General features: G+C 38.6%; 1 protein-coding gene across 7 annotated transcripts; it reads right to left on the reverse strand.

The window, feature by feature from the left end:
* Positions 1-36,013: 36,013 nt before the first annotated feature.
* AKAIN1 (A-kinase anchor inhibitor 1) lies at positions 36,014-120,680 on the reverse strand. 7 transcript variants are annotated; one of them, XR_005362614.1, is made up of 4 exons: positions 120,384-120,680; positions 109,297-109,354; positions 108,779-108,846; positions 37,975-38,095 (listed from the first exon to the last, which is right to left on the reverse strand). XR_005362614.1 is itself a non-coding variant. In XM_038543749.1 (3 exons), exons 2-3 carry the CDS (start codon positions 109,349-109,351, stop codon positions 37,902-37,904), a joined length of 249 nt encoding a protein of 82 aa, XP_038399677.1. In that variant the 5' UTR covers positions 109,352-109,354; positions 120,384-120,680; the 3' UTR covers positions 36,014-37,901. The 7 variants fall into 7 exon arrangements, 4 of the variants coding, with proteins under 4 accessions (XP_038399677.1, XP_038399676.1, XP_038399679.1 ...); XR_005362612.1 differs by having other exon boundaries at positions 119,699-120,680; XR_005362613.1 differs by lacking the exon at positions 37,975-38,095 and adding an exon at positions 107,653-108,264 and having other exon boundaries at positions 119,699-120,680.
* Between the last annotated feature and the right edge of the window lie 23,499 nt (positions 120,681-144,179).

Genomic DNA, 144,179 nt, shown 5'->3' on the forward strand with positions numbered 1-144,179 from the left:
TTGGCCTTTATTCTGCACAAGATAGAAGAATTGTAAGTTCTTTCTCCACATGCTGAACACAGCCCATGGTTAGCTCTGCTCTCACACAAAGCTAACCCACTAGTCTGATTGGATACCTGGAAGTCGGGACCAGACTTTGGCAGTCAGGGCCACTTAGTCTGCAACTGATCCCTGTGCCCAGGGATTTCACTTGTTTTTTAAGACACTAGGAATTCTGACTTTAGTCCTAAAAGTTTGGGCTGTAAAGGAACAGTTCCTGGGCAGAAAACTACCTAAAGACTGCCTATTTGGAGATAAGAGTAAAATTCTATGAATGTTAGTTTATTTTTAATTGAGATATAATTGACATACATAACACTATATTAGTTTCAGATGTATAACAACATGATTTGATACTTGTATACATTCAGAAGTGATCACCACAGTAAGTCTAGTTATTATATCACCATACAATTGCAAAAATGTTTTTTCTTCTGATGTGGACTTTACGATTACTCTCTTAGAAACTTCTAAATATGCAATTCTGTATTATTAAGTATAATCACCACGCTGTACATTACATCCCCATGACTTACTCATTTTATAACTAAAAGTTTGTACCATTTGACCTATCAATTTTAGTTACTTTCTAGGAGGTGGTATTGCATAATGACTAGTGTCCAGACTCTAGATACTAACTAGGTTCAAATTTTTTGTCCCTAACTTACTTGTTCTATGACCTTGGGAAAGTTATAAATTTTCTGTGCTCAATTTCTTTATCTGTAGAATGGGTCTATGCATGTAAAATGGATACTATCTAGCTAATACTTAATAAAGTGTTACTTATTATGATTATTATCCATTTTAAAGATCTCTTGAGAGAGAAATAATTTTAAATATATTCATACTTGCTTGCATTTGTATAAAGAAACTCCGGAAGTGTATATAAAGAGATTCATAAAAGTGTTTACCTGTGAAGGTGGGGAGTGGAGGATGAGAATAGGTTGGGGTTTGGGCAGCCTGGGTGGCTCAGTGGTTTAGCCCCGCTTTCAGCCCAGGTTGTGATCCTGGAGACCCGGAATCGAGTCCCACATCGGGCTCCCTGCGTGGAGCCTGCTTCTCCCTCTGCCTGTGTCTCTGTCTCTCTCTCTCTCTCTGTATCTCTCTTGCCCCCGTGCGCTTGTGCTCTGTGTCTCTCATGAATAAATAAATAAAATCTTAAAAAAAAAAAAAAGAATAGGTTGGGAGCAAGCATCCTCAATGAACACACTTATATATGTGTGTACATATACACAAATACATTGAAACATTGGAAGATATCTCATTTTTAAGTGGTCTGTGTTTATTTGATAGAGATTGAAATCCCATCACCGTATATGCCAAAAAATGCCCACAGTTTGAAAGGTGGGGGTGAGCACTTTAAAAATTTTAAAACTCCTCTACAAATACAACATGAATATAAGGTTAAAGCTGCCCCCCTCCACCACCCATTAGAATAGTTTTGGCACATTCCAACTTATAGGTGGGATTCAAACCTCCCTCTTCCCCTTCCTTTTCTCTTTCCCTCTCTCCCTCTCCTTTCCCTTTCTCACTGTCCCCAAAGAATGTACAGGATCAAGAAGACTTATCAATCATGGAGCCAGAGATTTGGTCTAACTCTATATCCCTCTTGAAATTGCTTCTTTCTCTTGCCCCTTAATTAGATGTAGTGAGATAATTCTAAGGCACGTGTTCTGTTTTCCAGAGTCCCCTAGCAGAATTAAACTCTATCTGCCAACAGTAGAAACCTCTTTGTTTATATACCCTTTATCAGCTTCCTTCTCCTACCTAAATTAACTCCTTTCCTTATGTTGTTTCCTAAGATAACTTCCCAAATAAATGATTTGCAATCAGATCTTTGTCTCAGGGTCTGCTTCTGTGTGAACACAAACCAAGCTTCTTTCTTCCATCTCAAACAGACTCAAGATAGCTCTTACCAGCCACAACATCTGCTGCATCCACCCTCACGTAATGGATGTAATGTACCTAGTCTGTCTCTAATATGGAGCCAGAGCTCAATAAATGTAGTTGAATTAGAATCAGCCAGGCACACTGCATTCTTCTACAAATTTTACAGGCATTCATTATATAGTGAAACAGTTTTCATTTTCAGGCATTAGAAGTAACTACAAAGAGAAACATGAAGGTTTTTTGCACTTAAAATAAAATGGAATAATCCTGATGTACTCCATGGTGACCTGACAAGTAGAAAAGAGATCAAATGCATTAGATCACTTGATCACTTGCCTGGCCAGCCTTTAAATCAAAAAAGACCAAAAATAACAACAACAAAACAAACAAACAAACAAACAAAGAAAAAACTCATTACATGTCAAGCTCAGATGGTCAGATTAGATTTTCCATATTTGACCTCCAGGCTTTGTATGCTCAAGCTCACAAAATGCAGAGGAAGCTTAATGCAAGTTTTCAGGCTCTGCCTGGTTGGACTTGTTATGCTAACATAGCTGAGTGAGCAGCTAACATCAGCATCACCAAGTTAACTCTGTCTTGTCACTCCAGGATCCAAAACACTCAGAGATTTCAGTTTAGACAATAGTGACAGGCACACTCGTTATCTCAAAGGGTTGAAACTCTGCAAGAAAAATCAACAAAGCACAGCTTTAGAACTTAGAAGAGAGACAGTAGAATAAAACAGTGAAATGAATCAAGAGCAATTTGGTATCTTCCCAAAGGGAAAGAAGGAAATGGAGAAATAGTGTCATTTTATTCCACATTATTTGATTTCAACTGACCATGAATCATACCATCCTATATTTGGACAGTTCTGTAAATTTTGAAGTCGCTCTTAAGTCCATTATCACATTTATTCTGACATCATTCTGTCCTCTGCCTGGCATGTCTCAAACATATTTGCAAATTATATATATTATGTAGCAGGTAAGTTATACATATTATGAATTCAATTTTTTAATCACTCCATGAGGTATTGTCTAACAGAATTCTCATTTTCCATGTGAGGAAATGGAGGTTCAGCAAGGATTAATAATTTTCCCAAGACCTCACAACCAGAATTGCAGAATGGCTATTTAAATCTTAAATCTAACTTAGCTGATTTCAAGTGCTCACTTTTACCACTAAATCAACTAGGCACATACCAAGCACCACCTTCAATCTGTGTCACCTTAACTTCTTAGGCTCGTGGCTTCCCATCTGTAAGCTGGAGAAGCTGTATGTGATTTGTTCTAATGTTGGTCTGGCTCTAAAATTCTATGATGTCACCTAACATTAGGAAGAGGGTACAGGAAGCAGAAAGACAGGAGCCTTATAGGATTATTAATGTAATTCAGAATGTGGTCACCAGGTGACAGCATCGTACTTCATTTTGACATGGTCTTCAAGGACATATTTTGCCACCAAGAAATTCCACCCATGTGCTTATTACAAAAACAAGTATCTTTCTCCCACAGGCATTCTGCTTAACACAGAATTATCCAAAATGCAGACTGTCTATAAGCTTGGGACACAGTAGTACAACAACAACACCCCTTCCCAATTATTTAATTTGATCTTTCAAATTAAAAAAGAACACTTTGGGGCACCTGGGTGGCTCAGTGGTTGAACTGAAGGTTCATGAACTCAGGCCATGAACCCAATGTCCTGGGATCAAGTCCCACATCAGGCTCCCTGCAGGGAGCCTATTTCTCCCTCTGCCTGTGTCTCTCATGAATAAATAAATAAAATCTTTTTAAAAATAAAGATAAAAATAAAAAAAGAACACTTTAAAATAGTCATTTTGGAAAAAAAAGTCAGAACTTCTCTGACTTCCTTATACTTCTTTTACCATTTAAAATCGATTTCATCTTAATTTGCATGTGTTGGGGTTGGCTATAAAAATATTTTTACTGCTAAGGGCCTTCAGAGGTTTCTGTCTGACTTTGCTGTTGGAGTCAATTTAGGGATTTATAAACAATGTGTATTTGCATATTTTTAATATTCATGAATGATCCTTTCAGAAAAATATTACTTTAGCAATAAAAATAGTTGATTATTTCAAAATGGGTAGTTTCTCAGCCCTTCCTATGTAAACAAAACTGTGAAAATACTTTTTACTCAACCTAGATCCTCAAACCTCTCTTAAAAGATGCAAGACTTTCAACCCTATGAAACTTTTCTGAACAGAGATCACTTCTTTCACTCACACACCAGATTTATTTTTTCTCTGTTTTCAACTAATTCGAGACTCTAAAACCTCCAAGTCTGGACAATTTCCACATCAAAAGGAGGATTTCAAGGACCTCTTGCTTGCCTTCAGCCTAGAGCATTAAATGTGAAAATAGTCAGCCCCTGATGCACCCACTTGATTCTCAGTAAAGTTAACAGGTGCTACCCAGCCATAGTGACTCAGAGAAATTAGATCCAAGATTAATGCTGTATAGAAATTCCCACTATGAATGTAGGCTCTGTGCTACAGGATTTTTATAATTAGAAGGGAACTAAAACCTTAAGTGCATTTTCTCCCCAAAACATTAAGTGACTACACACTGAGAATAAGGAGCATATATGCTATGATATATGAGTACTAGTAACAGAGAAAACTTTACTCCACCTATAAAGAGCTGTGAGTACAAAGTATCATTTCACAATCTCAAATTTCCTTTCAGTGAGGGAACCCAAGAGGAAAGAACATAACACCCACACATGCAAAAGAAAAAAAAAAGAGAAAGAAAGATGAAATTTCTATGGAAGCTATTTAAAGAAAGAGTGATCATTAAAAGTAGGAGTGACAGTGGCATGTTATTTCTAACACCTCTGAGGCTTCCTTTGGATCACGAACATGCGCACTAGAAAAATCTCACTAGGAGAGAAAGATTTGCATTCTAAAATTCTCTCCAAGCTCCCTTGATAGGATTGAGAAGGGCAGGAGGTTGGGATACCTGGGTGGCTCAAGCTGTTGAGCATCTGCCTTTGGCTCAGGGCATGATCCTGGGGCTCGGGGATGAGTCCCACATTGGGTTTCCTGCATGGAGCCTGCTTCTCCCTCTGCTTGTGTCTCTGCCTCTCTCTCTCTCTCTCTCTCTCTCTTTCTCATGAATAAATGAATAAAGTCTTTAAAAAGAGAGAGAGAGAGAGAGAGAGAAGGGCAGGAGGCAAGTGAGATCTCAAATCTCCATGACCTCTATAGACCTCTTTGATTCTGTCTTTGGCTTAACCTGAGCTATAGGATATATTTTCATGACCCTAGCACATCCATGTTGGATTTATTATTACCTTTTCTCCTGAACTAAAGATAACACAGCTGTTATGTCATTACCTCATTGTCATAATAACCAATTGTCACTCTCCCTTTCTTGAGGAAAATATCACATGCCCACAACCTTGACACGATAGTGATTTCAAGCTAGTATCTTAATTCAATTCAGAAGACACAAATCTCAATAATCATAACCAAAGAGTGTACTGTAAACCAATTAAATAGGTAATTCAGGCACATAAGGCAATCCCTAGAGAATTGCTTACACCCTAGACAGGAACTACCTAGTATAAATTGTCATGTTTAACTGAACCACATATGCTGGAATTTACTAATTTAGAATTTCTGATAGTTCAAACTACATAGAACTCATTCATTTATTCTTTCAAATTTTCATTCAACATCTAGTACTTGTCTGGCACTCTGCTGGGATTAAGAACAAAGTAGTGAGCCAATCCAGTACTAACTCATGTGGAAGCTGGAGGCTGCTGTTAGTGCTCCAGAGGAAAACATCCAGGTAGCTGTGTGAGCTTGGGTCTATGCAAGACAGGTGGGGAAAACATGAGGGATATTTAGGAATTCAAACTGATAGGACTTGGCAATTGGACATGGAGTTGAAAAGAATGTGTGAAGGACAAGTCCTAAATTTCTGATTTAAGTTTACCTAATTGACTTGCTAGTGTATAACATAAAGAAGATAACTCAAGTCACCATGATTTTTTTTTTTAAGATTTTATTTATTTTTACTTGAGAGACAGAGAGAGAGGCAGACACATAGGCAGAGGGAGAAGCAGGGAGCCTGATGTGGGACTTGATTCCAGGACTCTAGGATCACACCCTGGGCCAAAGGCAAATGCTTAACCACTGAGCCACCCAGGCATCTTTAGTCACCATGATTTTTAAGAGGACTTTTAAGTCTATTGATAATCATAGAAATATAGTGGCAGGTTTACTCAACATGTCAGAGAACTGCCTGCTTCCAAGTTAATGGTATTTCTGTACTTTAGATATCTTAACATGAAAATAACAGAATACTTTAGAAAGATTCTGGCCCAGGGCAGCCCCGGTGACTCAGCTGTTTAGCGCCGCCTTCAGCCCAAGGCGTGATCCTGGAGACCCGGAATCGAGTCCCACGTCGGGCTCCCTGCATGGAGCCTGCTTCTCCCTCTGCCCGTGTCTCTGCCTCTCTCTCTCTCTCTATGTCTCTCAGAATAAATAAATAAAAATCTTTAAAAAAAAAATAAAGATTCTGGCCCATAAGCCAATGATGTGAAAAAATGAGATATAAAGTTTAATTAGAATTCAAATTTACAAAGTCTTTGATTTAGTACAAGTCAATTAAAGTATTGAGTATCTATAATCAATTCATATCAATTAAAATACATGGCTATTTCTGTACATGAATAAAATCATGTAATATTCCAAATATTTAATACCATTAACATAATGAATACATTTAACATAATTTTGGCACAAAAAATCAAAACTAGTATTATATATTCATTTTATTTTAAAAGGTAAAGAAAACTATAAAATATATTTGGAAATTTTGTATTTCTAGAAATATTTTTTGACCTGTGAGTAGGTGTGGCAAAAATCACCATGAGATCCATGACATCTCTGGAAAGATCTATCAATGTCTTCTGCTTATTCTAGCTACATCTTCCTTTACAAATTCTGTTTGACTATATACCTAGAATATCTCTTGCTCTAGAATAAATGACCTTTGTTCCATGTGGTTTATAAGATTTTCGTAATATCGAACAACATCTGACAGGGTCATTTTTCATACGTCTATTACCAACACCACCACACCATCTGGATCATGTAACTTGGGCCACTGGGACATAGCTCCCCACCCTCTATCTGCACAGCTTGGCGTATTACACTATTGTCATGCCCTAAAGCAGACTGTCCTTCCATTATTCTAGCAGTGTGATTACAAAATGGATGATCATAACAACAGAATTCTTTCAGAACTATCCTGGTGTTCAGATGCCTCTGGTGTTTTTCCTCCCAAACAAACTCCTGTACGGCAACAGGTATTCTACTGAGAGCACATGAACTCAGCAATGAGAACTCACAATCTATTTGAAAAGCAAAGACTAATGCACATAAAATAGCAGTAAGCCTTTTAGGTATGCTCAGTGAGTCAGCAAGGCCTTTAAGTTATATGGGAGTTCAGGGAAACAAGACTAGGCTTCATTAGTACTTTAGTAAAGGCTAGTTGTGAACAAAAACAGCAGAAAAATCCATCAAGAATAAAATAGGAGGGAAAATTCTTTCCTAATTTTCCCTCTCCAAATCTAAAAAAAAAAAAAAAAAAAAAAAAAAAAATTCCAAACCACTAAAGGATTGTTTAAGAGTCCATCATTAAAAAGAAGTGGAATGATAATAAGGTGTCAATGAAGGTTCATCAACTGTAACAAATGTATCACCTGGTAGGGGTTACTGATCATGGGGGAGGCTCTGCATGTGTGGGGGCAGGGAGTATATGAGAAGTCTATTTATCTTCCACTCATTTTTTTATTAACCTAGAAATGCTCTAAAAAAATTTAAATTTTATTTTAAAAAATATCTTTCCTTACAAACTGTTTCTCTCCAGTCCCTGGCTCCTGAAACAACTTGGAGTGCTATCTGCTGCCATGTAGCTGGCTTTCTGGCTGGAGGCAGTGCCCTGACCCATCTTCTGCTCCATTTCCCTGAACATCACAGTGGTAATTCTGTGTTGTTCTACTTACAGGAAGTTGGCCTGCATTTCCCAGTCTTCCCCTGTGTTTTTCTCCTGATGAACAGTGGGTGGATTTGTGAGGAAAGCATTCTGTTTCATTTGCACTCTGTGAAAATGTGCTTACAGCTAGGCCAACACAAGCAGCTTTAATTGTTCTGAGTGGGTCCATGCAGCGTTATCCAGAGGATAACAGCAGGGTTTGTCTAAGGGGACTCTGCTAGCTCAAGGGCAAGCCCTCTACTAGCCAGTGCTTCAGTATGTCTGGTAATATTACTATACCAAAGTCTGTGTGCAGTCTAAAGTGGGCCAAGCTGCTAGTTCCTGATGACTTATTTGCACGCCCAGCTTCCAAAGACATCCTTTGATCCAAGGAGTATGTCATGTTCTGAAAATGGAATCATATCACCAGCCATGGCTATTTTATCAATTTACCCCATTACACACTGCTTAGCATAACTGATGGAGAAGCAATTCACTTTGGCCTCTATCCCAAAATAAATAGGACATTCAGCACATTTTTAAACATTTAGAGTGAGTGTAGGAAAAATACCCTGCCAGTGAAAACAGAAATTTCACTGAAATTTGAAATTGAAATTTTCAATCCCAATCCAAGAATTATGGCCACAGTTTAGACCAGAAGTTTATGGAGATGGCCATTTATCCATTTCTGCTCATGTCCCAACCCACAGTATCCTTACTCAATGGTGAAGATGCTACAACATAAAGAACTGTGTCTACAGAAGAAAGAACAAGAGTTTAATCACTCATGCAGCCCATCTGAATTTGCCAGCTGTGTGGTGCTGCTTTCTACTGGTTTCCATAGCACTCTGGAGCACTAGGGTCCCAGACAAGGGTGTTCATAGACTTTTAGAGATCACAGAGTTTGGTAGAAATCCACAGGGCCACCCTAAATACTTGATGCTCTAACTCCTGCATAATGGAAATGGAAACAGAAGATGGACTATTTCCTCAAGTGGCGGAAAATCCTTGATATGCCACAAGCACAGAATTTATCCCTAAGAGACACACACAAGGGAATGCTTTGGAGGGGAAATAAGACAAGAGGGTAGAGATACCGTGCCATTTATCCAAAGAATCATCTTTCCTGGTGGTAGTCAGCACTAAAATAGTGCCTTGGAGGTCTTTCTATACATCATCTTTAGCCAGATATAAAATCTACTCTGTCATATCAAGGAGACCAAGGAATGGACATTCAGCCAGAACAGTCTTCGATTATTAAAGGGTATTGGAAAAGTACCGGCCATTGTAAGGCCTTTGGGCGTTTAATAAGAAATATTGTATCCGCTCAAATAACTGAATAAACAGTGTGAGCATGGATAGGACCCTGTGTCACATTTTGGGGAATGTGAAGTATAAATATGTTGTCTATCATCAAGGGACATTTGGGATACATATATGCCAGCACTGAACCAAACAAGGATAAGGTATGAATCTATCCCCAGGGAAGAAGCCTTTGGCCAGAGAGGATGACACTAATGACTAAGTTAAAACATAAAGTGTTCAGTGAAATAGTAGAAACATAATAGTAGCATAAAATGAGGCATCTACCCCAAGGAGTGGTAATGGATGACATTTTGGAAGAAGTGGTCCCTGGGTTATATTGCATGAGCATAGAAGGAAGTGGGTTCCTACTTCCCAGGAAGGATTCAGATCATGGTGCAAAACCTGGCTTGGGGTGCCTGGGTGGCTCCATTGGTTAAGCATCTGCCTTCAGATCAGGTCATGATCTCAAAGTTCTGGTATTGAGTCCCACATCAGGCTCCTGGCTTGGCAGGGAGTCTGCTTCTCCCTCTGACCCTTTCCTCCCTCAACTCCCCACTTGTGCTCTCTGTTCTCTCAAATAAATAAATAAAATCTAAAAAAAAAAAAAAAAAAACTGGCTCTTTCACTTCTAGGTACTATGAACAAGTCACTTAACCTTCCTGAGCCTCGGTTTTCTATGTAAAATGAAATCAATAATATCTATCCTTCAGAATTATTATAAGGAATATGAGTTGAGCAATTAGGTCATACAGAGTACTTATTAAATAGGAGTATTATTCAAAGCTTTAGCAAGATGAAGTCTAAGGTGAAAGAAATTATGCAATTTAAATAGAAAAATGCAATGATGAGATCCAGCAAGGTAAGACTTGAAATGTGCATTTGACATTGGAAACAGGAAGCCTTTGAATTCCATTGTGAGAGTGGTTTTAGTCAAGTCTTGCTTCTAGAAGCCAAATGCAACAGATTAGGGTGAATGAGGCTGGAGAATGGAAACAGTTTTGAGATATTAAGAGAAGAAGAGTAGGATGCAGGGTCAGGAAAATTTAAGTGTTTTAGACTGATAAAAATCGTAAGCATTCTTACAGTTTATGAGGAAGAAACAAGATGAGAATTGGAAATAGGGCAGAAAAGGAATAAATGATAAGGCAAGATTCTGGAACAGAGAAGAGCTACAAAAGCAATCAAAAAACAACTAACAAAATGGCAATAAGCACATAGTTATCAATATATTATTTTAAATGAAGTTTAAAACAAACACTGTAGCAAGACACCAAAAAGGGCATTACATAAGGATAAAGGGACCAGTCCAACAGACAATATGACAACTGTAAATATCCATGCATTCAACATAGGAGCACCTAAATACATAAAGCAAATATTAACAGATGTCAAGGGAGAAATTGGTAATAATACAATAATAGTAGGAGACTTTAATCCACCTCAAAGTATAGATCATCCAGAGAGAAAATCAACAAGGAAACACTGGCTTTGAATGATACATCAGACCAGATAGACCTAACAGACATATACAGAACATTCCACCCAAAAATAGCAGAATACATATTATTGTTGAGTACACAGGGAATATTCTCCAAGATAAACCACATTTTAGGTCACAAAAAAAGTCTCAATAAATTTAAGAAGATTGAAGTCATCTCAAGCATCTTTTCTGACCACAAGAGTATAACAGTAGAATTATTAAAAAAACAAACAAACAAAAAAAAAACAGAAAAGCCACAAATACACGGAAGCTAAACAACAGGTTACTAATCAACCAATGAGCCAATGAAGAAATCAAATAGAAAAATTTTAAATACATGGAGACAAATTAAAATTTAAATTATCACAGCCCAAAACCTTTGGAAAAGTAAAAGCAAAAGTAGCTCTAGGAGGGAAGTTTATAGCAATACAGCTCTACCTCAAGAAGCAAAAATTTCAAACAACCAAACTTTATACCTGAAGAAACTAGAAAAAGAAAAACAAAGCCCAAAATCAGTAGAAGGAAGAAATAATAAAGATTAGAGTGGAAATAAATGAAATATAGACTAAGAAAACAATAGTAAAGATCAATGAAATCAAAGCTGGTTCTTGAAAAGATAACTAAAGTGATAAAACTTTAGTCAGACTCATTATGGAAAAAAAGACTCAAATAACTAAAATCAGAGATGAAAGAGGATAAATATAGTTGACACAACAAAAATATAAAGAATTTTGAGATTGTGAAAAATCATATGCCAATGAATTGGACAACCTAGAAGATATGGTTAAATTACTAGAAACATACAACCTCCCAAAACTGAAATCAGGGAGAAATAAAAAATTGGAACAAACTGATGACTAACAATGATGTTGTGTCTGTATTCATAAAACTCTCAAAAAACACAAAAGTTTAGGACCAAATGACTTTACAAGTGAATTCTACCAAAATTTAAGAAGAGTTAATATTTATTCTCAAACTACTCCAAAAATGGAAGAGGAAGGAAATCTTCCAATGCATTCTGAGGCCAGCATTATTCTGATACCAAAACTAGATAATGACACTACAAGAAAACTACAGGCCAATATCTCTGATGAGCATAGACATAAAAATCCTCAACAAAATATTAGCAAATCAAATTCAATAAAACATTTTAAAAAATAATTGTCCATAATCAAGTGTGATTTATTCCAGAATCCAAGGGTGGTTCAATATTTGCAAATCAATCAATGTGAATATTGCATTAACAAGAGGGAAGATAAAAACCATATGATCATCTCAAAATATGCAGAAAAAATCATTTGACAAAATAAAACATTCATTTATGATTTTTTAAAAATCTGAAAAAAGTAGGATTAGAGGAAACATATTTCAACATAATAACAACCATATATGAAAAACCCACAGCAAACATCATACTTCATGGTGAAAATTTGAGAGCTTTTCCATGAAGATCAGGAACAAGACAAGGAGGTCCATTCTCACCACTTTTATTAAACATACTACTATAAGTCCTAGCCATAGCAATCAAACAAGAAAAAAAAGTCCTCTAATTGGTAAGGAAGAAGTAAAACCGTCACTATTTGCAGATGGAATGAGATAGATAGATGATGATGATGATGATAGATAGATAGATAGATAGATGATAGATAGATTAGATAGATGATAGAGAGACAGAGAAATAGATAGATAATTGCCCTACAGACTTGCCAAAAAACACTGAAACTGATAATTCAGTAAAGTCACAGAATACAAAATTAATATACAGAAATCTATTGTGTTTCTATGCACTAATAATGAAGTAGTAGAAAGAGAAATTAAGAAAATGATCATATTTACAATTGGACCAATAAGGATAAATACCTAGGAGTAAATTTAACCAAGGAGAGGAAAGACCCATACTCTGAAAAATTTAAGACACTGGTGAAAGAAAGTGAAGACAACACAAACATATCATGTTTGGAAACATATGGAAACATACATGCTCATGGATTGAAGGAATACAGTCAAAATGTCCATATTACCCAAAGCAATCTATATATTCAATGCAATCTCTATTAAAATACCAACAGGGCAGCCCGGGTGGCTCAGCGGTTTAGTGCCGCCCTCACCCCAGGGTGTGATCCTGGAGACCCGGGATCGAATCCCCCGTCGGGATCCCAGTGCATGGAGCCTGCTTCTCCCTCTGCCTCTCTCTCTCTGTGTCTCTTGTGAATAAATAAATTAAATATAAATAAATAAATAAATAAATAAATAAATAAATAAATAAATGTAAAATACCAACAGCATTTTTCACAGAACTGGGATACTAAGATTTGTATGGAACCATAAAAGACCCCAAATAGCCAAAGCAATCTTGAGAAGGAAGAACAAAGTTGGAGGTGTCTTAATATTAGGTTTCAAGATATACTACAAAGCTATAGTAATCAAAACAGTGTAGTACTAGCACAAAAATAGGCATGTAAATCAATGAAACAGGACAAACAGCCCAGAAATATACCCACAACTGTATGACCAATTAATCTACAAAAAAGGAGGCAGGAATATACAAAGGGGAAAAGGCAGTCTCTTCAATGGTGCTGGGAAAACTGGACAGCTAAAGGCATAAAAGAAAGAAAGAGAGAAAGGAGGGAGGGAGAGAAGGAAGGAAGGAAGGAAGGAAGGAAGGAAGGAAGGAAGGAAGGAAGGAAGGAAGGAAGGAAGGAAAGGAAAGGAAGGAAAGGAAGGAAAGGAAGGAAAGGAAAGGAAGGAAAGGAAGGAAAGGAAAGGAAGGAAAGGAAGGAAAGGAAGGAGAGAAGGAAGGAAAGGAAGGAAGAAAGAAAGAAAAGAAAAGAGAAAAAGAAACCAAACCACTTTCTTACATCACACACAAAAATAAACTCAAAGTGGGTTAAAGACCTAAATGTGAGACCTGAAACCATAAAAGTCCTAAAAGAAAACATGAGTAATCTTTTGACATCAGTTTTAGCAACATATTTATGGACAAGTCTCCTCAGGCAAGGGAAACAAAAAGCAAAAATAAACTAATGGGATTACAACAAAATACAAAGCTTTTGCACAGCAAACTATCAACAAAACAAAAAGGCAATCTGCCTAATGGGAAAAGATAATTGCAAATGATATATTCCATAAGAAGTTAGTATCTAAAATATGTAAAGAACTGACACAAAAAAGCAAACAGTCCACTTCAAAAAATAGGCAGAGAAACTGAATAGACATTTCTCCAGACAAGACATACAGATGGCCCACAGACACATGAAAGGATGCTCAACACCACTAGTCATCAGAGAAAAGCAACTCAAAACCACAATGAGATACCATTTTATACTTGTGGGAATGGCTAACATCAAAAACACAAAGAAATAACAAGAGTTGGTGAGGTTGTGGAGAAAAAGGAGCCCTTATGCAGCCTTCAGTGCTGTAGGGCAGTCTGCTCTGAACCCTTAGTCTACTCTTTTAGATTCCTTTTTGCATTTCTAGCTACTGTCACTCTTGTGTTAAGTAATGTCAATCAATCCACAGTTCTCTTTGCTTTCTTGTCTTGTTTTTCTCCCACACATTTTTCTGGCTCAGTTTTCTGAACTGCCCAAGTTCTCCAGAGTTTACTTTGATGCCTATCCTATATTGTAGAATTTTGTTCTGATTAGCACATTCCACTCAATGACAAAAAAAAAAAAAAGAAGAAAGAAAGAAAAGAAAAGAAAAAGAAAGAAATGTGCCTTCTTTTTTCTAATGCCACAATACTTACATCAAACACACACGCACACACAGAAGGGAAAAAAATTAAAAAACCTCTGGCTTCTCACTCATGTTCCCCTTCACCAAGATGATGTCATGAGCTCAGGAGAGTTCAAGACAAGAAAAAAAAATCACTGACCAGAAATGAAAAAATATGATAGATTTGACTGCATTAAAAAATTTATGTTCATTAAGAGAACCACAGAGTTAAAAGGGGGAAAACAAGCCACAAATGAAAAAGGAAGCCTTGTGAACTGTTGGTGGGAATATAAATTGATGAAGCTACTATGGAAAGTAGTGTAGAGGCTCCTTAAAAAATTAAAAATAAAAATAACATATGATACAGTAATCCCATTACTGGATATTTATGCAAAGAAAATAAAAAGCATTAATTTGGAAAGATATATGCACCTCTATGTATATTGAAGCATTTATTTTTATTTCTTTTAATTTATGATAGTCACACAGAGAGAGAGAAAGGGGCAGAGACATAGGCAGAGGGAGAAGCAGGCTCCATGCACTCGGAGCCTGATGCGGGACTCGATCCCGGATCTCCAGGATCGCGCCCTGGGCCAAAGGCAGGCGCCAAACCACTGCGCCACCCAGGGATCCCCTGAAGCATTCTTTATAATAGCCACGTATGGAAGCAATTCAAGTATCCATTGATAGATGAATGGATAAATAAGATGTGGTATATATATTTCTCAGCCATAAAAAAGAATGAAATCTTGTCATTTGCAACAGCATGGATGGAGCTAGAGGACATTAGGCTAAGTGAAATAAGTCAAACAGAGAAATATACCATATGACTTCAATTACATATGGAATTTAAAAAACAAATCAGCAAATGAGACTCAAATACAGAGAACAAATGAGTGGTTGTCAGAGGGGAAATGGGATGGGGATGGGGGAAATAGGTAAAGGGGATTAAGAAGTACAAACCTCCAGTTATACAACAAATAAATTACAGAGATAAAAAGTACAGCATAGGGATCATAGTCAATAATATTGTAATAATACTGTATGGTGACTACACTTACCACAGTGAGCACTGAGTAATGCATAGAATTGTCAAATCAATATATTGTACACCTGAAATTAGTATAGCATTGTATCAAATATATTTCAATAATAATAATAATAATAATAATAATAATGGTGGTTCTTCAAGTGTTCCTTCCTGTGGAAGGTGTAGTAATTTGAAGACAGTTGAAGACATGTGTATTTGAGATTGCTAATTTCACGAGAGTCTGAATTTTGATTGACAGAATAATAAATGAAATCCGAATGAAGTAAATAAACGTGTGCTTCAGAGGGACATCTAGTAGCAGCTTGCTTAGGAAAAGGATATTAGAAGGGGGTTGATAGTTATTTTTGTGTGTCAGCTTGGTTAGACAATGGTGGGCAGCTGTTTGTTCAAACACCAGTCTAGATGTTGCCAGGAAGGCATCTTGTAGGTGTGAATAACAATTGCTGTCAGTTGACTTAAAGTAGATTGTCCTTAGTGTGGGTTGGTGCCATCAAATTAGTTAAAGGCCTTCAGAGCAAAAACTGAAGTTTCCTTGAGAAACAATTCTACCTCGAGGCTGTGATATAAAAATCCTCCTTGAGTGGGGAAATATTAGAGAGGTAGACAAACCATGAGAGACTCCTAACTCTGGGACACAAACAAAGGGTTATGTAAGGGGAGGTGGGAGGGGGGATTGGGTAACTGGGTGACAGGCAATGACGAGGGCACTTGATGGGACAAGCACTGGGTGTTATACTATATGTTGGCAAATTGAATTTAAATTTAAAATGTAAATAAATAAATTAAGTAAGTAAGTCATGAGGATGTAAGAAAAAAAAATCCTCCTTGTGTTTCCTGCCTGCCAGCCTGCCCTACAGATTTCGGACTTGCCAGCCTACACAATCCTGTGAGCCAATTTCTTAAAAACAAATCAATCACACTCTTAACCACCCTCTCTCTCCCTCTCCCCCATAGCTGTTGTGTCTCTCGCTCCCCCATTGATTCTATTTCTCTGGAGAACCCTGGCTGATACAGGGATAATTCAATAAAAAGGAAGTAACTAGAAGGGTTTTAAAATAATGCAATTTCATAAAACTAAGAGATTAAGGGGGGAAAGCCTAATGGGTGCTTGGCTGCCTCAGTCAATAGAGCATACAACTCTTGATCTTGGGGTCATGAGTTCAAGCACCCTGTTGGGCATGTGGTTTACTTTAAAAAGTCTGTCAAAGAACTGACCTGGACAGAGAAGAGTTAGCAGCATCAGTAGGAAGTTTTCTTTGCAAAGCAGAAGAGTAGTTCACTCATCAATTGAGCTCCAAGAGTACAGTTTGGGCATGAAAGTTGGGGATGTGTTTACAGCCCAAAATGACAGAAATGAGGAAACCCAAGATACAGATCCTACATTCTAATCTTCACCAAACTAGATTTAGGATTAAGCTGCATACTACAAAAGAACCACTAAAATAAATGGCAGCTGCAGTGCCCAGCAGAGCAGCGATGCCAGGTACAAACAATGGGTTGCCAAGGATCCATCTCCTTGTGGTAGTTGACCTATCCTGTCCATAAGGACTTGGACACCATCTGGAGACACCCAGAAATCCCTGAAGTGACTTTGCAGGAGGTGAGAGGTCCTGCATGAGCTTGCTTGTGGTATAAGACCATAAAAACAGTTTTCATATAGTTTTGTTACTAAACCAAAATCAATTAAAGCATTTGGAGGTAAATAGCTGCTGTGGGTAGATTGAAAGCTTAAGCACTGTGGTGTTTTTTTGTATATAATTCCCATGTGCTTATTCATTATTCAAAACATCAATATCCACAGCAGCTGCACATGAGCTAGAAGCACACAGATCAGCCTATAATGAGGTTTTTGTCTTGCAGGGTATTAATATAGGAATACCAAATAAAATTATCCTTTTTATTGTACCCGGAAATCCGGTTCTTGAGAATTGGTTTCTTGCTTTAAAGTGTAAACAATTTCAAAACCTTCATAAGGTTTAAATGCAAACAACCATGTAGGACCCCAAAAGAAAATTCTTGTTTCTAGGTGATGACTCATTCTGTCCTCTGTGACTAATTGAGCCCAAATTTCACACACTAGAACGCTCTTATGCTTTTAAGTCTGGGCTAGAGAAGGACAATGTTTTGCAAAGCACTTTACTTCAGTGAAGAATATATTCTCACAAAAAAAAAAAAAAAAAAAAAAAAAAAGAATATATTCTGGAGTCACTATTATTTCAAGTCTTGTCCCATCCTCACCCAAATTTAGTCATCGAAACTCAGATAAAAAATTATAGAAATGGTTGAAAATGACATTTGACCACAGCACTACTGAAATATACGCGTAAGCTAATATCAGCCTCTATTATAATGTGCAAGATCACCCTTATTTCTTTCCTTCTCTCCTCTTTTCCTCTCTTTGGTCTTCCCCTCCTTCATCTTCCCTGTGCCCCACGAAGACCTCTCTCACCTTTCAAACTCCCTCTGTCCATGAACACCACCAAAATAGAAGAGCACATCAGCAGCTGATCCATTACTACATTCAGGGCAAAAATATCACCCACATTACCCACTAAAATAGATGGAATTCCAATGACTAGGAAGGAGGAAAAGGCGATATGCACCTTCTGTTTCTGGAGCGTTGCTTCCCCTGCTGTTCTCTGGGTAGGAGTTACAAAGGAATGCCCAAGACTTCATGCTGTAGGAAGTTGTGCCCTTGCTGAAACCAGCATGAACATCTGTGGGTCATAAATCTTTGAGGAACAGTTGACATTTGGGATCCCCTGGTGGTAGGTATCCAGCAAGAATCACTTAAATCCATCCAAGTGTTTAAACTGCAGCTACAATATGCTGGCCGTTCTGTCAAATGTTAGATAAACAGGATGAACAAGATAAAGGGGTCCCTGCCCTGAAGAAATATATGGCATTTTTGCTTAATCATGGCAAAAACTTCTACGCACAAATATCTTTAATTTGCTAAATATTTTTCTCCATTTGCTCATGTCCTAAATGCCCAAATAATAACTACTGGGGTTTAAAATGTCAGAATGTGAGAAGTAAGTTCAAGGATCAGCTGGATGCTCCCCATTCCTTGTATCAGATTCAGTTACATTGTGCACTTTTAGGCTTTGAGTTCTTTAACAATGCAGACCTTAGTTTCTCTTCCCTAGAATTAGTTTCCTGGTCTTCCAGAGACAAAGAAGGTTAATGGTGGGGAGCTGGAGAGTGGAACATACTTTTACTGGTGACACCTCCTACCATTTGCCTGTGTTTGGGACCTGCAATCAAAGATAGCCTACTACCATCAGCTCCCATTCACAGTCAGGCATGTCCTGTGAAATCATGTGTTCTTGTGTTCAGGTGCCCATTATTCTTCTGCAAGCTTCTTTCTTCATCATTTTCTTCTATAGAGAACTGGAGCAGCTATGACTCTCCCAACCAAGAAACATCTTCTCTCCACTTTTTCCATGTAACACAACCTCTTTAACTTATGGCTAACCCTACTATGTGCTTTAGGTAACTTGACCTCATTCCTGAGTGCAGAGGCAGGCTTGTGACCCAGGCTCAGCCAGAGGATGCCAGTAACCCACTGGTCACAGTGGTTAGTTCAGTGATGGGCATAAGCTCTGAACCTGGCCCACCAGCATTTTCCCTCGAGCCATCAGGAAAGAGTCCCCATCCATTGACGGGATGAGCACTGGGTGTTATATGTTGGCAAATCAAACTCCAATAAGAAAAAAATATATATATATAAAAAAAAAGCTCCCATCTTCTCTCTGGGTCACTATTAGCTGGTAAAGCCACTGTTAATGTCGAGCTGCCAGTGGGAACTTTTCTTGTTGGTGATGTTTTGCCACCTGATTAAGACAACCTTTAGACATGCAGCCAGGACTTAGGAAAATAGAAACAGACTGAAGAAAAAGAGAAAGAGAGAAAAGTTCTCTCAAGATACATCTCTCTAGAGATAACATCATCAGATGCAACACCACCCTTAGATCCAGATTTTTCTGAAACTTCAACCTCTTGACTTTCTATTTATGTAAGCAATACACTTCTGCTGTGTTCATATTAATTTTGAATGGGCTTCTGTCACCTGATAACAAGAGATTCCAGACTAATGCAACTTTTATGTACTTGTTTCAATTCTCACATTTTTATTGCAAATATATATTGCTTTAGTAATCAGATATTGATAGCATATTTACAAAGGTAATTATCTAGGCAAGTCAAAAATTCTGGCTAGAATTGTACTGACTATTAAGGTATTACAACTAGACTATTGCACTATTTTCTTACTTCCAGTAGATAGCACCCTGTGGGTCTATCTTGTATAAGTGGCTCAAAAGCATCAAAGGAATAAACCAGATTTTCTCCTATCAGGGGACAGTCCTCTAACTTTGTCTGCAAGGCAGAGAGCCCAGATATATGATCACAGAGTCCAGGGGATTGTCTGGCTCATCCCAGTCCATTAGTCCTCTAAAGAGATAGGATTTTTCAGATATTCTAGATGCCAACCCCACAGCTTTCTCCAGAAAGATTACCAGAAAGCCAAGAATAATGTCTGTGTCTCAATTTCTACAAAGCAAATAAGGAATGAAAACAGACTAAATTAATTTAAAGATTGTCCGTTTACTAATATTTCAAGTCACTTTTTAATTCCAAGAAAACAAAGTCAGAAAAAACTATGGAGGGAGGGAGGGAAGGAGGGAAGGAGGGAAGGAGGAAAGAGAAAGAAAGAAAAAAGAAAGAAAGAAAGAAAGAAAGAAAGAAAGAAAGAAAGAAAGAAGAAAGAAAGTAAGAATCAAAAAGCACAAAAAGACGAAAAAAGACTACTACTCCCTCACTCCCAAAACCCCGCCTACCGACCGACCTCCGCAACGCCTCACGCCCTCACGACCCGTCCCTCCCTCCCCCGAAAGAAGCCCTTCCGCCCAGGATCACAGACCGATCCTCTACAAGGATGTTTAGAAATTGATTAAACATAAAGCCAGCAGGTCCCTGTGGCACAAATTCCAAAATAACAAAGAACAAAAAACAACCTAGCAAGTGAGTTTACAAAAACCTTTATAATTCAGTGCAAACAATCATATTGAATGTAATATATAAGTTGCGAAAAAAGAGAAATCTAATTTTCTCTGAAAGGAAAGAGATCACCCCATAAATCTGCACTGAGAGAAGCTTTTAAATACCTCTGAAATGGTCATATCATAAGTAATTGAACCACAACTAAATTAAGAATCTGCCACAGAATAACAAGTTTATGGCCCTTCTACATTATAAATCAGTTGATCTGTATCAAAATCAATTATGTAATGTGTATTAAGATTTTTTTTTAATGCACCTTTTGACCTGGTCATTTCATTCATTGGACTTTATCTTTGGGAAAAAGCTGAATTTGAAAAGAATAAAACTAAACACAGAGATAATTGGAATTAAACCAGTTATCCCAACAAAAGAGGTAAGCAAGCTGGTTGGGGAACTGGTACATCCATCAATGTCAAATTTAAGTTAAGACAAAAGCCAATTCCCAGTGGTCTCTCCTTTTGCAAAGGAAACTCAGCACCATCCGTCTAGTCATCTAATACAAGAAATTAACCACCTGTAGGACTCAAAAGGAGTTTAATAGCATGTGCCTTCTTACTGTGTCCCTGAAGCAAGCCGCCTTCTCTGTATATACAAATACACCCCCAGGAGTATAGTACTTAACAAGACGATGACAGGAAAACTGAGCTGGATTCAATCCTGCCCCACAGATCCTCAACGCATGGATAATTCATGAACATGGTTTTTCAAAGTTCATATTCATCATTTCACAGAAGACTGAAAACTTTTTTTAAGCTGGATTTTACAACTGAATTGAGACTCCTCAAATTTAAGATCCTGTAGCTCTTTCGATCCAGGTTTTTTGGTTGATGGTTTCTGCTTCTTTTGGGTTTTTTTTTGGGGGGGGGAGGTTGGGGGGTTTTTTTTTGTTGTTTTTTTTGTTTGTTTTGCTTTTTAGTTCAAGCTCACAGGGTGAGAGGGAAAGGAAAACTAATATTTTGGAGAATAAAAAAGAAAAGCAGCTAAAATAAGGCACAAATGGATTTCTCTGATCATGCCAGCCTAATAGTGCTGCTACAGGGTGATCAGGGAAGAAAAACCTCAAAAAAAAAAAAAAAAGTAGAAAGAATGTGAGTAATCATCACGTTAAGATTAGGCAGAAATCAAACCTAACAAGTCTACTCTGAAGAACTTCTGTTTTTAACGAAGCCTAAAAATCCTTTTCAACAACTAAAGTGACATCTAGTGTCTAGAAAGAGAAGCAAGGTGGTTCTCAAGGGGAGAGAACTGCCTGGACATTTCTTTGCTTCACATCCTTCTTGTTGAAGATTAGTTAAAATGGACCATTTTTGGCTCCTGTCATCTCAGAAATATTAATAGGAAGTCACCAGCATGGACAATGGTAAGAATCATGGAGAAATTTAAGTCTTTTTTAATAATCAGACAAGGCATATTGGATATTTATTTGCAAATTCAGGTTAGAAGTAGATGAGAATCATTACAATAAAGGTCAAACAATATCCACTGATAGAAAATGGATTAAATAACTTACGACATATCCTTTCAACAAAATACTATGCAACTCAAAAGTTAAAATGTTTAATGATACTGGGAAAACATCTAGGATATCCTAAGCTGGGGGGCGGGGAACAAGCTACATAAAACAGAGAATGTCCTGATTTTGTATAAAATTTTAAAATGCATGTTCTTGTATACAATACCTCAGAAGTTAACAGTAATAGAATTAAGGTGACTTTTTCTCTTTTTTTTTGGGGGGGGGGGGTAAATGTATATTGCTTTTGCAATAAAAATAGAATTAATTTCTTTTCTTTAACAGAAGAAAAAAATCTAAATAAGAAGAGAAGTGGGATTCTTGGATTCTGGAGGCAACAGACTCAGCTCTAGATTCCAGCCCTGCCACTCCACAGGATCCTTGACAAACCCATTAACAGCCCTGGGCCTTACCTTTCAAATCTGCACAGTGAGGATAATGGTAATACTGCATTCATATAGCTGTGCTGAGGATGACATGAAAATCTACTTGGAAAATACACTGAATAGCAGAAGTTTCAAAAATGTTATTTAGCACTATGTAGCTGTGCTGCCTGGAATCTGTGGTTTGCCTTGTATCATGCTTCACCCTAAGTAAGTCTCAAACAATTCTTAGTTGAAACCTGAGTCTGCGTCCTCATCCTTTACCAGCTCCTTTTTCAGGTTCACCAGACTGCAGCACCTCCATGCCTCCACATTTCACAAAGGATACAACCCTCTAGGATATCAAGCTCTCAACTATTCTGAAAGAAAGGTTTTCTCCATGGTTGACCATTATCAATACTCGGGGGAACATTCTGGGCCTGTTAAACATGTTGTACCTCCTCCAAGCTGCTTGACTTGCTGCATCAGGCCCTTTCTGGGCTTCATGTCATCTCACTAATAAACGTTGTTTGAGACCGGCTCCTCCAAATTCTCATTTTATATTGCCAGGCTGTGGACTCTCTTAACTCTATAGAGAAGCTTTCCCTTAAGAATTTCACAAATACCCTAGATATGAACTCACTACTATTTACACAGGGTTATGTTTTGTTTTTAACCCAGGTGATATCAGCGTTGTGTTCATTTCCCTTTTTGTTGGGGAATGGGGACACTAATGTAGCCAATGAATTAGGAATTAATCCAAATGTGTGAGTTAAATTTTCCAGGGAAAGTCTATAAATATCATAGGGTTGGATTCAAATTATGGGCATATCAATAAGCAAAATATATTGAAATATTTGTTTCCTGTCTAAAGCTCCAAAAGCCATCATACAATACCACATATTAAATAATACACCCCTAATGTTGCTGTATACAACCAGAAATAGAGAGAAATAAAACTTACCTTCAATTTCTTTAAGAAGGAGAAGAATTAGTAAAGGAAAAACAATGGTTAAAGAGGAAAAGAAATCAAGACATATACGGTAATTGCATCAGAGTAATTTGTTGCTTCCAAAGATTCTAAATATCCAAGCCAGATGAATCAGATCATGAGACTGGAGTAGGTGTTTACAGAACCATTATTAATCATCTTTGGGAACAAAACAAATATAAAATATATCAAAGGATTGAAAATTGGCAAATATTTCAAGTTTCAGAAAGTACTGATTCCAGATTGATAAAGTTAATAACCAGCAACATTTCACAATGGGTTATTAAAGAGAGAGATGTTTGGAGAACATTAAAAAAGTCACTAATTAGTAACCATATGTTCTCTAAAAATAAACCATAACGACTACATTTTCTGTTCTTTTTGGTAAGGACATTAGCTAGCTGAAACAGATTGGGAATCCAGATCCATATGACTTTATGTGGCCATGAGCAAAGTCACTTGACTGGGACTAAATGTCCCCAGGTGTTTTTCTTATAAGTCACTAATAACTGTTCATCAAGAAAGGTTCTGTGGTGAAATACACTGCAGAAGCATTCAGTTAAGCAGAGATCAATAAGATTCGTTGTTACAGAATTCTCCGTCTTTAATAAGGTCACTGTATGGTCAATTTCCAAGAGTGAGCAACTGTGTGAATGTTTCCCAACTTCATTGCACAAAGAACAATTTTTTTTTCCAGAGCATCTAATAAGACGAGGCTTCTGCAGAACTCTAAGAACTGCTGTTCTCAAAGTCCCCTCCAGTCCTAACAGTTTACGGTTAATCATAAACTATTAGAGTCAATATAGTCACTGTTAATATAGTTAAACTCTATGGTTTAGAAACATTGTGTTAAATTTTCACATTCATACACAAAAACAATGAAAACTCTGAAACAATAAATACATATTTTTGAACTCTGGAACTTAAACATTAAGTGATGCAACTAAATTTTAAGGCAACTTTAGATTCAGCTAAGCTTGTTTTCCTATTATTTTTTGTTTCGGGAGCTATTAAAGCTGATCTCCTGATAGGCTATCATTCATTCAATTTAAATTGGATGTTAATTCACTTATAAAAAGAAGCAGGACAGGGGATGAGGAATGGAGAGAGATCAGCCCCTTTATAATTCAATTAGATAATCCTGAATCCTTAATTAGATGAGAAAAACCTTTTAACTATATTCCATATTTGAAAGAACCCTGAGATATGTTCCAGATACAGAACAAAAGGAATAAGCTTTAGCAAACAGTATCATTCTGTAACCAAAAACATTCTCCAATCACATTTAAACTATTAATGTGCACTTTAAGTCTTATTTTAAAAATACTTGATTTTTTGAAGTATTTTTGAAGTATTGATGAAGACCTTCTAAGGCCAATTAATATCTATGATTTATATATGTATATAGGTTCTGCAAACACCAATCTCTGTATTTAACAACAACAACAACAAAAAGATTCATCTTCTTTTGATTCCACATCCTCCTTTTGACTGATCAATATTTCCAGGGAAAACTCAGGCTTCCTAAGCCCTTGAGTTCCTCACTTTGGTAAATTCTGAGAGAAGACAACCTCTCCACTCTTTCCTACACTCATGATTCCCACTTCTCTATTTACTTAGCCTTTTAGTAATGCCTTTATTTCTTGGCCAGACAGTTCATTATCACCTTGGTCTTAATCTAATCCTCACAATAATCAGGTTGTTGGCCTGTACATTTACAAGTGAGGATGCCAGGGCAGCCCCCGTGACACAGTGGTTTAGCGCTGCCTGCAGCCCGGAGTGTGTGTGATCCTGGAGACCCGGGACGATCCCACGTCGGGCTCCCTGCAGAGAGCCTGCTTCTCCCTCTGCCTGTGTCTCTTGCCTCTGTGTGTGTGTGTGTGTGTGTGTGTGTGTGTGTCTATGAATAAATAAATAATAAAAAAAAATCTTAAAAATAAAACAAACAAGTGAGGATGCCCAGCCTGGGAAAGGTCATATGCACAGTAGAGGGAACAAGACCTTGCCTTCTGGCTGCTTCCATGCTGCTTCCACTCTGCCCCATAGCCCCACAGTAGTCTGTGGCCACAACTTGCAAACAGCAAGATGCTTTTCTATAGATTTGATCTCACTATTTATTAGAGGGCAGGTTTAAATTACTTAATTTCTCTACAGCTCAACTTCCCAAACTGTAAAATGGGCATATTCTGAAACATACTTTATCGAGAGATGAAGATTAAACTGGTTAGTGCATGTAAGAGACAAACCATAGATTTTGGTTCGTAATAAATGCAAATTAATTAATTATAAGGTCTACTGATTACTTAATTCATTTATCCATCCAAAACACATAATCTGTGCCAAGGCAAGGGAGTCATGGCAATTGCCCTTATGGATTTCGTAGCTGTTTTAGTATGATTATTTTAATTGATAATAGCACCAAACAGATGAAGAGATCAGAAAGCTGAAGACTAAGGAGTAATAATACTCCATGAAACAGGAGTAGTACTACTCCATGCTAGGGGCATGGAATATATCTAGGTAGACCAAAGTATTTTTAAATAATAGTAATAAATCAGTAAAATTAAGGGTTGTGGGGTTTTTTAGATTTATTTATTTATTTTGGAGAGAGAGAGTGTGTATGTGTGTGTGCAGGGGTTAGGGGCAGAGAGGGTGAGAGAATCCCTGACTCTGTGCTGAGCTTAGAGTCCAGCATGGGGCTCCATCTTACAATCCTGAGACCATAACCTGGGCTGAAATCAGGAGTTGGACGCTTCACCTACTGAGGCACCCAGGTACACCAGAAAAATTAAGTTTATTAATACTTTTTAAGTAGTATTCATGCCTCTATTTTCCAAAACTTCCATTTATCTCTTCAAACTGATTTCCTGGTAGCAGAATTTCTATCATGCACTTAGATATAAGGAATGTGTTACTTAAACCATTATCTTAAATTTTCATTTACAGAGAGGAAAAAAATCTGAGGGACATCCACAAGCTTGGGAAAATACCACAGGAAAATCATAAGTAGTCTCTAGGTCTTGGGTGTGTAGGTATAGCTTTTCTGAAAGATTCAACAAGCTTGTTTTAATTCAACCTTTGTTGGCCTCATCTTTTTTTTTTTTTTTTTTTTTTTTGGTTGGCCTCTGTCTTGAGGGGCCTTATTATAAATCCCAATTGAGATTCTCCCGGCTGAGAACTTTTCACCTTCTACTCAGCAATCTTGCTCTTCCCTTTGCTCTTCCCTTCTGGAAATGCTTTTGGCACACTTGAGGGGGTGACTTTAATAGTAGCGGAAGAGCTGGGGACAGGTAAAGCAATATAAAGAAAGAAAGCTGACATATGGAGATAATACAAGGAAGTAGACTTCTTATAAGATTTGAGGATCTTTTGAAACCTCTCTCCGTGGCTGCTGAAGAACTGGGAATCAGGTAACTCTCAATTATAATAATAGATAAAAATGATTATTCCTTTATACACATGAATATTGGCATTTTTCCTGAGAGTTCTCTGATTTACTGATTTGAGCAATGGCTGCTATTGAATACCCCTTTGGAATAAGTCATTCCTGACATGAAATAATGTAAATCTTAATCTTCATACACCTTTTAGGAGCTGCCAAAGATCATTACAATTTGAGGTAATAAAATCCCCTCACCCATTTCATCACACATACAAAATAAAGACAGTCCAGACTGAGCAGGATCCCTTCATGTGTGCCCCAACCCTAAAATGCAGCACAGTTTAGAATATACCCTGGAAGTCAAAGTACAATTCAATTCCACATCACCTGAGTACAAACCATATTCAAAGCACTGTATTATATCAAGTGAGTATAAGAATGATTACGACCTGGCCCCTGCCCTAGAAGCATTTATAATCTACCAGCAGAGATGGATACTTCAGTAGACAATTCCAAGAATATGTGGTAGATACTAAGCGAATGGCACCCTTGGGACCATTGGACACACAGGAGACTGTGTTCAGACCAGTCTCATTGGCTGAATGAAAGTGTACAGGTGTGAAAAATAATTTGGGCAAGATAATATGCTCGAACTGATTCTTAAGAGTGAATAAAAGATTCTAAGATAAAAGCGGTTGGGGGATGTGTTCTAGGCAGCTGGGACTACGTGATCACAGATACTAAAGTGTGAAATCAGAGAGAAATTGCAAGTAATTTAGAACAACTAGAGCATAAAGGGTTTGGTGGAAGTGGCATGAGATGACCTAAGCAGGTAGAAGAAGGCTACAATTTACAACATATTTTTGAATGTATAAAAAATGTATTTTTGAAATTCAAAAAATTAAGATAATTTAGAAATTTTATTTAAAACAATGACTTTGGGGCACCTGGGTGGCTCAGTTGGTTAAGCATCTGCCTTCAGCTCTGGTCATGATCCCAGCATCCTGGGATCCAGCCCCGTGGGGACTTCCTGCTCAGCAGGGAGTCTGCTTCTCTCTCTCCCCCTCCTGCTGCTTGTACTTACTCTCAAATAAATACATAAAATCTTTTAAAAAAATAAAACAATGACTTTTCCTTTCCCCTTTTCCATTTCTCTAGTCCAGAAAGATTTTCACTGACAATCCTTTCCTTCATAGAACTGTTCTTGATCTCCTGCACCATTTTGTATCTATCTTAATAAACTTGTTTCTATTATATATTACATCCATTTGCACAAATAATATTTTACCTCCTTTCTCTTTCCTACACTTTAAAAGCATCTTGCAAATTAGGGTTTCACATGGTGCCTGGCATCACAGGTTTTCAACTGAAAGAAGTTGTGTGGTACTTTGAACTTTTCTAATCTTCGAAACCTAGTCATTTACACATTTTCTTGAACCAATCCTCAGAAGTTATGTTAATAGCACAATTTTCCCTCTAGAGGGAGCCGAGGAACTTCCTTTCATTCTACCTCTTAAGAATTCTCCTGTGTGACAAGGACAAAAATCCTCAGATACCAAATCATTAACCACAGGATATAGCTTATAAAAGATGAGGTGTAGCTTTGATGGGTAGTATAAACAGAAATGGATTGGAGAAAAAATTATATTTTCTTGGAACTCTTTTCTGCAAAGGACCAATCTTTCAAAGGTTCTCACTCTCTTATCTGGTATGAAAAGACCTTACCAAGGATTACTCTTATCTTTGGAAGCCACGAAAGAATAAATAAGAACTTAACAACACATACACAAAGGCAGGTGTACAGCAAGATACTTGAGGCTTTTACTCGTCTAGGTAAAAAGATTTATCCTGCTTGTTCCATCAGATTAAGAAACCACATAGTGGTCATGGCATTGATGTTTATCTAGAATGAAAGAAATTTCCATTCATTTAGGTCTTGGCATGCCCAGGACTGAATTTAGTGACACCAACATTCAGAAACTGATCACATACCAACATGACTAATAATAAGCAGAATTAGTATAATGATCCTCTTTCTCTGAAATAATAAAAACAAGCATCAGGAAGATAAACTCATTTGCTTAAGGTCACAAACCTAATTAGTTGTGAACAAATATCAGCACCAGGGTGATTTATGAGAATTGAATAATTATTTCAACCTGAATTCTAATTTTCAATAAGCATTTAATTTAACAAAAATAAACATAAGTTATTTAAGACAAATTGGAATATTAAGCTAGCCCTAAATGAAAATATTTTACAAAATGATAAAGAATAATTTTGTTGTGTGGGGTTTTAGCTTCATGTTGTTTTTCTAAAACAGTGGTAAGACTCTGAGTTCATCGTTAAATTTGAACGAAAGAATTCTCTTTGGAAGTCTAGCTGGCAAGTTTCCAGGAAATCAAGAGGTCATATGTCTGAAGAAGATCACCTTTACTTGTCCTGATACCACAGAACTCTAGTCTCTAAAAAAAGTGAAAGTCTGAAGTATCTACTTTCTATGCAAATTATTTCTGTTTATCATTTATATGAACTGTTATTATAAAATAGGCCTACTTTTCATTTAGAACCAAAACCAGAAAATTTTGCTTAATTTCATCCTAATATAGGTTTAGAGTCAGGACACAAGCACACCCTAACACATACAAACACACACACACACACACACACACACACACACGTACATTTCTACCCTGAGCATAAAGCACAATCCTGATTGATTGTTGCCTTCTTTCTCTTTTTTCCTTCTCTCTCTCACCTCTTCTTTCATAGTTGGATTCAAAATTAAGGGATGGTGATAAGGCCAAAGCTTGGTGGACGTAGGGAAAAGATTATTGTGGAAGGTACAAGCAGATTTACAGAAAGTTGAACAAAAAAGACAGGAGATGAAAAGCATTGTTATCTAATAGCATTGGCCTTCTTTTTACCCACTCAAGCATAATTTTAAGTGATTACAATTCTATCAAAATTCCTTCACTATGCACCAGCAAGAATATCAGTAGAATAAGTTTATTCCACGTTGCTTCCAGGGTTGTGATTCTAAAACAAATGAGGGTGCAAACTAGATGTTCGTTCCTATATTTGATCCCAGGATTACAGATGTGATCTGTAACTGGTACGATATTATGGAACCCAACATGTCTGGATCAATAATTCACAGATCAGAGGATTTCTGCTTCTGGGAAGGGTGTAGCCCAATGCTGCCACTAGCAGCATCTAGGAAAGAGTGGATGAATTACAAGAAGCATACCTTAATTAAGGCAGGGTGGCATCCATGCCACGGGAACAAAATGAACTGGAATGGCAGATTAGGGGAAATCTTTCCAGGGTGAGCTATCACCAGCTGTCCGCTTGCTGGGAGGAGGTGGTTGGCTGGTGGAAAGTGAAATCAGCAAGGATTTTGGCAGCCAGATGGACTGAACGGAGACTTGGAGTCTCCAAAATGAGGCCAGCTTCCCACCCTTCAAAGGTGGGAAATTCTTGCTGAATTCTGGATTTGTGAGTAGGAGGCTGGGGATCCAAAGGCTTTGAAAGGCAGAGTAACATTTGCTATGACCTCTTAGAACTCTTACATGTTACTAGTAGGAGGCTAACTTAGTACCACTGCCCTGAAAGCCTCTCTGGCAGAATGTAGTAAATAAATGCCTACCACGACCCAGCAATCCTACTCCTGGGTATTTACCCAAAGGAGATGGTATATGCTCACCCCCAAAGATTTGTACAAGAATATTTATAGTGACTTACGGGGCACTGCATGACTTCATTGGTTAAGCATTCAACTTTTGATTTTGACTCAGGTCATGATCTCAGGGTCGTGAGATCAAGTTCTGTGACAGACTCCATGCTGGGCATGGATCCTGCTTAAGATCTCCCTCTCCCCCAACCTGGCTCACATGCTCTCTCTCTCTCCCTCTCTCTCTCTCTCTCTCTCTCTCAAAAAGAGAATATTTATAATGATTTTATTTGTAATAGCCAAAATTGAGGGGAATTTTGATGAGTAGAATTAATGAGTAAGTAGTGGTATATTTATACACAGTAATAGACACCAAATAACATGAAAAATCACCCCTCTTGAAACCAACCTGAATGAACTCATGAACAGAATGTTGAGGAAAGATGACCAAGGAATAAGGTATACTACGTGATACCATTTATATGTAGTTCAAAAATGAGCAAAACAAACGCATGATTATATAGGTCAGAAGAGTAGATACCTTTGGGGTAGTATCACCTGGTGGGGGCATAAGGAAACTTGTAGGGGTGCTGATAATTTTCTGTATCAGTCTGGTGGCACTTACTTGGCTATAAACACATATAAAAATTCATCAAACTATACACTTAATATGAATCTCCAATAAAAAGTACCAAAAATAAATAAATAAAATAAAATCACTTACTGTTAGAACTAGGAAGCAGCTTAGTGACTCACCCTGGCCAGCTTCTATGTTACATGTGAGGAAACCAAGGCTCAGAAAACTGAAGCTTGTAAATGTCCCCCAGGTAATGTATCCATCCATTTGTTCAAGGAGTAATAGGTGCTCACTCTTTGCTGAGACTGTATTTAGACACGAGTTACACAAGACAGCTAAACAAGATGGGCCATCTTCATAAAGCCTACGATTTGGCTGGAGAAACAGAAATTAAACAGATAACCTAAGAAATAAGTATTGAATTGCACCACGAGGTGTTTTTAGCGATTGTACCTGGAGCTGGAAACCGGCTCACTTGGCTAACAAGTTCGTCCTCTCTTGACTGTAACAACATTGCCTTTTTCCATAATCTGAGCTTTTTAAAAACTAGGCATGAATTACAGTTTCTCCAGATTTAAAGGGCAACTTTTAATTGGAAAGCATAAGCAAAACAATAAATTCAAAGGGATGATTCTCTCTCAAGTCTTGCCAGAAAAGACCCAATTTCATCAGACGAGGCACTGCCAGAATTATCGGACTTAAAATTTGTTTCCCGTTTGTTAAATTTCAGTTCTTTAGATTCATCACATTTATGGCCTGGCAATGGTCTCTCAACCACTTTCCCTTAGCGGAGCAGCCTCTGGTGCCCATTTATTTGATATTTATCTGGATCCAATGGTTATAAATTAGCCAACTTAGAAAACAGAACTGAGATAAATCAATCCCAAGACAACCAAGATATCCGTAATAAAATTAAAATACACAACACATCTGATATCTTAACCAACTCACGGTCTATTGCTTTGGAGATTTGTTTTGAAAGATGCCAGCTTCTGCTCACTATCTGGCTGGAGCGGATTGTCTCTGCAGAAAGGCTGGTTTGATTTTCCTGCAACAAAGCAGAAGTCATTAGTAATCTCAGTTTTCTTTGATAAGAAACAACCATACTACCACTGTCTGAAGTTTGCTTTCCTGAGAGGCAGACCCGGAAGCAAAGATGTGAATGAAAGTCATTCAGCTGGGAGCTCACCCTAGGAAGCACCAGTGGGAAGAATGATGGCAAAGTAGGAGAGAGAAGGCGAGGGCCGTGCACACCTGGGACTCATCAGGGCGGCAGCTGCTAGGAGACTGCAGGCTGTGCCTCAGCATCAGGCCACCTGAGGGGTGACAGGGCTGGGATACATATGCACCAGCTCCCATCTATCACCCTTAGAGGGCTGCTCCTAGGAGGGCCATGGCTCCCTGGTGCTTCCAGCTGCCCCTTGTGTGGGCTGAGCACACAGCCATAGCCAGAAAAAGCCCACAGGCAAAAAATAACAGCTACTTGCAGTGAGAAGCCATCTGTGCACAGAGAAATGGCAAATGCTGAGAGCGTACGATGGCCACCAACAGTGTCAGCTAGACATATATCTCAATTAGTGGGGCATGCAAGAGCGTCAATTCTTACACACAACAATGAGGCATGTAAGAAAAGCACTGATTAACTGGTTAAGTAGAAGTCAGATAGGAATCTGCTGTACAATTATAACTTGCTCTAAAAATTGTAAAGCACTGTAGGAATAAAGCTATTCTTTTCTTCACTTATTACTTAGACTGTGGACCATCTGTGGCCTAAGTCCAATGATTAGAGGAATCATTTTTCTCAATGGGAGGATCACCCTGGGTCATCATGTGCTGTCAGAGTCTTTCTGTTCAGTTTCAGTGGAAGAATGAGCCAATAGTGGTCATGTATGGCATTAGGGAATTTAGATACATAATAGATGATATATATATAGAGAGAGAGAATGATAGATATGAGATAAATTATACATATATAAAACACACACATCTCTTAATACATTTTTTAGTTTTTTAAAAAGACTTTATTTATTTATTCATGAAAGACACAGAGAGAGAGAGAGAGGCAGAGACATAGGCAGAGGGAGAAGCAGGCTTGCTGCGGGGAACCTGATGTGGGACTCGATCTCAGGACCCTGGGATCACACCCTGAGCCAAAGGCAGACGCTCAACCACTGAGCCACACTGGCATCCCCTATTTTTTATTTAATGAAAGAAAAAGAACCTAAATGAAAGTAAAGGTATTGTTAACTTTAAATACATCTTTCTTCAGCATCGTGTGTTATTTTCTAAAACATTCCTCTCAGGTTAAGAAAAGAAATTATAAGATCAATTAAGAATTTTGTGTCATTAGGTTTTTTAACTAAATCATTCAACTTAAGATCACACCAATTCTCTTTCTCTGACAGATGAAGTCATTAGCATGATGTCATTTCCTCTGTCCCATCTTGTGATTTTTGTTAGTCATATTTTTATGCTGTCAAGATATAACAATTTACATTCTTTTCTTTGACCTAATTTTCACAATTATGTAATATTTACTTGATATTTAAGTGAAGGCAGCACTCCTCACTAGTCCTTTTACTGTAGCTCCTCCATTGCTTAGACTCTTTTATTTTTTTAAGATTTATGTATTTATTTTAGATAGAGAGTAAGGGGAAGGGCACAGGGAGAGGGAGAAGGAGAAAAGCTTGAGGAGACTCTGCGCTCAGTGCAAGCGTGAAGGATGGCTCCATCCCATGTCCCTGAGATCATGACCTGAGCTGAAATCAAGAACTGGACGCTTAACCAACTGTGCCACCCAGGCGCCCCTAGACTATTTTGATTTATCTTTTAGTTGGCTGAAGTTTATGGCTAAGCATTTTTTTTTTTTTTTTTTTAAGAAGGACTCAAGCCACCAGTAACCCTTAGGATATTTTTTCTTCCCTTTTTTTTTTTTGCTTGCTTGCCTTCATTCTCCAATGACATGTTGGCTGCTGGGAATAGCAAGCTTACTTCATACTTTCCTTTTCAGAGCTACTTTGTAGCCTCTTCTCCTTTATGTTAGCCTATTGAATATTGCTATGAGGTAGTCTGATGCCAGTCTAAAGTTTTTACCTTCCTAAATGGCTTGCTCTCAGCCTAAAAATTTCTAGGATATTATTCTTATTCTAGGAGTATTGGTATTGAACATTTTGTATCCATTTTCCTAGAACACGATGAAGAGATTCTTTAATATGCATTTATCTTGTCCTTTCTTCATTTCTGTAAGATAAGCTTGTCACTTCTGTGTGGTAGGAGTACCTTCTCCAATTCTGTCTATTTCTTCATACGAGTCATTTCTACTACACTGTCCTTGACAGACAAACGACAAAGTCACCCACTGCATTCATCTTGCCCCACACCTGGGTCAGGATTTCATGGACTTTGCAAGTGGCTCTGAGGAACAAAGATAAGTGAACTTGCCATGCTCTGTTGTGACCTTCTATTTTGTTTCCTCTGCAATTTCCTTTTTCTTTCCTTAGCTACCACTTTTTGATGTTAATAGCATTGAGCTATTTCTATTGATGATGATTTTTCTGGCCTTTTCCTACTTTTATGACATTTCTTACTAGAAGGCAGTTTTATTGTTCCATCTTAACATAGATATCCCCAGAATTTATATTTCTTCTCCTGAGCTAATTCATATGCTCTCAAAGTTCAATATCAGTGATTCATGTATTCTTGTGCCCAATAATACTTGCTGTTTATCACTTAGGATATACTTATCCTCCCTTATACTCATCACTTAGGATATACTTATCACACTTAGGATATACTCAGTGTGACTTTATTTGCAAAAGGAGAATAAGATCTTCCGAGATGCTATATATCGTGAAGTAGTGGCAATGAGAAAAATGAGTTACTATTTTAGAAAACTTTCTCACATTCAAGAGAAAAGATGTGATTATTGTGGTTTCCACATTCTCCTTTTATGAACTGAAGAATTTGCTCGAGTGTTTAAGTCTTTCACCTGTCTGGGTACTATAGTGGCTAAACTCAGAGATTTTATTCTCAATTGCATCTTATTGGAATAGCTGTTATAGTAGATTAATTAAAAATTCCCTTTTCTAAAGATCTTTTTCATGGAGACCTTAAAACCTTGAAAACAGGCAGTTATTCACTCTTGATTGGCATAAATAACATGGTTACTGTTAAATGGTTCATTCATTTGTTTATGACTTAAAATCCTACCATAAGGGAAATGATGCAGCTAAAAAAGAGGGATGTGGGGAGGAAAAAGGATTTCTCTCTTTGGTCTACTCCATGGCCAGGCAAAGTAAAAGATGAACAGCTGAACACACAACACTGGGAGGCCCATGAATGCTTCACTGTGTAGTAAATCAGGAAGATAAAAGACATTAAATAAATATTCATATGAATTCCTAAAACCAAAAGCTGTGTGCTGGTTTATGATAATAACCAAGTTGTAACCCACCTTAATCTGATGCCAAATGAAGGTCCATAGGCCCCTCTCAAAGCCAATAACCTTATCTTTATACTGAGAGATCAGCAAGTTTAACAGGTAGATTCATGTTTATGGCCAAGCTTTCTTAGGATTCTGCCAATATGGCACCAACCTATTGAGTGCAGAAGTTGCTCAACTTCCTTTTCTTCTTCCAAGAATTTCTCAATATCTCTGTTCTTTACTGTAGATGTTCCATCTCAGATTGATCATGAAAGACACTCAACTTTCCAGATCCACACTCACCTTTACTTTCTGAGATCAAAAGGCCACTTCTTAGCACACGTCCTTTTCTTTTCAAGCCTCAGGAACCATCACCCCACAGACTTACAGTAAAGACCCATGGAAGAAACACTCTCGGGATCACGATATCTAGGGATTTGGAAAACTTGGGATGCCTCATGGTGCCATATGAATGTAAGGTATACATATGAAATGAGCCAAAAAGTAGGCGGTAGAAAACTTGGCTTATAATGACAACATATTTCAAAGCTGGATATATTTTATTTACAAATAATGTTTAGATACAGAAGTTAATCAGATATTCTCAAAGATCCCCAATGTATTAGCACAGACACACCAGAGAAGAAAGATAGCGCATTTCTATATTTCTGTCACATGATTTGACAGCAGGGTCCAGGACTGGTTATAACCAGCATCTTAGTAGATAGACATGGTGCTAGATCACCTGCAAACTACAAGCGTTGGGTTTATTTTTATAGTAGATCTTTCTGAATGATTTCTCTTAATACTTTCATTCCCATTATCCACATACTGTACAATCATATCATATTGATTATATGACTTCAAATCAATTTAAACTCATTCTCCAATTGTCATAAGTTCTGCTAAAAAATATTTAGAAATAAAGCACATTTAAATTTTAACTCCCTCTGCTCCCTCTCACAGCCATTCTTTCTGTGAATTTATTCCAGCCATGCATCATGTGAGACAGTCTAACAAAGCTGATAAGAGAGTGTTTTCATTTATCTAATATTATCAATAGTATCCATCTTGGAAAGTGTAACATTCTGGAATTCTAGAAGTAAATCTTAATATCAATTATATCATATGTGCTGATATTGGCTTTCAAAAAAAAAACAATCAAACATAGATTTTGATATTCTGAAGCCAAAGGGTTTTTACTAATGGTCAGATTCTTTCTCTGTCTTCAGTAGCACCAACTCAATGACTGTTGTGAAACCCAGACAATGGGGTTCTAATGACCCCAGAAATATGTGCCTTATTGATATGGGGTAGAAGTCATACTATTACAATAATGATAGCTTTTTTCATATGCACATGTATCTCCATTATTGTAGTGTCCAAAACACTGTTACTTTATCATTTCCACTGTATTTTCGTGCTTCAGAGAGTTTTAAAAAAATGGTTTCCCCATTTTCAGTGTTATTTATTCCTGATATGTATGATTTTCATAATCTCAAAAATATAATTTTAATTTGTGAGTGGGAAGGGAAAAGTTCTTATTAGGAAGGTACTAGTGGGACGGCAGAGCCTGATGACAACATAGTATTTAAAAAGCCCCAAAACTCTTTCCATGGACACTGTACCCCATAATCGGACTCCAGTGTATCCCCAGGGTGGAATCTATAGTTCTAGTTGCTCCTCATGGGGCTGCTAAAAAAAATTGGATCATTGGCAACTCATGCATATATACCCATCATTTGTCTTATTTTAATTTGAGATAGAAAAAGAAATCCATATTTCTAAAGGACTTTTGCACAGAGAGTGAAAACCAGCTAACAAACCATGGAGAGAAAAAAAAAAGAGTTCTTAAAAACTTAAACTCCTCCTTTTTAAAAAGTAATATAAATATATGCCTTGAAAGATCCTGAGGGACTGAGTCTTAGAATTTGCTTTTGCTCAACTTGATCTTGGACCTGAACCCAGTGAAGCCTTTGAATCCATATTTGAAGTTGACAAACTCCATTCCTTCACATATCCGGCATGTCTTTTTTCAAATATTACAGAGAACACAATAACAATATTTCAGCAAAAAGGATTGCTGGTTATACTTGCAAAAAGATGCATAAAAGGCAAAAGTAAATAAACAAGACAGAAACTTCAGGAAAAAAGAACTTTAAAAATAAATTGTGCTGCAAAACTACTTTTGCAATTACAGAGTCGTGTTTGGCCCCGCTATGTTTCAGAGGCACTGCATTAATATAAACAGAATCGTCTAATGCACTTTTTCAACACAGTGTTTCCCAGCCAAGGGCTAGCACAAATTCATTCTACTGCTAGGTGCCGATGACACTTTGGTTTGCTTTACTGGCAACATTTTGGCAACGCATCCTATACTAAGAGGAAGGCTGGAAACCAAGCACATGACAAGAGCCAAATCCACTGTGTTACTTCTTTTCATGCTTCTTGGTTAATTCCCCCACGCCCAGTTGGAGGCTGCCCCGGCTGTCACTGGTTCTCTCTCCCCTCTGCTGGCTCTCCTGGGAGACTTGCTGCACAGCTTGCAAGATGGCATTCTGCACAATCTGTTTGCTGGCTTTCTGCAGCTTCACCTCTTCAGGCTCATTTCCAGGTTTCTCACCTAGCCAAAAATATGAAAGGGAGGTAAAAAGAACAAAATCAATTTCAGGAACTGTTACTTTGGAAAGGGCAGGCGGGATAGGTGAGAACTAAGAAGGTGCTAGAATGGCCTGGTTAATTGCTACTGTCTCCCTTTCCATTTGTTTGCCCCAGTCGTGTGCCCAACGTTTATTCTCACCTTCTCAGAATCCTCTGCTGCCAGCAGGTGTCATGAGAATACAGTCCCGGCCAATCAGGACCTCTGGGAAACTTCTGGAGAGAGATAAATTCATGCCTCTTTGGGCCTTTGACACCTACCCCTTCTTTCTATGCAGGATGCAGACATAATGCTTTTAGGTGCTGCACCCAAATTACAATAAGCATGGGGATGAAAGCCAACATTCTGGCCATGGCTGGGTAGAAAAAAAAGAGTCTAGTTTTGAAAGTATCACTCAGCATCCACATCAGCCCTGGACCATGTACTTCTGGACTTCTTTGTATGTGAGATAAATAAACTCCTTGTAGTTGAATCTGCCATTAGCCAGGTTTTATGTTATTTGCAACTGAATGTATGCCTAATCGATTTAATTTCACCAGGGCTGGAAAAGAATGGATTACTACTGAATCTGTTTTAGGCTCAACCCTGCTCCTATAATAACATCCTGAGGAATGAAGCCTTTTGTTCATCTGAATCTGTCCTTCATGACCTAGAACAGAGGTTGGCAAACTTTTTCAATAGAACCAGAGTGGAAATATTTTAGACTTGTGGGCCATACAGTCTCTATGACCCAACTACTCAGCTCTGCTTATTGTAGCGCTATCAACAATACATAAATGAATGCCTATGGTTTTGGTTCAATAACTCATTATTTACAAAAAAGAGGTTGTGGGCCAGATTTGGCCCTTAGGCCATGGTTTGCCAACCCCTAGTCTTAGAATGGTGGGAATTTTCTAATTAGAAGGCAGGTAGTCTACCCATAATTGAGTCTTCTCTTCCTTATTAAAAACAAGACAAAACTTTGATTTTATTCAGGTAGCCATGTAAGTAGGTATAGCTAAGGTCTGATCAATGAGGTGAAAGTTCATTTAGTAAAATATCTGGAAAAGGTCTTTAAAAGTAAATAAGTAGACAAAGGCCCTGTACTCTCTCCCCATCCCACTGTGACTTGACACAATGGCTCTCTCTACAGAGGCTTTTGTTAACCATGAGGGAATCTTTAGAATGGAAACCATTTTCAGGTATTTGCAGAGAAAAACTCAGAAAGAGCCTAAGAACCCAATGACCAAGAGCCACATATCATCCTTGGCTGCCCACTTTCAGGACTCTTTCATGTTCAAAAAAAAATATGTATCTTATTTCATGCACTGTTATTTTGGACTTTCTTTTATTATGCAGCACACTTATTGCTAACTCATGCATGGCAGACTGATCATGAATCTAACATTTGACTAAAGTGCAATCATGAAAATTTCAAATTCCACCTGCTTATATTTAGAGTGACAAATAGAATGGTCATCATTTGTTATTCAGAACCATCATTTCTGATGTTTCCTCTATTCAAATATGCTGCTGCCATGAAAATGTATTTAAAATTGGGGGTTGTTCACCGGGATTGATTCATTGACAACAGAATGTATATACCCAGGAGAAAAACATCACATAAGAGAATACGGAGTCATTCCAGAAGACCAGGCAGCTCTTATCCCTTGAGATGGAGTTGTCAATTATTTAGCAGCATTTGTATCACTAGCACCATTTCCTGTGGGATTTACAGTTTAATGAACAAAGTAAGATGAATCTATTCAAAACCAAGGGACAATCCTCATCTCCCTCCTCTCAAAAAAAAAAAAAAAAAAAAGAATAAAATGAACAATCTGCACCAAAGTAAGCAGAGAAAGAATCAAAAGCTACAGTGTATAACAGATAGAAACTTTAAATTAGCTGAGAAGAATACTTCAAATATGCTCTGCAAAAAAAAAGAGTGAACAGTAATAATAAGGCTAGGGCACGATGATTTAGATTTCGTGCTTTGAAGCACTTCAGAGCTGAGTCCGGGTTCTTTCTACCACTTTATAGACTTCCAATCTTCGGCAAGTCATTTAGACTCTGTAAGCCTGTTTGTACATCTGTCAAATGAGCAATTAGTATCTATTTTAGGGTAGTTGCTAGAAAATTAAGTGACATGACATTTATTCAGCACTCAGTGTGGCTCCTGAGTACTTAGTGTCCACCACCATCTTTTGGTTAAGGCATAGACTCGGCTATTGTAACAAGGAAACTCAAAAATACACCAGAAAACTCACACAAGAAAGTGATAATTATTGCCCTCTCTTGTAGCAGCCCAGAGGTGCTCTGGTGTGCAGGTGACCATGCTCAACCAGGTTACCTAAAGGGTCTGCCTCCTTCTAGCTTATTGCTCTGCCATCTCCTACTATATTGACCTCATCTGCATGAATAGAACTGATTCACCAATATCCCATCTGGGGCTAGAAGGCAGTCAAAGGGCAAATGGAAGGTAGGTGATTTCCTTTAAAAGGATCATCATATAAGTCACAAACATCACTATGCTCACATTTCATTGGGGGAAACTGAGTTACAAGGCCACACCTGACCACATGGAAGGCTGGAAAGTAAGTTGCAAACTGGACAGCCATAAGGCCTCCTAAAACCAGGGAGGTTCTAACGCTAACACCAAGAAGCAATTACAGATTTTTTGAAATTTCTTCTGTGGAATCATCAACGCTAATTTGAAGAGGAAGAGTATAAATTTACAGCAGGTCATTATGATACCCGGGGAGCCCTGTCTACTACCACTATAGAGCATAAATGTGTAGACAAACAGAAAAGTTTAAAGAGTTCCTGTTTGTGGGATGCCTGGGTAGCTCAGTGGTTGAGCATCTGCCTTCAGCTCAGGGTGTGATCCCAGAGTCCCAGGATTGAGTCCCACATTGGGCTCCCTGCGGGGAGCCTGCTTCTCCTTCTGCCTGTGTCTCTCTCTGCTTCTATCTCTGTGTCTGTTACGAATAAATAAATAAAAGCTTTAAAAAAAGTTCCTGTTTGATCCTGGAAAGAGTATCTTAGCCAAACTACATATGTAGTACACATGTCCCTGCTGTAGAGCTATTTTTGTTCCTTTGGATGGAAGAAGGAAAAATGTAAGATGAGAGTAAGCTGATTTCTTAACAGGAGAGAGAGAGAGAGAGAGAGAGAGAGAAATATTCTAAATTTAGCTGTGACCCAATATCTGACCTACATTGTCATATTCTCATCTAACCACCATGAAGATAAATTGATTAAAAAGTCAAAGGCAGCCTGTGCCATGCTGTCTAGAGTATCCCTTTGGTGACTTGCAAGATTGGTAACCCTCATGGCCCTCATCACCACATTGTTTTGGGTCATGAATATCTATCTGAAGAGAAGAGTATAGGACAAAAAGAGTGGCAACTAGCTGGGACAGAGAAAGTGTGGAATGAAAATGAAGGTAAAAGCCACACACAGCATGTGGACAATAAAATCAAAACAAAACAAACAAGTAAACAAGAACAATAACAACCAAATATATATAGAGAGAGAACCACAGAAGACCCCAATAGCCAAAGCAGTCCTGAGAAAGAACAAAACAGGAGGTATCACACATCCTGATTCCAAACTATTATAAAACAAAAATCAAAACATGGGTACTGGCATAAAAATAGACACACAGACCAGTGGCACAGATTAAGAATCCAGAAGTAAACCCATGCATATGTGGTCAACTAATATTTGACAAGGGAGCCAAGAATACTCAATATTTTCTCAGGAGAAAATACAGTATACATTCACTAAATGGTACTAGGGAAATGGAATAATCATATGGAAAAGAATGAAACTTGATCCCTACCTTACACCAGTCACTGGATTAAAGACTTGAATACCTCAAACCATAAAACTCCTGAAAGAACATATGAAAAAAGCTTCTCAGCAACAACTTTTGGATATGGCACCTAGAGCACAAGCAACAAAATCAAAAATAAACAAGCAGACTATCTCAAACTAAAAAGCTTCTGCACAGCAAAAAGAATGAAAAGGCAATCTATAGAAAGGGATGAACTATTTACAAATCATATCTCTGAAAAGCGTTAATATCCAAAATATATTTTAAAAAGTATACAACTCTATAACAAAAAAACTATATAAATGGCCAACAGGTACATTAAAAGGAGGTCATCACTAATCATTAGGGAAATACAAGTCAAAACCATAATGAGATATCACTTTATGCCTGTTAGAATAGTAAGCATCAAAAAGACAAGGGATAAATGCTGGCAAGGATGTGGAGGAAAGGAAGCCTTGGTACAGTAGGAGGTTGTAAATTGGTGCAGCCATTGTGAAAAAACAGTATGAAGATTCCTCCAAAAATTAAAAATAGAAATACCATATAATCCAGAAGCTCCACTTCTGGATTTATATCCAAAGGAAGCAAAATCATTATCTTGAAAAATGTCTAGATCCCCATGTTCATTGCAGCGTAACTTAAAATAGCCAAGACTTGGAAACAACTTACGTGTCCATTGACAGATTAATTGGATGAAGAAAATGTGATATGTGTACACAGCATATGAAAGAAAAATGTTTATGCACTGATTGTGTATTTGGGGACACATGAATAATATAAGGCAATGGTTCAATGAAGGCTCTGGAATCAGAATATATGGGCTTTAAATTTCTGTCCCCCAAACAAAATGGCCAGTGACTAGTTACTTAATTTTTAAATCCTCAATGTCCCTATATGTAAAACAGGGTCCTACCATTTGTGATAACATGGACAGACCTGAGGGCATTGTACTAAGTGAAGTAAGTCAGACAGACAAAGACAAATACTGTATGATCTCACTTCCATGTGGGATCGAAAGAAAGAAAGAAAGAAGAAAGAAAGAAAGAAAGAAAGAAAGAAAGAAAGAAAGAAAGAAAGAAAGAAAGAAAGAAAGAAGAAAGAAAGAAAGAAAGAAAGAAAGAAAGAAAGAAAAAAGAAAGAAAGAAAGGAAGAAAGAAAGAAAGAAAGAAAGAAAGAGAGAGAGAAAGAAAAAAGGAAAAACCAAACTCATAAGAAAAAGAGCTCAGGGGGCACCTGGGTGGCTCAGTGGCTGAGCATCTGCCTTTGGCTCGGGTCCCAGAACTCTGGGATCGACCCTGCATCAGGCTCCCCATAGGGAGCCTGCTTCTCCCTCTGCCTGTGTCTCTGCCTCTTTCTGTCTCTCATGAATGGATAAATAAAGCCTTAAAAAAAAGAAAGAAAGAAAAGAAAAAAAAGAAAAGAAAAAAAAAGAAAAAGAAAGAAAAGAAAAGAAAAGAAAAGAAAGAAAAGAAAAGAAAAGAAAAGAAAAGAAAAGAAAAGAAAAGAAAAGAAAAGAAAAAGAAAAAAGGAAAAACCAAACTCATAAGAAAAAGAGCTCAGGGGGCACCTGGGTGGTTCAGTGGCTGAGCATCTGCCTTTGGCTCAGGTCGTGATCCCAGAACTCTGGGATTGACCCTGCATCGGGCTCCCTGTAGGGAGCCTACTTCTCCCTCTGCCTGTGTTTCTGCCTCTCTCTCTCTCATGAATGGATAAATAAAACCTTAAAAAAAAAAAGAAAGAAAAGAAAAGAAAGAAAAGAAAAGAAAAGAAAAGAAAAGAAAAGAAAAGAAAAGAAAAGAAAAGAAAAGAAAAGAAAAAGAGCTCAGAATTGTGGTTACCAGAGGTGGGGGATAGGGGGTAGAAGAGCTGGATGAAGGTGGTCAAAATGAACAAACTTCCGGTTATAAGACAGACAAGTAAATAAATAAGAAAATGGTTTTTTTTCTTTTTTCCCCTTGTGTCTACATGAGATTATGAATGGTAATCACTTCATAATAGATGCAAGTGAAGTTATTTAAAATTACGCAATTGGCCACCTACAACATGTAGGTGGTTCATTAATTTCAAGTAAATTTAATTCATGTAAGTAAATGGCAAGACTCTGAGGAGGATTTCTCTGGTTGGTTCTGCCTCCCCTAGGGTCATAGTATAGTTTTTCACACAGTGCTTTTATCAGGGGCTCAGCCAGGATGTTCTCGAACACCCTATCCTTTCAAGTGAATGCCAGAGAAGCACCAGGCAGTTATTATATTGGATCTACACTCTAAACTTTTACAGTGACCTCTGTCATTTCTATTTCAATAAAGCTGAAAGGAAAAAAAAAAAGGTAAATCACAGATACACCACTCTCTTTTACCATACACAAAGATAAACTCAAAATGGATGAAAGATCTAAAAGTGAGACGAGATTCCATCAAAATCCTAGAGAACACAGGCAACACCCTTTCTGAACTCGGCCACAGCAACTTCTTGCAAGATACATCCACGAAGGCAAAAGAAACAAAAGCAAAAATGAACTATTGGGACTTCATCAAGATAAGAAGCTTTTGCACAGCAAAGGATACAGTCAACAAAACTAAAAGACAACTTAAGAATGGGAGAAGATATTTGCAAATGACGTATCAGATAAAGGGCTAGTTTCCAAGATCTATAAAGAACTTATTAAACTCAACACCAAAGAAACAAACAATCCAATCATGAAATGTGCAAAAGACATGAACAGAAATCTCACAGACGAAGACCTAGACATGGCCAAAATGCACATGAGAAAATGCTCTGCATCACTTGCCATCAGGGAAATACAAATCAAAACCACAATGAGATACCACCTCACACCAGTGAGAATGGGGCAAATTAACAAGGCAGGAAACCACAAATGTTGGAGAGGATGCAGAGAAAAGGAAACCCTCTTACACTGTTGGTGGGAATGTGAACTGGTGCAGCCACTCTGGAAAACTGTGTGGAGGTTCTTCAAAGAGTTGAAAATAGACCTGCCCTACGACCCAGCAATTGCACTGCTGGGGATTTACCCCAAAGATACAGATGCAATGAAACGCCGGGACACCTGCACCCCAATGTTTCTAGCAGCAATGTCCACAATAGCCAAACTGTGGAAGGAGCCTCGGTGTCCATTGAAAGACTAATGGATAAAGAAGATGTGGTTTATGTATACAATGGAATATTCCTCAGCCATTAGAAATGACAAATACCCACCATTTGCTTCAACGTGGATGGAACTGGAGGGTGTTATGCTGAGTGAAATAAGTCAATCGGAGAAGGACAAACATTATATGTTCTCATTCATTCATTATATATAAATAATAGTGAAAGGGAATAGAAGGGAAGGGAGAAGAAATGTGTGGGAAATATCAGAAAGGGAGACAGAACATAAAGACTCCTAACTCTGGGAAATGAACTAGGGGTGTTGGAAGGGGAGGAGGGGGGGGTGGGGGTGAATGGGTGACGGGCACTGAGGAGGGCACTTGACGGGATGAGCACTGGGTGTTATTCTGTATGTTGGCAAATTGAACACCAATAAAAAATAAATTTATTATTAAAAAAATCACAGATACATACTGTGTGTTAGACTCTCTGGCATGCAAGGAAAGATATCCTTCTGCTAGTTTAAGTTGGGGGGCTTCTTGGGGTGTGATTACCATGAGGAAACACATGTCTTAGCTGGACATCTTAGAAATATTTGGCTAAGTCTCATAGTACAATTCAGAAACTGGAGTCATCCAATATAACCCCAATAATTAGATTATCTAGATTATTCTCTGCTGTTAGAGAGTTTCAGCTGTCTGCCCGCAGAACTCCCTTTCTTCCCAAGTCACAGCATTTACTTACCCTTGTTTCTGCTTATTCATGACTTGAAGTGCTTCATGATTTTACATACTGCCTTCTTTCTGAGAGCTTTTCAGTTAAGGTTCTGCGGGTAACTGTCTAATTCTTGACAGCATCAGCTGAAATTCCTGAGAAGGAAACTGAAAGACTCAGCATACTACCACTATCCCTGAAAAACACAACTTTCATGCTAGGCCACCTCCTAGGCCAGCCATAGACTGAATGCGTGGCTCATTCTGGCCCAATCAGCTGTGGCCTCAGAGTTTGGATCAAGAGGTGATAACCATCTATGTAGGAGGAAGGAATCACCTAGAGCCCCATCATGGGCAAGGTGCTAAGGGCAGAGCAGGCCCTCAAAGGATTGGCCCCATCCTGTATAGTAACTGGTGCTTCTATGACATTCACTTGAAAGGATAGAGCATTCAAGAATATCCTAACAGAGACTCTTAATAAAAGTACAGTGTGAAAAGTGCATTATGACCCAACAGGATGCAGAACCAACCAAAGAAATCCTCAGTCTTGCCATTTACTTACATGCATTACATTATTTGAAATTAATGAATCACCTACATGTTGTAGGTGGCCAATTGCCTAGTTTTAAATGATGCAAATGTCCTCTAGCCTAATTAGCATTTACAAAATCATTCTGCTATTTCACAAAAGATGATGAATCGACTTAATTAGCTTTCAACTCTAAATGCCCAATATAAATACAACCAAGTCAAAAATGTGATGTAACTAAATTTATCTTCAGTGTCTTTCCACCTCGAATCATTACTCACCTACACGTGCCCACGTGCCCACACACACAGGCATCCCCACGGTCATGCTTCCCTGTGACACCCAGTTTACTCCATGGGGACCAGCCTTCTGCAGATAACACTGAGCTCAGCAGCCCTCCTCCGCTCCTCAGAGCTTGCTGCTCCATATGTCATCCTCACTTGCCCCAGTGGAACTTGTCTGGAACTCAATGCAATATGGTTAATAATTGGTCTTAATTCTTTATTTGTATCCATTAAAACCGTACTTCCAATGACCATAGGAAGATCCTTCTGGTAAAAATTTCCAGTTTTCTCCCTCTAATAACCTAAGTGCCATTGGCCTCTATTACATTAACCCTATTAGATTCCAGTGAGGTGTGTTTTAGGAAAGGTCAGTGTTCTCATTTTGAGGCAGAATCTGATTAATGATTTTCCTTCTATCAGATCGATTTCCTTTGACACCCAGAAAGTGTGGCAGAGGTTGTATCATAAGCAGCATCTGTATCTCTGGTATCTCTTCACTGGGTCACTAACTATGCAAATTATAGAAGTCCCTCTCTGGCAAGATAGGGTTCCATCACCACTGCCTGCCCATACTCTCCAAAGCACAGTGTTGCTAATGGTGACCATGGACCATATTTTATATCTTCCCCTCTCATTGCTTGAGACTATCAAGACAGTGTTATCATTCATCAATGACTAGCATGTGGAACACAGAGACAAGAACTAATTCTGGTCCTTTTATTAATGGAATGATAGTCTATTTTCTGGCTCTAAGTACAAGAATTTTCCATGAAGGACCAGATGTTAGCTCTCACTCATTTATGCCAACTGCTAACGAAGCTGTCCTGGCTGCCCTGCTTTGCCACTGAGCAAGCTAAAGTTATATGACTTCCTAGCAATGGAAAGTCACAGCCTCTAAGCTTCCAGCTTTCTGCTAACACCACCAAACCAGTGCTGCTTTCCTGTGCACCATAACCAAATCAGAAGCAGCATTTGGGGGTTTCTAGAAGGTAGATGTGAGAATCAGAAGGCAAGACAGGTATTGGCAGATATAGGACACCTCTAAGTCACATTTGAGCAATGGCCCACCAATGCCACCATCACCCACATCAAAGCAAGAACAGGGCATGAAGAAACACAACTGACTGTGCCTGCAGTGGTCAGGCAGGTCATTTTATAATGAGGCAAGCTACTCTCATAAACTATACAGAGCTCTTTATTGAATTGTCCCATAGAGCAAGAAGAGATGAAAGATATTTATTGAGTATCTACATGCAGGATCCTGTGGAGAGTGACATAGGCCACTAGGCCAAAGCATTTCATTCATGTGTGCATTCATTTCTAAACAAATTACGGAGCACTTACTATAAAGCAAATGCTAGATTAGGTATAAGAGATTAAAATGTTGAGCAAAACAGTCACCGATCCTGCTTTACTGGTGTTTACAATACAATGGAAGAGTCAAGCTTTGATCAAATAATCAAACAGGCTTATCATTTCGAGCCAGGGCACATGCTGTGAAGGGGCATGGTAGGCATTACAAGGGAAACTGATCTTGTCTGGGATCAGGGAATGATGCCCAGGCAGGGGGATTCCGAAGTAAACAAGGTATTAACCAATAAAATCAAAGTGGCAGGAACAGGACGGGGAGAACATGTCATGCAGGAAGATCAAATCCATGTGGAAATTCACCAGTGTGTGTGGGACAGAGCCCTGTGGGGAACTGAGAGCAGCCTCAGGGGCCAAGTGCCTCTTGGGGGAAGGGGGCTCTAGAGACAGTGCCTAGGAAAGTGGGTACAGCTGCAGTGTACCACCAAATCTGCCCCACACATGGTAGCTGGAGAAGCCAGAGGGGAGTTATAAAACCGAAGTGGGAACACATGGGGTTTGGAGCAGATCTAGAAAGACAGACTGGATTTGGAAAGGCCAACAGGAAAAGGAAGGGAATTCTTTCCCTGGCCTCAGAGGGCACAACAGACAGTTGACTCACTGAGCTCAAAAGCTTTTATCTTGCAGAGCCACCTCATTATTTTAGAACATAATTTAACTTATACGACTGGGTTGCCATGTGTTATTTTTAGGACAGCCGTAAGGAATAGTGTCAATAAAACTCAAAAAGGAAAAGACCATTTTAAACTAGAAATCAAATTTGAGTGTGTTGGCCAAGACAAAGGTAATTTTGAAAAAGAACAACAAAGAAAAAAAGAAAAAAAATTATCAGCTATCAGTACCAATTATCGGTAGCAATTCTCAAAGTGTGATATTGATATAGGAATAGAAAAATCGGCCAATGAAATAGAATGGGAAGTCTAGAAACAGCCTACATATTCCAGGTCACCTGATTTATAATAAACATGACACAGCAGCGCAGTGGGGAAAAGATGGTATTTTCAGGCAATGGAGTGGAGGCTGATAGTTATTCATGAGGAAAAATTAGGGAGCTTTGGCTACCTCACACTATACATAGAAAATCAGTTCCAGGTGGACTTCATATCTACATTTGAAATGTAAAAAAATCTGGAGCTCAGAGGTTTTTTAGGAGAGTGAAGTTACTCTATCACTATAATGGCAGATACAAGTTATTTTACATTTTTTTTAAAGCCCTAGAATGTACAACACCCAGAGTGAACCCTAATGGAGACTATGAACTGTGGATGGTTATGATGTGTTGATGTAGGTTCAGCAATTGTAACAAATGTGCTACTGTGGTTCAGGATATTGATAATGAGGGTAGGTTGGAGAGGGTAGGGGAGATATGGGAAGTCTCTGTTTTTTTCCCCCTTAAATTTGCTGAGAACCTAAAACTGCTCTAAACGAAAACAGTCTTTAAAAGATGATCAAGCATTTAGAAGAAAATATAAAAGGGTATCTTTCTGATGTGGGAGTAGACAAGGATTTCGTAACAGAACACAAAAAGCAGCGACCATAAAGGAAAACATTGATAAATCAGACTATACTAAACCATGTGTTTTTTATCATGGAAATAGAGCCACAGGAAAAGGCTTCCTACTTTTGACAGGAAGTCGAGGTGAGGAAAATGTGAAATGCCATCTTGGAGATGCTTTAAGTATTTAATTTTCTGAATACTTGGATAACAAATTCTCAACCAAGACTGGGTTAAGAGTTCAGAAAGACCCACAAGGCTGTTCTGACCACCACACAGATTTCTGCCAACCTTAGCTACGGGCTTCCCTCCTTTCACCCCAAAAGACTAGGGAAATAAAATTTCTCCCCAAATCCCTCATTTCTTGCAGTCAGTAGAAGCTCTAGAATTTCTATGAAGGAAGGATTAAGGAACAGCAATCCAGAAGAAGGGGAAAAGAATAATTTTTCCTGAATCTAGGGCACACACAGCACCTTTTACAGCACCTTTTTCACCTTTTACTGGACTGATAAAATGTCCATTTACCATATCAAACGACAACGGGTGGGAAGGAAGAGATGGGGCCACCCTGTGACAGTGATTGCCTGTCTCCTCACCTTTTCTAACCAGCTCACTTGTGCAGAGCGGGCATGTCACCCAGTGTCCGCTCTCCCCTCCCAGAGCCACCAAACCAAGCCCAAACTCCTGGCTCCTGCATTCCTTCCCCAGGGATATGCCACATAAGTGAGGGCAGTTCCTCCCAGACAGCGACTCTGGAAATCTGGGAGTCAGGTGTTAAGGGAACAGAGGAAAGGAGCACCATGTGAGCCTCTGTCTTAAAGAAAGTGACAATACTAGATCTGAATAGATAGCAAAATAAATCTTGGAACCCAGGGGATCATGTGCTCTCTTCCCACATTCCGAACTAGATCTTTGCACCTAGGCAAGTACTACCATCCCCAGGGCTCAGCTTCCAGTTCACCACCTCCCCAGCTGGGCCACGGTTCAGTTCTGCAGCCTCTGCTGCCCCTTGGTGGCCACTCCTAGCATTGCCACAGACCCAGGACAGAGCCTTCCGGAGGGTGCTGTGCGCCCTGGTTCCTGGATAGTGTGTGTGGGTGGGGAAAATCCTTGACTCATGATACAGGACTGGTTATTTTATAAGACACACAGAATAACTAGCACATCCATGCTAGTTTCTGACCACAAAAACTTTCATGAGGCCATTTACAGATTTGTCCTCCCAAGAGTTCTGGAGCAGCTGGAAACACAGTCCAGAGGTTTCCCATCCTCATTCAGATGAAAATTGCTTGACTGAATTACCAGATCTCTTAACTATTTAAGGAAAGACTCTGAGTTCCTAGGCAAAACTAGCCACAAGCTCTCCCTTCCTACCCATCTGGGAAAGGGAGGGAGGAAAGGAAGGATGTGATTTTAAAGGAACCCTTAAAAGACAAAGACAAAAACTCTTCTCCCATCCTCCTCCCTAACATGAATAAGATAATCCTCACAATCACCTTTTTCCGCTAAAGAAGGAATCAAATTCCCACCTGCGACAAGTCATCAGAAAGTACAAGTCTAGAACTTAACTAAATAATCTCTCAAAAGTATTTCCTCACCCTTGGAGAATATAAGTATATAGCAAGAGTCCCTGGGGGCTAACTGGAGAAAATTACACTCTGACATACAGTAAAATCTTGTCTATTCTCCTTAAAGAGCAGCTCCCAACCTTTTGAAGACGATGCCTTTGCAATGTCAAAATATTTCACATATCCCCTCGTCTGACAATGACAAAAAGAGGCCATGAATTCAGCAGTGCTTTTAAGATGAATTTGAATGTTATTAATCACAACAGCCTCCACATACATTTGAAAAATTGCAGGAGTTATGTGAGACTGTGTATTCCAACCACAGAAAGAGTGCAGTGCAAATGTGCCATCCTGTCTCCTGAAACAGCTACTCGGCTCCCAGGGTCCTTCTTGGTCCCACATCAGACTAGTCTAGTGCTGCTAGAAGCAATACCAGGCAGGCAGATGTTACCATCAATTCTCAATGATGGAATGCAGACAGAGCCGAGAGCATGGGGCAGAACTAGAAGCCTTCTACCAGCTAGCCTCAAATTCTCCCCTCTCCCAAATGGTCGCTTGGGAAACATCTACTCAATGTCCAAATGTGTCAGGTTTGCACAAGACAGACCAACTTTTCACCTTCAGGAAGGAAACAATGACTACGATTTTTCAGAGTTTTTAAGGACCACAAAATATTTGAAGACTTAAAAGATTAACAGAGATTGAGAATCAATTCTCAGTTTTTTAAGTGGAAGAGTATGGAGTCTCCTCCTTGGGGTCCCACTCTGTAAGTCCCAGAGCTGAGACTAGAACCCATGCTTTGTAGACCTCACCATGGCACATTCCAGCAGCTGTCTACTCTGCAAGAAGGCAAGGATTCAGCAGCCATTAAGAGACCCCAAAGACTATTCCCTTCTCTGCACAAAATGGAAGACGCATAAACATATGCTTTCCTTTCCTAATTGCTTCCTTGGCCTCCTATTTGCATTTAGAATGAAAGCTCAGCCTCTTATCATCGCCTTCAGGGCCAGACACCTGTCTCAGGTCCAACATCACACCGTCCCTCTTCTCACTTGGCTTTGTATTCAGCTCATCACAGACAACATCTAGTTTTGAAAGTATGAATAGCCTAGTGGGCCCTGCTGTGTGTCTTGGCCTGCTCAGGCTACTATAACATCAACACCATGGACTGCGTGGCTTACACATCAAATGTATTTCTCACATTCTGGAGGCTAAGAAGTCCAAGATTAAGATGCCAATGGATTGGGTGTCTGGTAAGGGTCAGATTCGTGGTTCACAGATGACCCTCTCCCTGAGTCTTCACATGGTAGAAGGACCAAGAGATCTCACTGGGTTCTCTTTTCTAAGGAACTAACTCCATTCATGAGGGCTCCATCCTCATGACCTAATCACCTCCCAAGAGCCCCACCTCCAAATTCCATCACCTTGATGGTTAGGATTTCGACATAGGAATTTGGGGATGACACACACATTCAGTCCCATAAAACTGTGGGAACTTTGGCAAGCTATGTTTCCCCTATAAAATGCAGACAATAATAGCACCTCCAGTATAGGATCATTCTGATTAAAGAAGTATTTGTAAAGTGCTTGGAGCCAAGATTTAAGAGGAGCAGTACCCAAGTGCCTGTTAAAAAATTTTTTTATAAATGAAAAGTCTGGATCCACATGGTTTCCAAGCAGCCCTCGTCTAAAAGGTAAAACAACCACACATAGATTCAACTATTGTGGCCATATTGCATTTAGCTTCCTGACATTAGTACTGAGAAGAAAGCCTTCCATAGGCAACACCTCCTCCAAAGCCTCTCCTTAAGAATCTGCAGCTGCCAGAAATGCAGCCCAACACGTCCCATCTGCTGATCACATGCCTGTGCTTGGTGTCCACCTTCCTGGCCAGGGCATCGGCTCCCTAGGGCACGAGCCCCATCTGTCTTGCTCAGCACTCTGTCCCCAGGACTGAGCACAGCAATGACTCACAGTGGACACTCAGAAGTGGTGCAAAGAATGATGATTGTACTAGTTTTCCAGTTTCCAGTTTCCTGTTCTAGCTTTCTCTCCCTTTTCTCTGTGCTCCCATTAATTTATTCCTCTTGGCCTCTTTTGCTGCTTCTCTGCAATTAGAGTTTGGGAGGAAACAGCTGAAGAGATGCTCTTTTGGTACCAGCTCAGACCCTCCATGTGAACAAGAGTGCAGAAAGCAGCCTAGAGTAAGAATATCAAAAAGTCTGCTCCAATTTCCAGGTCACAGAGAACTAGGTCAATCAGCATTTAGAAATTTTACAATAAGGTCATATCTCTTTTCCTATCTCCCTGTTAAACTTCATCATTTCCTGTTTTGCATACCTACAAGCCCCTCCAAGGATCAATTTTCAGCTCCCTCCTTTTGATATCAACTGCTTTTTAGAATAGGCAACGTGATAACAAGCTCCCTTCGTGGGGTCCAGTGATGTTTCCAGGTGATTCAACTCCTATTGGCTGTTTGCCATGCAAACAGTCTCCATGTTTATAAACTCCCTGAACCCTGTACATCTCGGGTCCAGACTCTTGGAGGCTGTGTAGCCATCCATTTGTGCTGAGGAAGCCCCAGTCCTAGAGGCACCAAGTGTGACTCCCACCTCTGGGCCACCCTGAGTTCGTCTGAACAAGCCTTGACTTTGTCAGATTTAAATCATATAATACAGGTGAAATGGGTAACACGTGAAACATTTGGTTCGTTTCTTTAAAGCAGAGGAGTGAGGAGACAAGTCACCATTGTGTCATCTACAAATTGGACAAAGACATATACAACTACTTCTTCAACCGTGAGTTTCCTTGGGCGAAATTCTACTATATGTAGCTTTTCTTTTATTACACCTTTTTTTATGTAACCGTAAGAATCTTGGCTTTCTTTACTGTGTTGGGGTTAATTAGAAAAAAAGAACAGGTGGCTGGAAATAGAAAAGGAAATGAAGAACAAGATCAGATGTTTTGTCTTTTTTTTTTTTTTTCCAGTGATATTTCAGAAGGAGAAAGAAGCTGAAGGAAAATAAACCCAGACTTCAGGAGTGTGTGTTGTTAGAGCTGTGTGACAGGAGGTAATCTCCTGGTCTCTCCCTGTGTCTTGGGGAGTTACGGCTGCCAGCACCAAAAACTCCAAGTCAGAGCACAGCATGGGTACAGAGCATCCATCTAAGATCCCATATGAGATAAAAAGAAGAAAGGGAGGAAGGAGAGGTGGAGTCAGGAGGAAATAAGAAACAGCATTTCAAAGGATGCAAATCATATAAAATCAAATGATATGCATCTAATTGAAATTGTAGATAGTGCCTTTGAAAGTTTCTAGCAAGCAAACTATAGTAAATAGCAATTAATTATACAAGACACATTATAACCAGTTTAAGATGTAAGGCTTCACACTGGTATACTTTTTATGAGGTAACTCTCACTTTTGCCTTATTTAGTGAAAATAGTATAAGTGCATGGGCTAGCACAGATAGATTTATATCCTACCATTCCTCTCATCTTATTTTTTTTATGAAATCTCAATCCTCAGCCACAAATTCTTCTGCCATAATTTTTTAGTTTGTTTAACCAGCGATTCCATATGAGAACTAAGAATTGGCAGCGTCTCTGAGGCCACTGAGTCCCCTCTCCAAACTCACCCTCTCCTTCCTACTAAATTTAAGTAATCTCCCAAATTTTCTGATAATCATTCTCTTGCTTTTCCCTAACATTTGGCTACATAGTGTTACCCACAGCTCTAGTTTGATCATTTCCATTGCTATACAGCATCCCATTTAATGACCAGATCAAAATGTTTATTCTCCTACTAATAGCACTTGGCTCGATTCCAGTTTTACACGATTATGAATGATTCTGCTGCAAACATTCTTGATTTTTGTCTATAAAGGCACATTCACAAGAGTTTCCAAGACCATGAAGCAGGAGTAGCCTTCTGGGTTGTAGAGAATAATCATGCTCAAATTCCCTAAGCATTGCCAACTTGTTATCCAAAGGAGTTGTACATGGGACGCCTGGGTGGCTCAGAAGTTGAGCGTCTGCCTTCGGCTCAGGGCATGATCCCGGGGTCCGGGGATCCAGTCCCACATCAGGCTCCCTATGGGGAGCCTGCTTCTCCTTTTGCCTGTGTCTCTGCCTCTTTGTGTCTCTTACGAATAAATTTAAAAAATAAAACCTTAAAAGAAAGGAGTAGTACAAATTTACAATCCCTATAGCTAGGAGTATTCCCACTGTTCAAAATCCTGGTCAAGGGATCCCTGGGTGGCGCAGCGGTTTGGTGCCTGCCTTTGGCCCAGGGCGCGATCCTGGAGACCCGGGATCGAATCCCACGTCGGGCTCCCGGTGCATGGAGCCTGCTTCTCCCTCTGCCTATGTCTCTGCCTCTCTCTCTCTCTCTCCCTCTATGTGACTATCATAAAAAAAAAAAAAAAAAAAAAAAAATCCTGGTCAAAACAAAACAAAAAAATCCTGGTCAATACCTAGTATGTGTCTTTTTTATTTTAATCCCAACCTGGTAAGCATGAACTTTTATCTTCTGAAAAAAAAAAAATGTTTATCTTCTGGATTTAATTTGAATGTCCCAGATACCTAACGAGTTTGAGCATCTTTTCTGAGATCATCATGATTTCCCTCTTTTATGAAGCACCTATTCTATTTACCTACTCACCCATTTTCCCACTGAGTGGTTTTCCTTTTCTTTATTGTCTTGTGTATATTCTAGACACAACCACTTTGTCAGTTATATGTGCAGGGAATATCTTCTCCCTCTTTGTGTCCTTTTTCTTTTTCCTCTTAACTGTGTGTGGTTCACTTACTGAACAGAAGTTGTTTATTTTAACATAGTCAAATCTATCTTTTTTTTTTTTTTTTTCATTTCTGTTCAGTGATTTCTTTTGTGGTCTGAACTCACTCCTGAGCTCAGCAAGTTGTTTTTGGTGAGGGGAAACATGAGTGAGAAGCCAAAGCTTTTTTCTTTCAGTGTGTTTATTATTGCTTTAGAAAAAGGAAGGCACAAGCATTTCATTTTGCTTTTGTCATTGAGTGGAATGTACTAATCAGAACAGGGTTCTAGAATATAGGATAAAGGCCACGCAGGAGAAGGAAACTTTCAAGAAATTGTGCAGTTCAGCTATATCTTGAAAAGTGAGCCAGAAAAAATAAGTGTGGCAGATAAACAAGGCAAGAAAGTAGAGTTGTTAATTGGTTGATACTATTTTAACCACAAGAGTGATGGTAGCCAGAAATCCCAAAAGGAATAATAAAGTAGGGTAGAGGATCCAGAGCAGACTGCTTTATAGCACTGAGCTCTGCCTTGGCACAGGACCCCAATTTATAGTAACCAGCTTATAATGAGGATAGTCACAAGCAGATGAAGGAAATAGTAATAAAAGATGGAGCCATTCAAGCTTGGGGAGGTCTGAGAGGCGGTTGTGCCATGGACTAAAAACAATATATTATGTCAAAACAATAAGGAAAGGATTTATGTGTAAAAGGGCTAAATTGAGTCTATGCACTCTAAAGAGATGTTAGGGACTCAGGTCAAAGTGAGCAAAAATAACAAATTATGTAGTTTCACAGCTACATTGTCTCACCTGGCCTATTTGCCAGCAGCTTCTCTTAGAAAGAAACCTCAGGAATCAGGAACCCAGGGCTAGCACTGGTGGGTCTCAGCTCTTGGCCCGTGTGTAAGGAATCAGAACAAGATGGCAATCCCTTGCTCTGTTGCTCTGTCTGCCTTTGCCCTGAAAGGTTGGGTCTGCAAGAGGACCCAATGCTACATGGAGTTATTCAAACATTTATTGAGCATCTATTATGTCCAGGCAATGTGCTAGGCATTAGGGATATTGAGACAATCTACTGGCACTTGAGATATTCATTGAAGACATGAGATATGATCTGGTTCTATGAACAAGCCTCTTAACCCCTTAGCCTGGTTTAACTCATCTTACAAATTCCCGTAGAAATGCCTTCCCAGCTAGATTTCATTGGATGAATATGAGGGTAAAAATTTATAAAATTCAAATGTATGAATGTGATGTATACATATTACATCACTAACATACTTATAGATAAGGCTGATGGGCTTCTTTCAAATTCTGCCATGAGTTTAAAATTCTTATATTTCAGAGTTTTGTCTTTAGAAAGGCCTGAAGATGGGATCCCTGGGTGGCGCAGCGGTTTGGCGCCTGCCTTTGGCCCAGGGCGCGATCCTGGAGACCCAGGATCGAATCCCACGTCGGGCTCCCGGTGCGTGGAGCCTGCTTCTCCCTCTGCCTATGTCTCTGCCTCTCTCTCTCTCTCTGTGACTATCATAAAAAAAAAAAAAAAAAAAAAAAAAAAGTTTAGAAAGGCCTGAAGAGGACGTAAAGAAGAAAGGACTTCCCCATCATGGCACAGGCAGTACAAAGAGAATGAAGTAATAAAGAGGATGACCTGGTACAGGAGAGACCAGCCTGCAGGCAGGTCATTGAGCATCTGGTTGATTTGTGGTTCTCAAACTCTGGCAACGTAAGCACCACCGGGGTTAATAGTTATAGCAATGACTATGGGATGCAGCTTAGAAATTTACATATTTAACTGTGACTACAGGTAATTCTAATAGAGATTTCAGGTCGGCTGCCCTGTTATTTAAAGCTCACCTTCAGCCTATCCCTACAGAGCATGAGGAAACTAAATGAATAAGTGACCATTTCACAATTTATTTAATTAAAGGGGACAATTTGAGCAGATGACACAGGCTCCAGAGTGCAAGATGGCCTTTTCCATTTACTAAATTAGCTAACTGCCAAATCTGTGCTATACTTTGGGAAACAAATCAGCCTTCAACAAGATTTTAATCTTAATTTCAAAATCCTCTTACTTCATCTACCCTCTCTCTAGGTCTCAAATTGGAGTTCTGAAATTAGCATCATTTTCAGGGCTTTCCTCTTTCATTATAGTTTAATTTGTCAAAGGACTCAGATTTATTGACAATATAAAAAACCTTTTGCTGAGGGAAAATGGAGCTGCTTCTGTAATTTTTGGATCATTGAGAGATGGAAATAAGTGAAAAATACTCAAAGTCTACTGTGTTGTGAGGCCAAAGGGATCATTGGCCAGGAACACTCTTCAGAAAAGAAGTTCTTATTTATGGAAAATTTGCCTCTGATATATATATATATACTCTAAAGTCTTTGTATGTTAAAGTCATATTGTCTTCTTGGCAGCCTTCAAGGTATTTCTTTCAATACTTGATTGGAGTTAAACAGTATGAATTAAAGTGGGTTCCAAGAAGTAAGAAAATTAGAAGACCCATTTCCAAATCTCATGAAACATTCACAAGTAAATCAATGTAGAACATTTGCAAATGATAAAAAAGAAATGCTGGCAGATAATGTTATCAATATGTGCTTAGAAGGCTGAACAATATGACTTATTATCTTTTGGATCCATCTGGTAGGCTTATGTGAGTCACATAATGTACTGGGCAGTTTATTTTAAAAATCCAATATTACAACAATTATGCCTTTTTAGAAAACAGGGGGTTGTAATCCTTACTGTCAGATGAACAGAAAAAAAAAAAACATTGTGCATTTGAATATATATCACAGGCAGTGATTGCACCTATACAGAAGTCCCTCCTTTACCCATGTTTTCACTGTCCACCGTTACCCACAGGCAACCAGGGTCTAGAAGGCAGATGGTCCTCTTTTTTTTTTTTTTTAAGATTTTGTTTTTAAGTAATTACTACACCCAGTATGGGACTCAAAATCACAGTCCCAAGATCAAGAATCCCATGCTCTACTGACTGAGCCAGCCAGGTGCCCCAGGTGGTCTTCTTTCTGATGTATCCTCAGAAGGTCAATAGTAGCCTAATGATGCATCACAATGCCCACATCATTCACATCTCTTCATTTCATCCTGTGGGTATTTTACCATCTCACATCATCAGAAGAAAAGTAGATACAGTATAATTTTTCAAGAGAGAGCGAGAGAGAAACCACAGTCACATAACTTTTAGTACAGTTTATTGTTACAATTGTCCTATTTTATTTTGAGTTACTATTGTTAATCTCTTATTCTGCCTAATTTATAAATCAAACTTTATCATAGTTATGTGTGTATAGGAAAAAACATGGTGCATAGAGTTTGGTACTATCTGTGGTTTCAGGCATCATTGAGGGTCTTGGAATGTATCCCCCATGGATAAAGGTGGGGGAGGACTCCTGTATTTGGAAAATATTCTCTAATCATGTGCAGACAACCTAGATCAAGATGAAAAAGGATGGTGAAAGAAAACCTCAAACTCATATTTCAATTTAATATGCACATGGAGGGCAGCCCTGGTGGCTCAGCGGTTTAGCGCCGCCTTCAGCCCAGGACCTGATCCTGGAGTCTGGGGATCAAGTCCCACATCGGGCTCCCCAAAAGGAGCCTGCTTCTCCCTCTGCCTGTGTCTCTGCCTCTCTTTCTCTCTGTGTCTCTCATGAATAAATAAATAAAATCTTTAAAAAATATAAATAAAAGGTTATTTCTTTAAAAAAATAAATAACATGCACATGGATATGATTTTATATAAAATGTTACCTTGAGGAAGAGAGTGAGGGATAAGTTAATTAATAGCAAGGTGATAAAAGTTGAAAAATATACTCTATCAGTACCTTTCCAGCCCATTAATTGGATAATTTCTACCCATCATTTTAACCCATACAACTCATACTATACAGATACTATACAGCTGGTGTCTCTCATATGTTTATTCTAATCCCCCACCCCAGTAGGTAAACAGAAATATGGATCAGTGCAAGTGCCCCCTAAAGAAGAAAGATGAACCCAGCAAAACATGCCATTGAAATGTTTCAAACTGTGTGTTGTACTTATCAAGGGGAGATGCCATCCAAGACTTTAATTGGTGCATAATACGAACAGATAAAATGGATCATCAGCCACTGGTTCCACCCCAAACTCAGCTCATAACCGGAGAGTGGCCAGGCCTGCCCGGCAGACACCTGTTAACACTCCAAGGGTGACAAGGAGTAGGTTGCAAGAAAGAACAACAGCCACGACAAAGCACTTCACTTCCTGGTGTCCTCTGTGTAATTCTACTATGAACTCAAACTCTGAAAATCAGTAGAGAATAATAACATTCTGGAGCTGTATCCAGTTTTTAGATTAAGCAGACATGAGAGTTTTCAAAGATGAGACGCCAAGTGTTCTGATTTGAGCTCTGGTTCTCCCTTCATGCCGCCCTTAAATCAGATCAAAAGAGCTTCACCTACACATCCAATGAAATCCTTCAAATATAAGCTAAGGATATCTATAGGCTGGTCTCTCTAAGTAAAAGAAAGGTGTGCCACAGGAAGAGCAGATACAGGCCTCATGTCTCTCCACTCCTCTTTCTAAGGCTGGTACTGCCAAGCCTTTGTGTCACTTGTTGTAAATGAGCCTGGCTGACCCTCAGGAACCTTCTCCACTCAGTGCTCCAAACAGCCCTTGCCAATTAACTGATCCTCATAGAAAAGAGCCAGCAGTTTCAAGGCACAGAACCCACACGAGGCTGAGAGACAACCAGCGTCGCCACCAGCCCACCGAGTAACTTTGACAATTCACTTGACTTACCTGCCTCAAGCTTCCCTTTCTGAAAAGGAAATTCTCCTAATTCTCCATTCAACATTCCAAAACGTGCTGTGCAATGACCCTGATAAACTATTACTTTCATTGCTTTTGAACTATCTGATCTTTAGCAAATTAATCAAAAGTAGACAGTTTCCAGAAAGATAATAAGCATCTATTGGTGAGAAGGCTCCCTAAACTAAACAACAAATTACCTACTAAGTGTTCTATTGTTGTCTATGTGTAAGCTCCTCTCCAATTCATTATTGTATTGCTGATGATGGGGAGGAATTAAAATGCTCACATCTTGGTGAGTATTGTGTAATGTATAGAAATATCAAATCACTATGTCGTGCATCTGAAACTAATATAACATTGTATGTCAACTTTATAATTTTTAAATTATGATTTTTAAAAAATGCTCATGTCTTATAGAAATGTATTTGGTTTTTGCTCTTTTGCCACCACAAAGTGGTTAGAATTTGTATTTTTCTGAATTAATTAAGTTTGGCTCTTCAGGCCCTAGTGAGTTGACATTTCCCCTCCGTCTGTCCTAGGAGGCAGGGACAGTGTGTTTGCTATGTTTCTCCTTTATTTTGCTCCCCCACATCAGGCACATAGAATCACCGTCCACTGCTGTTGCAAGGAGCAAGGCACCATTCTGTGTCCAGTTCTTGGCATCACCACAATCTGTGCGCATACTTGATGGAGTATGAACTATATTTAAACCATATCTTGATAAACTTACAGAAAAGACAAGAGTTGTTGATAAAAATCAAATCAAGATAGAAGAATCTGCTCAACACAGATAAAAAGAAGGTCAGAATCTGATTTCATTCCTGGCTCCTATTTCACTGGGGCTCAAAATGACATTTGAAATTGTTTTCTTAGAAACTGGCAGAGCGTGATTTAAGGTTGCAAGAATGTTAATCACAGTAAGCATCTTGGGTAACTGGGAACCAGAGTTCCCAAAAACATGTGAGCATCTGTTTCCTTTTCAATTGGTTACAGGCACTTCTTTTAAACGTTTCTGCTCCTTAAGTCACATCTTCCATAGTGTTTTTCAACATGTGCGAAACGTAGCACATGATTGGTTTAGGTGACAGTGAGTGACTAGCAATTTGCTATGCTAACATGCAGAGACGTGCTAATTATTAAAGAATGGCTCTGCTTCTCAATCATATTTAAAAGGGGAAAAGAATTAAATGATCAGGAAGGACATTGACTGTGATTTTTCATTCCTGCATACTAAAATGTATTTTTAAAATTACATAATAATTTAAGTGGTGTGATCCTAGCACCAAAGTAGACAGTTGGGTAAATGGAACAGGTTAGAAAGCCTGGTACCTGGAATTTGATAAAAATGGTAATTCACATGAACAGAGACAGATACTGATAAAATTTGATAAATGATTTTTTTTTTTTTCATTTAAAATTCTAGCTCTAGGGCAGCCCTGGTGGCTCAGCGGTTTAGCGCCGCCTTCAGCCCAGGGTGTGATCCTGGAGACCCGGGATCGAGTCCCACTTTGGGCTCCCTGCATGGAGCCTGCTTCTCCCTCTACCTGTGTCTCTGCCTTTCTCTATCTGTGTGTCTCTCATGAATAAATAAATAAAATCTTTAAAAAAAATAAAATTCTAGCTCCAGATAGAGAAAGAAATGGTGAATTTTTTAAAAAATGAAGAACATAAACCATGCACACTAGAGTAGATGCGTGTGGCTGAAGAAATGCAGTGGAGAGAAATGGCTCTGGGGGTAGAAGATGAAAGAATAGAAAATAACAAAATAAAAGACAGGGGCTCTGTGTGGGTCAATGATGGTGGTGTGTCATGATCTAAAGAAGGTGATCAGTTAAATCCAGCACATTGGAGGTTAAAAGGACAGAATAAAAAAGAAAAGGAGGAAGTGAGGATCAAACATAATGAATATATATCTGATCTTGGGAAGAAGTCCTTCTCAGAATAAAAACAAAGAAAGAAATCACAAAGAAGATTGATAAATTTTACCACACTACGGTAAAATCTTCCATACGTCAAGAAAGCCATAATAATTTTAAAAGGCAATGAACTGGAGGATATATTTCCTCTATGTATGAAATAGGTTGATATCTTAATATATAAATGGGTCTTGCCAATCAATAACAACCCCAATACAAACATGACTTAATTATAATGACTGACAGAAGAAATAGTCAAACTGGTTAAGGAAGCACAAGCATTAGCCTGTGTACCTTCCAATGTATAAAAACACAAAAAGGAATGAACCCACAACCATGACAAGAAGGGAGAATGAAACTGAAGGCACCTATGAAGGGAGAGCTCTACAAATTTCTGGAAGAAGGAAAGCATATGGCATTGAGTAGACATAGGAAATTGTCCGAAAAAGCCACAGCCTAGAATATACAAGAAGAGGACAGCCAAGAAAGTAAGCCACACTCAGTCCAAGAGATCAGAGAAATTCTGGGATACATATGGGATCAGAATGCTCAGTACTGTGGAGGTAGAAATACGAAGTAGGATTCATCAGACAGAATGATGGAAAACAATTGCAATATGCATTCATCCTCCTTCTCCAGCCCAGTCCTCATCTTGAATAAAAACAAGACAGTATTTTCTCCCCAGGCAAATGTAAGGCAACAACATAATAATAAAATGGCAGCTATTCTCTACCTCATGCCCACAGATGGCTGCAATAGATCCACATATCAGATCCTCATAAAGCAACATGCAAAGGCAGAGTGTGGACTCCTTTCTCCTAATGACTATTGCCATGAAGTGGGATAATTTTTTACTAGGTGCCTCCCCCCCCCTTCTCATCACTCTCCACACCCAACTCAACCAACAGGCTTCCTTTCTTCCTTCTTTGGTCTCAGGGCCAAACCATCACTGGCAACAGCCGTGGAATAATCATCAGAGCATAGACTTGTCAGCATTTTTGTGAGTCAGATGAGTGAAAGGTAGATACCAGGACAAAATCCAGACTCTTTCACACAGATGAAGAGGAGCTGGTTTTGCGTCGGCAAGCATCAATGTTTGCCGCATCAGTGTTATTGGCTTTGCAGAAATACCAGGCAACATGATCCCATCAAGAGTTATAACAATTGAATTTACAACAGGAGTGATTTTTGCATATTCTCCTAAAAACCATTGCTAACGGTGGTAAAAATAACCATATAACTGTTTTGAGTTTTATGATAGTCTCCTGATTCTACCTGAAATGTTATATCTTTTACTAATCGCCAGCACAAACTTTTTCCTCAGTCTGGTTGGTGCTGAGGATACACACCACGTTTATTTCCCCACCTAGCCTTCTATTATACCCTCATCCATCTGAAGGGCTCTGTGCCAATCTCTGTAATAAAATTACTGCCGCCACTGGGCCTGCTGCCTGAGACTGTTTCTAGCTAAACCTTATTGAACACTCGCTAGGTTCCCGGCACAGTTAAGCACATCTTGTGGATTATCTCATTTATTCCTTTAAACACCCTTAGGAAGTGGCACTGTGCTCCCTACATGTAGGCAGAAGGATAGGGTCATGTGCACAACTGACTGCAGAGATCACTGTTTCCCTATTCCCCAACCCAACCTGAATATGGGTTCCCCTATGTTGTGGTTGGTACCAGAATTTTGTCACTTGGGCTCTTTTTTTTTTTTAAGTATTGTTGACACTTAATGTTACATTAGTATCAAGTGTACTGTTTAGTATTTTGACAAGCTTATACCTTATGCTATGTTCACCACAAGTGTAGCTATCGTCTGTCCCATTACATCACTATTATATCATTGACTGTGTTCCTTATGCTGTGACTTTTATTCCCATGATTTATTAATTTCATAACTGGAAGCCTTTATCTTATTCTTAAGCCTTATTGCCAAAAAGGGGTAACAATGTATGCTCTTTTTTATCATGTATGTCTCTATAGGAATAAACAGTCTGTAAGCCAGATTACATAAAGTAAAGGCAGGAGGGGAACTTGAAAAAAATTGTTTTACAGAGCAGAAAATAAAAGCAATAAGGAAAAATATAACCCGCTTCCTTATTTTACCACCGCCTTCATATAGCCTTCCTTAATAACCAGTCAAAGTCATCACTTATTAGCCCTGGCAGGTAGGTACCATTCCCCCTGTTTTAGAGATGAGGAAAGCAGAAACTCACAAAGTTTAAGTGCCTTTCCAAAGATAATACAGCCAGAAAGTTGCAGATCACAGTTCAAATCCAAGCTGCCCACTTCCAAACCTCATGCCCATTCCTCCTCAGCACCACACTGTCTCCAATTTTCCAAATCTCTTACTGTCTGAAATGCTACTTTATCTTGAAATCTACCACCAACTTTTTGAACTTTTATCTTAATGTGAACCCTTCTCCTTATAGTTCATGCCTCCCAGTCTCAAGTTTCTAGAAGCATGGCACTTGGATAACATGGATCACAAACAGGTGTCCATATCTCGAAATGAGGCAACTCTCAAACAGGTGGGGAGGAACTACATAAGGGACCTAAAGGAGGTGTATTAGTCAGGGTTCTCCAGAGAAACAGAACCAGTTAGATAGAGACATAGAAGGAGATTAGGGGGGATCCCTGGGTGGCACAGCGGTTTGGCGCCTGCCTTTGGCCCAGGCACGATCCTGGAGACCCAGGATCGAATCCCACGTTGGGCTCCCAGTGTATGGAGCCTGCTTCTCCCTCTGGCTATGTCTCTGCCTCTCTCTCTCTCTCTCTCTCTCTGTGTGACTATCATAAATAAATTTAAAAAAAAAAAGAAGGAGATTAGGGACAGGGGTAGGGATGAGGGGGCTAGTGAGAGACAGAGAGAGAGAGAGAGAGAGATTTTAAAGTATCGGTTCTTACAATTGTGATAGCGGCAAAGCCACCCTTTATAGGACAGGTCAGCAGCCTAGAGACCCAGGGAAGATATGATGTTGCAGTCTTGAGTCCAAAGACAGTCCGAAGGGAGAATTCTTACTTCCTCAGGGAACCTGAGTCCTTTCTCTTAAGGCCTGGCACTGACTGGATGAGGTCCACTCTCATTATAGGGGCCATTTGCTCTACTCAGAGTCTACTGATTTAAATGTTCATCACATCTAAAAGATACCTTCCCAGCAACAACAGACTGGCATTTGACTAAAATCTGGCCAAACTGACACATAGAATTAACCAGGACAGGACAATTGGGTGAAATTCACAGCAAGGACACCAAGTACACCCCATGACATTGCAGCCATCCCATCTGCCTGAGACCATGACAGATACCATTCATCAGCCAAAGCCCTGTTCCCAGTAAATTCTACACAGCTCAGCTTCAGAAAGCCAGTCTGAACTGGAATATGAAATGGAATCTACTGTTACCCATGGCCTACAAGGTAGTATAGGTAGCATCCTTCCTCACATCAGCACCACTGCCATGGACCATATTTGACATGCCCACTCCCAACTAACCTGGCTGCCCCAGTCTCCTCTGAGATTCCTAGAGAGATCCCTAATGGACAGATTTAGAAAATCTAGATAAACTAAATGTGAGAAAAACACTTTTTCTCAATTAATGTATTTCTGAGCAAAAAGGTAAAGCATTATAACAAACTACCTGGATAATTTCCTAGGAGAGAAATGAAAACAATCTTATTAAAGTCTGTTTATCCAGATTTCCTCATCTGTGATGATATCTATCATTACAGAAATGTCCAGCAATGATAGTTAACTTTCACCTGCCTGTGACCTGTCAGTACTATACTAGCCTAAAGTTCTAATAATTGTAACAATTTGAAATTTTACATTGGGTACAATTATATTCATAGATAAGACTGGCATACCCTGTGTATTACTAATTCACATATTTGGGATATTCAAAAATATTCTGATATTTAACAAAAATACTGCCTAGTATGCATTATGTGGCAAAATATGTGGTACTAGCAACTTCAGCTGAAATTCATCTGATCCTATTAATCACAAAATAAAATCAGAAAAAGAACTTTGTCACTGAACACAAATATACCAGAAATATAAAGAAGACCTATTCCTTTTATAATCAGGTTTGATTCTAAGCATCTCTGGAGACAGAGCACTCAATACTGGACTACATTAACTGCTTAGAGGTTTATTTCCATGATTGCCAGCTCTGTAAGTTTCCACACTCCTTAGTCTGACCTTAAGTAAGAAGCATTCACAACTTTGGTCTCCTGGCCCTAGTTCTTTCATTGCATGGGTGAACAACTTAACCTCTGGGCTTCAGTTGCCTTATGTTTAAATTAGAAGTTAGACTAGTGACTCCAGAATTCTGAGTTTCTGCTAACCAAAGGATTTATACAGTCCCCAGCACATTTTACATACTCTTATAATAACACTAGCACATTCATTTATTATTTAATGTGTGCTAAACATTTTCTGTATACACTGACTCATGTAGTCCTCATGAAAACCACATTAAGTAGTAGTCTGTGTTTTCCAAAATTGACCACAGCAATATGTCTGGTCCTCCATGTTCTTCAGAAACTTGCTATCACCCATCAAGGGATGGAGTCTTTTTCTCTTCCCCTTGAACTTGGGTAAGCATTTGTAACTGCCTCAGTTAATAGAATATGACAGAAGGGACATGGCATGATTTCCAAGGACAGATGATACAGCTCCCACCTGGCTTTTTCTCCCTGGGGATATTTGTCTTGGAACCTGGCCACCATGCTATAAAGAGACCCAGGCTACATGAAGAGGCCATCTAGAAGTGTTGCAATCAGCAGCACCCAGCTAAGATCTTAGCTGATGGCCAGCATCAACCACCAGTTGTGGAAGTGAATGAACCTTCAGGTGATTCCAACCTCTAGAATCAAGTCATCCCAGCTGACATCCAGTGGAGCAGAGACAAGCTGTCTTTGCCAACCTCCCCCACTGACCCTGCGTGGCCCGGATTGAAGATTCATGGCCAAAAGGAATGGTGTCATATTGTGATGCAACTAAGTTTTGTGGTGATTTGTTATACAGTAATAGGTAACTAGAACAATACCTGATACCTATTACTGTATATAACAAAAATGTGTTTTATCCACACTTTACAGGTGAGGAAACGGAGGTAAGGAGGGACTGTAAATTGCCAAGGTCACACAACTTGTACATGGAATTTGACCCCAGGTAATCTGCCTCCACAGGCTGGGCTCTTAGACACTATGCTATCCTTCCACTTAACAATTATGAAAAGAACAGTTAGTCATTGATTCATAGCCCTACTTATCCCTGTGATGTTTCACAGCGCATCTCACCTAACCAAATTATTTACTATTACATATTTCACATAAGTTTTATATAGTTGTATTCCCCCCCAAAGAAATCATGTTACCAATTAATAACAATATCTTAGGAAGAAAAAAACCATATCAAGAAAGAGGTTTTTCGGGGTGCCTGGTTGGCTCAGTTGGTTAAACATCCAACTCTTGATTTCAGCTCAGGACATGATCTCATGTTCATAAGATGGAACCCCGCATCAGGCTCCATACTAGCTGTGGAGTCTGCTTAAGATTCTCCCTCTCTCTCTCTGTCCCACCTCCCCTGCTCACTCTCTCTCTCTCAAAAAGAAAAGAAAAAGGATTTTTGGCCTCTTCTATTTATACTTCCCAAGAACATAAGAAACTGAAATTTTACTTCTAGAAGAAGAAATTTCTATGAAGTCTGACTCCCTTCACTTGTACCATATCTATAAAACCCCCTCTGAGGGAAATATTAAGATTATAAAGATCAGGGTCCTTCCAAAGAAGAAAATAGCTATGATGGAAGAAAAGAAGATGGTATCTAAATTATATACCTTTTGTTTTAAAGTTTACAGTGAAAGGGCACCTGAGGGCTCAGCTGGTTTGAGCATCTGTCTTTGGCTTGGGTCATGATTCCAGTCTCCTGGGATTGAGCCCCACAGATGGCTCTCTGCTTGACGAGGAGCCTGCTTTCTCCCTCTCCTTCTGCCTACTGTTTCCCATGCTTGTGCTACGCTCTCCCTCCCTCTCTCTCTCTGTCAAAGAAATAAATGAAATCTTAAAAAAATAAAGTTTACAGTGTAACTAGATATTGTGAAGCCAGATAAATGATTTGGTGAAAAGTTGTATTTAAACATTGTCTGAGTTAGGATTCATGAAAAATGTTTAATTTCACAACTGGTTAAAAAGTATTTAATCATTAAAATACTGCAAGTAGATATTGTAATGTGCAAAATAAAAAATGTAATAAACCATCCTAGTTACTACTAACTGTGAAATGCTCAAATCCCTTCCCAAGAGAGAACTTGCTTTCACTGACCACAACACTGCTGCATAATTCATGTGAATTTCCTTGATAAATGCAATTGCTAAAAGTCTTTTTTAGAAATAAACAAAACAAAAATTAAATATCAGCTCATGGGGCATTGTAGTTGGTATTGTGTGTGTGTTGTATTACATTTTGTAGCTTTCCCAATTCCTGTATATATTTTGTTTTCCAAATCATTGATTCAAGATACTGACATTTTCCCCATGTCCAAAAAGAACAGCCATCAGTGACATGAAAGCCCAACAAAAGCAGCTGGCAACTCTACTGTGAGCCAAAAAATGATGGATCGACTTTTGTTATATTGTACTTGGAATAAAATTAGGTGCTTTCCTTTGGAGGAGAAAACCTGGTCCAGACTACAGGCAGGTGTTTTTCTAGACTCTGCCCAAACATGCTAGGTCCCCTGAGGGTAGGGGTCATGTCTGTTTAGCTCTAGTCCAGGTCTGGCACATAATGCCTGTCCAATAAATAATTAATTAATATGACACAAACTCTGTTCTACACTGAGGAATTCAGAGATTAGGTTCAAAGAACAATCCTGAGCTCTACGAGAACAGAAGCATAGTTGGGTTGGTGATCACTAAACACTTGACCACAGTAGTGGTAAGTGGCAGGCACCTGTCCCACCTGGGCCTTCCTTGGCATGTGCCCTCCTCTACCATCTGCCGTGCATGGTTAAAGATCTAGAATTGACATTACAACCAGAAAAGGGGGCTGCAGGATTATTTCTCAGCTGTCTGGTATATTTTGTTCACCCACTCCTAGTACTCCTCCTGGTAGATGAAGACCAAAATCCAAGAAATATGCTCCAAACACTTGCCCAGAGCTTCCCCTCACTGATGCATTTATTCTATGCCTGCTTTTTTGCTCCTTGCCCTTGATCTCCAGACCACTTAAGGCAACTTTTCTCCCACAAACTTTTTTTTAAACTAGACTTACAAGGAAGTTGCAATAGTGCTGTGGACTCTGGTGTTGAAGATGGTCCACCCTGGCTAAGATAACCCTGGGAACCATACCATAAGGAGGTCCAAACTCTTGAGGGCTACCTCTCCCAATGTCTATCCCCAGAGGAGAAGCAGTGCTCTGAGGATTCCCTTTCAAGGGAGCCCTGCCTACAGAAACACTGAGGTCATGTAGTACATCTAGAAGCAGTCAAGGTCCACCTTGGAGACCCTGTCTGGCCTCATCAGTAAACTGACAGCAAAGAGCAGTAAGCAAAACTGCCTGATGAGATAAGGCACTGAGGGGCCTGACCACCATTGCAGAGTAAACAGCCCCTCAAAGAGCAGAAAGTGGTTATCTTTAGTGTAATGAGCATGACACTATAAAACACAGAGCAGCCCCCCCGCCCCCCATGGGAATATTCTACTGAAAAGGAGACAGCTGGCCTTGTGTGCAGGCCTCAGATGCTTTTTGGAGACAGAATGCCAACCTACTGCTATGAATGCTATGAAACCTAGTGCTTTAAATTCTGTAGGCTATAGGAGCCAAGTGCTGGATCAGAGGCTAAAACTTAAGATCTTTTCCTATTTGATGCCTCCTGGGGTTTTTTCATTTGGGGACATTGTAGGATTAGGGAAGGGAGACATAACTCTTTCTTTTGTACAAGGAGAAAAGGGCAGTTATGCACTTTGGTAGCTGGACAATGGAAACTGCACACCATTGGTGGTTTCTCAAGCAAATCAACTTTGAGAACATAGATTTAAAATAATGTCATAGGGACACCTGGTGGCTCAGCGATTGGGTGGCTGCCTTTGGCTCAGGTCGTGATCCCAGGATCCAGGATCAAGTCCCACATGCATGGAGCCTGCTTCTCCCTCTGCCTGTGTCTCTGCCTCTCTCTCTCTCTCTCTCTGTCTCTGTGTGTGTGTCTCTCATGAATAAATAAATAAATCTTTAAAAACAATAAAAATAAAAATAATGACATAGAGGGGCACCTGGCTGGCTCAGTTGGAAGAGCATGCAGCTCTTGATCTTGGAGTCATGAGTTCAAGCCCCAATCTTAGTGTAGAGATTATATAAATAAAATAAGGACACAGAAACTGACTCCCTTAAAACTCTCCTCATAAGCACATACCCCTTGGAAAGTTTTCACATACTTCCAGGAATTTATCTAGTTCTACGCAGAGACCAGCTGTGGCCTCAGGCAGGGTATGCTGGTCTCAGCAAGGCTACGAAACACAGCAGTTCCCAAAGGCCAGCACCAAATGCAGTTGAGATCTCAGTTAGTTCAGAGGCAGCAGAGAGCTCATAAAAAAGGTGGAAAACACTTAAGGATATCATGGGACTTTTTTCTTATAGATTCAGGCAAGGTGAATATCTCATTCAGGTTAAAAATTTTAAATACAAATTAGAACTCAAATTTCATGTGATTTATAATCTATTAAGCATATTTTGTAGTAATTTCTCTATGAATCATTATCATAAGAAAGATCATTATTATTACTATTCTATAATTAAGTAAACTGAAGTTCAGAAAGACTAAGTAACTTTCTCCAAATTATATAGAAGGTATGTAGAGAATCCTGGTTGGTATTAAAGTCAAATTTCTTATTCCAAGCCAAGTAATGTTTTCCAATGCCTTGTGGCCTGTATACTTTATATGCTAACTTTGAATTATATTTTCCTAAAAGATTTGAAGACAAATCATTTTAAAGATTAAAAATATATAATTGCCTTTTATGATAGTATAACAAAACATTTAGGCAATTTAATCTCAGGATTTCCAGAATAAAGTAGGACACTTAGCATATTAAATACCATTAAAAATGTATTTCCAGACTCATGCATTGTAAGTAATACTCTATAAATAATAAATAAGCTATTCTTATTTTACCATATATAAATTGATTCTAAGCTAAATTATATAACAAAAATACACCTTAAGCCTAAAGGAAAATTATTTGATTATATATGTGCTTTGATTCTTTTCTTCAGTGTTTGAAATTTGCAGTAACGTGCCCTTCTGAAATGAGGACCCAAGAAAACTATACCCATTTTTCCATTTGACCCAGATTATTGCAGGAACATGAAAAACTGCTTAGAATGTCATTGGGAAGGACACAGAATCTACACTGAGCAATCCCTGGCATACATGTCATTGGTTCTGCCCTATTCCTTCCTCAACTGTGACTCCAATCATCTCTCAGAGTCATGCCTGTAGACAAACCACCAGGCAAGAGGGATATCACCCCCAAGGCCCTCAGTGCAAATCTCTGGTCAATGTCCCTCTAGGGTCATGACCTGCCTTGTGTGTCTGCCTTCTGCCCTATACTGGGAATACTGTGCTAACTCAACTTTGACTCCTAGCCTAACTACAGTAGGACTCATCTGCCTGTGGATATACAGACCCTCTGTGTGGATATATAGACCCTCCTGCTAATCGACGTGTGTAATCCTGGTTGTACGACTGCTATGACCTTTGAGTGATTGAAATCTCACTGTAAACAAGTGGAACAAGACCACCACCAGACTTTAATCACTGACAATCCTACAGTGCTGTCAATTACCAGAAAAGGTCTCTTCATCAAACCAGAGCAAGACTTGGATGGGAAGGCCCCAAGTGAGCAGAAGAGTTAGAATCTTCTCTTGGTTTTTAATTTAATGGGATGACTATGAGGTGAAAAGAAAGATGGCCATTTGTTCATTCATTGATTCATTTATCCAACATGTACGAAGCGCTTGTATGTGCCCTGTTTTGAGTAGAGAAGATACATAAGGAACAGGAGTATAAGGAACTGGGCAAGCTGCCCACCTGTTGTGCTTGCCCTTTGAAGTTAGATCAGTGATTTTCAGCCCAAACGCACAATCAACCATCAGGAGAGCCTCTAACAATCACTTATGCTTAGGGCACACCACCTGAGATTTTTATTTTACCAGCCTGAGTAGGACCCAGAGCAACAATATATTGCCCTGGTAATATTGGTATTAACATTGGTTAATATTGGTAACATTGGTTAATATTGGTAACATTACCAATATTGGTAATGTTAATGTGTAGCCAGCATTGAGAATCCCTGAGCTACAGCACAGACAGTAATGGGATGGGCAGGAATAGGGACCTAGACGTAAAATACCTATGACCAGATCAAAATCCTGACCCTTTTAATATGTTTGCATGCTAATTTCCTTTGGATTTTCCCTTAGTGTTTAATAAAAGTCCACCTTAGCTATGCTTAGAAAACAGGAAAAGACATGTGTACCCGTGCTTGAGGCAATGCTTTAAAGGGAGCACAGCACACTTTCATCCCATCCTGGTGCTGGCAGTGGTCATTTAAGGGAGATGACCTCAAGTAAAGATAAATTTGGGGGGTCAGAGTCAGGCCTAGATCAATACATCTGCTTCTCTTAGAGGGTCTACTTTCAGATCTCTAATATGCTCCTGCCTTGAGAGAATCCTTATTGTCACTTCAGGGCAATAGAGACCATTTCTTTATAAAGTGCATATTTGGACCTAAAATATCAAGACAAAAGAGACCCTCTCTTTCTACTTTGGTAGTCATGTCTCCCGGTCTCACGTTCCTGCACTCACAAACAGGGTTCTCATGCATGGCCCAGTGGCACTACAGAATGGTCCAAACAGGAGGGTTTCTCTTTTGGAGTAAGGCTTTATCCATTCCCAGGGCAGGCTCCCCAGGAGGAATCAGACCCAGACAAGACAGTCACTTCCTTCCGTACAGAACTGACCCATTCTTCCTCTTCATCCCCTTTTACTCTCTACTCTTCAGTTAAGAGACCCTGATCCTTTGGTGTACCTTTGTATGTTAAAATCCTAGTGATCACTACATAGCAGGGCACCTGGCTCAGAGAAGAGAGTCAGTGAATGTCTGTTGAATAAATGATTGAAAATATCTAAAGCATTTACACCGCCTCCCCATTAGTGAATATTTATGATATCCCCAGCTCTGCTCCCAGAAAGGCAGCTACCATCTCCTTCCCAGGCCAAACTGCACATGACCTTTACCAAGGTATCTGCTGCGGTCCAAGATTTTGGGTAGAGGAGGGTCATATTTATTCTTTTTAGTTAGTTCCAGTCTAATGAATACTGGCACCACCCAACTAGTATTGCCCTAGTAGACGCAAGAAAGAATGGCAAGAAAAACGAAGCTATAAAGTTTGTCCTTCTTAACATAAGTTATTTTTAGAGCAAAACAACTATTATTTATTGACTCGTACAGCATGGCCTAATGATGTGGTGAAATAATCTATTCTATAGCATGAGTCAGATTGCAATTAAAGCTATAGGGAATTTCATTCTAAATTTCCTGGTCAGGGGTGATCAAAATCTCATTTATGGTGCTGCAATAAACATATAATTTCATTTTTCATTCCCACAAAAAATGTAAAATTAAAATGGAGAGGCAGAAATAACTACACAAGAATGTTAGAAATAAATTCCATGAAGAAAAAATTAACAACTTCTTCCAGACAACACAAGATGTGGATTCCATGGAGGCTCCCTGTCTAAATACCAAACAGACCCATCATACATGGTTTATGTGAGGTGTCCAGAAAAGAGATATAATGTTACTAATTTGAGTGTATTTCTTGAGTACCATAAACACTATTTCTCTCATTTTAAAGAAAAAAAATGTTAAAGAAATGGAAAAATTGCATTTTTGCCTACTAGTTTCAGCAAATAGATCATCTGTCACTGTTTGAAACATGAAACGGTATTTTAGCTACAAGTTAAAGAAAAACAATTTGGCATGTACTTTATAAAGTTGTTCCTTGCACTAAGAAAAGTGCATGTGATACATGCAGCATGCCATGCATCTTCTACAAATGTAGTTCCCCTGCCTTTTCTTACGTTTATCCCCTCTGCCCAGTAAATGTATGTACTGAGAACCAAGATGCTAAATCTCTAAGATGTTGAGGAAGACTTTTAGACAACGATTGGGAAAGAGGCACAGGAAGCAGTTTAACTAATTCAAAGTCATATTACAAGTCAAAACAAACTTTTGAAGGAAAACTCCAATGCCTCTACCTATCTCTGGTTAGTGATTGTGTGGCTGTCTCACCAACAAAGTATCTTTATAAGAAGAAAGAAAAGCTATCTTACTAAAAAGATTCATGTAGGACCAAAGATAATATTCAAAGAATAGTATCTAAGAATGCTGGTGTGGCCATGACATAAGACCACACACACACATACATACACACACACAAAAGGAAAGAGAATATGAAACAAAATTTCAAATCCAAAATACAAATCTACCTTAATTAAATAGTTAAATATTAAAATATAATGCTTTATATCCCCCCTAGAAAATCATCATCCAGCTTTTAAATTTAGACAATATCAGGATTATTCAGATCAGCAAGATGGCCATCTGCTTTCAAGCATGCAGCTGCTAGCCTTTAAACGGCAACTTTTCATGATTCATAACTTATTCATCCCAGGACACATTCAGACATCTGCTTTATCATCAATTCAGCTTGTTATAGCATTTGGCTTTAACATTTAATAACCTCTACTCAGGTAACATATTGAACCAGTAAGTTAGTCTTCTTCCAAAACAAGAAAATCAACTGTATAACTTTCCAAGACTGATGGTCCAATTCTGAAATCAAAATCATGCATATGTACATAAAAACACATTATAATTCATTCCCTTTCAAAACAATAACATCAATAATAGCTTACCATTTAGCCTACTGCAGGCCAGACACTTCATCTTTATCTTCATTAACACTTAGGAAAATAGATACTATGAATTCATTTTACAATCCAGCAAATCAAGATTGGATGGCTCTCCCAATTGCACTAAGTGTAGACATGGCTCTTTAAACCCAGGCCTATCTGTCCTTAAATCCATGCTTCTGCAGCAACCAACTTTGTCTCATATTTGAATTGCTCTGGAATAACTGAAATATTCTCATCAGTGTACAGAGAAGAAAAAGACTATACTTAGTCCCAGGCCTTTTATTTAAACTCAAAGATTACCTTGCATATGGCACTGAGTTAATACAAATGCATTGAGAATTATCAAGCACTTTGTAAATTTGTTAGCTCTTTTTTGTCTCCTGGTCAACTTTTGGCAATCTTGTCTATCCATCCTTTCACTTTATCACTAATAGCAGCAGTCTGGAGTCAATGAAGAATCCAGGAAGTGTGAAAGGACAAAGCCCATTTCTGTGTGGTTGAGAGAACACTTTTTAAAGTCCAGATTGGAAGAAGGGTTTTCAAAATACATAAGATTTTCTCCACAGGAGAACAGTTTTATCTCTTCTCCTTTGTCTCTAATCCTAGTGTGCAAATTACGTGTTGCTCGCTATGTTTTTAAAAAACTATGTTGTATATAGAAGATAAGTGGATCCAATGTCAAATCTTGGTTCTGTAACCTAAAATTGGTCAGGCATTCTGAGCCTTACTTTTATCATCTGTAAAAACAAGGATAATGACACCATTTGCTCTATGTCGTTTTTTTTTTTTTAATGATAGATATAAGACAACTGAATAGCACGAAAAGATGATAACAGTACATGTGTAAACAATCGTGTCAAAAAGTAGTATGCATGTCAGGGTAACATTTTTGTTTTAAAAAGAGCTATGTTCATAGAGACAAGGTCTGAAGAGTTTGAGAAGTTATATATAAAATATTGACAGTGGTTACTTCTGGATAATGTGATTTTTAAAATTTTCTTTTTGGCTATCTATGCTTACTAAAATTTTAAAATTCTAATAGAAATTTTCAAATGGTAAAATATTACTTAATTTAATTTTTTTAAAGAGTTTATTTCTTTATTCATGAGAGACACAGAGAGAGTGAGGCAGAGACACAGGCAGAGGAAGAAGCAGGCTCCATGCAGGGAGCCTGATGTGGGACTCTATCCTGGGACTCCAGGACCATGCCTTGGGCCGAAGGCAGGCACCAAACCACTGAGCCATCCAGGGATCCCCAATATTACTTAATTTTAAACAATAATGGAAAATTAGAAAAAGCAGTCAGTTGCTAACTAAACCTTTTAAAACTATGTATTTGATTTAAAAGTAAGACCCAGGGATGCCTGAGTTGCTCAGGCAGTTGAGCATCTGCCTTTGACTCAGGGCGTGAACCCACGGTCCTGGGATTGAGTCCGGCATTGGGCTTTCCATGGGGAGCCTGCTTCTCCCTCTGCCTATGTCTCTCTCTGCCTCTCTCTGTGTGTCTCTCATGGATAAATAAATAAAATCTTAAAAAAAAAAAAAAAAAGCAAGACCCAACAATATGCTGTCTGCAAGAAACCCACATTGAATACAATGATCATGGTAATTTAAAAGCAAAAGGATGGGAAACAATAGAAACAATATGCAGTCTAATCTCATTCGCAAAAGTTATGTTCAGTGAATTAGCAAATAGGGAACCATTGCTCCTAAGGGAAATACAGGGTTGGGTTCCTATGAGCCTCTGGTTGTAACATTTCGGTCAACTGATCAATACATAACCTTGTTTTCTGTGTGTTTCTGATTAAGGAAACTATATTTAATATATGTTGTTGATTCATTAAAATTTACCTCACAGTGAACAGCACTATAACTCATGCCTGAATGGAGCTTATCTACCATTTTCCTGCATAAAGTATGTCACCATCTTCTTCTACTTATAAACATCAGGCAACCCCTCAGCACTACACTTGAGGGCCACATTAAACAGTGACATCACCAACAAAAAGTACAAATATGTGAAAAACCAAAAAAAAAAAAAAAAAAACCACAAAAATCACACTTGTTCACAGTATGAGAGCTGAAACAAGAAAGCTAAGTGTTGCTTGTTCAACCTTAGCTGAGAACATGCATGCCAGGCAACTCAATTTTTCTACCATTCTGCACATGTTCTTGAATGATAGAGAAAATGCTGCAAGTACTGCTTTTGATTGATCTATTTTACGAATAGTTTTTACTGAGCAGGCAAATTTGCAAATATGGAGTCTGTGAATAATGAGGATTGACAGTGCCATACAAACACTAATCAAAAGAAAGCTGCAGTAGCTATGTTATTATCAGTCAAAATAGACTGTAGAGCAAGAAAAATTACAAGAGATAAAGACATTACTTAATGTAAAAGAGTCAATTCAGAAAGACATAATAGTCTATTAGATTGTTGTCTCTCTAATAAGAGAGCTTCAAGACACATAAAGCAAAAAGTGTTAAAAGGAAAAAATGGGAAAATCCACAATTTTTTTGCTGGGAGCTTCAGCACTCTTTACCTAATAATCAATAGACCAAGTAGGCTGGATATGAGCTAAAATAGAGGAAATTAACAATACTAGCAACCAATCATATCAAAATTACATTTACAGAGCATTCCACCCAAAAAAGAACAAAATAAACATTTTTAGTGGACATAAAACATACCAATATAGACCATATTCTGTCTCATAAACATACCTTCCCAAATTAAACAGAATTAAAATCATAGAAAGATAATTTTCTGGCCATAATGGAAATAAAGTAGAAATCAATACCAGGAAGATATGTAGGGGATTCCCAAGTAACTGGAAACTAAGCAACATACTTCTAAATAATCCATGGGGGAAAAGAGAAGGTATCAAGAGAAATTACAAAATATTTTGTACCGAATGAAAATAAAAATACAATATTAAAAGTTGTAAAATATGCTAAAGACACACTTAGATGGGAATTTATAGTGCTGTCTATATCAGAAGAAAGAAAAATCTAAAACAAACAATCTCAGTTTAATTTTAAGTCTACAAAAAGAAGGGCAAAATAAGGTTAAAGCCAGTAGAAAGAAGGAAATAATAAAAAGCAGAAATCAATGACATTGAAAACAGGAAAAACAATACAGAATATCAATGAAATAAAAAAGATGTTTCTTTGAAAAAATTTTAAAAAATGAACAAACTTGCAGCCAAACTGACAAAAATAAATAAATAAATAAATAAATAAATAAATAAATAAATAAGCCACAAATTACCAGTATCAGGAATGAAAGGAAGCCATCACTATAAATCCTACACATACTGAACAGTTAATAAGAGAGTATTACAAGTTTGTTCACATAAAACCAGTAAATTAGATAAAATGGACCAATTACTATAAAAACTACCAAAACTAACTCAAAACTAACAGAATAGTCTTGCATCTATTAAAGATATTGAATTCATGTTTAAAGAGTTTCCCACAAAGAAAATTCTAGGCACACATGGTCTCCCTCCTCAGTGAGTGATGATTCATTTAAGGAAGAAATTATACCAGGCTACATCATCTCTTTGAAAAAAAATCATCAGCAGAAATATTTAGCATATTTATAAGGATAGCATTACGCATTACACTAATATCAAAACCAGATAAAGGGGCAGCCCCGGTGGCGCAGCGGTTTGGTGCCCCCTGCAGCCCAGGGTGTGATCCTGGAGACTGGGGATCGAGTCCCACATCGGGCTCCCTGCATGGAGCCTGCTTCTCCCTCTGCCTGTGTCTCTGCCTCTCTCTCTCTCTCTGTCTCTCATGAATAAATAAATAAAATCTTTAAAAAAAAAACAGATAAAGATAGTGTGTGAAAAGCAAACTACAGAGCAATATATCTCATGAACACAGAACAAAAAAATCCTTAAAAAAATATTAACAAATTGAATCCTTCAGCACGTGAAAAGAATAATACACCAAAACCAAATGAGTGTTATTCAGAAATGTAAGGCTTGTTCAACATTTGAAAACCATTGTAACCCATCATATTAACACTCAAAAAAAGAAAACCAACATTATCATATCATTAGAAGCAGAAAAAAAATTTGATGATATTCAATGTCTTTTGATGATAAAAGTTCACAGCAAACTTGGAATAGAAAGGAACTTCCTCAATCTAATAAAGAGCATCTATGAAAAGTTCTATGGCTAACAACATACCTAATGGTAAAAGATTACATGTTTTCCCGCCTGTGTCTCTGCCTCTCTCTCTCTCTGTGTCTCTATGAATAAATAAATAAAGTCTTTAAAAAATAATAATAAATCAAGAATGTCCACTTTAGGGCAACCCCGGTAGCTTAGCAGTTTAGCGCTGCCTTCAGCCTGGGGTGTGATCCTGGAGACAAGGGATCGAGTCCCACATCGGGCTCCCTGCATGGAGCCTGCTTCTCCCTCTGCCTGTGTCTCTGCCTCTCTCTCTCTCTCTCTCTCATAAATAAAGAAATAAAGAAACAAATAAAATCTTAAAAAACAAAATAAAAAAGGAATGTCCACTCTAAATACTTTTATTTAACAATATGCTAGTGTTTTACCCAATGCAAAAAGGCATAAAACTGGAAAAGAAATGAAATGGTCCTTATTTACAGACAACATGATTGCTTAAATAAAAACTCCTAAGAGGGATGCCTGGGTGGTTTAGTTGGTTAAGCATCTGCCCTAGGCTCAGGTCATGATCCCAAGGTCCTGGGATGGAGCCCCCTATCCGGCTCCCTGCTTGGTGGGAGGAGTCTGCTTCTCCCTCTCCCTCTGCAGCTCCTCCTGCTTGTGCGCTCGCACTCTCTATCTTTCTGTCAAATCAATCAATCAATCAATCAATCAATCTATCTTTAAAAAAAAAAAGCCTCCTAAGAAATCTACAATATAACTCCTACAACTAATAAGAGAGGTAAGCAAGATCATAGGAAACAAGGTCAACATAAGATACCCAACTATATTTCTATATAGTAATGAACTTTCAGAAATTGAAAATTTTTAATGACAGAGTATCTTTTCTCAAAAATATATTTAGGTATAAACCTATCAAAACATACATACAATCTCTGTGCTAAAACCTACAAAATACTGATAAGAGAAATCAAGGAAAAGCTAAATAAATGAAGAGACCAATCACGTTCGTGGACTGGAGACTCAGCATATTTAAGATATTAATTCTCCACAAACTGATCATTTTATGATAGATTTGAAATAGATAGAAATCTATTATGATCGATTTCATTTTATGTAGATACAGGCAAGCTGATTCAAACTTTTAAAAATTTTTTGTAAAAGATTTTGTTTGTTTGCTTGTTTATTTGAGAAAGAGAGAGAGAGCATGCATGTGCAAGCACAAACAGGGTGAGGGGCAAAGGGAGAAGCAGACTCCTCACTGAGCAAGGACTCCACAGACACACAATGCTTCAGGTTGATACTAGGATCCTGGGATCATGACTTGAGGCAAAGGCAGATGCTTAACTGACTTTGCCACCCACACGCCACTGATTCTAAAATTTATATGGAAAGTCAAAGGAACTACTACAGCTAAAATAATTTTGAAAGAGAAAAACAAAATTGAAGGATTCCACTACTTAATTTCAAGACTTACTATAAAGCTATAGTAAGCAAGATGGGCTGATATTAGTGAAAGGACAGATATATAGATGAATGAAATAGAGTCCAGAAATAGACCTACAGTAATATAGCCAGTTAACTTTTAATAAGTTACAAAGGTAATTCAACAGAGAAATATTGTCTTGCCAACAGATGGTATTAGAATAATTGAATATTCACATGAAAAAAAAAACTTAACCTATAATTCACAACATATCGGAAAGCCAACCTGTCCATATAACTGTATGTAAGCTTTTTAAAATTATAAAGTAATAAAAGTAAAAAAATATTTATGCTAATAAATAGCTGCCCAGTTTGCAGATGGCAAACCTCAGAGTTAAGACAGTCTGTCTGTCATATAATTTATTTATTCATTTATCTCTCAAGAACTGGTTAAGAGGTTTACATAAATAAGCAAAAGCTATAACTACCTTGCACTAAATATTTTCTTAGATATTTTTATAACTCTCTTAGAGCTACTGTTGCTAAATGTTATTCAAAGTAATCTTAGAAGTCAAGAAGCTGGCTATTCAATTGCTTGCAATTATACCATTTTTATCTCACCTCGAAATCCTTGTTATCATATCTTGTCTAATTCATGTACAAGAGAAAAAAGATCTTTTTCTTGACAATACATCTTACTTGAAGGCAATTCAAACAAGTCAAGTATATCTTAGATCCATCCACAAAAAGAAGTACGTTAATTCTTGAAGTATATACCAGTCATTCGAGGATATGTGGAATGGCCCAGGGATAAGGAAAATTCTGTTCTCACTTTATACCTCACAGTCTATTTTTTATTAGCTCTTCCTCAAGGGAGGAGTTGCTAATCTGATTGTTTAGAATCTGGAATTCCTTGGATGAAACCAGGGCACTGAAAAAACACTTGAATCTGTGAACATACCCTTTCGCATCCTGGAACAGGCCAAGAAATATCCTGAAATTTTCTTCTATACTTTTTCACTTTCAACACCAATACCCAGTGGTTTTCCTCCTTTCTTCTACTTTGACTTTGTCCAAAAATTGGTAATAATGCCTTGATTTTCCTCCACAAAAACAGAAGTACCATATATAAAATCCAGATATCCCAAAACTTTTTTTCCTCTCAAAAGGAAGCTTTTTCAGAGCCACAGACTAAGTAACCTGGGTCAGTTAAGTATTATGCACCAGAGCCAAAAAATTTTTCCATATCTGTTGTTTTATCCTCTTTCCTTTGGCACCGTTGATATGCTTCTTAATCTTCTCACATTGCTCTACAAAGATTCCATCTTCAGTTTTGGGGAAATGAAGGAGGAGGAATAGATAAGAGATTTAAGAAAAGCAAGGGGCCTCAGTTTGTTTTTCACCTCAGCCATGTGCCTCAGCTTGGTTTAACCTATATGTAGGGATAGATGGTACTTACAGAGGAATTAATATATTTATACTTTATTCCTCATTTAACTGTTATTAATTTTACATCATTCCTTTAGAGGGAAGAAGAAATGCATGATAGGTTTTAGATAACTGAATCCTTAAATAATTAGTAGTCATAGTCCCTTACTATTAAGGAGTTTAAATATTAAAATGCATAAAATTAAAAGTCTATGAATGGTATAAGAAGGAGGAAAAGTACAGAATTGAGTTGTCTGCCCTATGTAAGCTGAGAAACCACTCAAAAACCCTGCCCAACTTGAACCATATTCCTTATATTCTGTAGACTAATTGAAATAAGAGAATGCAAGGTTGTTTTATACCATGCAATAAGAGTGAATCCTAACTACAGTCATATAGATTCCCAATCATTTCTCCCTCATTACATTGTACTTCTGGGCTGAAATTTGCTTCCTGAATCTCTGTCACTTTTTACCTTTGCCTTTAAGGTAACCAAAGAGCAGTAGAATCATTCAAGGCAAGTCAATCGCAGAGGCAAAGCCAGAAGTAAAGCTCAGGGTTCTTGCTTCCCTTTGCTAAAATCCAAAGAGCTACAATGGGTTTAGGAGGGCACAGTACACACTGACCCAATTTTATGGACAGCTCGATATTAATTTATTATTATATTCATTTGGGATTATTACTTTAATTTACTTTACTAATTTTGGAATAATGATAGCACATGCCTCTGTTCTCTCCCTTCCGGGGTGGGCTTAGAGAAAATGGAGGGGGGGGGGAATATTTGCCTTGACTAGTACAAAACAGCTGTATCTCTGATTATAGAGAGTTAGAAAAGCAATAGTCCTAGAAATGAGACAGTAATGATGAAAATCTGGCAGAGTTCAAAAACAATTGATTGTTTCAGTATTCTTTTAGAATAATATCAAAATGGGGATCCCTGGGTGGCGCAGCAGTTTGGCGCCTGCCTTTGGCCCAGGGCGCGATCCTGGAGACCTGGGATCGAATCCCACATCGGGCTCCCGGTGCATGGAGCCTGCTTCTCCCTCTGCCTGAGTCTCTGCCTCTCTCTCTCTCTCTGTGACTATCATAAATAAATAAAAATTAAAAAAAAATACTTAGAATAATATCAAAATGGGCAGCCCGGGTGGCTCAGGGGTTTAGCGCCGCCTTCAGCCCAGGGTGTGACCCTGGAGACCTGGGATCAAGTCCCACGTAGGGTTCCCTGCAGGGAGCCTGCTTCTGTGTGTGTGTGTGTGTGTGTGTGTGTCTCATGAATAAATAAATAAAATCTTTAAAAAATAGAATAATATCACTATATGTGTTGGAAGATATGTGATCTGTAAATGAAAAGGTAAGCTGACACAATACTTTAAGCACTCTATTCTTATTGCCCCAAAATGCTTATAATTTTTAAGAGAAAGTCAAAATTGAAGAAATGACCCAAAAAGTGTTTCCCCACAGGTTTCTGTAACGTATCCTATCCAGGACAATTTATGCCTTCTCTGACAGTTATGAATAACTTCTACTTTCCTTTCAGGGAATGAAAAACTAACACAAAACTTAGAAGAAAAATGGAAAACTAATGTCCGGTCCAAGCAGTAGTCTGCTTAAGTCAGCTCAATCCACTCCAGGAATTACTCACTACTCATTACACAGTCTTTCACTCACAATCATGCCTTTAGAAAATGCCTAGTTGATTTCACCCAACAACACTAACTGGGGACAACGCTAGCCCATCCTCACCTCAGAAGTGAAGGACAATTCCCTTTGGATACATCTGAGCCTGGACCAAAAAGCAGCTATCCCGGAAACTGAAAAGGCATTTTGTCAAGCAGATAGGTATAGGAAGGTATAGGAAAAAAGAGATTCAGAGGATTCAGAAAACTCCAGCTGAGGCTGGCAAGACTACCTGAAATTAGCCTCCTGGGGCTAGTAAAAGGGAAATGATATTGCTTACCTCAGAGGATAATTTGAAGATCATATGAAATAATGGCATAAAAGTGCTTTATAAAGTGGTAAGTAAGCAGTTTATAAATGTAACAAAGAACTGTTGTTTTTCAACTTCACAGATCCTGTGTTGATTGAATGCCCTTCACTGTACAAAAGGACTTCCCCTTGCCTTGAATTATTTGGGATGGTCAGCAGAAGGGCCTCTGGACTTTCCTCTAAGTCATCCTCTGAGTCACTGCCTTGTGGTGAGTGTTAGAACTGACAGAAACTCACTCCTGCCTCAGCTGACATCCCGGGGGATGTTAAGTCTTGCTATTTGAATTGTTTTGAAACCCAGACTCAATTCTTCCCTTTTAAAATTGCATTACACTCTTCCTCCCCAGCTATCTGAGGTCCAATGGCTATAGCAAATGCAAAAGAACCTTTCAAGGGAAAGAACCATAACAAACTTAAGTTTTCATCCCCTCTACTCTTTTCCATACTCCCCTTTTTCCCCCACAGCAGTCTTTTATGAAAGCAGAGCCTGGAACTTGAGAGAAAGATATTGTATTTACCCCCTAGAAACAGCTTCGTAGGTTAACAGTGACCATGCTCCCCCCCACTCCCCCGCTGCTCAATTTACACACCCATCACTCAAATACACACACACACACACACACACACACACACACACCAGTAAGCCAAGCAACCACAGGTAAATCTGACTCTTCGCCAAGTTGTAGCCAGAGATAGCAGCAAAGGGACCAAAGTCCTTCACCGCCAGCTCCAAAAATACACTGCAACAGCCAGCGGCGCCGGCGCCGCAGTAGCAGCCTCCGCGCTGCAGCCTCCAGCCAGAGTTTCAGGTCTAATTCCTTGAGGAGTAACACTCTTCTGCCCTTCGTCCCAGTCCCGTGGGCTTCCCCACTTCTTTCCTCAGGACATCGGGAGGGACCGGGTCACTCTGCCGCTTTTTCAGAGGGGGAAGTGGCAGGGAAGAAGATTCCCACCGAAGTATCCTGAAGCCCACGACTCCTGGCCGGATCTCTCCACTCTCCAGCCCACGTAGGCGCCTGTGTGTCTGGCAAAGGTCCCAGTTCTCAAGGTGCCTGAGCTCGGATAGGATGTGGAGGGACCAGGCGGCTAGAGCAGCGACGGGACTGCTGCTGGGGATGGTTAGAGGACAGATGGGACGGGACTGGGGAGAGGGGGGACGACTCCGCACAGAGGCACTCTCCCGCCCCTAGCTTACAGACAGTAACTCCCAAACGCGCGGATGGGAGGCGAGGTAAAGGCCTTTTCTCCCTCTATGCTCTCCCTTCTCTTCCCCGCTCCCCGCCTGGACACCTGGTGAAAAAGCAAGGTGCTGGGATACCTGGAGCGAACACCATGATTTCCTCCAGCCGCTCCGCCCCTAGGCGAGGAGCAGAGACCCGCAGACGGAAGGGTGGGAGGAAGGCCAGGACTTGGGGTCCTTGGCAGAGGGGCGCGCGGGCGTGCGCCGGGCTGGTCAGCACCTCGGACAGCTCCCCGGGCGCGGTCCCGGGGCCGCAGCTCCAGCCGCCGCGGCGCGCTCGGCCTCCACAATGCACTGCTCTGCCCGCGGCTACCGCGGCGGCGGGAGGAGGAGACCGAATCCCGCTCGGTGCATCCCTCATTCCCGTGCCAGCTCGGCGCACGCTGCTGCTTGGGGAGCAAAACACTTCTATCGCTTCCACGGGAGAAGGAAGGACGGAAGAGGAAGAGAGAAAAAGGTAATTGCCTGGCTTCCCGGCAGGGGGACGACTAATTACTTCTAATTACCTGCTGTCTCTCGCCTCCGTGGATATCGGACTGACATTTAGGATGAGTTTGCCCTTTTGTAATATATATATATATATAAATAACTCAAAGAACTTTACTCTTGAGGACGACTCTGAGTTCTCCGGATTGAGTGACTCTGAATAGAGGGGTGGGGCCTCCAAGTAAATGAGCCCTTGGGGCTCCTCTCTCACTCAGTCTTTGCTAACGTCAGGAAGAGAGCTAGAGGGAAGGACGGGGTGACTGGAGCACGTGAGGAGGGCGCCCCATCAGGCCCCGCCCTAAGGCGGCCAGTCCCCTCTGAGAGCTCCTAAACTTGGAGGTCCTCGAGGTTATCATTTTAGTTGAAAGCAAGGCTGGCCAATGCACAAGAAAGAGACCACAGTGAGATATGTCTTCGCTCTGAGACAAGCTTACACGCTCTGAGCCAACAGAGTCCCCTTCGGTTGTGAGAATCGCCGAGACTGACTAAGAAACAGTGCTTCCCCTACCTTGATCCAACTGAAAACTGCACCCCCCCCCCCCATACAGGCAGAGTTCTAAAGTTACTGGGACATGTCCCACACTCACTTCATGCTTCTAATTCACTGCTCATTTTTAAATCATTATCTAGTTCCAAGAACAAACGTTTGTGTAGTGTGGATAGCACAGAGTAGATGTTTGCCAGCTTGAAACAAGTCCATCTGGGTTACAAGCCCAGAGCTAAGGTGACACAGGATCCTCCAGTCTCAAAGCATATGTCAGTTACTTTAGATTTTATTCTCTGTTTTTGCAGCTGGAGTTTTGCAAGAACAAAAGGTGACCTGGGCCATCTCCAGTATTTTATGGGGTTTCTTCACTTGCACCTCTCCCTGGAAAATATAGCTATTCTGAAAATACAATATTTCCGAATAATTTGGTTGGTGGCCATAATTTCTCCACTCTTTTGCCAAATATAAAGCATTCAAATAGCCTTATTGGCACTGGTTTTGTTCAAAGCCATCTGATGGATTTAGAATGCAAACAGTTTTACAGCTCTTGAACTACAGTTTGTGTGGAGGCATATGGGCAGCCTCAACATAATACAATCAGTACTGCTCTTAGCACCTGGCTCAACACAGCCTTAAACAGATGGAACCTGCCTCAGCAGCAACAAGATGCAGGTCAGCTGATGGGCAGGACAAGGAATGTGCATGACAAGGTACAGTCCTCTCACTTCCCCCAAATTACACCAAAAACTAGGGACCAATGGCACTTCATTCTGTCTTCTTTGCTTTATCACCAGAAACATGATACAGTCTTTGAAATAATCTTTGAATGATTGAAAGTCCTCTTTAAAAGCTCTCTTTAAAAAAAACAAAAAACAAAAAAAAAAAAATAAAAAAATAAAAGCTCTCTTTAAAACCTTTAATTTTTTATGGGTTTTATTCTCTTAATGCATAAACAGTTAATAATGATTAAGTTCAAGAGAAAGCAGTGTGGCGTAGGAAAAAAAAGATTTGAGAACAAGTCAGACTCAAGTAGAGCATCTCCACCATTTATTAGCTGTGTGACCTTGGACAAGTTACTTAACTGTCTCATCTGCAATATAAGGATTAAGGTATTGTGAAGGTTTTTTGTGGGGATTAAATGTGATAATGTATTAACAGATTAATTAAGAGAGAACACAGCCCCAATTAAACCCTTTCCAGGAAATTGCTGACACACTGGGAATAGATGACACCCTACAGGAATGGGAACTAAATATGTTAAATCAGTACTTCTCAAATATTAACGTGCATATAAATTCCGTGGAGATTCCTTAAAATGCAGATTATGATTCCGGAGATCAGGGTGGAAGAGAGAGATTCTGAGATTCTGCATTTCTAACATGCTCCCAGATGATGTCCAGGCTGCAGAATCCTACTGGTCCATAGACTATATTTTGAGTAGCAAGGTATTAGATGTATCAGCATTTTATTTTTATTTTTTTTAAGATTTTATTTATTTATTCATAGAGACACAGAGAGAGAGAGAGGCAGAGACACAGGCAGAGAGAGAAGCAGGCTGCACGCAGGGAGCCCGACGTGGGACTAGATCCCGGGCCTCCAGGATCACACCCCGGGCTGCAGGCGGCGCCAAACCTATGCGCCACAGGGGCTGCCCTTGTATCAGCATTTTAAAAGAGAGAAACAATTTATACCACCTCTAACCTCAGAGCATGTCTTTCTTAATGTTAAATAAGGAATGAATACAGACGTATTCCCATAGACTCCCAAGCTACACAGAAGCCAAGACAGTAGTAGAAATAAAGAAGGCCTGAAAATGGTCCCAAGAGCACCTTTGATTAGCTTGCTGTGGCAGTAGCAGGTAATATGATCCAGTAAAAACCAGTGCAACAGGTCAAGGACAGAAGAAAAAACTTCTCAGCCTTTCTGAGCTGTTCTCTGCCCTTTTGTCCCCAGTGAACTCTTCATTTTCTCTACCCAACACATTATGGCTGCTTAGCCAAAGGACAATATACTCCCAATTCAGTTTTTGCTTGTTTATATTTTCGTAAGAGCAATTAATATTATTCCCAGTAAAACCCAAGCACTTAATACATTTTTATTTATAAATATTTTATCAGTAAATTTTATATTCAAGAATATTATCTCCAATTTTTGCTACTACTGGAGTTTTTATTCTGTTGGTTTAAGTACCCTAATAAAACTACTAGATTTTTTATATCTTAGTGTATATGGTCAATTTAATAACAGACTGTCTCATAGGAAAATAAAAATTTCCTTTTTCTACCATAAAAGCCAGATTTCTTGATAGAAACAGTCTTATTCAACAACTGAGGCTTAAGTTCCCAATATAGCCTCATTGTGTCTCTGTTTAAACACCTCCACTTAAAAAAAATAAATAAATAAAATAAAAATAAAAAATAAAAAAAAATAAACACCTCCACTTAAGGCAACTCATTCTCTAGCCAAACAATTCACTGCATTTTTACGTAGCCATCTATCAGAGAGGCAGCCACCACCTCCACCTCGACCATCTACCTCATTCTAGTACCATCATTTCCAGTGAATGATGGGAATACTGATAGGAAGCAAGACAGTGAACAGGTTGAACTAGATGTCCCAACTTTCCTGCTCTCATGCTGAGCTTATCAAACTGGGCCCTTCTACCTATGGATACTTGACCAAGGTGCTAGATGAACTAGAAGGCACATTTAAAAAAAAAAAAAGTCACCTAATAGAATCAACTATTTTAATTGGAAACTTGGGAGAATATTTTATACAAAAATAAACATGGTCACATTATGAAGTAGTGATTTATAAAAATTAATGTGACATATAAACATTAGAGATGCTAAAGAAATTACAATAGACAGAGCTATAACTCTCGGATTTCCCCCCAAGTTCTCATCTATTCTCTCTAACATTACTTTATTCTACTCATTCTTTGAGCTTTAAAAAGTAGAAGAATTTTGAAAACCCATCTTGAAATATTTCCACTGTTTGCATTATTTGCAGCTCACCTTGGCTCTAGCCATACCCTGATTCTTCCCATTCCATACTCATTGTAATGAATTATTCAACCAAATATAATTTCAAACAATTTTTAGTATCTCTGAGGACAGTTGAAATAGATTGAAAAGAAGAATTTTCATTATGAAGCATTAAAACATAATTTTTTTCCAAATGGCTTGTAGGTTTCAAATGATTACAGAAATGAAGTGCTGGAAAAGAACTCTTTTCTTCTAAGATATTGAATTGGGCCTAAGGGAAGCCTGTAGAAGTGAAATAAGCAGGAATAATAATAATAATAAAAGGAATGAGAGGATGTGGCATAGACATGAAAAGAGAAAAACTGAATGAGGAAGAAGACATTGAAAAACTAATCTTTATGTTATCCAATCTGTAAAGACTTAAAGAAAGCGAGGTAAAAATACATCTAGAGAGGGAAATGGCATACATTGAACAAAAAAACAGAAGATAGAAGATGGAATAAAAGGGAAGGGAAAATAAAATTAATAACTATACTGTTGTAAGAAAAGAAATGGAAAATTTTTAAGAATTTTACAGGCTTAAACATAGGACAGTGTCTCTGTAGACTTGCATTTTGTGAAGCAGTTTATGAATCCTGTGAGATGCTTTAAAAGGTACTATAACAAGCTGTATTTTTTAAGGGAAATATCAGCAAAACTTCTCTATTGGAAAAAGGAAATTAGAATAGTTAAAATTTTATTGTGTGCTTATGCACAATGAATATTTTCCTGGGAAAAAAATCTAACGTTGTTTGAGACCTTTTTTCCCCACCAAAGCACTATGTATCCATGTCTATTTTTGTACAAAAAGTTCTCCGTAGTTACACACACACATACACACAGTTGTTTTTACTAGATGATGGGAGAGGAAGAGGAAGAATCAGTTGAGCAGAACATTCAAATTAAAACCAGTTTGGTTTTTAAAAAGAAGCACAAAGTATGCAACTCAATGTTGAACTTCAAAATTGTAAATAGATGATATAAATCTTATTCAACAAGTTCTGAATGTAAAAATCTATCTGTTTATATATAAGTGCATACTAAGTCAGGGCACCTGGGTGGCTCAGTCTATTAAAGCACTCAACTCTCGATTACAGGTCATGATCTGAGGGTTGTGAGTTCAAGCCCTAGGTCAGGCTCCACACTGAGTTTAGATTATCTGTCTCTCTCTCCCCCTTCTCTCCACCCCTCCAAAAATAATAATAAAAATAAATAAATAAAATGGATAAATTCCACACTAAGTCAATTGCAGGAGGGAAAAATCAATGAGAAAAAAATATCTGGAAAGAAGAGGTGAAGAGAAAAGTAAAAGATAGGAAAGGGACATGAGAAGGGGAAAGAAAAGTGGCAGGAAATCAAAACAGAGTTTCCTACTAAGCATATATATAAAGGAAGAAAGACACTAAAGACAGAAAAACTGGCATAATGAGAGAGTCAAAAAAGACTTTTCAACAAAACAAGAAAAATAAACAATAACAAACTTTTTAAAAGTATAATGACAAAGATTAGATCCTCAATACAGTCCAAATTGAGTGCTCTTCTTATATCTGGCTCACTTGGGCTGTATGTTTGGGAATAAATTTAATCATTACCTTTAGAAATACTTAATAACTTTATTGCTCAGCCATAAAAAAGAAAGAAATCTAGCCATTTGTGACAAGAGCCATGACCCTAGAGAATATTATGCTAAGTGAAATAAGTCAGAGAAATCCAAATGATTTCATGTGCATGTTGAATTTCAAAAGCAAAACAAATGAACAAACAGAAAACAGAAAAAGACTCATAAATACAGAGAACAGACCGGTAGTTGCCAAAGGGGCATGGAGTGGGATGAGCAAAATAGGTGAAGGGAATTGAGAGGTACAAAGTTTCAGTTACAAAATAAATAAGTCAGGGAGATGAAAAATATGGCATAGGGCATATAGTCAATAATATTGTAATAAGATATGGTAACACATCATGACTATACTAATAGTAGTGAGCACTGAGTAATGTACAGAATTGTCAAATCACTGTGTTGTATACCTAAAATTAATTTAACATTGTATGTCAACTATATTTCAATAATAAATATTTTATTTTTTTAATAATATTTTAAAAAGAAAGAAACACTTATTAGTTTTTTAAACAATTGCTTAAAGCACGCACTGCATCTCTATTCAAAGGCTCAGTTCAGAATTAGCAGAGTCCTACTACACTACACAGGGATTTTGGTATCAGAGAAGAATTATTTTTTAGAGCATGGTAGCTAAGAACGTAGAAATGCTGACTCTGGTTACTTTTTAACCTATTTTAAGAATCAGTTTGTGGGGTACCTGGGTGGCTCAGTGGTTGAGCGTCTGTGCCTTTGGCTCAGGCTGTGATCCCGGGGTCCTGGGATCGAGTTCTGCATTGGGTTCCCCACAGGGAGCCTGCTTCTCCTTCTGCCTGTGTCTCTGCCTCTGTGTGTCTCTCATGAATAAATAAAATCTTTTAAAAAATAATAAAATTTAAAAAAATAAAAATCAGCTTGTGGCATAAGAGATATCCTTTGCAACTGTAGAATAGGAAAAAATTTCCTAGATGAAAACAGAAGCATAAATCATAAAAGAAAATAATTGATGAATGGGACTTCATCAAAATCAAAGTTATCGTCTATCTGAAAACCGCTGCTAAGAAAATAAAAATGCAAGTTACAGACTAGGGGAAAATATTTATAATATGTTAATATGTTTATCTGACATCTATATTCATATATCTTGCAACTCAATAAGACAACAACCCATCTAAAACTTGCCAAAATGTTTAAATAGGCGCCTCATAAGAGGAATGTATTACTAATGGCCAATATGCATATGAAGACTTCTCAATACAATTAGTCATCAGAGAAATATAAATTTAAACCACAGTGAGGTATTATTACATACCTAGGAGAATGGGGAAAGTGAAAAAGACTGGTAATGCCAAATGTTGATGAGATATGGAGCAACTAGAACTCTCCTATATTGCTGGTAAGAATGTAAAATGTTACAGACACTTTGGAAAACATTTTCATAGTTTCTTATAACCTTAAATATATACTTACCCTGGGACTGGTCTATCCATTCCACTCCTACGTGGCTATCTAAGAGAAATGAAAACTGTGTCTACACAAAGATGTATGTATGAACATTGACAATAGCTTTATTTATCATAGCCACAAAGTGAAAATAACCTCTAAGTCCATCAACATTGTATGGATGCACAAACTGTGGGCATACAGAGATAATAATATGATATATCTCAAAAACATACTGAGCAAAAGAAGCCAGACATAATAGAGTACATACTGTATGATTCCATTTATGTGAAATTCCGGAAAAGGCTAAGAAGCTATAGCGATAGAAAGCAATTCAGTGGTTATCTGGGGTTGGGGGACATGGGAAGATGGATTGGGAATGACTGAAAAGAAATACAAAGGAAGTTTTTGGGATGATGGAATGTGCTATATCTTTACTCTTAGTGGTGGTCACCTGGGTGTGTACCTGTGTCAAAACCCATTGAACTAAAAAAAAAAAAAAAAAAAAAAACCCATTGAACTGTATACGTATAATGAGTGCATTTTACTTTATGTAAAGTATACTGCCATAAGTTTATCTAAAAGACAGTTTGTAGCAATCCGATATTTCTCATAAATAGAAATATGGGTATGCATATCCTAAAAATGAAATTTTTGAGAACTAGAATTAACTATAAAATATGCTAACTCAATTTTTCTTATATTTTAAAAATATTTTAAACCTAAAATAGCTTCATATTTTCTATTCAATCATTTTGAATTATTGTATTTAGTCAATATGAATGACTGAAGAAGGAGTACATTGATATAAAATGTTGCAATTTATTTTACAAATACACATTATTCTTCATGCATTTATTCAATAAGCATCAGGGGATCAATACTAAGAATATTAAGAATAGTATCAGATATTAAAGATTCAGAAGCATAAGACACAGGTATGCTCTCAAGTAGCCTACAGTCTGATAGAAAAAAGACAGGGAAAAGGAAAGGAAAAGGGAGAGAAAAACAGAGACAGAGCTGAGGTCTGCAAATATAAATCTACAGAGGTGTCAGATGGCACGGTTATATGAAGGCAGGGTGGAGATGTGTTAAAATATCTACAGTAAGCCTGACATGGAGTCATGCATGCTAAGTCCCCATGTCAGCCGACCAAAACTTACCTAAGTGTCTATGCTTGGCTCTCCCAGAAAAGGCATGCCTAGGTCAACCAATCAGCACTTGCCTGCTCAGCACAATTCCTCACCAGACTCAAGACTTCCCTTTGCTCCATGAGCTCAATCTCACAACCCTGAGATCATGACCTGAGCTGAAATCAAGAGTTAGCTGCTTAATCAACATAGCCACCCAGGTGCCCCCCCTTCAGAGCTTTCTATCCTGCTAGACTGGATGCTGCCCAACTCATAAATCACTGCATAAAGGTGATATGATCTTTTCAAAATTTATGATTGTTGGATTTTTCCTTTAACACACGAGAATGCCTCTAAACCAATGGAATCCAATTTGGAGAGGTAAAGAAATTAAGGCATGAGGGACTTACTAAGGGAGAAGGAAATTAAGAGGTCATTCTGGACTAGAATTATGAGGTTGAAAGACTAGCACCATGAGAGGAAAGGCATAAGAAAGCTGGCAGGACCAAGGCAGGATTTCTAAGTTGGTCTTGAGAGCAGCTCCATAAGTAACTAGTGAAAAATCAGCAGAAAGGAAGTGAAAGAATTCTGAGAGTGAAGTATCTAGGCTGTTGAAGTGTTCCTGGATGGTAGGTGTACATAGGGCAGAGAAGATAATAAATGTCACAGCTTGGTTTCTATCAATGGGAGAGGGAGTTGGAAAGTTAGAAATACCATTGACCCTTGAACAACACAGATTTGAACCACATGGGTCCACTTACACATGGACATTTTTTTACAGAACTGTAAATGTAATTTCTTGTTCTTATGATTTTTTTAATAACATTTTTTTCTCTGGTTTACTTTATTGTAAGAATACAGTATATACAGTATATAATGTATAATGTATATAATGTAAAGAATGTATAATGTATATAATGTAAAGAATACAGTATATAATGCATATAACACACAAAATATATATTAATTGACTATGTTATGGTGAGGCTTCTGGTCAACAGTAGGCTATTAGTAGTTAAGTTTGGGGGGAGTCAAAAGTTATACACCTATTTTCAACTGTGGAGGAGGGAGGTTGTTGTACCCCAACTCCCATGTTGTTCAAGAGTCAGCTGTACTGAGATGATGTCACCACATAAATCTAAGGAGGAACTAGTTAAAAGTTCTTTGAATATGCTAATAATGCTTAAGTATTCAGAATGATACCATTTTTGAAATTGAAATGGATGGTTTTCCTAGTTAGTAATTCCTTTTTACACCAATTTAGGTAACAATAGTAGACATTTAGGATGAACCCTATTGCTTTCTTTTTTAAGATTTGAGAGAGGGAGAGAGAGACTCCCCCACTGAGTGCAGAGCTCTTTTGGGGGCTCAATCTCAGGACTCTGATATCATGGCCTGAGCCAAAATCAGGAGTCAGATGCTTCACCCACTAAGCTACCCAGGTGCTCCTGAATCCTATTGCTTTATAAAGACACTGAAATGAGTTCAGAAAATAAACAAGCAATTTCTTAGCATTTGAATTTTAAAATAAGTGCTTGAAATGCAGAATGGAGACTAAAATCTTGAAAGCCAAGGCTTTCACTTTATTGCTGGGGGGCGGGGAGGAGTGTGTCCTAGCCTCAAGGCCTCAGGGCTAAAATTGTAAAGTCTAAACAGAGTTAGGGTGAGACCTTCATTTGACTCTCAAGGATATATATAGCTCCAAAAGACCTCTAGCGTCTTGAAAATTTTCCAGGCTGATGCTGGAGGGATAAATACCCGTAACAGAGTGAGTTGTCTGGATAGATGAAACTTAGGGCCCCCTCCTAGGTCCTTCCTAACCCCAGAGAACTCTCATATGAATCTGTGAAAAACAAGAAAACAGGTCCAAAATGGAACTTTTTATGCTAAGCACCAAGTCACCAAACTGAGATTTAATTACAGGCTAAGCTTGGATCTTAAACCAGTCAGTCAGGAATTGCCTAATCAGCACTAATTAGGTAATGCTCCTGACAGACCCCTGCCAGCCCCTAAAGGAAAGTAACCCAGCAAAAACTAACCTGCTTTTTTGCCTAGAAGAGTTTCCTTGTTCCTGCTTTCTGCTGCCTATAAAAGCCTTTATTTTGTGCACCTCCTTTCTATATGCTAGATTGCTGCCTGATATGAATCAAGTTTTGCTCAAACTCTTAAAATATTTAGTATGTCTCAGTTTATCTTTTTTTAAAAGATTTATTTATTTATTCATGAGAGACACACAGAGAGAGACACAGGCAGAGGGAGAAGCAGGCTCCCTGCAGGAAGCCCGTTGCGGGACTCAATCCTGGAACCCCAGGGTCATGACCTGAGCCGAAGGTAGGGCCCAGTCAGTTTATCTTTTAATGACTGGGAAGGATTGAACATGTAGCCAGCAGCAGTCTTGAAGTCCGAATAAGAAAGGCTGCAGAGGGGGTACCTGAGTGTCTCAGCCCAGGGGTGATCCTGAGGTCCTGGAATCAAGTCCGACACCTGGCTCCTCACAGGGAGCCTGCTTCTCCCTCTGCCTATGTTTCTGCCTCTCTGTGTATCTCATGAATATAAATAAAATCTTAAAAAAAAAAAAAAAGGCTCCAGAGGGACCAAAGGCCTTGGTGAGACATGGCCATCTAAGATGATGGATCAAGGATCAAGCTCCATAAGCAAAGGACAAAGTCCCATCTCAGTAACTGCTAGAGAATGGCTAGGGTCTGAAAACTGGATACCCTACCCCCTTGAGTTTGGACACAACCCCAAGACAAAAGTGCACAAAAGAAATCTTTTATTAGCTATTCAAAATCCTGAGTTTTACTCAAAGGTTTCTGAAATGAGAGTAATCAGCCATTTTGACTGTTTGACCAGAAGTTACTAGATTAAGTATTCTGCTATTGAATATGATAAAAAGATTAGCATTAGTTATAGATAAATCTTTTAAAAAAAAAAAGTCTCTTGAAAATTGCACGGTTCTACCAAATTCTGTAATATTTCTGAGTACTTATTTAGTGCACTCACATAGCATTTCCAGCTACCTGATATCTTATCATTCCACATAGCGGCTTCTATGCCATCTGAATTTAAATATTACCCTGAGAGGTTTTTCCTGTCTGACCAGCCTTAGTAGGTCCAACACCCATCCCACTACACACACACATACACACACACACACAAACACATACACACTGTCTATTCTCTGTCAGGGGCCTAGATTCATTTCCTTTATATCACTTTCCTCAACTTGCTATTTCATAGTTATTTGTTTGATTACCTGTTTAAGGTCTGTACAATTACCTGCTTAGTGCTACACCGTTATCTCTATAGGGGCAGAAACTGTTCCTGCTTTATTATCGCAGTACTTGCAGTGCCTAGTATGGTCTTCACTATATAACAGCAATTCAATAAACTCCTGTTAGGTGACTGTGCCAAGCTATATGCTGTAATTTGCCTAAATTTATTTACTCTTAAGATAGATACTATTATTGTCCTCATTCTAAAGACAAGGAAAGTGAGCCATGGAGAGATTAGGTAGCTTTGCAAAGCCACTTAATGATACAGCCAGAATTTAAACCCAAGTAAAAAGGAGAAGAAAAGAAAAAAAAAAAAAAAAAAAGCATGACTGATGTGAGAGCATGCTCTTTGTCTCTTACTGAATATTTTCCTTTTTTCCAAACACAGAAGACAATGGCCTGGGCCTCACCATCCTGGTAGTGCGGGGAGGACAGTGACCAGTGAACCCATCCCAAAGCCAAGACAGTTTCCACTTCATTTCTGGGAGAGTTAATGAACTGAGGAACTGTTCAGTCCAAGGGTACATAGTAGAGGTTGCCATAGTAGAGGTTTCTGATGTTACCTAGGGTCTACAGGGGAATAGGCTACATGGGAGGACGATGAGATGGGGCTTTTTTTTTTTTACTCAGGGATACTTCCACATAGCTTAAAAATACAAAACATTGAATATTTTTTTAATTATCATACTGCAACAGCCATCCTATCCCAATCCCAAACTTCAGAACTCCTTGACCCTGAGGTTCATGAATGAGGTATGAAGTCAGCTGGGTAGGATATTTTAGACTCACTTTATTCAAAACTGAATTCATCAGCTTTCCTTCCATTTTAACATTCTCCCATGTTCTCTCTCCGTTAGCATCAACTTCTCAGTCTATGCCAGAAGTCTACAAGTGACCCTTAATTTGGCTGATTTTATTTTCTAAATCTCTCTTAACTTAAATGTACCAACTACTTTCCATTCCCATCACCCCTGCCCTCATAAAACCCTCATCGTCTCTCACCTGGACTATTGCAATAGCATTGTAACCACTCTTCTGGTCTCATGTTTCTATATTCATCTGCTTATTTACATTCATCTGCTTTATGTTCCTCTCTTTCACAACCACTCAACTCTGCCTTCACAGTGGGAAAACCATCATAGACAGCGAGTAAATGCATGGATGTGGCTGTGTTTCAATAAAGCTTTATTTATAAAGGCAGGTGGTGGGTCAGAGTAACCACAGATTTACCTGGTAGTTATCAGAGCTATCCATAGAGAATACAGCACTAACCATGTAACTGTATCATTTCTCTCCAAAGAAAATCTTAAAACATTAGATCATGCCACATTGTCTATAAAAGATCCAAACTTCTAAAAATAAAAAATAAAAAATAAAAAAAAGAGATCCAAACTTCTAAATATGGCCTATGCATTTGATTTGGTCCCTGCCTACTGTCTGAACATTCTATCTTACCACCTCTTGCCTTTCACTTCACGTTCCTGTAACACCGAACTATATCTAGTTCTCTGCACACAAAGGTTGTCCCTGATGTTTCTAGTCTGACATCCTTATCCACACTCTTCCTCCTACCTGAAATGACCTGCTCATGTTTCCTCTTCACTTGGCTTACTCCTGCTTATTCTTCTGACAAGACCCAGGCCTCCTTCTGGAAGCTTTCCATAATCCACACAGATCCCTGTCTCCCAGGAAGCTCTCTGTTTATCTCTGTCATTTCTAGTACTGCACTTGATCATAATTATTTGCCTGTCTCCCTCATTAACTCTAAGTCCCTCCATAGAAGCTTTCCTGTGTCTCATTTACCTTTCAATTCAATGCCCAGCATTTTCTTATCACATAGTAGAAACTATAAATATTCTAAAATATTTATTAAATAAGTGAATGTGTGAATGCACTAAACTTGTCTGATTTTTTAAAGTTTATGTAAATGAAATAGGACTTTTTGAATACTTGCATTGTCTGCCATACACATCTTTAGTTATATTTCTAAATGTGCATGCATGTATGTATGTATCTTTTTTAAAAATTACAGACAGATGATAGATAGATTATAGATATTTAAAACAATTTTATTGTGGAAAATTTCAAACATATACAGAAGTACAAAAGAACTTCTTGTTCTTAATGAACTCCATCCCCACCATATACTCCTTAACTTGACCTACTCACCTACTTACCTACTCACTCAGTGCCAATATATATTAATTTATGGCATATTTTGTTTTACACCTGCACCCACATCCCTAATCCTCCTACCTCTAGATATTTTGAAGCCTATCTCAGGTATATCATTTCATGTGAAACTACTACAATAAGTATCTCTAAAAATTAAGGATTTAAAGATTTTAATAGAATCATTGCATTGTTGTACCTTTAAAAAAATGATTCTTAGCCATAGTTAAAATTAATGAAAATTAGCATCTTCATTGTCTTACCAACAGCTGAAAGTCTCAGATTGTTCAGCTGAAATGTTGAGATGGAGGATGGCCCAAGATAGGTCAATTCCTAAAGTTTCTGACACTTTTGCCTCTGGGATGTCTACTTCAGATTTGTATAAGATAACCTTACTATGCACATTTTCCTGACAAAAGCCATCTGGTACTTTGTTATAACCATTTGACACTTTCTGATGCTTACTGCACTGTCTGAAATAGGACAAACTAAGCCATAAGTATACATGTAGATGGGGGTCTGTGCTTAAAGTGGAGGCATTGTATGATTCCATCTGTAACTTGCCTTTAGCTTCAGAAGCTGGGTTGGCATAATCCATCACGAAGGATGAAGCTTTTCTCTAAGCTGCTCTCTATCACACAGGTGAGATTCAGACAGATGTACAGAATAGTCCTTTAATTCAGGTTCAAGCTGCCCACTGCCAACCAGACAGTATCAACCCTGAATGGTGGGAAGGAAACAGCTTCTCCACCCCATTACTCCTATGCCACCTGATTTCAAAAGTCTTTATCCTCAACTTATGCAATTACACCTCTCTTGAACCTGTTCTTTCCTTTTCTCCAGAACTCTTGAGAAAACAAGCTCCCATCACAAACAGTGACTTACCATAGCTAAAAAATATCCTAGCTCCCAATCAAGGAGATTCTCTGTTTACCAAAACTACTATTGACGTGAAAGAATAAAGAATAACATTTCAATAAGAGAGATGAGATACTACCTTTCTTTTAAATAAGACTTTACTTTTTGTCTCTTCTCCAGGCCGTTCATCTACCTACACAACTTCACACTTCAGTTGAACTAGATTTTAAACCAGGTGGTTGTCACTGAAAGTGGAAGTCTAACTGGGATCTTGGGAATTTCCATATAGAACACAGAATTGAGCTACCCTTGCTCTCTAGCTTCATTTCTGTTAAAAAAAAAAAAAAAAAAAAAAAAACAGAATTTACTTATTTATTTATTCATGAGAGACACACAGAGAGAGGCAGAGACATAAGCAGAGGGAGAAGCATGTTCCCTGCAGGTAGCCTGATACAGAACTGGATCCCAGGATCATGACCTGAGCTGAAGGCAGGCACTCAACCATTGAGCCACCCAGGTGCCCCTCCCTAGCTCATTTCCCTCCTCTTTTATACAACCTGGCAAAATTCATTCAATTCAATGACATTACCTGAGTACATGTATACTAAGCCTTGGAAATACTAATATGAGTGCAATCTCTGCACTCAAGAAATTCACCATATGGTGGAGGAAATCATTTTAAAGAAATAATGAGGGACGCCTGGGTAGCTCAGCAGTTGAGCGCCTGCCTTCAGTCCAGGGTGTGATCCTGGAGTCCCAGATCAAGTCCCACATTGGGCTCACTGCCGGGAGCCTGCTTCTCCATCTGCCTATGTCTCTGCCTCTCTGTGTGTGTGTTTCATGAATAAATAAGTAAAATCTTTTTTAAAAAATAAAGAAATAATGATGCCAGCATAAGAAGCACAATAAAGTGGTGATATAATCCACCGTATCCAAAGGTAAGGGCATCACTGTGGGAAGGAATGACTTATTCCATTTGTAAAGTTAGGTGAGTACTTGAAAAGGGGTGGCTCCACTCTTCTTTTTGCCTTCAAGTACAAAAGGAAAAGAAAGGGAAACTTCCCAGAATATCTTAATTAGTGCTCTTTGAACACGATGACTAAACAGAACTCTAGGTGCTTTGTTGACCTATACCTGGACTCAGCCCCAGTGGCAATTACTTTGGATGACTTGGTCTTCAAATTTGATCTTATTCCTAAACACTTGGCTCTCAGATGTATTCCCAACCAGGACCAGTCTTTCCTCACCTTAGTGCCCAGTTCAAATTGTACCTCAGACATTGGGCTGCATCCAGGATCCTATTGTGTTCGAAGAAGCAATGTTTCTTCCCTATTCTTGATGTTTCCTTCCCAGTAGGAGAAGCAACATAACATTCATTCACTCATTTATCCAACCAACATAAATTTATTAACAACTATATACCAGGCACATTCTAGACCCTACTCTCGTCAAATTTCCACTAGATAGACACTGCCTGTGGAGAATAGACAAAGTACTAAGCATATACAACAGCTCAGAGTGATGAGTACTGTGGAGAAAAATAAAGTAGTATAAACAGATAAACAGTTCTGGGCAGAGAATTCTGGGTCTTATATAGAGAATAGTCAAGAAAAGCTGCATGGAGAAAAGTGCATTTGAGCAAAGACCTAAAGATGATGAGGTTCTGGAGTTCAAAGAAGTATTTCAGTTTGGAGATAATATAAAATTGGAAATCATCAGTATATGAGCCATGAGACTAGAAGAGACAAATGGGAAGAGAACAGGGTAGGTAGGAGTTTTCAAGACTGAACCATGAAACACTCCAATATTTGGAATTCAGGAAGATGAAGAGAAATCAGCAGACGAGACTGAGAAGAAGCCAATGAAGTTTCATACTTCTGGCCCTTTTCTGCCTCTGTCTCTCTTTGTCCATCTGAATTTCTCCCCTGAGGAGGAGCAACTTACTGGTTGGTAAATTTATGAGAGAACCTGATATTTGATGGCTCCACTCCTTCCTCTTTCCTTACCTTTAGGGAGCTGGCTGCCTGCAGAAAGCCTGTATTCTGCTCTGTTTCCATATGTGATAATATGCTCAGGGACAATGTGAAATTCTGTGCTTCCCATGCCTCTAGTGGGTAAGTCTCCCCATTCTGGAATTCAGTATTTTAAAGCCTACATCTACATAGCTATAAGCCACATTCTCCAATATCAGATTTACTACTAACAAAGACAATGTTTTAACTTATGTCTGCCTGCTTCCTTTGCCTTATCTCCTAATTGATTAAAAACTCTGGCCATCAAGAAGGTTCAAGTTCATCAGACCCCCTTGAAAGCCAATATCATGGAACACAAATTCAGAGTCAGGTAATCTGTAAGAATACTTCCAACTCCAAAAGAAGTCCATGCTAAATCTAGACTCAGAGATTTTAAATGTAGAAAGAAAATTAAGATCATCTGTTCACAGCATTTTGATGAGAAAACTGACACCTGGAGAGAGAACCTAGCTAGCAGCAGAGCCACAACTGTGAATCAGGGTCTTGACTACCACCCAGTCCAGTGAGAACCTTAATCTACTCCATCTCATTCATTCCTGAAAGAGAAATAAAATGAAACAGACTAAGTACCTTCTTGAGAGTTTTTCTCCAAGCTATCCCTACTTACCCATATGCATATGTTGACTCATTATATAGCAAAAAAGGAAGTGGCTATTTGGTCACTTAAGATAATGCCATCTCTCTCTCTTTTTTTTTTTTTAATGTATTTATTTATGATAGTCACAGAGAGAGAGAGAGAGAGGCAGAGACAGGCAGAGGGAGAAGCAGGCTCCATGCACCGGGAGCCCAATGTGGGATTCGATCCCAGGTCTCCAGGATCACGCCCTGGGCCAAAGGCAGGGGCCAAACCGCTGCGCCACCCAGGGATCCCAAGATAATGCCATCTCTTAACTGTTTTTCCCTAGTGATTTTTGCTTGATCAAAGAAAAAAGCCTCTTATTTCCCATAATCACCTAGGTAACAGGAAATGTTCACTCATGATTCATGATCACCAACCTCAAAAGAGCCTTTAACATTGTTTCCTTAGTCTCTTTCTCACTCTTCAAACTGCTTTAAGCCCCAGACATCTCCCTCATTCCCAGATGGTCTTGCCTCTTTCTCAGAAAAATTGAAGACCTCAGATAGAATGCTCTTTCCCTCCCTATCCAACTCTACAAACACTGCTATATATGCATCCAGCCTTTCCTTCATCCTTGCAGTTACAGTAGAAAGGTATTTCTTAACCTACCTAAAGCCAATCCTTCCATCTGTCTGCAGATCCAGTCCCCTCCCGCCTTCTCGATAAAATGCCACCATCGATTATCTCTTCCCTCCCCAGCAGAGTATTCTGCTGGTCCCTCTCATCTGGACCTTCTCTATCAACATTTCAACAAGCTCAAATCTCTTTCAAACAAAAATATTAAATAGTATTTCTTGATGTCACACAAACTGGCTGGCACCTATGACCATATTCGGATTACATTGTTTGGAGGACCCAAGTATTGATGTATCCTTTTCCATGTGTAGTGCAAACATTTAGAAACTCACAGAAAGCAAATAAAATTATGAGTTTTGATTAGAACTCCTTTAATTCCATGTTTTCAAAATGTCAAGTACTAAATTGTTTCCAAATGTGTCTTATTTTGGTGTTCCTGCTTTGCTAGGAGCTTTACCTGAGGCCTATCTGCTAATTGCATAACCCAGAATTTGCCCATTCCTTCTCATATTGACATCAAAATATGAAGTTTTCTATAATTTGCTGTTTTTGTTTCCTCGTTTTTCCTCCCACCATTTCATCAGTCTGGTTTCTGCCCTAATCACTACACCAAAAGTAGAGATTGTCATTGACTCCCAAGATCTAACAGGTATTTTTTCAGTCCTTATATTATTTGATTTTTCAATAGATTATTATAACCCTCCTCCCTTTTGAACTACTTTTTCCTCTTAGCTTTTGTGCATTCTTCTGGTTTTTCTCCTTTTTTCAGACTGCTCCTTTCCAATCTTATTTTCAGATTCTTCTTTCTCTTCAAGCCTTTATAAGTTAGAGAACCTAAGAGCTCTTCCTTGGTCCTCTTCTGTTTTCACTTTATAGGCCTTCCCTAGGCAATCCCATCCAGTCCTCTGGTTTCAATTATCGTGTATTTTTAGGAGAACTACATAACCTATCATTCAAACCACACCACTTTCAAAAGTAAAGGAAGGGGACTATCAGTAATGTTGCCTACACTATTCAGAGCCAATTTGGATATGTGGTCACCCCACATATATGCCAATGAGTCCCAAATTTATTTCCCCGGTGAAGACCTCTTCTCTGAGCTCCAGACTCATAAACTGAATTGCCTACTCACTATGTGCACTTGAATTCATCAATTCATTCATTGAACAATTACTTATCTATTGTAGGTCAAGCACTATTCTAGGAACTGATGATATATTAATGAACAAAATAGACAAAGCTCCTGTCCTCATAAAGTTTACATTCTAGTTGAGGGGAAATCAATAAGAGCACAAATACATATTTTTCATCATGATAAATGGTATGAAGAAAAATTAAATTGGATAATGGGACAGATAGTATTGAGAGGAAGTTGGAAATTTTAAGTAGTATGTATGATCAGGTAAAGCTTCACTGAGAAGGTGACATGTGAAAAATGACTTTTCTGGAAAAGTTGGTAAAGTAATGAAAGTGGACACGAGTAAAGAGAACAAAATGCGCAAAGTCCTATAAGTGGCAATAGGCATAATATCTTGAAGAAACAGCAATCAGGTCACATATATGAGGCTGAATGAATAAAGGAGAAAGCAGAAAGATAAAATCAGAATTTTAACAAGTTTATATCATATAGGGCCTTGTAGGCAATGGTAAAGAATTTGACTCTTACACTAAATAAAACAAGAAGCTACTGGAGGAGTTTGAGCAGAGAAAATAATATGATCTGACTTATGTTTTAAAAGTACCACTCTAAAAATAAATAAAAAATAAAATAAAATAAAATAAAATAAAATAAAATAAAATAAAATAAAATAAAATAAAATAATAAAATAAAATAAAATAAAATAAAATAAAATAAAATAAAATAAAATAAATAAAATAAAATAAAATAGTACCACTCTAGGGGCAGCCCAGGTGGCTCAGCGGTTTAGTGCCACCTTCAGCCCAGGGCCTGATCCTGGGGAACCGGGATCAAGTCCCGCATCGGGCTCCTTGCATGGGGCCTGCTTCTCCTTCTGCCTGTGTCTCTGCCTCTCTCTCTGTATGTCTTTCATGAATGAATAAATAAAGTCCTTAAAAAAAAAAAAAAGTACCGCTCTGGCTGCATGCAGGGGTGACAGCAGACCAGATGGGGAATAAAGGCAGAAGTGGGGCAACTAGTTAGAAGGCAACAATCTAGCTGGTTTGGACAAGAGCATTAAGAGGTAAAGTGATAAAAAGCGGTCAGAATTCTATATATATTTTGAAGATAGAGCTAACAGAATTTGTTGATAGATTAGACATAGGGTTTGAGAAGAAAGATGGAAGTCAAGGATAATTCCCAGGTTTTTGGTTGGGATAATTAGAAAAATGAAGTTTCCATTTTCTTACTTGAAGATGATTTCAGAAGAAGCAGGTTAAGAAATGAACAGAAACTCATTTCAGGACATGTTAAATTTGAGACACATATTAGACATCCAAGGCGAGTTGTCAAGGAGCCAGATGGATATACAAGTCTAGAGTTCAAGAAGAGGTCTAGGCTGGAGATAAAGATTGGGGAGGCTTCAGTTCTGTATATGCTATTTAAATACATGAGCCTGGATAAGATCACTAAAGAAAAGAGAAAAGAGGTCCAAGAAATGAGATATAGGCTCTCAGTATTTAGAACTCAGGGAGACTGAGAGGAGCATTTAGAGAGATGGGTGTAAAACTAAGAGAGTATGACACTTGAAAACCAAAAGAAAGAGTTTCAAGGTTGAAAAAGTGATCACCTATACCAAATGCTGCCAATACATCAAGTAAGGTGAGGATTGAAAAATGACATGGAGGTCACAGTAACCTTGATACATTCAGGGTAAGTAGCAAGTATAAAAGTCTGACTGAGTGGTTCAAGAGAGGATTGGAGGAGATAAAATAGAGAAAGTGAATTACAAACAACTCTTGAGAAGTTTCACTATTAAGAGAAGGGAAGGAAAAGGACATTAGCTAGAGGGAAAAGTGAGGTCAAAAGAAGATTTTGGTGGAGGAGAGAATGATGATGCAGGGAAGAGGGAAGAGAGTTTACAGAGCATTGCCCTTCCCCTTGAGTGGTCCCATCCTAAGAGGAAATGAGACAAGTGAGGAAATTAGTCTATGCCAGGGATAAGTAATTCGCCTATAAAGAGAAGAAAAGACAACCTAAATGGATACAGACACCTGCAAGTGGGTAGATGTAATGGTGGGAGGTTGTGGAAGTTCTCTTCCAATTGCATTTGTTTCTCAATGCAATGGACACAAGCTCCTCAGTTTAGAGTGAGGACTATAGAAGAATGATTTGAGGTGTGATCAGTATGAAACAGTCATCAAGAAGAAATGGAGACTGAGTATTTAGTGAAAGCCAGTATGATTTCCAAGCAGTATCATGGCCACATTTGATGTTAGTAATCACATACATTGAGCCCATTCAGTATGCTTTTTGAGTTTTTCTCTAGCACAAGGGTAGGTGAGGAGCAGAGGGGGAATTGAAAGTAAATAGGGTTGTGTTTTCTCCAAGAAGATAGAATGCAGCAAGAGAAAGTCAAGGGAATCAAGCATAAATGTATGTGAAAGAGTGATTATAATGCTGTAATGGAAGGAATATAAATTGAATCAAGTGCTCAATAAGATCACAAAAGAAGTGAGAAGCAGGAAACAGTGAGTGATCAGTGGATTATAGATTCTGATGGGAAAAGCAACATTGGAGTAGGGGAATTAGAGTGAACAGGAAACATTAGGAACTGGTGTAAAAGGGTGGTTGAAACTGGTAATTAGGGAGTGTGTTATAATTATTGGTAATGACAGGCTCCGCATGTCTGAAATGAAATTATTATGCTCTTCCAATATTCCCTAACTTAGTAAATGAAACTGTGAAGGTGTTCCTGCACTGTATGCAATATATTACTACATCTTGTCTACAGAACTCCCAAAGCTACCCATTTCTCTCCTCTTTGTTACTACTCTCCTAATCCAAGCTACCTTCATCCCTTGCCGAGACAACTGCAATAGCCTTTTAACTGGTCTCCCCACATCTGCTCTGATCCCAACTGTAATCAGTCATCTTTTCAAAACAAATAAGTAACCATATCCCCCATTAATTAAAACTTCAGTGGCTTTCTATTGTTCCTAGAATGAAGACCAAAATTTGCAACATGGCCCACTGCCTAGTTCCTGCCTTTCCCCCCCACCCCTACCTTGTACTGCTCCCCCATCACTCTCTGTGCTTTAGATATGCTAGGATTTTTTGAATCTTCAAACATACCATACTTATTCTAACAGAGACTTGGCCTATTGCCTCTGTGAAAGTCCACCCTTCCCTCCTTTCCATTTTATTAATACTTTCATATACTTCAGATCTCAACTTAAATTCCTTTTCTTCAAGGACTGCTTCCCTGACTCCACAGTGGAAGTTGGGTGCCTTGTCATGTGCTCTCTCAATGCTAATTTTCTTTCAGTATGCTTGCCCCAGTTTTCTTTAGTCATAGATCATGAACTCCAGAATAGCAGCAATCTTAGCTATTTCTATTCATTGTTGTGACTCTAGCATCTAGGACAATTCGGACACATAACTGGCAATCATAAATTTTTTTCCATAAATAAATAATGGTATTATTTGCATGTATATGTCTAATACTTTCATCACAACTTTCTCCCATCTTAAGCCAACCATCCTCATTAACTTTATCTCATGTGTCATACAACCTGTTTCATGACTGAACAGTAACAATTTATTTAGTATGTACCATGTACCAGTCATAAAAGATTCAGAAATTCACAGGCATAATCTTCATCTTTAATTTTTACATAATCCAATATGGCAACAGGATGAGGAATATCTGAATGTACAGGAATGCAGAAAAAAAAAAGGGATTAGAAGAGAATACCTTCTCAAAATTTTTTTGATTTTTACTTTATACAATAAACCAAAATAGTTGCTCTTAAAATTCTGTCTTTCTAAGGAAGACTTAGACTTGTTAAACTGATAGTCCCATAAGCCATATTACTGCCTCTGCTATTAAAAGATTGAATTCAATGAATTCCTTAATGCTTTGCTTCCTTAACCATAAGTTCTAAAATCCAATGAAACCATTCCTCCTGCCTAAAATGCCAAAATTAACTTAAATACTGTAAAAGCTTTGAAACCAACAAGTGACCCCTGATGAATTCTGACACGTCTTATATAAGTTCTTTGGTTCAGACCTTGCCTATCCTGTCATCAACTTTCTAATGTTTGATCTCTTTCAAAATGCTTTCACATGCATTATTCATTTGATGCCCCTAACAAATCCATAAGGTTGAATGCAGCTGGAGCTCCAGACATGCTGACAAATGATCAAAAGGGACTGTTACCTTACTATGGGGCCCATGTCAAAACAAAGCCTATTCCAGGAAACAGAATAACTGTCTTCCAAGGATATCTGCAAGAAAAGCGTACCCATTTAAAAATGCTATTTCATTATCTATTCATCAAGCCCCTGTAGTTTGTAAGTCTCACCAGTCTTTTTAATGTGACATCAGTGGACATCTTGCTTCCTGACTCAGTCTGAGTCACTGTCAATGGTCCCCCAAAGAGAGTGAGCAAGTGATAAAAGGTGCATCCTGGACAGCAGAAACAATCATTTATTTGATAGTTGCAGCAGCCTTTGTCATAATGGCTTTCAAATATATGCTGATTAACTCCCCATCAGATAGGGGCACAGTTATGCATTTACTTCCCTAAAGGAAGTGGCCATTTTGAAATATTTCGGATTTAACTTGTCTTTTAAAAAAAAAAAAAAAAGATTTTTTTACTTATTTATTAGAGAGAGGGACAGAGAGAGCACAAGCAGGGGGAGGGGCAGAGGGAGAGTGATAAGCAGATTACTCACTGAGTGGAGAGTGCAGAGTCAGACGTGGGGCTCTATCCCATGACTCCGAGACCATGACCTGTGCCAAAGTCAGACATTTAATCAACTGACCATGCAGGTGCCCTTTAATTGTCTTCTAATAAAAGTACAAGTCAAATAAAACCAACTTTCAGATGAGTTCTCATAAATTCCCACTTTCGTTTAAGCCATCTCTTCTAACTTCAAATATTATTCTAAAAAGACCAAATTTCTTTTTTTTTTTTTTTTAAGTAGGCTCCACACTCAGTGTGGAGCCCAACGCAAGGCTTGAACTCATGACCCTGAGATCAAGACCCGAGATGTGATCAAGAGTCAGACACTTGGGCAGCCTGGGTGGCTCAGCGGTTTAGCGCCATCTTCAGGCGTGATCCTGGAGACTCGAGATCAAGTCCCCCATCGGGCTCCTTGTAGGGAGGGAGCCTGCTTCTCCCTCTGCCTGTGTCTCTGCCTCTCTGTCTCTCTGTCTCTCTGTGTCTCTCATGAATAAATAAATAAAATCTTAAAAAAAAAAAAAAAGGGTCAGACTCTTAACTGAGCCACTCAAGTGCCATTAAAATGACCATATTTCTACACAGATGATTCTATGTGTCAAGTTGGCAAAACTATGGTGAATGTTATTTAGTCAAACACCAGTTGCTGTGAAGGTATTTTTTTGATGTGATCAACATCGAAAATCAGTTGACTTTAAGGTGAACAGATTACCCTCCATGATGTGGGTAGGCCTCATTCAATTGGCTAAAGATCTTAAGAGCAAAGTCTAAGGTTTGCCAAAGAAAGAATTATGCCTCCAGACTACAACATAGAAATCCCACCAGAGCTTTAAGCCTTTAGACTCAGAACTACACCATCAATTCATACCTGAATCTTCAGCCTGCTAGCTTGCCCTCCAGATTTTGAACTTGCTAGTCCAATTTTCCCACACACCATCAGGATAGTGAAGAAATGATCCTACCCTACTTCAACCCCACCTCAAGACTCCAAGCTACTAAAGCCACGGAAGAGTCTAGCCTAAAATATAGATAGAGGTTAAAATACGGGTAAAGTCCCTTTCTATATATTTAACATCCTCTACTCAAACATTGTTGCTGTCTAAAGTAGCCATGTAGTGCCATTCAATGTATTTCTCTTAAGCCTTTTAAAACATCTTGAGAAGGTGGCAGAACCACACACTCATAAAAGAAATTATTGTCCTTGTTCTTATTTGTTGAGGAATTTTTTTGGTGGGAAACACTTGAAAGATATTTTCTGTAAGAATATATCCATGAATATACTCTTGATTGAAGATTTGGAAATAAACAAAAGGAGAATGTATTAGTCAGGGTGCTCCAAAGAAACAGAAAAATATTTATGATCTCATTTAAGCTTAGTCACCTCCCTAAAGCCTAATCTTCAAATACAGCCACATTGAGGGGTTAGGGATTCAACGTATCAATTTGGGAGGGACACAGTTCAGTCCATAACACACTTTAAGAAACTAGATAAAGAAGAGCAAATTAAACCCAAAGCTAACAAAAGGAAGGAAATAATGAAGATTAGAGCAGAGATAAATGATATTGAGAATAGAAACAACAAGAGAATCAATAAAACGAAAGGTTTGTTCTTAAGGGGGAAAAATCAATAAAACTGACAAACTTTAGCTAGACGAGAAAGAAAAAGGAGAAGATGCAAATAACTAAAATCAGAAATTACAATGGGGACATTACAACCAACTCTCCAGAAATTTTTTTTTTTAATTTTTATTTATTTATGATAGTCACACAGAGAGAGAGAGAGAGAGGCAAAGACATAGGCAGAGGGAGAAGCAGGCTCCATGCACCGGGAGCCCAACGTGGGATTCGATCCCGGGTCTCCAGGATTGCGCCCTGGGCCAAAGGCAGGCGCCAAACCGCTGCGCCACCCAGGGATCCCCAGAAATTTTTTTTAAAATAAAATACTATAAATAATTGTCCACCAATTAAACTAGATAACCTAGATGAAATGGACAAAGTCCTAGAAACACATAATTACCAAAACTGGCTCAGGAGGAATAGGAGAAATTAAATAAGTGACTTAAAAAGAAAAAGGAAAAAAGGAAGAAAATCTCCCAACACAGGAAAGTCCAGGACCAAATGGCTTCACTTGTGAATGCTACCAAACATTAAAAACAAAAAAACAATTAAAACCAATACTCTTCAAACTCTTCCAAAGGAACAGAAGAGAGCACTCCCAATTTATTCTATGAGGCCAATTTTACCCTATTACCAAAGATACCTCAAGAAATGTTCCCTATGAATATACATATATAGATCCTCAGGAAAAAAATACTACCAAACTAAATCCAGCAGCGTAGTAAAAGAATGGATGTATCTCAGGAATGCATGGGTGATTTAATAGGTGAAAAGCAATGCTATATATACCACATTAATATAATGAAGGGAAAAAACACATGATCATCTCAATTGATGCAGAAAAAGCATTTGACAAAACCCAACCCTTTTTAATGATTATAAAAAACACTTAATAGAGTAGGAAAACAAGGAAACGTCTTAAGCTGATAAAGGACACATATGGAAAACCCACAATGATCATCACATTTAATAGTGAAAGACTAAAGTTTTCACCCAAATATCAGGGCAAGATAAGGATGCCTAATTTCAGCACTTCTGAAGCATTATACTGGAAGTTCTAGCCAGAGAAATAGGCAAGAAAAAGAAACAAAAGCATAAAAAGTAAAACGATCTGTATTTACAGATGACATAAGACTACATATAGAAACTCCAAAGAATCCACAGAAAAACTACTACAACTTATCAATTAGCAATTAAAGGATACAAGAATCAGATGTATTTCCAAACACCAGCAATGAATAAACAAAAAAATTTGAGAAAAAAATTCCATTTACAATAACATCCAAAACTACCTAGAAATAAGTTTAATCAAGCATGCAGTACACTAAAAACTACAAAATGTTGCTAAAAGAAAATGAAGAAATCTAAATAAATGGAAAGCTACCCCTTGTTCTGAATGGGAATAGTTAATATTTTTAAGATGATCACCCAAAGCGATCTACATATTCAATGCACTTTGTCAAAATTCCAATAGCTACTCTTGAAGAACTACAAAAGCCAAAAATCAAATTCCTATGGAGTTTTAAGAGGCCACAAATAGGTGAAACAGTATTTAAAAAGCAGAATAAAGTTGAAGAATTTACACTTCTTGATTTCAAAAGTTACTACAAACCTACGGTAATCAAAAAGTGTGGTGCTGGCACACAGACAGACATACAGGATGAATGGAATAATATTAAGAGTCCAGAAATAAACCTATACATTCTTGGCCAACTGATTTTCTGTAAGTTTGCTAACACCATTCAACATGGAAAGAATAATCTCTTCAACAAATGATGCTGAGACAACTGGATACACACGCAAAATGAAGTTGGACCCTTATATCATACAATATACAAAAATTAACTCAAAATGTATGAACAACCTAAGTACAAGAACTAAAACCATAAAACTTTTAGAAGAAAACAAGGCTAAGTCTTCATGATGTTAGATTTGGCAGTGGGTTGTTGATATCACACAAGCAACAATAACAAAAGAATGGATAAATTGGATTTCATCAAAATTAAAAACTTTTATGCATAGGACATTAGCAAGAAAGTGAAAAAATAACCTACAGAATGGGAAAAACATTTGCAAATCATATATCTGACAAAAAGCCTAGTATCTTCAACATCTAAAGAATTCTTATAACTCAACAACAAAAAGAAAAGCCAATTGGAAAATGGGCAAAGAATCTGAATAGAATCTGAGTCATCTCTCTAAGACAACATTTAAATTGCCAATATTCACATACATGAGAATATGTTCAACATCATTAGTCACTAGGGAAATGCAAATCAAAATCACAATCATGTATCACTTGAATATGTACTCCCTAGAATAACTATATTTTATTCTTAATGAAAAATAACAAGTGTTGGTAAAGATGTGTAGAAAGACCCTTGTACATTGCTAGTGGGAGTGTAAAATGGTTCAACCACTGTGTAAAATCGTTTGGCAGTTTCTCAAAAAGTCAAACATAGGTTTACCATGGACCTAGCAATTTCACTCCTAGGTTAATACCCAAAAGAATTGAAAAGTAGGTACTCAAACAAGTACACATACACACAGGTTCAAAGCAATACTATTCACAATAGCCAAAATGTAGAAATAGTACAAATGTCCATCAATATAAGAATGGATAAACAAATTGTGGTTTATACTTTACAATGGAATATTATTCAATCATAATAAAGAATGAAGTACTGATATATGCTACACTTTCTAAAACTTGAAAACAGATTACTAAATGAAAGAAGCTAAACACAAAAGTCCACATATTGTATGATTCCATTTATAGGAAATATACAGAAGAGAAAAATTCATACAGACAGAACACAAACTGGTAGTTACCAGGGGCAGGAGAAGGAAAAAATGCAGAGCAACTTCTTAATGGGTACAGGGTTTCCTTTTGGAGCGATGAAAATGCACAGCATCATGACTGTACGAAATGGCACTAAATAGTTCACTTTAAAGTGGTTAATCTTATCACATGTGAATTTCACCATAATTTTTAAGATTATGCATAAAAAGAGAGAGATCCTTAAAATAATACCCTGTATATAAATTATTAGCTTCCAGAAGGATTGTTCAAATGCTCAGTTTCTGAAGTGTTATAATTTCTCCTCGGACAACTTTAAAATAAGGTCATAATGCTATTTAATAGTCATGAGTCCTTACTATGTATCAAGCATTATGTCAAAAAGTTATATATACAATACTTCCTTTAAATGTAATTATTTTAAAAAAAAAATGTAATTATAGCCAAAATTATCTTCAATTTAAAGAAGAAAAACTGAGGTACAGAGAGATTAAATTGCCCAAAGTCACACAGACAGGAGGTAAATGGACTTCAAATGAGCATTTAGCTCATCTAACTATTCTTTAGTTTAACAACAGAATTAAAGAAATATTAATTCAGAAAGAGTTTATTGAGAAGCTTTTGTGTTTTCTTCGGTGTGGTACTGATAACATTGATGGTACAAAAGATATTTGAAGCACATATGGATAAATATTTTAATAGGTATGTTCCTTAAACTGTATTAAAATAAATGTATTAGATATCAAAACGATAATGTCACAAATAGTACTACTTGGCATAAGACTAAAGTAAAGAAATTTGAAAAGGTAAGTTCATTTAAGAAAAAATGTTAAAAATAATAGCTAGCATTTATTGAACACATTATTTGATAACACTGTTTTAAGGACTTTAAACATATTAATGCACATTAATAAAGATCTATTCATATACTGAAGAGTAGAAAACACTGGTATAATTAAAAGAAATAGATTTTGTAGTTAGACGTGAATTTAACTCTGGGCTCTACCATTTAACAACTGTGACGTGAGCCAGGAAATAAAGGATTATTAACTGTTATACCTATATATCCAAAACATCCAGACTATCAAAATAGACATATTAAAAATAACTAAATAAACTTCTAGAAACAAAAAATACAATCATACCCCCAATGAACATGAATGTAAGAATCCTCAACAAAATATCAGCAAACCAAAATCAACAATATATTAAATCACCAAGTGAGTTCAACAATACACTTGATCATTCACCATGACCAAGTACGATTTATTCCAGGGATGCAGGGTGTATCAATATTTGTGAATCTAACAATGTGGTACATGACATTAACAATGGGAAGGATAAAGACCATATGATCATCTCAAGAAATGCAGAAAAATAATTTGACAAATACAACATCCATTCATAATAAAAACACACAGCAAAGTAGGCTTAGAGGAAACATAACACAATAATGGCTACATATAAAAACCTACAGCTAACAACATACTTAATGGTGAAAAACTTATAGCTTTTCCTCTCAGGTCAGGAACAAGACAAGGCTGTCCACTCTTACCACTTTTATCCATCATAATACTAGAAGTCCTAGCTACAGCAATCAGACAAGAAAAAAAAAAAAAAGTTCTCCAAATTGGTAAGGAAGAAGTAAAACTGTCACTATATCCAGATAGCATGATACTATACATAGAAAACCCTAATGACTCCACCAAAAAACTAGTAGACTAATGGATGAGTTTAGTAAAGTTGCACTATACAAAATTAATATACAGAAATCTATTTCATTTCTATACATGAATAACAAAGTAGCAGAAAGAGGAATTATAACAATCCCATTTACAACTGCACCAAAAATAATTAAACATCTAAGAATAAATTTATTTTTTTTTATTTTTTTTTTTTTTTTTTCTAAGAATAAATTTAACCAAGAAGGTGAAAAACCTATACTCTGATAACTATAAGACACTGATGAAAAAAACTGAAGACAACAGTAACAAATGGAAAGATCTACCATGCTCATGGATTGGAAGAATTGATACTGTTAAAATGTCCATACTACCCAAAGCAATCTACAGGTTCAATGCAATCCCTATCAAAATATGAATAGCATTTTTCACAGAACTAGAAAAAGAATCCTGAATTTTTTTTTTAAGATTTTATTCATCCATTCATGAAAGACACACACACACCGAGAGAGAGAGAGAGAGAGAGAGAGAGGCAGAGACACAGGCAGAGGGAGAAGCAGGCTCCATGCAGGGAACCTAATGTGGAACTCGGTCCCGGGTCTCCAGGACATGCCCCGCCAAAGGCAGGTGCTAAACCACTGAGTCACCTAGGCTGCCCAGAAACCTGAAATTTGTATGCAACTACAAAAGACCTTGAATAACCAAAGCAATCTTGAGAAAGAACAAATCTGGAAGTATCAGAATCCCAAATTTCAAGATATACTACAAAGCTATAAAAATCAAAACAGTATGGTATTGGCACAAAAATAAACATATAGAATATGGAACAGAATAGAAAGTCCAGAAATAAACCCGCATTCATAGGGTTGACTAATCTATGACAAAGAAGGCAAGAATACACAATGGGAAGAAAACAGTCTCTTCAACAAAGGTGCTGGAAAACTGGACAGCATCATGCAAAAGAGTGAAACTGGACCACTATCTTACACCATACACAAAAATCAACTCAAAATGGATTAAAGACCTACATGGGAGAGGTGAAACCATAAAACTCCTAAAAGAAAACATAAGCAGCAACTCTTACACATTGATTTTACCAGCATATTTATGGATCTATCCTTCACACAAGGGAAACAAAAGCAAAAATAAACAATTGAGACTACACCAAAATAAAAAGGCTTTGCAAGCACAGGAAACAATCAACAAAACAAAAAGGGAGCTTAAGGAATGTGAGAAGATATTTGCAAATCATTCATCAGATAAGGGTTACTATCCAAATACATTAAGAACTTACACAACCTCATATCAATAACAATCTGATTTAAAAACGGGCAGAGAACTTGAATAAAAATTTTTTGAAGGAAGACGTCCAGGTGGCCAACAGGCCCTTGAAAAGATGTTCAACATCACTAATCATCAGGGAAGTATAAATCAAAATCTCAATGAGATAGCACCTGTTATCTTTCAGATTGGCTATTATCAAAAACAAAAAATAACAAATGTTGATGAGGATGTGGAGAAAAAAGAACTATTGATCACTATTGATAGGAATGTAAAATGTGCAGCTGCTTTAAAAAAAATAACAGTATGGAGATTCCTTTAAAAATTAAAAATAGGGGATCCCTGGGTGGCTCAGCGGTTTGGCGCCTGCCTTTGGCCCAGGGCCTGATCCTGGAGTCCCGGATTGAGTCCTGTGTCGGGCTCCCGGCATGGAACCTGCATCTCCCTCTGCCTGTGTCTCTGCCTCTCTCTGTCTGTATGTCTATCATGAATAAATAAATAAGATCTTTTAAAAAAATTAAAAATAGAACTACCAATCTAGCTATCCCACTTCTGGGTATTTATCAACATCAATTTGAAGAGATATATGCACCCCTATGTTCACTGCAGCACCATTTACAACAGTCAAGATATGGAAGCAATCTAAGTGTCCATCCATAGATGAATCCATAGATTCACATACACACAATAGTGTATTAGTCACAAAAAAAGAATGAAATCTGAGGGAACTATGGTAAGTCAATCAGTAATAAAGAGAAAAAAAAATACCACATGATTTCACCCATATATGGATTCTAAAAAAACAAAACAGAAACAGACTCATAATATGGGAAACAAATTGATTACCACAGAGTGGGGAAGGTTTAGGGGTTGGGCAAAATAGGTACAGGGAATTAAGATGTGCAAACTTCCAGTTAAAAAATAATCTTGGGGATATAATATGTAGCATTGGGAATATAGACAGTAGTATTAAAATAACTTTGGATAGTGATAGATCATGGGGATCATCACATGATGTATAAAAATAACAAATCACTGTGATGTATACCTGAAACTAATAAGATTTGTTGTCAATTATACTTAGCAAGAAAGGAAGGGAGGAAAACCTCCCACAAATGACTAAAATGCATAAACAAACATGGCACACAATAAGAAACAAATGGTTGGGGCGCCTGAGTGGACCAGTCAGTTAAGTGTCTGCCTTCAACTCGGGTAATGATCCCAGGGTCCTGGGATCAGCCCCATGTTGGGCTCCTTGCTCAGCAAGGAACCTGCTTCTCCCTCTCCCTTTGCTATTCCCCCTGTTTGTGCTCTCTGGCTCTCTCTCTGTCAAATAAATAAATAAAATCTTACAAAAGAGAGAAAGAAATACAAATGGTCAAAAAATACATGAAAAGTTACTCAAACATATTTTAAAAACATAAACAATGCAAATTAAAAGAACCAATTAGGCATAATTTTACTCCTACTAGAGTGGCAAATGGAAGACAACAGAAAATACCAAGTGCTGGTGAAAGTATAATGGGTACATTTTAAAAGACAATGTAGTAGCATTATCATGTAAAATTTAATATCCACATGCCCTCTAATACAGCAACTCCACTCCCAAACCTAAATGTAACCCTAAAACAATTCTTAACGCATGGGCCGGGAGATACATGCAAGAAAAATCATGTCATCATTTATAATAGCAAAGAGCTAGAGACAATTCAAACATCCAGTATCAGGAAAATGCACACATGAACTATGGTATATTTGCACAGTGGTATATTTCACAGCAATAAAAAGAAACTAATGCTGCATGAATGACACAATTTGAAGCAATTTTAGAAACATAATTTTGAATAAGTGAAACAAGTTACAGAAATCTAAAGCAGGCTGATACTATTTTCAAAAGGCCCTGAAATAAGCAATAATAAGCAAATAGATCTATAGGTATAGACAGATAAATATAAAACCATGTTTGTTTGTTTGTTTGTTTTAAGATTCTATTTATTTATTCATGAGACAGAGACACAGAGGGGGAGAGACGCAGGCAGAGGGAGAAGCAGGCTCCTCACAGGAAGCCCGATGTGGGACTCGATCTCAGGATTCCAGGATCACGCCCTGAGCCAAAGGCAGACGCTCAACCACTGAGCCACCTGGGCGTCCCAAACTATATGTTTTTAAAAGTCAGGGGGTGATTAACAAACTTCAGGATACTGGTTAGCTCAGGAAAGATAGAATAGGGAAATACCACACAGAAATTCCACAATTTAAGTCTTAATCTTGAGTCATAGACTCAAGAATGTTTATTATCAGGTTTAATAACTTAAAAATATATATTACATATTTATGAAGCATCTATCATGTGTCTGGCAATGTAGGTTTTTTAAATGTGTTTTGTAATGTATGTTATTTGCAAAAGAAAATACACGTAGCTTTCATTGTTAATAGCGGGCACATCCTGAGTATGTTCAGCATGATTGCCCAGTCTTGTATTTGTGTTCATAAATCTCACATTGAGGCCAAAGTAAAGAGTTCATTTTGGTTCTGAAACTTTAAATGACATTTTGTTACTATCTGTAGCTCCAGAGAAATTCAATAAATTACACTGGCTCAATAAATGGTTTTCCTTTTTTAGATAAAGTGAATATGATGACGGTATCTTTTCCTCAGCAACAACAAAAAATCAATTTCTAGCTATAAAAGATTACAAGAACACTACATGTTCTTCAGATTACGCCTGAGATGTGAAATGCAGTCTAAGCTCCATATCCATCCTTTATGGTTTCCAAAATTCCCTTTACATAACTAGCATGTTGAAAATCGAAAGCATTTCTTCCATATTTCCATAATTTTTTTTTCACTTTAACAAATTTTATTGCTTTTAATAAAACCACTTTCAAGAGAGGCATAAAAATTTTCCATAATAAAGACATACAGAGCCTTTACTACCCATAGATAACTTTTTCGTTGCATATTTCTCTTTCTCAAGGTACATATACTTCAGGTGATAAGACGTCGAAACTCACCTAGCTTAGCATTCTGCTTTTGAAAGTATTGCAACAGAATTTGATGCCTGCAGTTTCATTAGCAAATGTTACTTTACTTGAAGCTTTCTTTACCTACTATAAACAACACTGATGGAAAAAAAAACTTGAGACTGGTTGGGTAGGAAAGGGGTCCGAGCAGAGCCTGCGACAGGAGAGCAGCAGTGCTCACGACCCGCACTGTAAATAGTGGCTGAACTGAAGCAGACGGTATACATACATTCCCTTCACCACCGTAACTGCAGGAGGCATTCCTCGAGACACGGTCCTTTCCCATCTATGAACCCTGCCCACCACCTCATGTTTAAAGTTCATGTCCGAAGCCCTGACAGTGAGGTAGCATCCTCCCAGGAGTCCACCCATTTTGTAGCCGAAGTCTGTGTGCTCTCTGAGCTGCCTCTGACCTCCAGAAAAAAAAAAAAAAAGGAAGGGGAAAAAAAAAAAAAAAAAAAACTAGCATGGGCTTCAGAGTCGGAAAGATTGCACGAGATTCTGCAAGGCGCGGGGCAGAAGAGAGAGCTGCTGCTCCAGGGCCCGTCCCGCCCCGGTGGAGTCTCCTCGGGAGGCACGGAGAGATTCATTAGAATCGGCAACCTGCAGCTGTCAGGCTTTCACGTGAAGAGCCAGAGCAGCGGACCGCACCCCCTAAGCGTCGGGACCACAGTACCTCGCGGGCGAGCGGAGGAACCCGCAGCCCCCGCGGCCGCCTTCCCTTTAAACACCTGCGCGCGCACCCGCGGAAGGAACTGCCCGGGGTTCACGCGCGCCGCCCCGGCCCCAGATCCCTCCGCCGACCCCGGCGCCCGTCTGCCGGCCGGACTTCCTCCTCTCGCTCCCGCCCGCCGGCTCCAGGGCTCCGGGTCCGCCCTCCTCCGACCACTAGTCCGGGAAAGCCGGGACGTCCGGCGCTGGCAGGGGCCGACCCGCGGAGCCGCATCGCGACGACTCTCCCGGCGGCGGCCCGCCCCCGAGGCCGACACGCACTTCCGGCAGCGCAGCGGAAGGAGCGGAGCCCGGCGGGGGCGGGGCGCCGGCGGTCCCGAGGCTGGACCTCCCGACGCAGACTCAGGCCGCGCACGCGCGGGGGCGCCTGGGAGCCCGCGGACCAGGTGCGGCGGCGGCGGCGGCGGCGGTGGCTGTGGGACCGGGTCGCGCTGCGGGTCCAGGTGCGTCCGCTGGCCTGCCCGGCGGCTCCTCCCGAATCGTTTGATTGTGACTCCGCCCGACCTCTTCCAGGCCAGGTTCTCCAGCGACACCCTCACGGCGACGTTCGGATCGCACCGAGGGGGAGCGCCGAAGCGGGTGGGAGACGGGCCGGCAGGGGCCCCTCGTGTGGGCGCGGCCGGCTGGAGCCGCGGCTCTTGCCTTCGACCCACGAAGCCCTGCAGTTCCCCGCTCCAGGCCCTGACGCTTGCTGGGAAGCTCGGCCGCCGCCTGTTCTCGCCGACCCCCCTGCCTTTGTACCCTGCCCGGCAGCCCGGCCACTGGCAGGCGACCTGTGGGACCTGAGCGGAGCACCCAGAATCACGCCGCTGCACCTGCCGTCTCCCAAGACTGCGGCGCGCCGCCTGCGTGCGTCACACCCCCGTGGAAGGTGCTTGGCTCCGGCCGGGAGGCGGGAGACCCCTCCGGGGTTGCTGTGCCCGGCAGCCAAAATGACATTTCTGCCCCAGGAACCAGCTTTCCGTACTGGTTCCATCCTTCATTTTCTCTTCTGAAACCACAAGCCTCACAGATTGTGCCTTTGGGGCAGAGAAAACCAGGCGTTGGACACTACGTGGAAAAACTATTTTACATTTAAGGCCTTAAACATGTGTGTCTTGCATCACCATAGGCCCAGTACTAGGTGTTCCAGGAGAAACGAATGAATGAGACAAAATATGTGGCCTCAGCAACACGATTTTTTTTTTCTCCTAAGTGTGGTAAAACATGTTTTTGTGTGTAAAGAGTGCATATTGGATTCTTGTTTTATGGACTTTTTAACTTTCTACCCCATAGTTTTTTTTTTTTTTTTAAAGATTTATTTATTTATGATAGACATAGAGAGAGAGAGAGAGGCAGAGGGAGAAGCAGGCTCCATGCACCGGGAGCCCGACGTGGGACTCGACCCCGGGACTCCAGGTTCGCGCCCTGGGCCAAAGGCAGGCGCTAAACCGCTGAGCCACCCAGGGATTCCCCTCTGCCCCATAATTTATACGTTAAAAACATGCAGCTTACAAAGGAGAAAGAACACCACTTGAACAGTTTTTAGGTTTATTACTGATTCTGTGAAGGTGGTATTTTTAAAGATGCATATGACTTGTGGCCAAAAAAAATGGGGATGGTGCATTCTTCGAGCTTTAGCCACATGACTGTTCCTTTACATTAAATGACAGCACTCTTTTTTTCTTTTTCTTTCTTTCTTTTTTTTGGGGGGGGGGATATATTACTTTACTTTTTTTTTTTTACCTCTGTTTTCCCTGTATAATTAAAGACATTACTTGATTATTAAAATTAGATTCAAAATTCTGTGATTCTCTTATGGGACCAAAGGGAAGAAAAAGGAGGATCCAAGACCATTTAAACAAAGGGGTTCTTGAAACCCTCTAGGAGGAAAATCTGTAAAGCCTTTCCTTAAATGAGTGTGAGTTTATCATTCTGGTGGGTAATATGGTCTCACTGAATTATCTTACTGAATTCCTGGTTAGACATCTTCCTATTAAGAAAAACTCATCGCTGCCTTTTTCATGGGCAATTTATATATCTCCAGACCATAGTAAAAACCTCTAATAATATCTTTGCAAGATAAATTAAAAGACAGGCTATAACAGTTATTGCCAGTTAGCATTACAGGCATTGTGTAAGAAAACTGGGCCCCTCAACGTGATCTCTTATATTCCAGTATGTTTTAGTAGCACACATGTACTAACAACAACAAAAAAATCTTGGATATATTGATCGATAATTCAAAGCAGTATTTTTTCCCACAGAGAAAAAAATCTGTTAGTTATGGCACCAAAAATTTTTTTTCAACAAACCTCACAAGAGCACATATTTGATAGGATACAAAAACTTCATTATAAAAGCTCTGCATCAACATTTAATTAGTCAAATATGGCTGAAAAAATGTAACTCAGAAGTCAAAATATACTTTTCTATAGCCTTTTTTTTTTTTTTTTTTTTGAGGATCACTGAGATCTTCACTAAAAATTGAGAGAAGAAAGTACATGAAGCTTGCTTACAGTTACACACAGAGATCGCAGTGGGGAGAGGCCACAGGTCAGTGACTTCCACATCAGATTTTTCCACCTCCAAAATCAGATCATAACAGATCAGTTCATGATCACTTCATTTTCTTTAGCCTTCTGCTGCATGGTCTCCAGGGAACAGTTCTGCATCCGCCCGGTACCAATCTCACCTAGAAGGCCAACAGGCCACTGAGGCCCTCTCTTCCAGACCTGAGCAATTTCCGTATCTGCTAGATTGAGTTGCTTTTCTGTGTGGGACTCTAATGTTTGGTATCTTTGGCCTTCCATTTCAATTAATAATATGTAGCCCTCAGTCTACCTCTTCATTTGTTTTTATTGAAGTTCGATTTGCCAACACAGTATAACACCCAGTGCTCATCCCATCAAGTGCCCCCTCTCAGTGCCCATTACCCCAACCCCCACCCTCTCCCTTTCCACAACCCTTTGTTCATTTTCCAGTTAGAAGTCTCACATGGTTTGTCTCCCTCTCTAATTTTTCCAAATCAGTTCTCCTCCTTTCCCTTATAATCCCTTTCGTTATTTCTTATATTCCCCATATGAGTGAAACCATATGATGAAACCATATGATAAGTCTGACTAACTTATTTCATTTAGCATAATACCCTCCAGTTCCATCCACATTGAAGCAAATGGTGGGTATTCGTCGTTTCTGATGGCTGAGTAATATTCCATTGTACATATAGACCACAGCTTCTTTATCCATTCATCTCTCAATGGGTACTGAGGCCCTTTCCACAGTTTGCCTATTGTGGGCATTGCTGCTATGAACATTGGGGTGCAGGTGTCCCAGTGTTTCACTACATCTGTATCTTTGGGGTAAATACCCAGTAGTGCTATTGCTGGGTCATAGGGCAGCTCTATTTTTAACATCTTGAGGAACCTCCACACAGTTTTCCAAAGTGGCTGTAACAGTTTGCATTCCCACCAACAGTGCAAGAGGGCTCTCCCTTCTCCACATCCTATCCAACATTTGTTGTTTCCCGTCTCGTTAATTTTCACCATTCTCACTGGTGTGAGGTGGGATCTCATTGTGGTTTTCATGATGTGGAGCATTTTCTCATGTGCTTGTTGGCCACGTGTAGATTTTCTTTGTGAAATTTCTGTTCATGTCTTCTTCCCATTACATGGTATGTTTTGTTTCTTGGGTGTTGAGTTTAATAAGTTCTTTATAGATCTTGGATACTAGCCCTTTATCTGATACTTCATTTGCAAATATCTTCTCCCATTCTGTAGGTTGTCTTTTAGTTTTGTTGACTATTTCTTTTGCTGTGCAGAAGCTTTTTATCCTGATTAAGTCCCAATAGTTCATTTTTGCTCTTGTTTCCTTTGCCTTTCTAGATGTATCTTGCAAGAAGATACTGTGGCCGATTTCAAAAAGGCTATTGCCTGTATTCTCCTCTATGATTTTGATGGATTCCTGTCTCACATTTAGATCTTTCAACTATTTTGAGTTTATCTTTGTGTATGGTGTAAGAGAATGGTCTAGTTTCATTCTTCTGCACGTGGCTGTCCAATTTTCCCAGCACCATTTATTGAAGACACTGTCCTTTTTCCAATGGATAGCCTTTCCTGCTTTGTCGAATATTAGTTGACCATAGAATTGAGGGCCCATTTCTGGGTTCTCTATTCTGTTCCATTGATCTGTGTGTCTGTTTTTGTGCCGGTACCACACTGTCTTGATGATCACAGCTTTGTAGTACAGCTCGAAATCCGGCATTGTGATGCCCCCAGCTCTGGTTTTCTTTTCCAATATTCCCCTGGCTTGGGATCCCTGGGTGGCTCAGCGGTTTAGCGCCTGCCTTTGGCCCAGAGTATGATCCTGGAGTCCCCAGGATCGAGTCCCTAGGATCGAATCCCACATCAGGCTCCCTGCATGGAGCCTGCTTCTCCCTCTGTCTGTGTCTCTGCCTCTGTCTCTGTCTCTCATGAATAAATAAATAAAATCTTTAAAAAAAAATATTCCCCTGGCTATTTGGTTGGAGTCTTTTCTGATTACACACAAATCTTGAGATTATTTGTTCGAACTCTGTGAAGAAAGTCTATGGTGTCTTGATAGAGATTGCATTGAATGTGTACATTGCCCTGGGTAGCATAGACATTTTCACAGTATTTATTCTTCCAATCCATGAGCATGGAATGTTTTTGCATCTCTGTGTTTTTCTTAATTTCTTTCAGAAGCGTTCGGTAGGTTTTAGGGTATAGATCTTTACCCCTTTGATTAGGTTTATTCCTAGGTCTCAGTATACCTCTTCATTCTTGGGATAGTCTTTAATCACCTGCTTTTCAAGTCTCTTGAAAAGTTCAGAGAATGATGTGTTCATAGAGTTCGTGTCTATAGTAAGTTGATCTTTTTCTTTCAGACCTAGATTTCAGCTTTGGCACGTTCCTTCTGTTTTGCTTCCTCTGTCACTGGGGATAGAGTTCTTATAAATCCATCCAGAATTTTTCCCATCTCTAGGCATTTCATGTGGAGCTCCTCATATTGCCTTTTTTAAATGATTTTATTTATTTATTTATTCATGAAAGACACACAGAGAGAGGCAGAGAGATAGGCAGAGAGAGAAGCAGGCTCCCTGCAAGGAGCCTGATGCGGGACTCAATCCCAGACCCCGGGAATACACCCTGAGCCGAAGGCAGACTCTCAGCCTCTGAGCCACCCAGGCATCCCTCCTCATATTGCTTTTTAATGCCAGATTTTCCATTTACCTGGTGTTAACTGTCCTGTCCAGCTCCTTCTAGCTTAACTGCAATATATCTATGATGGGATCAATGGACAGAGGCAGGTCCATGGCCTAAGGACATATGAGAGAGAGTCTATCACAGGAATATCCAGAGCTCCTAAGAAATCAAATGCCACCAGCCTTACTTGAGATGGACTTCCTCAGGAAGGCTTGGCATAAGAAATGCTATTTGTCTCAGTGGCCACAGAAACCAATTTATTAGGGCTGTCTTTCAGGAGCGGGTTAAATTTGAAGTATAAAGGACTGTTCTTTAAAGAGTAAGAATACACTATTACTCGTAAGAATACACTATTGTGATGAGCACTGAGTAATGTATAGAATTATTGAATCACTCTATTGTACATCTGAAACTAGTATAACATTGTATGTTAATTATACTTGGATTAAATAATAAAAAATATAAATAAAAAGTAAAAGAACAAAAAGTGGCTACCAAACAGAAGTCATGGTAAACAGTTTCCAATAAAAACACATGACATGAAGAAAAAGGAAAAAAAAGACTTCTCAAAGCAGACTCCTTAAGTGAAAGACATTTCAAACTGCTCCAAACAATTCACCTCCATCTCCGTGCTAGAACTTCAGCTGAGTCTCTGAAACTCCCTTTTCCCCTCCCACCCCTAGACAAAAGGCAGTACTTAGGAGGAATTTAGACACACAAGTGACTTCATAAACGATATTGAAAGGGAGATTTTTACACACGAGCTAGCAGTGCAGAAAACTGACGTACGGATACATGGTTAGTAAACAAGGAGGTCAGAGTTGTTCTAATTTCACTAAACCACATGCAGCACAAGTGTTAATTTTCTGCCCATCATTTCTCTTAAAGGAGAAAATTAAACTTTACAGTTATAGCCATAAATCAAAGTTTATGCATCTTGTATATTTTACATAAATAATTGTGTGAATGCTGCCCTAAATAGCAATTCCTGAGACTTCCAAAGTAGTCCTATTTGACCATTCAGAATCACAGCACCTTCCCTCCAATAGAGACCAAAGTATTTTAAAGTATAAGCACTTTTACAATCCTGCCTAGCTTCAACAGGAGAAGAGGCAAAGCAATTCATTCTCATTTCATCCATTGGCCCTTCTGTGAAACCTCGCTGAGGAGAATGAATTTATTGACCAGTCTCCACGGCCACTTCAGAGTTAATATTAGGGGCTTAGCTTTAGAAGGTTCTTAGTATGATGACTGAGCACAAATACACAGGATCAACACAGCAGTAACATTCAACTGAAGAATTTAAAAGATGTTTTTGTATAAATCATGTAATTATTGGCTTGAAAATCCATTGCAATTTTCTAAAGTTCTCTGAGTAGCAGCAAACTACAAAATACTATAAGCTAAAAAAGGAAAAGAAAAAAAACAAAACAAAACAAAAAAACTTCACTTAGCACCTTTAGATGTTTTCATCTTCTGCTCTTCACACTACAAATTTATGTCAGAAGGCACATTTGACACCAATGAACTTAAATTTAGAGGGGTCAAATGTGAGACTAAAACAAGATATAACCGGTCTGTGCATTGCTTTATCACAAAACAGTTAGCTTTCAACTCTGTTACGTGCTCTGTAGTCTTAAGACCCCCAAAAAAGAATCTGACAGCAAAACTAAAATTATCTTTCCTTTAAGAATTATAATTTTTTCCTAGAACTGTATTAATTCAACAAAAATTAATTCAGCACCAGCAATATGCAAAACACTGTTCTTGACCTTGACAATTCTCCAGAACACAAAGGTAACATTCTTTACCCTCTTGCAGTTTACTGTCTATTTGCAGGTCTCTCAAATAAAGAAACAGACACAAATTGTAAGCATGCACAAGTAATGTGACTATGAGTCCTCAGGCCCACGTTCACTGACGGCCACAGTGGACAGTTTCCAGTGTACCGGCAACCTCCAACCTCAAGCTTTCCTCATCTCTGTTCATGAGAGTAAAACTCTCACCTCACCTGCTGCTTTGGAGACCCTTCCCTCTGACAGTGTGTCTTTTTATCTTCAAGTGATTCCAAGTTTACCTCCAAAATTGAGGAATACTGATAAAAGATAGATTTGCCCCACCCTTCCTAGAGAGCCAGGTGAACTAAGAAGGGATCCATGGGGAATAAATTGCACAATTGTTTAGTTTCTCTCGAGTTTGGCTTTTATAGCTTTACTATTCTGAGCATTTTGTGAGTTGCCAGAAAATCAGACAACTCTTTGTATATTAAATTAGAGAATGTACTCTGAGCTAAATGAGCATAATTATTTTTGGTAATGCTTTTGCTTTCATTTCCCTCTCATGCAAGTTGTTAAGATTTGACTAACTTAGCTAAAGTTAGGTTCATTTAATAGCTTTATTTCAGACATCTTAATTTCTTGCCAATTAATTGAAGGTAATTCTCTAGCAGAACAAGCAATGAAAGCTGCAGATAGCTATTCAAGTAAAATAAAATCCTTCATCTTCCCTAGACCCTTTTCAAATGGCCTGCTGTCAGCAGTCCTCTGCAGTGATTCTCACACGTGAGGCAGCATCAGCATCACCTGAGGAGATGATTAAAAACCGCAGATTGCTAGGTCTGATAGCCAGTTTCTGATTGAGCAGGCCTGGGTTGGCATCTGAAAATTTGCATTTCCAATTAAAGTTCTTAGGTGATGCTGATGCTGTAGGCATAAGGATAAAACAAATTAGAAAAAAGAAAAATATTTAATTTTCCCTGGTGCAAAGGAAAAAAAGAGAGCATTCACTTTAGAAAATTTGTCATTACTCCAATAAAACAATATTCAAACAAACAAACAACTCTGGGAAATGAACAAGGGGTAGTAGTGGAAGGGGAGGTGGGTGGGAGGATGGGGTGACTGGGTGATGGGCACTGAGGGGGGCACTTGATGGGATGAGCACTAGGTGTTATACTATTTGTTGGCAAATCGAACTCCAAAAAATAAAATAAAATAAATAAGTCACAGGAATTTAAAAAGTACAGCCTAGAGAATAGAGTCAGTACTATTGTAATAACTTTGTATGGGGACAGATGGTGATTACACTTCTCGTGGGGAGAACCTGAGTAACGTACAGAATTGTTGAATCACTAAGTTGTAGCCCTGAAACTAATGTAGCATTGTGTGTCAACTATACTTAAATAAATATTAAAAAATAGAGATTTCCGATACAAATCATGGTCGGTCCGTGAAAGGTATTTATACGGCCATTACACATATGAAGGCACTTCTGCAGAGATGATAAAAAAAACAAAAAAGAAAATTTGTCATTGTACATTCTATCTCTGCCTCATGAAATGTGCGGGAAACTTTTTAAAGGATACATAGGCCCTTTGTTCACTTAACAATCCAGGAATTTCTCTTTGAAATGGGACCTGGAACCATCACTTTGAAATGTAATCATCAGGGAAGACAGTACCCCTATTTCCCAGTTTGCTGGGAGAATCGGAGCCTATCTTCAGAAGGGACCTGGCTCCAAATCACAAACCCACCTTCTGTCATAATGTATGAGAAGTTTATTTTTCCTTTGTATGAAACAATTAGTCCTCTTACTTGAGAATCAGTTACTATTTGTCTTGAGAACATGGATGTGATGGTTTTATTTGTGTGCCTAAAATTTGGATGGGATTTTTTTTTCTGTCTTTGCTATCGTTTTAGCAGCTTACCTGTGATCCACATCACGTTCTGATTTAATATTTATTCAATAATAAAACTGTTTTCTTTCTCTTCTATTTTATGGACAGCTTTCCTAGGTTAACAAGAGCTTTTGTTTGTAATTACATTTCCCTCACATCCATCTGTGCCATGCTTTGAGTGAGCACCACTGCACAATATGAACCTAAATGTACGTCTATAATTTCACCTTGTTAGTTCCACTCTGTTCTCATAGCCTGGTGAAGTCTTTTTGAATCTTTGAATTTTGATTCTATCATCCTCCATATTTTATATACAAAATTGATAAATTTGTTTTATGTTTTCCATACCGTTAGTAAGTTCTGAAAAGAGGCAGCAAACATCCCTGTAATATGCAGTGCTCACAGTATTAGTCATCAGACAATTATATATCATATAGTGTGCTAGGTGCCGAAGGCACAATTATGAACAAAACAGTCCTCTCAAGGAGCTTACAGCTGGGAAGACAAAGAAACAGACCACTGTAATGCAGGACTGCAGTGGGGAGGTAGGAAGAGTGTGATGGTAGTAACACAAAGGGGGGCCCCCTAACCTCAGCCTTGGAGGGTATTGTGGAGTAAATGTTTACGTTCCCTCCAAAATAAAATCCTATCTCTCAGTGTCGTGGTATTAGTAGGTAATTAGACCATGAGGGTAGAGTCCTTGTAAATGAGATGAGAGCCGTTGGAAGAAGAGGCACAAGATCTTGCTTCTTCTCTGTTCTGTGAGGATGCAACACAAAGATAGCCATCTGTAAACCCGGAAGCAGGCCCTCACCAGACCTAAGATCTGCTGGCACCTTAATCTTGGACTTCCCAGCCTCAAGAGCTGTGAAAAATAAATGTTTCTTTTCTCAGCCACCCATTCTGCAGCATTTGGTATAGCAGCCCCAGCTGACTAGGACAGGGAGCCAAAGATGACTTCCTAAGACAGATGCCAAAGCTGACAAGGGAAGGATGAGTAAGCATGAGGGAAGGAGAAGAGCGTTGGTCTAGGCAAAGGATTTGTATTTCCCAAACCCAGAGGTATGAGAATGTGATACATTTAGGGAACTGGAGATAGCTCAACAAATCTGGGGGTGACTAGGAACACTGTGGGAGAATAGGCAAAGGGCAGATTGCTACACTCAACAGTGTCAAATGCCTGCAAATCCACTTAATTATACCACCATGTCATGTTTCTCCATTATATCAAGGTGCACATCTTATGATTTGGTCAAATGACTTAAAAATCAAGATACATTAAATATCTAGCATTGGCCAAGCAAATCTTATGGCCAAGCCTAAGATTAAAGCCGAGGACAGAGTCAGGTGTGTGCTACAGCCCCCTCTTAACCAGCTTACAGGAGTCTACTGTACATTTTCAGGAATTTGGCAGGCCAGTTGTTAAATATAGCCATTATTTAAGATTAAATTGTTATAATTAAATTATATTAAAACAATGACAATAAATTCTGAAAATGCATGACTTCTTAGTTACTCCATTTCACTACTGTTTATGTTCTTAAGGTTGTTTGTGTTTATTGTGTCTACTGGAAATCTATTATGTTTCAGTTGCCACTAGGAACTTGAAATCAACTGTTCTAAGAATGTTTATACCATGGAAACTGACAAACAGTATGAGTTATTGTTTTGCTGATTGCCACACTTAAGAAAGTGATAGAGAAAATAATAATGCAGGTTAAAACTTAAACTATGTTTTATCTATAACCATTACATCATGAATACCAAAAAAAAAAAAAAATACAGAAATATTCTCCCAAAATGCAGAAACTTACCCAGTTCCACAACTGACAAGATGTCATCCCACTGACAAACAATTGAAGTTTCAAATTACCTCTACACTATTTCCCGTTCCTTTTACTCATTAACAAAGAACTATCAACCAATGTTCATGTTGGAATTACAATTGTTCATCGATTACAACTATGGGTTGGCTATGGAAAAGAGACCTAAAGTAAAAATCAAAGAAAGCATTCTGCAAGAATCAACTGGCTATAAGGAATTTGCAATACAGAATATTGTATATTGTATCATTATTTGTCAGTTGTGTGTTACACATCCTTTATTTCATTAAGATATATATAATATAATATAATATAATATAATATAAGCGTGTATTTTGCATAGGGGAATATTTTGCCACTAATATGATTAAAGTACCCCAAGCTCAAGCCTTTCTTGGGTATTTCCATTAAGCAATTGCCAGTCAGTAGGACCTAGACCACTGGCAAAGACCAAGTTCTGTCTATTATTTCAGAATGTCTCAGGATTGGCAACATCTTTTGAAGAGCTGTGGTGTTGGGGGAGGCAAAGGGGAGAATACGCAGAGCCTAGAGGTCTGTACATAAAAGTCCTGTCTTCAGGCTTAAAAATTATCTAAGACACTATATGTGGTTACTAATACACTTGGAACTAACTAAAAGCAAATAGATAAGAAGATTATCAAATTTTATTTTTTTTTAATTTTTTATTTATTTATGATAGTCACAGAGAGAGAGAGAGAGAGAGAGAGGCAGAGACACAGGCAGAGGGAGAAGCAGGCTCCATGCACCGGGAGCCCAACGTGGGACTCGATTCCGGGTCTCCAGGATCGCGCCCTGGGCCAAAGGCAGGCGCCAAACCACTGCGCCACCCAGGGATCCCATTTATCAAATTTTAAAGAAACTTTTTCATAAAAGACATTTCAACCCTGACCTGTGACCAAACTAGGAAAGAAAAAGGAGAAAGAAAAGAAAAGAAAAGAAAAGGAAAGAAAAGAAAAGGAAAGGAAAGAAAAGAAAAGAAGAAAAGAAAAGAAAGAAAAGAAAAGAAAGAAAAGAAAAGAAAAGAAAAGAAAAGAAAAGAAAAGAAAAGAAAAGAAAAGAAAAGAAAAAAGAATTCCTGAGTCTGAAAACCCACACCAGCAAGAATACTTAAAAAACTGCAAAAACCACAAAGGGCCTCTGCTCCAGGGCTGACTTCAGATGCAGCTATGGAATATGATGTCCAGAAAGCAGAGACAGGGACCTAAAAGGACAATGGACAAGAGAATTTAATCAGAGACTACCAAGTGAACTAAGCTAAGAATTTACTCCTTTACAAGAGGGTGCTCACCTTCTGCTCAGAGATATTTGATAATTGATATGACCAGTGACTGAGGCCAGTTTCTCCTCCTTGCCTTTCCCAAGTGGGAATTTTATTGTGATATCTTGTTTCTGTATCCATGTACATCTTTTAATTTATATGCTTTCACATCATAAGAAGCGATGTATAACCTAAAGGAAGAGACTGCATATGATACAGAGACTGGACTTGGAGCAGGATGCAGGAACTCCGATTTAGAAGCTGCCTCACTTGGGGAAGGAGTGAATTTTTTCTGTGTGTGTATGTTCTTGCTTTGTCTTGAATCATTAGGTCTGGGGGATGTCAACTGCCACACAATGAGAACTGAAGCAGCCCCATGTGGGGAAAAATAGCCCTGAGACATTTGCATAGCCAAAGGAATACTTGCTGTGACCAATATTCATTCTTTGTTCCTTAGCAAGAAAACTGATTGTTTAACTGAGCATATGGCCATCTACATATAAAGACTTCATTCACCATATTTCCTTATTCATATGCCCCCATGATTTGTATCATGTGTTTACAAGCAGCTAAGTGCTGACCATTGAGATGGAGGCAGTATTGTAGCTTCCAGGAAAATTCTTAAATGGCTGTTAGCACACTTTTCCTTCCTACTTTCCTTTGGTCCCAGTGCCTGGATTTTGGTTGTGATAACTGGAACCCTAACCCATATGCCAGACCATGAGGATGAGGATCATAACCTGGAGTCACCAGAGCCCAGCTCTGTGAGGATGAAGGCACAACCTTACCAGCCTTGGACTGCCTGCTTCCAAACTTTTTTTACAGCACGATAGAAATAAACATCTACTGTTACTTAAGCGACTGCTATTTTGCACTTTCCTGTTTCTACAGCCCAAACCAATTCTAACTGACACCAGAAATAGATCGGAGAATGTGGGTGTATTTGGGGTGGGTGAGTGGGGAGGTGAGGCTTGGAAAGGGCAAAGGGGTTGAATTGGCAAGGAGGGAGCAGATTTCAGAAAGAGAAGCTACATTTGGGTAGGGACACTATGCCCCCAAATTCCTTGACTCTCCTATCTCCAAAAGGTGGAGTTTAGTTCTCTTTCCTTTATTTGTGAGCCAAAATTAGTGATTCGCTTCTGATGAGTAGAATGTGTCTGAGTGATGGTGCATGGATTCTAAGATTAGGTTTGAAAGGTATCCTGGCTTTTCACATTGCTATCTCTCTGATCCTTAGCTCTAGGCAGAATCAGATGCCATATAGACAGGAGCCCATGTGGTGAGCAACTGGGTCCTTGGGTGGTCAACATACACTTGCCACCAGGGAGCCATCTTGGCAGCAGATTGCAAGCCCAGTCTAGCCTCGGATACCTACAGCCCCAGCCAACATGTTGACTGCATGGAATACCCTGAGCCAGGAGCAGCTAGCTGAGCTTCTTCTGCATTCAGGACCCTTGGAAACTGCAATCATACATTTATTTTTGTTTTAAGCCACAGGGTGCATCAATGAAGGATGTAGATAACTATACATATGTTATCAAGCTGATACATTATGGATGAAGAAAAACATTGCAATGACAGAGTAGGATGGGCAGGTGTTTGCCAGTCTGGGACAGGACATCTGGGCTCTGACTTAATGCTAAACTTTGCATATGACAGAGGAAAAGGGAGTGATGTTTAGTCATGCTGAATTCATGCAAAAATTCTGGTTGGTTGGGGGTCAAGGTGTGAGCCAACTCTCTTCCTTCCTCTCTTCCTTCTGGGAACCTACCTTTGGAAGCATACACAATAGGGCAGGCCCTGCGAGGGAAATAAGGCAGCATCATTGGCTGATTCCTAGGAAAACACTCTATAATGAAGGCTTCTGATAGACTTGGAGGAGACTCCAAGTATAGGACCTCATACTTCCTCTCGTCTGGATTTCACTCAGCAGAGCCCTGAATTGCAATAATCCAAATGTGAAAGGATGGGGCACCTGGATAGCTCAGTAGGTTAAGTGTCTGCCTTCAGCTCAGGTCATGATCTCAGGGTCTTAGGATCCAGCCTCACAAGGAGACTGGGCAGGGAGCCTTCTTCTCCTTCTCGCTCTGCCCTTTCCCCTGATCGTTCTCTTTCAGATATATAAATAAAATATTTTTTAAAAATGCAGAATGAAAGGGTTTTGGCCTAAGGTAGAAGTGGCCAAGGTAGAAAGAGGGGGATAGATTTGAGGTATGTTTTTGAGATAGAAATGGCCGGCCTTACAAATAAATGGGATAGGGGAAGTGTTTCTTCATCTTTCCCCAGTCAGGAATATTGGAGGTTCTACTTTTCCATTTTTCAATATCCCCCTTCTTGTTCCTCCCCAAGGGAGGAGAAGGAGATGACGCGATTGGTCAGATATCACCAGTCTTTGGACATCCTTTTTTCTTTGTGGATGGAATTGGGAGACACACTTCCTGTGCCCAGGCCCAGCTGGTCCCCTGGTGCTTACTGTCACTCTGCAGTATGGCATTACACCAACACCGTCCTAAGTCTGTTCTTACTCCCTTCCAGCGTATTGTCCACACTGGCCATATTACACATTTTGTTTAATTTCCCCAAATAGCTCATTTGATTTACCTGAAGAGATTTTTTTTTTTTTTTATCTGAAGAGATCTTAAAATCTATGGTTAGCCTACAACAATGGGAACAGTAGTAAGAAGCACATCCAGTCAAGTCAAGTTCATTGTTCATTTTGATGCAGAAGTGGCATTGACATTTTTATGATATAATATTGTATATGTCTCACATTTTTCTCACTGGACTTTGCTATTTGAAGCCACAAATACCTGTATCAAAAAAAAAAAAAAAAAAAAAAAAAACGTAGATTTTCCAGTTTCTTCAAAATGGCAAAAGAATAGGCTGATAGAGATATTTTCCATTTTTGAAAGGCCTATTAAAAATGAAACCAAAAAATTTTATTATAAGTTATGAAAAATGCATTGACTGACCTTTGAAGTTCCTACAAGCCCAAAAAGAGCAGGATAATTAAAGAAGACAAGCAAAAAGCCCAAGAAAATATATGAAGCTTGACTAATGAGCATGTTTAAAATAAATAATGTAGCTTCATGAGTTATTGATGATTTTATAATTCATGAATGATGAGAAAAACATAAGAAATGATTTGTAAAAGGTCATCAAAAGCAAATAAGAACATAACCAGGCACTGCTTATCTTGTAACTGATTAAAGTTCTAAGAAACAATGAGAAAAGAAAAAAAAAAAAAAAGGAGTAATGGAGAATGGTCTTTACTTGGTTGAATAATAATGTTCCCCTAAAATTCATGTTCACCCAGAAACTCAAATGTTATCTTCCATAGCAACAGAAATCCTAATTGGTTGCAATGAAGTCATACTGAATAGGCTTCTAAATCCAATATGACTGGTGTCCTTATAAAAGGAAGACACAGAAACACACAGGGAAGAAAGCCATATGACAACAGAGGCAGAAATTTATTGATGTAGCAGCAAGCCAAAGAATGCCAAGGATTGCTAGCAGCCACCAGAAATTAGGAGAAAGGCATAGGAATATTCTTTCCTAGAACCTCAGTTAGAACAAGCCCTACTGACACCTTGACTTCAGACTTTCCTAACTCAAATATTGAATTCAATGTGTATATTTGCCAGAATGTGTGAGCCACGTATCTTTTAAGTCATAAATAGCCCTATATTTGAACATCAATTCCCTTCAACAAATATTCAATGATCCATTAGAACCTAAGAATGCTAAGGGCTGGATTTAATAAAAAGGAGAAATGTATAAATTATAGGCCTCAAGTAACTTCACTTGTTAGGAAAACAAATAATAAATAACCAAGGAACCTAGTGGAATAAAAGAAGATAAATTATAAAGCACACATTAGGCTGTAGCAAAGGTCCAAATGGAAGATACTAATTATAATGATTACGAAGCATGAAAAAGAAGATGGGCTGAAGTCACTGAGTCTATTTCCTGGAAATTAAGAAACTTAGTGGGACTATAAACAATATTTAAGATTTGGTAAAGCTGAGTTAAAAAAAAAAAAAACTGGGAGGGGGCAAACATATTTAAACACAACTCTCTTTTGGAGATCCATTTAATAGGCTCCAGACAACTGAGCAATTGCTCAGGCACTGTGCTTTGCTTTTCCTGATCTGCTCTCTATTTATGATGTCTTGTAGAATTGTGACACTCATTGTTAGGTTTTTTTTCCAAATGAATGGTGGAGAAATTAAAAAAACCGGCAGAGCCAGGCAGTAGGTTCGAGGGTGCTTTAATGGGGAGCGCTCCCCAGCGAGGTTCCGTGACTCGGAGAGGTGGCCCAAGTCAGGGAAGTCGAGCCTGGGTTGGGGAGTGTGGTTTTTTTTTTTTTTTTTAAAGAAAGAGACAAATTTACTAAATAGTCATCATTTTAGCACTTTTAAAAATAAACACATGCAATGTAGAATCTCAAAGGCATTTTTCCTTAGGATGAAGCCAAACACTTAATTTTTAAGAGGACTCCATGTAAACAAAAATCAAATATAAATAGAGATGATGTGTGGTTATAATGAAAATTGACAAGTACCAAATAGCTGACATTTTTAAAATAGTTCAAACTTGGGATGACCCAGGAAAAAAAAGGAGAGAAGAGATATTCTGGGCAGAGTAAAAGGCGTAAGCCCAAGCAAGGAGGCAAGAACCATGAGGATCTGCAGGGAGTTGAAACAAATGGGCAGGGCTGTTATGTAAAGCTGAAGGCAGGTAGTGGTAGATGAGGGCTAGATCTGCCAGGTTCAACAGGATGAATTTGCCTTGTAAGGTGACAAGGACCCACATAAAGGACATGGCTACATTTATATTTTAGAGGGATCCCTCTCATGGATGAGTGGAGGGCAGGTACTGGAGAGTATGTTAGGGTAGGGACCACAGGTTTAGTGGGAATCATAAACAAGAAATATTTAGCTGTTAAAAAAAAAAATCATCGGGCTTTGGTGATTGGGTATGAGAAGATGAAATCACTGAAGGATAATTTGATGGTTTATACCTTGGGTAATTAATAGACAGTAATATCTAATAAAAGGGCTTAAGTGAGAGCTTTGAAGGGTTTTATTTTGTGTGATAATGATAATAAGCATGAGTGATAATGAGCATGCTATCCTAAGAGAAAGGGAAAGAAAGTGGTAAAATGAATAAAGTGGATGATACAAGTCCAAATCAGATGAGTTCAAAGTAGATACAGTGTATGAGACTCAGGCCCCCCTTCCTCCTGAGAGAGGTAGTATGATCGCATCAACTCAGAGTACTGTGTAAGAACAATGGTCCCAGCAACAATTTGTTTGAGGAAGGAATCCAGAAATTAGGGAGTCAAACAGGGTGCCCAGAAACCAGATGTAAAAGAAGGGGGTAACATGAAGAAAGATTAGAGTCATAACAGCACCAGTTCAAGGTTGGGAATGTGTCAAGATAACAGCCTTACTGGTTCCGGGTCTGGCAAGGGAACACTGTGTCCCTAGGTGATTGGCTGGGGGAGGGGAATAGTACAGACGATGGGGGATGGTCCCTGGCTGGAAAGTCCTGGATGGAAAGTTTCAGTTTTCCCATCTAGGCTTCTATTTACTAGAGACGACATGGTGGTCACGGCTGCCTTGGCAGGAAGATCAGCCATTTTGACCCAATTTGAGATGTCTGCCATTTTGGGTGCCCCTGTCTCTCAGCCAGCCCAACACTCATAATGGTCAACTAGTGTGGGGTTGGGATTAATCCTGGTTCTAAAATCAATAACTGAAAAACTGTTAACTGAAGGAACTTGTGACTGTTAATAGCATCAAAGGATGTAGATCAGTAACAAGATATGAAAAGTGAAAGATGGGAAACAATTTTGAAGCACATTATTTATGAGTATAGGAGTTAATTTTCTGGTTCAAATTAATCTTTACTAAATAATGCTATTCCGTGATTACTCTCATTTAATGTAATAAAACATGGAAATTACATTATTTTAGATTACATGCCATAAGTTAATGTTCAATTACCATTTACTATAAAAGTACATTATTTTAAATTTAAAAATCAACTTTGTTCATATCCTGATACACAACCTATTAAAATTGGTAACCAAATAGGTGAGAAGTTACACTATTGTTAAATCAAATTATAATTAATTCTTGTCCTCAATTGTACAGTCTTGTCATTTTTAAATTTTCATATTTTCATAATGCCATTAAAAATATTCAACTATATACCACCATTGCATGTTAAAGTATATAGATCAACAGGAAATTATTGTTTTATTTAGGCTCTTGGTAGCTCATTAAATTTGCTTTTAAAAAGCAAATGGACACCCAGTGCTCAGATCCTGATTTCTTAAACCATTCTCCAATAACAGGAAGCAGAGAGAAATGGCTGATTCCAGGGATGGAGCAGAGAACATATAAGATGACCCTGGAACATCCTGTAATGCTAGAAAATAAGGAAGTGTTCAAAATGACTAAAAGATAGGCCTGTCAAGAGGACCTGGGGGCCATCTTGAAAACACTCAAAATAGTCAAACCTGGAATAATGTGTAGTATTGAGTTATAAGCCACAGTACAAATTATTCATGAGCCCCATGATTGCCCTAGCTTGCTGCCTGGAGGCAGCAATGACAGAGTAGGGAGGGAGAACACAATCATAACAATCAAAGCCAAGTTCAGAATTGACAGAGACTAACGCAGCTGGTATTGACAAGGCAGAGTAGCAGAGAAGAGCAAGCTCTGGACATCTGCTGAGGGATCCCCTCAGGTCTTTCACTGAGTCCTGATCCATGTGTGTGAGTGAGGAAACGATGGAGGTTAGAAAAGAGACTACCAGAAAGAAGCAAACAGAACAACCTCTGAACCTCACAGAGGGCTAGGGATAGTGAATATTCCCACCAGACAGGGTGGAAAGATCAGCACTTGGGGCATCTAGGAAAATCTACAGGGTGACTGTCTCACAGAGGAGTCACATTAGTCCTTTGTTGAACCCATCTAACAAAGTTTCAAATCAAGCCTTGAAAAAATATAACTATTCAGTAAATTAACTCCACCCCAAAATGAAGCCCAAAGCAGTTTAAGAAATACAGAAGTCTAGCATCCAATAAGGTAAAATTTACACAGTCTTGAATGTGATTTTAAAAAGTTACCAGCAAAAGAACCAAATGTTATCAAGAATGTGGAGAAAAAGAAACCCTCATACACTATTAGTCAGAATGCAAACTTGGTGCAGCTACACTGGAAGAGTATGGAGGTTCCTCAAAAAATTAAAAATAGAGGGGCAGCCCTGGTGGCTCAGTGGTTTAGCGCCACCTTCAGCCCAGGGTGTGATCCTGGAGTCCTGGGATCAAGTCCCACATCGGGCTCCCTGCATGGAGCCTGCTTCTCCCTCTGCCTTGTGTCTCTGCCTCCCTCTATCTCTGCATCTCTCATGAATAAAGAAATAAAATCTTAAAAAAAAAATTGAAAGTTTAAAAAAAATTAAAAATAGAACTACCCTACAAAACAGTAATTGCACTACTGTTGATTTACTCAGAGAATACAAAACCACTAATATGAAAGGATATAATCACCCCTATGATTATTGCAGCACTTTTTACAATAACCGAGCTATAGAAGCAACCCAAATACTCGTTAACTGATGAATGGATAAAGAAGATTGGGGGCGGGGTGTATATATAATGGAATATTATTTAGCCATAAAAAAGAATGAAATCTTGCCACATGCAACAACATGGATGAGCTAGAGTATAATGTTAAGCAAAATAAGTCAGAGTAAAACAATACCATATGATTTCACTCATATGTGGAATTTAAGAAATAAAGCAAACAAAGAGGAAAAAAGAGAGAGGAAAGACAGAGAGAGAGAAAGAGGCAAACCAAGAAAAAGACTCTTGACTATAAAGAATAAACTGATGGCTACCAGAGGGGAGTAGGTGGGGGGATGGATGAAATAAGTGATAGGGATTAAGAGTACACTTATCATGATGAGCACTGAGTAATGTATAGAATTGTTGAAACATCATATTGTACACCTGAAACTAATATAACACTGTATGTTAACTATGCTGGAATTAAAATAAGTACTTAATAAATTTTTTAAATTATCAATCATACAAAGAATCAAGAAAATATGATTCATAACAAAGAGAAAAATACTTTCTTAGAGACAAAGAAGTGACACAGCTGATGGAATTAGTAGATAAGGGTGTTTAAAACAACTGTTATAAATTTACATTCCAAAAGGTGGAGGAAAGCTTAAGCATGTAAGAAAACAGAAGGGAAGTATAAAAGACCCAAATCAAATTTCTAGAGGTGAAAATAATAATATCTGAGATGAAAAATTGCCCTGGATGTGGTTACCAACAAATTAAATACTACAGAAAAAAGATTAGTGAACTTGAGAATACAGTAAGTAGAAACTACACAAAATGAAATCGAATGGATAAAAGACTGAAAAAGTGGGATCCCTGGGTGGCGCAGCGGTTTAGCGCCTGCCTTTGGCCCAGGGCGCGATCCTGGAGACCCGGGATTGAATCCCACGTCGGGCTCCTGGTGCATGTAGCCTGCTTCTCCCTCTGCCTGTGTCTCTGCCTCTCTCTCTCTCTGTGACTATCATAAATAAATAAAAATTTAAAAAAAAGACTGAAAAAGTAAGTGGACACAAAATGAAATCGAATGGATAAAAGACTGAAAAAGTAAGTGGATCCGTGAAACACCAAGCAGATTAACATATATGTAAGATTGGAGTCTTAGGATGAGAGAAGAGAGATGGAGGAAAAAGAACTTGTCTCTGGCATATATAAACTAAACAACAAGACAACTCAATAAAAAAAAAATGAGGAATAGATTCGAATAGATGCTTTACCAAGGAAAAAAAGATACACAGCCCAAAAGTGCATGAAAAGATGCTCTAAATCATTAATCATTAGGAAATTGCATATTAAAACCACAAAGGGATACCACTACACCTACTGGAATGGCTAAAATGAAAAACACCAAGTATTGACAAGGATACAAAGCATGAGCACTCTTATGCAATGCTGATGGAAATTTTAAATGGTACAACCACTTTAGAAAACAATTTGGTGGTTTCTTAAAAGGTAAACATACATCCACCATGCAACATAGCCAATCCACTCCTAGGTGACTATACAAGAGGAGTGAAGCCGTATGTCCACACAGAGTCTTATATACAAATATTCATAGAAGCTGTATTTGCAATAAAGTTTTTGATAGTGATAGAAATGTGCATGATCTTTTATGTAGTGATGGTTTCATATAATATATATGTCAATTAATCAAATTATACATTTAATTCTATGTAGCATATTGTATGTCAATTATATTTCAAAAACTATAATAAAACAATTATTAGGAAATAAGCAGAAATTTAAAAAGCATATAAAAATAGTTCATTTATAATTTCTGAGAAAAAAAATCAAGCATGTTAATCAGAATTATAAGATGGCCCTCAAGGTTTTTGCCCCCTGGTGCACATGCCCTGTATAAATCTCACCCTTTGAGTGTGGATAAGATCTGTGAATATGTTGGGATATCACTCTTATGATTAAATTATAATCTATGCCAATAATGAAGGAATTTTGCATATTCAATTAGGTCTCAAATCAGTTAACTTGGAGTTAATCAAAGGGATTATCCTTGGTGGGCCTGACCTAATCAGGCGATCCATTTAAAAGAGGATCCATGTTAAATAGATCAGAAACAGCAGAGATGCTCTCCTATTGGTCTTGAAAGAGTAAATCATTGTGAACAGCAGGCAGCATGTAGTTGCCAAAGGCCTCAGTCCTCAGTCATAAGACCTTTCTTCCTACAACCACTGAGCTTGGAATAGAGCCTGGAGATTTAGGTGAGATCAGAGTCCTGGCTGATGCCTTCATTGTAGCCTTGTGAAATAGTGAGCAGAGAACCCAGTTAGGATGTGCCCAGACCTTTAGCTCTCTGAAACTGAGATAATAAATGTATGTTGACTTAAGGTGCTAAGGTTGTGGTAATTTATTACACAGCAATAGAAAACTAATATACATGAAAACTGCAGCAATGCAAATGATGACATAAATGATGACTTGGAAATGAACAAGTTAATGAATTGGAAGATAGTACTTAGTAATTCACCCAGAATATTGCTCAGAGCAATAGGGTTAAGCAAAATAAGAACAAAACTTGAAAAAGCATTTGTGAAATGTAAAGACTGAACAGCTAGTGTGTGTGTGTGTGTGTGTGTGTGTGTGTGTGTGTACCTGAGAGAAGTTGTATAAAAGCAGAATGTAAAGATTGATGGAGAAGCAATATTTAGGAGATTCTGGATACAATTTTCCTTTATTAAATAAAGATGAGTCCTCCTGCCAAATGTACACTCTAGAGGCAAGAAAAATTGAGTCCAGGGATGCCTGGGTGGCTCAGTGGTTGAGCATCTGCCTTTGGCTCAGGTCATGATCCTGGGGTCCTGGGATTGAGTCTCACATTGGGCTCCCTGTGAGAAGCTTGTTGCTCCCTCTGCCTGTGTCTCCACCTCTCTGTGTCTCTCAAGACTAGATGAATGGAATCTTTGAAAAAAAAAATAGAGTCTATACTATGATATCTAGAATTAAACTTAAAATCAAAGAGATAAAAGACAAATTATCTGCAAAGAAATAACTAGTTGATTAACAGTAAACATCATATCAGCCACAACAGGTGCCAGGAGACACTTTAATTGTGTCCACAAAGTGTTGAAGGAAATAACTTGGAATTATATACCCTGCTAAACTGTTATTCCAAAGGAAAAACAAAGTAAAGACATTTCCAAGGGTATAAAGATTAAGAACGATTGCTATTCACAGACTCTCACTAAAAGAACTATTAAGAACGTGTGTGTGTGTCTGCGTGTGTATAAAATGAATTAAAGGGAAAGTTCATCCATCACTAAACAATGGTAAGAACAAAAATTGATAAGTTAATTTGCTAAATTTAATTTACTACTGAATGTTTAAAAAGATAATTTTTTGTATATTTTTAAAAAGGCAAATCCAAAACTTTATAAAAAATAACTGATGGGGGGATCCCTGGGTGGCGCAGCGGTTTAGCGCCTGCTTTTGGCCCAGGGCGCGATCCTAGAGACCCGAGATCGAATCCCACGTCGGGCTCCCGGTGCATGGAGCCTGCTACTCCCTCTGCCTATGTCTCTGCCTCTCTCTCTCTCTCTCTCTCTCTCTGTGTGACTATCATAAATAAAATAATAATAATAATAATAACTGATGGGAGAAGTTTTGAATAGGTAGTTAAAATGAATTAATGTCCTCACTATATTCAAGAACACAATAGAGATTCCAAATAACTTTAGACTTCATTGGAAACTTCTATATTTAAGCGTAGGGTATGTTAAATGGTTAGTGATAATCACTAAAAAATATGAATAGAAGCTACAATTTCTTAAACAGTAGGGAAGAAATGAACAGGGGTTGGTGATGAGGACTAGAGAACACATATGTATTGAACAGAAAATGAACAGGAGAAAAAAGATGAAATGAAAAATCTTAAGGGAAGACTCAAGATCATAGTAGAAATAATATGAATGCATTAGAAATAAAAAGTGCTAATTAAATCCACCAGTTAAAAGATAAATATTATCAAACTGGATTTATTCTTTAAATTTAGTTATATGGTGATAAAACTCACACCTAAACACATTACTCAGAAGGTTAAGGGATGAAGATAGGTATTTTAGGTACATAGCAACTAAAAGAAAGTTAATTAGGAAATGCTAA

This window comes from Canis lupus, chromosome 7 (genome assembly GCF_011100685.1).
Source record: "Canis lupus familiaris isolate Mischka breed German Shepherd chromosome 7, alternate assembly UU_Cfam_GSD_1.0, whole genome shotgun sequence".
In the NCBI taxonomy this organism is placed as follows: domain Eukaryota; kingdom Metazoa; phylum Chordata; class Mammalia; order Carnivora; family Canidae; genus Canis; species Canis lupus.

Coding starts and splice junctions, on each gene's coding strand:
- AKAIN1 (XM_038543747.1), bottom strand. CDS start 86,100: ATGAGGGATGCACCGAGCGGGATTCGGTCTCCTCCTCCCGCCGCCGCG. Junction 38,096..85,817: donor AATCATGGTGTTCGCTCCAG/GTATCCCAGCAC, acceptor ATTTTTGGCTAG/GTGAGAAACCTGGAAATGAG.